Source organism: Agelaius tricolor, unplaced genomic scaffold (assembly GCF_023055355.1).
Source record: "Agelaius tricolor isolate 1412-34295 unplaced genomic scaffold, bAgeTri1.0.p SCAF_1, whole genome shotgun sequence".
NCBI lineage: Eukaryota > Metazoa > Chordata > Aves > Passeriformes > Icteridae > Agelaius > Agelaius tricolor.
This window is the reverse complement of record NW_027269261.1, coordinates 56,740,351-56,867,466: the sequence shown is the minus strand read 5'-3', so window position 1 is coordinate 56,867,466 and position 127,116 is coordinate 56,740,351. Positions and strand designations below refer to the sequence as shown.

Genomic DNA, 127,116 nt, shown 5'->3' with positions numbered 1-127,116 from the left:
TGTTTAGTGGCTGCAGTGGTTAAAATACTTGTTTGGTGTCATTCCACCTGAACAGGCAGTGTCCTGAGCCTGCACTCTCCACCTGTGGTTACACTGACTTTCTACAGCCTCTCTCTTCCTTCAGCAGCCCTTTTCCAACCCCATTCTGGTGGGAGGTTACCACTCTGTTTCTCTCCCAACCCTAACCCTCATCCTTGTCCTGGTTCTGGCTAGGACAGAGTTAATTGCCTGCCTAGCAGCTGGTGCAGCGCCATGTGTTGCACTCAGTGTGAGAATAATGTTGATAACGCAGGGGTGACGAAGTTGCTGCCGAGTAGTGCTTGCCCCAAGTCAAGGACATCCCAGCTCCCCTCGCTCTGCAGTGAGGAGGAGCACGAGGAGCTGAGGGGGAGCACGGCCAGGACAGGAACTGCCTGAGAGTCCTGGGGTGGTGGCCCTCTTGACAGGCCCAGCATGGCTGCTGCAGAGCGACTTTGCCACCACAGTCCCTGTCAGAGGCAGTGCCATTCCTGGACCCTAACCATAGCTTCTGCAGGTGCCTGAATTCCCTGGGATCTCCTTTGGGTTCCTGAGAGCTGGAGCAACTCATCCGTGAAATCTTAACACATTTCCCACTGCAGGATGGTACCAAGAAATGAATGCGTCTTCTTGGTCCCATTAGACACTGAAAAAGCATTTTGCCACCCAGCTGGTAGGTTTCAAACACAGATTGAGGAACTGCCCTTGTCTGTAGCACTTTGCAAGCTGGCCCTTCTGCAAAACCTCCTGTTTCACTTCAGGCAGAGCAGTTCAGCTGTGTCCAGGAGACCTCTGGAAGCCTGGAGTGTCACTGCTTTGGAAACCCTGGTTGTGCTCAGTGGCAGAGACATCAGTGCTAAGTGCCACTGTCATTGGATCTCTATTTCCCAGCTCTCAGAGCCATGTTTAATCACATTCCTTGACAGCAATAGGAACTAGATGTGCTCATTTCCTCATGTGAGAGTCACCACGGAGGTGTGGCTCTGCAAGGGAGTACCGCTACTGGCAGCTGCATGACAGAGCAAATAAATCCTCTTGGCAGCAGCAGCTGCACTTTTTTCTTCTCACCATGCAAAACCTCAGCTCCTGTAAGCACTCTGAGGGAGCCCACCAGCATGGCCAGATGCAGAGTAAACCATCAGCTCACGCTCCCTTGCAGTAGTATCAGAAGCAGGGAGATGTTTTCTTTGGCATTGCAACACTAGATGACTTTCTCATGGGTCTACCATTGACACAGAAATTGATTACTTTTAATTTCTGTAGGTCAACTTCTTTTTAGAAGCACAAAACATCTCCTTTAGGAGAAAGAGGAGCTATCTATGGTGGGGGGAAGGGTGGAAAAAGCATTAATACAGCCATCATTTCCAAATTCCTAATATGCTCTTTTAAGACACAAACGCAAATCCCAAGCTAAGAGATTTCTGACTCTTGAGCTAACGAGAACTGAAGGAAGTGCTCCCATTCCCTGGGACAAGTGTACCACTCTTCTTAGAGGAAATAGTTAATATAATGTAAAAAATCCCAAAGCAAAACAAAAAGCCCAAACCCCACCCCAAAACAGGAAAGGTGGTGTCTTTACAGGCATGATCACAGTTTCACAGCTTAGGTGGCTGCTTCCTGAATAACTGCTCAGCCCTTTCAGACTCTCCCCATTTAGTTTGAGCTGCTGTTTCACCATGTTGGCTTTCCACTCTATGTGGCACAGCTCTGCACACAGATGAAAGCTGATCCATATTTCAGCTGATTCCTTCTGCTGATTTTTGCTTTTGCTTCACTTGCAGCAGATAAACTCAGAAAAAACTGGTGATATTGTGGCCCTTTGCTCTGAGACATTTCCTATATGACAGGAGAGTGATGCACAGCAACACTTACATCCTTCAAGTCATGCATGTAGTAGGGTTTTTAAAAAATTAATATCATACTACAGTTTTATTGAAAAGGGTGTGAAAATTTTGAACATTAATAAACTCAGCGAACAAGGATGAAGTTTCTACAAATCAGGACTTGTTCTGGGTCCCCATTCTGTTATCAGTATTGCAAAGGTGCCTCAAAATGAGATTAAAAAAATTTAATTTGGCGTAAGAATGCAATTATATCGAAGAAAAATATTATTGTTATTATTATTATTATTATTATTATTATTATTATTATTATTATTGAACAATTATTACTCCATATTCTGTCTATATGTCTGTCTGTGTGCCAGCAGCGGAGCGGCGCTGGTTTGGTGATGGGACATCCCTTCCTTTCCTCAGCAGCTGCCAATCACATGCTTTGAGAGACTATTTCACTTCCCATCCTTCGAGCACTACTGTTGGGGTGGAAGGATCTGACCTTCCACATTTTCTAGACTTTACCCTTTTATAGGACACTCAGGAAAGGCCTGCTCCTGCTGGGTTGGGACCTTCATGCTGGCAGAGGCCAACAGAGAGGCTGTGGCCAGTGTCCATATTCAGGGCTGCCCTAAAGCCTGAATAAATTGCTTTTGTAAATTGTGTTAACTTTTGTTAATTGTGTTAACTTTTCATTATCTAGAGCTGTGCTTGCAGCAGAGTTGCAGATCGCTGCTGTATTTGGTGCCAGACTGGCTCAAGTCAGGAGACAAGAGGGCAGCAGGAGAGAAGGGGCCCGGATGCACAGCAGCTCTGGCTTGGCTCCTGCTCGGTGCTCCCCCATCTACAGCCCCTGACGAGGCCCAGCCCTGCTGGCAGAAGTGCCTGTGGCTGCAGGAACAGTGGCACAAGTGACTGCTTGGCAGGTCTGATGAGCCTGGAAGTCTTTGGAGTGAGCTGCAACAAGCCACAGGAAAGGTACAGACCGGGCTTTGAAGCTGGGAATACAGGAATACACCAGCTTACCCCAAAATACACCAGCTTTGGCAGCAGATCCAGCAGAAGCCAGGCTGCTGAGGCTCTCCTGCTTCCCGGGGTGATGGAGGGGACACCCGCAGCGTGAGGCAAAGGAAGGATGAGCACCCTGACCCTCACCCTGGCAACTCTATGGCTCATAAGCATGTGCTTCAGTCAGTTCCTAAGTTAATGGATGTGTGAATTGTTGAAGCAACACAATGAAAGATCAGACTAATTTCTCAAAAGTGGATTGAAGCCTGGTTTGACTTTTACCTAATAAGCTCATGAAATAAATCTTGATTGACAGAGTACATTGCTCTGTGAATTTGAGAGACCCAAATAAACAATGGCAATATATGAAATAATTCACTGCTGAAACTGGAATTGCACAATATGGTAGTAACAAAATAGAAAGTGCTTTAACCATATGGTTGAGAGATTAAGGATAGAAGGAGACAATGGATTGATCAGGAAGCTCCCTTACAAAGTGTATGAGCTGCTTCAAAATGAGTCCTGACACAGTGAGCAGATTGAATACAGGCTGTGGATCTGTGCTGAGGCATGGTGGAGTGGTGGGTGCCTCCTCCACACTGCACAGAGCAGTACAGTAAGTGAACATTTGTGTTAACTTTCATTTTGTGGCTCTGCTTCTCTCTTCCCTGAGCAGATTTCCTAAGGTTTCAGGAAGGCTTCAGCTTTGGCCAAGGCAATAGGCATGGGCTGAATATGAGGAAGTCCTGCTGGCAGCTCCTTTGGCACTGAAACACTGGCACTCATTCCTCAAGGAATGACAACAGTCACTGACAGCTGCTCCAAGGCCATGCTGAGCTCTTGCATCTTGGCACACATGATCTGTTCAAAAGCATGGATGCACCAACATCACAGCACCAGGGCTGTACTGCACAGGAAATGTGTTATGTGGTTTTGGCCAAATTCCATCTAAATAGGTCCTTCTTAATGGCAGACTTGAGAGGAGCCCATATTTAAGGACAGTGAATTCCTCTTATTTCTAGAGATGATCACAGATAATTTGGCAAATGCCCATTAATGGTGTTGCAAAAGATTTCTTGCTTCTCTATTTTGTTCTACTTTTGGTATGAGTGGGATTTCATTATCCAGTGGGAATGGGCATTTTTACAAATAAAAACAAGTGAAAAAAACAAGAGCTGTAGAAGTGGAAACATTCTGTCTCAGAGTAACAGCTGGACTACCTGAACAGCCAGCCTCCATCACCACTGGTAGTCTGTCACCTAGATTTCATTAACCAAAGTATGCTGCTATAATTAACAGTGTAACATTTACAGTGTTGAAGTAGGAATCTAATTGGTTTTAATTTTTTTTTTTTAAGTAACCAGATTACTCCTAATCATTCATAACTATGAAGTATCTTAAAACACTTGTTGACGTTTGGGAAGCAATAAAGAGGAGAATCAATGACAGAACTCCAAAATTAACTTCCCTTATATGTGTTTACTTTTCAAGATTAAAAGGTGTGGAAATACAATCAAGGACAATTTCTTGAATTTGGTCAAGAATGAATCTGATTGATCTTTAAGTGTTTGGTACAAGAATATCTAAAGAATTGTATTACTCTCCAAAAAGGCAAAATATCCAATCAAGGTAATCCTCCAGTTAAGCAGATTGGGAAAAAATCATTGAGACTGTGATGCCAGCAGGTACCAGGTACCATAGCACCTGCTTGAGTCTAACCAGGTCTCCTTTAAAAAAAGATGCAAAAGATGTTGCAATGCCAAAGAAATTATTTAAAGTAAACAGAATGAAATAGGTTTCTTTTTTTTTTCCTCTTGCAACTGACAAGTTTTTGTGACTGAGGCTGTTATTTTATGGGATTTGGAGCTGAAGAGCCAGCCAGATTTTTTAAACATCAAGACAGCAACTGTAGGCTCTGCAGTGCAAACAGGAGCAATTTTAAGTATCTAATGTTTGTAACACAAGTGTCTTCTGATAAATTCTCCCTCTGCTGAAGCAGAATGATCATCAGACCAGTGATGGAGAAGATACTTGATGGAAAAATATTGACTGCAATGGACTGCAAACTTCACTTTCAGAAGTGATAATCCTCTGTTGGAGCAGAGAGATTTGTAGGTGTTTGGTACTTTTGAAGTCAAGGCAGAGATGCCAAGTGACATGCCTAGGAAATTACCTATGAAGATACTCCTCTGGAAAAACATGGAGCTGAAGTTCCAGCCCACGGCCTTGAATGATGGCAGATTTTCACCAACTTCTCAGCAGTTCTTGCTAAGGTGTCTGCTTTTATTTGGTAGAAAATTCACAACTTCAGCAGGTGAGCAGACTGAATGAACAATGAGCAACTCAGTCACAAATCTCCAAGTCAAACTGAAAATTAGACCCCAGAGTTATCTCTAACTGTAATAATAATTCAGAGGGTTTAGAAAAAGAAGCTTGAGCAAAACTGCATTTGTGCTGCAATTTCCCAAATTCTTGTGCAGCTGTTAACCAGAATTATACTGTTTCTAATATGTTGTAAAGGAACAAAACTGCTCAAGAAGTTGAAAGGCAATGACTTAAATATCCCAATGGAGCATCAGACAATAAAAGGGTATTTAAAAGAAACCATTATCATAGCTCAACACATATTAAAACAGTCTCTTTATTGTGGCTTTTTTTTTCTCTTTACCTGACAGTGTTATTTCATAAGAATAAATATTAACAGGTGAAAGTATCTCTGCTGAGCCTGCAATTTCACATTCCTTGTAGCAACAGGACCATCATAACCAACTCCTTCCATGGCTGCTTGTTTCCCTGCCCCACCCTGCTCACTCTTGCTGGGCAGCACACCAGCCTGGAAGGCCACTCTGCCCTCCAGAGGAGCTACCTGCCTCAGTGGGAGTCACCACTTCCAATCTTCTACATCCCAGATGTTGCCAGCAGCAACGCTGGCTTCAGTAAGGCTCTTCCCAGCTCATCTCTGTCTCTGCACAATCTGTGAGTTGTTCAAAACCTTTTGCAGAGCTAAAATAAGGAACAGGTTTGACAGAAAAATAGCTTCTTTTAAGACTGGTTGTTTTTTGCTTGAGTCCATTCAACATGTGACCTAGAAAATATCATGATGTCCAAACAGTGGAGAAGGAGAAGTGAGAGCAGGAATAATGTCTCACAATAAATGCTGTGGCCACGTGCACCCTTACACAACCAGCCATCTGGGGAGCTGAGCTGAACTGCTGTACTTTGCCCCACAGCAGAACTGGAGCACTGGATTAAAAAAAAAAAATAAAATAAAAGCATCTAAGCAGTAACTAACAGCTGACGTGGTAGCACCTTTAGCAGCTTCAGTCATTTTGGAAATGAACTTGTGACTATCCCCTAAACCACAGATACCTCAAAAGTGACGTTACCCTGAACTAGGAAAGGTTTATTCTTTTGTTTTTCTATTCTCAGAGCATTTTGGACTAAGAAAGATGAAATAAAACCCACATTTAAGGAAATTACACTGGTAGATGAAGATCCTAAAGTTTTAAAATGGGCAGCACTAAAATAATTCTCTAAGATGTTATTTTTTTTTACCTCAAAAGACTTCTATACTTTGAAGTCAATTGATTTTAAACCTATTACTCTAATAAAAGAGAGATAATAAAATCAATAGCACTTACAATAAACTTTACAATAATGGTCACATTATAATAAGCTGGGAAAAAATCTAGTATGTAGAGACCTTTTGTGCTAAATCCACCTCGAGTTTTAGTAAGCTCATTGTTCACCTGTGTGATGGAGGTTTTAGTCTGATAAACAGAATACACTGCTTGGCTTTTAAACTGATTCAGCAAGAGCTCATCCAGGAAGACCAAACACCAACAACCTTTCACCTTCAACTCAATAAATCATATCCCATTTAATTCAGTTTTTATTCAATGAAATGATGTATAAAAACTTACAAATCTGAGAACTTAACTATACACAAAAAGATGATATTCAGTTTAAACGTATACACAGAGAAGAGCTGTGGTTTGTGACTTGCCCTCTCCCACCCCTCCCCCCAAACACACACTGTCTCCATTTATGATGGGGCACTTTTTCTGTCCACTTAGACCTTCTGTTGGCCCAGTAATTGCTCAGTGGGCTTCACTGCTGCTGTCAGTTTAGGTTTTTAGGCTACCAGCAAAAAATCTGGGCATCTATATAAAATAATAAAAATCAACAACTTGATTTTTAACACAAAGATGCAGTACTACCATCAGCAGTAACTAAAACTACAGAATTCACCCTTTCAAGTTTTTGCAGGCTTTGTCTTGGCTTTCAAAATAACAGGACTCTCATAGAGCAGAATTTCCCAGCCAGCACTACAGATTCATTTTAAAACAACCATGATCACCTGTTGCTATAACACCGCTTTTCCTTCCTCTTAACTCATGCCATTAGACCAAATGAAATCATGGACATTCCTTGCCTGAGTAAGGGAATAAAGCTTTTTCTCTCTCCTTTCATGCAGAATGACTCAAAGCTCTGTATAGCTAACAACACATGTGCTGCACTAATGATGGTGCAGAGCTCACCAGTATGCCACTTCTCTAGTTTCCTTGGTAGCTTGGGTGACAACACTTACCTACTGGCTTCAACAGGTCAATAAAAATGCACACAGCTCAGGACATTTCAAATTTGGCTAAAAGCAACCTGTGCAATGACTAGCTTTGTCAAACAACTAAAAGACATTCCAGGCTGAATCTGAGAGCAGACGGCCAGTTACTTAAAAAGGATGTGTGCATTTATTTACCTGTACCAAATATACACACAGACACTTTATATATATATAAATCTTTATACATATACAGTATTTATATATATATATATATAAAGATTGCCATCACATTACTATTACAGCTACTTAAGTCAGAATTTGACTAAGTAACGACTTGGCTTGACTCTGAAACAGATACCCAAAGGCATACTTGAAGGAAAACATATGGCTAAAAGAAAACCAACACCCTCAGCTCTTTTTAACTCAATGAACAGAGATTCCTGCATTCTTTGAGGAAAAGTTCTGAGAGCTTAGGTTATAACCTTAATCAACTTGCATGCGGACTTGTAAAGAGCACGGTGTTTAATCTGCCAGATCTCAAAATGCCTTCTACCAGGGAAACTAAAATACATATATCCTTTGCTTACCAAACTGATACTCTGTTTCTCATTACACTCATCATTGTATCTAAATACACTTTTAAGCAATCTAAATTTTGTTTAAAATCTATTAAATTTGGAATAACTAATACTATCAACATAGTTAGCTGGATTGTTTTTCCACATGTTCCTTTGTATTAAAATCAATTTTGTTGTGGTTTGATGCAAGAGCTTTTTGTTTGTTTTGGTGGGAGAGGCAAAGTCCAATTTCCTTAATGTGCCAGTACAGTTCTGGTTGCTGAAGACAAAGGGTGGGAAGGAGGTTGCTGGAAAAGATGGTAGGGGTAAGTGAGGTAAGAGGTAGGGGGAGGAAAAAATTGATTTAATAAAAAATGAGTAAAGAAACTTTAAAAAATTGATATAGGTTTCACATTCAGTCTAACAATACTGCTTCCTGCTCCTTTTTGATGGAGGCTAACACTGCGTTATCAGTCTCTGTGGCTTCTGTGTCCCCACCACCTAACAGAATGGAGCGATCTTCTTCTAGCGTAAAGACAGAGTTTTGATTTTGGCACGAATGTTTGACTACTTCATTGGGAGTTGAAAAAGTTTTGTCACACAAGTTACATTTGTAGGGCTTGTTGGTCTGTACTAGCATGTTGTCCATTTGACTGCCTTCCTCAAAAGTACAGAGCTCCAGAGTCTGTTTATCCACCATCGTGTATGTGTCCATGCTCTGGTTTAGGCACACGTGTCTGGCAGCCTGGTTAGCCCTACAAAAGCTTTTGTCACAAGTGCTGCACTTGAAGGGCTTGCCCGTGTGTATGTACATGTGCTCCCTCCAGTGGCTTTTTTGAATAAATTTGCGACCACAGATGGAACATTCATATTTCCGTCTCTTTACCTCCCTCTCTTGATCTGCCTGCTCCAGGTTGTCGATATCTGCGATATCGGAGGGGGGAGGCGTCTCTGACTGCTGCTGCCCGTCAATTATTGGGGAGTCTGAGATCTGCTGCAGCTCGCTGTCACTAATCATCCCCGCTTCAGGCACTTCCATGGCATCTTTATCAGCTGTGTTGTTACAGAGAGACAAAGAAATATTACTTTCTCCCTGCTGGCTAGATGTGAAGGGAACTCCTGTGTGGATCTGCAGGTGCTCCCGCAAGCTGCTGCGCAGGTTGAACCGGCGACCGCAGAGGTGACAGGCATAGTATTTTGGGAAGCTTCCATTCCTTTTCATAATGCTTGGCTTGACATGTGCTATTGTGAGAGAGGCAGGCTGTTCATCTGAAGAAGATGCTTCCATATTGGCCTCCTCTCCCGAAGGTGAATTATTACCAGCAGCAGATACCAATTCCGGAGAGAGAGAAGATGGCAATGGGTCAGAAGCAGACATATTTGTCCGGGTCACTTGTGGCAGATTTGCACCCAACTGCGAGAGCTGTGAGCCGTCAGAAGCCTGCTCTTGGCTCATTCGGGACGTCTGAGGCCGTGGTTCTCGCCCAAGTTTGTCAGTCGCTGATGTAACCTTAGTGGGATGCCTTATCTGGTGATCTGCAATCTGAATGCCATATAATGAAGATGCTAATGGAAAGACTTGATCCGGGTGAGAAAAAGTTCCCTGACTTGCAAGGCTGGCCTCTTGAATTAGTGGATATGCATGCAGAAACTTTATTCCCTGTTCTAGTCGAACTGGGTCAATGAGTTGTGGTGCCATCTTCCCAGTGTACATCAAATGCAAGAGATAACTGAAGATATCTGGCTGTATGTCGGTCGCTTTCAAACGGACACATTCACTGAAAGGTGAAACAAAATTATAAATAAGACATAAGGAAAAGATTTTTTCCCAGTTCTAGGTTATTCAAGCCTTGATAAAAATAGGAGGTTTCTACTTAAATTCAAAAGACAGAATCTGCAATAAATATTAAGGGAAATGCTTTACTGTGAAAGAGCTAATCTTAGGAGCTACTTGAAAGATTACTTCTTTCCTCAGTGAAGTAACTGGCTTGAAAGAAAAGCTGTCCCATTGTGACCTATACCATTTTAAATTGCTGTTATGTTGTAAATGTGTTGTCACATATTAATATATTTTGTAAACTGCGAAGACATTTTCCCTCTTTTGTTGGCTGGATTCAAACACATCTGTAGCTAAATTACAACCTGCTAGCACGGGACTCTAAATTCACAGTCCAATAAACTTTTCTCAGTATTTAGTCCTGAAAACACCTAATTCATCTGGCACTTGCCTGCTGGGATTCTATGTCCTACTAGGGTTTACAGCTACAGTTCTGCAAATGTGAGGTATTGCTTTGTCCCAAGTGCATTATGATCCAGCAACCATGCAGTACAGAATGCGAATTCACCCAGGGATCTCATGCAACAGGTGTAACCCCTGGAATCCTGGTTTCTTACACAGCAGAACAGCAGATTCTTTCCTTGAATATGGAGGGAAAAACAGCAGCACCAGTGGACTGCCTGATCAGCCTAGCAGTCCCTTGATTAGAGCACTCAAAGGGAGATGCTTTGGCTATGATCCCCTCTTCAGCCCAAGAGGACTGAAACCAACATCACCCTCCAGCTCAGAGAGTGCCCTATGCATCAACCTTTACGATGCTCTGGACTGAGACAGCTACCACTGCTCTAGCTGAGGCTGTATCTCTGTGCAAGAAGTAAGGCAAGGTTCACAGAAGAAGAAAGGAAATAGGGAACATCTTTGTGAGATCAGTTAGTTAACAGGAGAGGAACTGGCATTCTAATTATTTTTCATAAGTATTTGTAGCTCCTCTATTAAAAACAAACATAAATAAACCACAGAAATTCAGAAATGGACATGATTACGTGCTGTGGTCTGAATGCTCTAACTACAGTAGGCTACCAAGCTGAGGAGGGAATTACAGCCAATTCTTCTGTTTCTTGAGGTGCACCCTTCTTGAGCTCTCTCTGTGACCGCTTCTGAATTCAGATATGTGACTCAAAAGTAAACTTGCAATGCTGTCTTTCAAAGATGACTGTGTGCTCTTGAGGGTGCACCAAGGCTGATAACATCTGCCTGCAGTCCTGTTTCAGAAGTACAAATGCACTTCTCTCCTAGCAGTTCACTTCTGGCTAAGAACTCTTAGCCAAGGAGTTAAGTTTGAATCACTTTAACTTTTTGAGTTAAAGTATTTTGGAAAAAGACCAAAAAATCTTTAAAGTGGTCTCACACTCTTGTGATCTTTTCAATCATCTCCTCAATGTAAGCCTGTGGTACAGAAATAATTAAAAAAAAAAAAACTGAAAGAAAGGTACCACAAACCCCCTTATTTTCCACCATTACATAGTATTCTATTATTTAATTGACAATAAACTGCAAAGAAATGAAACACATTACCTCTTTTCTAAGTTTATTTCTCAAAATCTCCTAGCAAGTACTTATTGGATTGTATGTAACATTGCACAAATGTCAAGAGCAGTGTCAAGACAGAGTAGAGGACAGTGAGTGGGGGAAGGAAAGTGCAGGAGAGAAGACAGGATTCTTGAAGTATTCAATAGTAGAAATTCAATTTTCTGCGCTTTTTTAAGGATAAAGAACTTGTGCTAAATTATAAAATTAGTGTTAATGAATCATAGTTCAACTTTAATATGTTTGAAAGTGAGGTTCTAGTTTGCAGTTACGACTGTTTGCAGTTAAGACGCTCTTTATGTCATAACAAGAAGCAAAAAGAACATTTTGTTGCTAGACTCCCTTAGGTTAGTTAACTGAACAACATTTAAATGGTGAACCTTTTTAGAGTTACCTGGTTTGATGAACAAACAACATCTTGAAGTAGTTGGAGAAAGAAGCGAGGACAGATTTGTGTGCCTTGAAGTAGACATCCCCAATGGCAACTGTGCAGTCACACAGGAAACCGAACTCTCTCTGAGCATTTAGCTGCTGCAGCAGAATAAGTCCATGGTTGGCCAAATCCATTTTTTTACACTCTGAAAAGCAAATGACTTGCATGTAAAACTTTACAGTAGATGCACAGATGCAACAGTAGCTGTGTCATAACAGATATTTTCTCCAATATCCAGATGTCATACTTTAGTAACACATCTTAATCCTAAGTTACTGTATAAAAGATACCTTACACATAGGCAAGGATTTCTCTTTCATGATGGGAAATGTGATTCACAAAGGTGTGAGTGATCTGCCAAGGCTTAAAGAGCAAAGGAGAACCAGGACCAAAGTGTTCTGGAAAGGCAGGGTGAGGGTACTTGGATATAGAAATATAAATAGCTAAGAAAGAGTAAGATATATTAACAAGTAGTAAAAACACCTATACAGAGTAGGAAAAAGGAAGTGTTTTGGTTGCCACTTGTCTGCTCAAATAGGAAAACTGATTTTCCTTTCTGATGTCAGTCAACTCACCCACACAAGTGGGAGTGACACAACCCAATAAAAGACAAGTTAGATACTTTTAACCTGGAATTTCAGTGTCTCTGTGTACCTTTTACCTAAAAGTTATGAGTCCATCCAGCTGAATCCAAGCCCAGCATTAAATAACTGAACATTTGTTATGGTTATGCCCTCTCCTGGGAAATACCAGATACATACCTGAATTTTCCCAGGCTCAAACAGTGAATTCATTCTAGGTATTGGCAAGCCCTCTGGACTATCAATACAGGAGGGGTCAACCTTTTCACCTAATAACTATTGATCTATTTATTGAGACCAGCCACAACAGCATTTTTAAAAAGTCTTCATGCCTGCCTAGAAAATCAAGAAACTCAAAGGGTGGGAGGTGCAGTTCTGTCCATGGCTGGCCACTGGCCACACACCAGGTAGGATAACCATGGGTGCAATGTGGCACTGACCCAAGCCCCCCTAGGCCAGGGCTTCCACTGCCCCTCGCTCTCCTGGGCACCTCCTGGTACCAGATGCTGGAGGCTGCCCACAAAGAACTACCTAAGAGCTTTATCTTTTTCTCAAGGATTCAAGGGCAGTCTTGGAAGCAAAAATTGGTAACTTTGGGGGGAAAAAATAGACAGGAAAACACATCAGGACAGTTACCCATGGTTGGATGGATGGATGAATGTGGGGCTGTTAAGATCAGCAAGTGGAAACAAACTTAATCAAAGCAAATAGAACTTTGGGCAAAAGTGAGAGTATGAAGCAATGTAAATCTGTACATAAACAGCAAGAAAAGCCAACATCTGTATAAAACAGCAAGAAAAGCCAACAAAATTCCTGGCCATGTAATGCCCAGAACAGAAAGAGAAGGTGAAACTAGAAGTGGATCAAAAAAATTATAAAAAGTCTTTGGTGTTTTCCCCTCTAAACTGAATAGCAAGTTATCAGAATTTAAGTCAGGTTTAAGCAGCTAGTTTCTTTTATACAGTGAGAGCATGGCTTTTTGGGAAAGAGAACAGAAATGTATTTCACATACGCCAGTATGTTTAGTCACTGGAGAAGCAAGTATTTCTGCTTGCCAGACAGGGAAGAACTCCCTCGTATTTAAAGGAATAACCAGGCTGACCAAATTCATTCCCTTGCATTCACATGAGATCAGAACTCATTGGAGACACGGGTGTAAAGACAAAGAAAGAAATACAGTGTAAGATACAGCTGATTATTTTCTTACAGTTAATAAGAGAAAAAGAAGTTAGGTTTCAGCTCTCTTTAGGTACATATTCTCCTCCCTCAATGAATGTTTGGATAACTAAGTTTGTAGATACAATATGCTAAGATTCTCTCTCTCTCCACAAGAGGGAATACTTGCTGTCAGCAGGAACAAAAGTCATGTTTGGTGTTATTTAATCCTGCAAGATGCCCAATGTGGGTGATGTTACAGAAAACACACTGGTTTGGTTTTTTTTAACCTTTAATTTTGATTATTAATGTGTTCTACATTTTTAAAAATCAGTCTGGTTTGCGCTTGGAGAACAAAACTTGCCAAGCAGAGCAAACCACCGATGTGAAGGCACTCAGAGCCAGACAAGCATTCTTTCTAGTTATTACCGTCCTAAGTGTGTTTAGTTTGGAGCTTCACTCTTACCCCGAACAGCAAGCCCTTCCTTAAAGACCTGAGTTGAACTTTTAAAAAAATGATACACGAGCACAACATTGTGTTTTGCATGTATCTGTATGATATCTAAGCGCTCTAGCTAAAAGCACTGCAGTAATTACACTCTAAGGAAATGACAGGGCAGATGAAAAGAGCGAGGAAAAGCACTTTGCACATTACAGGCATGTGTGTGCTCAGGAATTTTACCCTTAGCTAAATGAAGCGGTGATTAACATTGGCAAGGCCGTATTTCAGTTCTGACCGATTCAACAAGTGTGTGAAACACTTCTTGTGCCCTAAGACCCGTGGGGACAGTGCCTCCCTGGCCGGCCCCGCTCTGCCTGTGCAAGTTACCGGATCCGTTCGGCGATGCCGGAGCCGCCACGCGGGGCCGAGCCCGTTCGGGCCGGGCGCTCGCTCGGGAGGCCCCGCCGGGACACGGGGGCGGCACCAGCCCAGGATAACACCGGGGCTGCGCCAGTACCGCACCGAGGGACTGGGCCGGGCACGGGCAGCCAGCCGGGCTGCCAGGGAGCAGCTCTGGCACGGCGCTTCCCGCTCTGCCCTCGCACCCCGGGCAGCGAACCTGGACAGCAACGAGCCCGCGGCGCTGCTCCCGCTCCGACGGCAGAGGGCACCGGCGCGGCCCCGGCCGCTCACGGAAGCGCCGCACCTCCCGCAGCGGCAGCAGGCGCCCGCTCGGCCTTCGCCCTCAGCCCGGGCGGCGGGCGGAGAGCCGGGATGGGCCTTCCGCGCCTCCCTGCCCCCCCCCCGCCCCGTGCCGGGGCGCTCCCGCCTTGTCCGAGCCGGGGGCGTGTCCGGCCGCGCGCCCGCTCCATGCCCGGAGCACGCTCGGCCCCAGTGCGGGAGCGGACGGCGCGCTCCCATTGGTCGCCGGGGCGGAAGGCCGGGCGGCCGCGCGCCGCTCTCACTGGCTGCTCCCCGCCCCTCCCTCCTCCAGCTGGCCCCGCCCACCCCCCCGCGCACGCCACGCGCGCACGGACGGGACCGAGACGGCGCGCGAGACGCAGCGCGAGCGGAGCCGCCAGGGCGCGCGAGACGGGAAGAGCCGCCGCCGCCGCCGCCGCCAGGGCCGGCCCATCCCAACCCGCCGGGGGGGGGCGGGGGACAGGCGGGGCCGCCCCGCCCCGCGCGCGCCGGATCCCGCTGCTGCTGCTGCTGCTGCTGCCGCCGCCACCGCCGCCGCCGGAGGGGGCGGGAGGGAGGCAGCGCGGGCCTCAACCGGCCGAGCCGAGCCCCGCGCCGGGCGGCACCGGCCCCCCCGGCCTCCTCCCTCTCTTCCTCTCTCTCCGCGACCCACCCACTCCCCTCCGGCTCGGCTCGGCCCTACCCTCGGTGCGCACCCATCCCCCCCACCCCATACCGTGTCCCGGATGGAGCCGCCTGGCCCGGCCCGGTCCGGCCCGGTCCGGCGGGGATTCACCGGGCAGTTCCACCTCCCGCCCCGCAAGCCCCTCGGCCCGCTCGGACCCGGCGGGACCCGGCGGGGCCCGGGGAGCCCCTCACACACAATGCGGAGGTAGGGCCGAGCAGGCCCCGCCGCGCCCCCGCCGGCGCCGCCTCAGCCCGGGCCGCGGCCGGCGCGACGGGGCCGGGCGCACGTGCGGGCGGCGGGGCCGGGCTGCCCCGCGGGGCGGGCGCGGCGCGGCCGGTGCTCGCTCACCTGGGGGGCGTGGGGGCCGCCGGGTGGCGCCGCGCGGGGGCCGCCGCCGTCTCCGCGCCCGGCAGCAGCAACAACGGAGTCAGCGCGGCGGCGGCGGCGGCGGCTTTTCCTGTCCGGTTACGTTCGGGTCACATGACCGGGAGCGGAGCACAGAGGCTGCGGCGAGGAGCCCCCGCCGTGGGGGAGGGGAGGCGGCGAGCGCTGTAGCGGCAGCGGGAGACACCCAGCCCCCGCCCCTCCCTCTGCGCCCGCCCCACCGCCGGCACCGGGAACGGGAGCGGCCCTCCCGCCTTCCGGGCACCCCCGGGGCAGAGCCGCTGCTCCCGTCCTAGCGAGGCGCGCTGCCCCTTTAAAACTCCCGGGCGGCGGAGGCCGGTGTAGCCCCCCTGCACCCCCTCCGCCTCCAGCGCTGCGGGATAACGGGGATCGTGGCGGCGTGCGGGGATGGGATGGGATGGGATGGGGCGGTGCGGTGCTGTGCTGTGCTGTACTGTACTGTGCTGTGCTGTGCTGTGCCGCGCCCGCCGCCGCCTTCCCGGCGCCCGACCGGCCTCGCCGTGGCGGCAGAGGCTGCTCGGTGCCGCCGCCGGGGGGCCCCGAGCGGCTCCGGCCGGGCGGTGCTTGGTGGCGGGTGTGGGACGGAGGGATGGATGCCGGCAGGGAGGAGTGACGGGCGCAGGTGCGTCCCGGCGCTTCCCGCGGAGTCGCCGGGGCTGTGGGAGACGGGGACGGCCGGCAGCGGCGGGACGCGGTGTCCCGGGCCTATCGGGCACGAACTCTGAGAGCCGGTGCCCTCCTCCGCGTCACCCTGGCTGCTGTCCAGGTGTCATTTATAGCAAGTCTCGCTCCGGTGCGTCGGGAAGGGGCGGCGTGGGACCGGTCTCTGTGAAACTGCCCTGGGCACGCCGTGGCTTAGCTGTCAGATGGGAGGTTGCAAGTTCCGTTGTCAAAAAGAGTGATTGAGAGTACGAACGTGGAAAGGTTGGGTCTGCTGGCGGTCTGTTCAGCTGGACGCAGGTTTTTTGAAGCAGGTATTCTTAACTTGCCTTTTTAAGGGATGATATAGCTGCCGTATGTAAAAATCACATCTGCAGCTTCCCACAGTGGCAGATCTGGTTGTGGTGGAGTGCAGAGGGACGGTAGCTGTAGCAAGGCCTCATTTTACCCAAATCCAAGGCATGCTGTAGAATAATACATGAATGCTTATAAAACTGCATAAAGAAATACACCAGCAGGCGTACCTGGAAAAAAATTGTCAGTCTTGCAAAAGTTACTAAGTCACAGCTGTTAGTATGGACCAGGGATGCCGTCTTCTACAAGAGGCTGGGAGGCCCTTGGATGTGATTTCTCCGGGCAGGGAATCAGTCCAGGGACAGCCTGGATACATCTGCTAAGCAGAGCAGTGGCATGGACAGAACCATTTTCAGAGAAACTTTGTCTTTGTTGTTCAGTACCTTGTGGGAAGATGTTTGGCCAGCAATAGGTAAAAGGGGTTCCTTTGCACCTCGTGCCCTGGAGCCCTGCTCCTGCTGTCCTCCAGTGTGCTTTTCGTTGTTCATGGGGAACAGCATACGCTGCAATGCCAACTGTCTGTAGTAGGTCCAGATGATTATTACCTTTTTCAGGGTACTTATTTAAGCCAGCATTTAGGGGCCTAGCTGTGCCTGGGATGTTGTTTCTGTGGAAATTAAATAAGATATACTATGGAAAAAAAGGCCCAAACTTTGAACTTTGCATCTTGACAGCAGGTGTGCTGATGGGGGGGAGGACTCTTGTATCTTGTCTGGTTTGTATATCCACAGATGATTGCAGCCATCCCAGACTGTTGTAACTTCTATGGGATCTAAATTGATAAAGGACTAGACCAGTTTTATGTGAGTCCATCTGACTAAGCCATCTCTCACTGAAATTAATGGATGTCTTGATAGGCACATCTTGAGTCTTTGCATCAAATAGCTCATGAATATTAATTTATTTACCCAGCTTAAACTGCATTTGAAAAGTGCAGGTTTTTAAGACTAGCAAAGTCTTAAAAAAGCCCAACAAACCAACCCCAAAACCCAACAACTTTTAATTTTAATGGAGCTGAAACTGCTGCTGCTCCAGTACTTAGAATAAGCATCTGAACAGAACCTAATCTTTAAGACCCATCTCAAATAGCAGAGATCTTAAAAACATGTCCATTGTAGTTCAGCACAACTCTCTGAGTTCTGCTATGTGAGCATGTGTCAGAAAGTTTATAGAGTGTATTTAACCAGTCTACTTGGCAATTTTTTCCCCTGAATGGTTTCCCTTGCAGTTCAGTTTTGCAAGCTAAATACAAAGTAAAGAGAGTAGATGGGCATTTGAATTCAAGTCACTTAGTGGTTTGATGATCTGTCTCATTCTCCTAGAAGCTATTGAAAAAGTGATATAATTTTTAATATAACTGAGTGAGCTACTTAGGAAAACCAGTGTGTTTCTGGCAGATATCTGGCAGGCTTTTTGGCCTCTTTTTCTCTTTTATGCTGCACTTGCTTACTTGTGTGTTGGCATTTGTGTGGGATTCTCCTCTGTGCTGTCTCTGAAACTGGAGAAAAATTAACTTAGCTATGGTTTATTTGTATTATTAACAGCTCATAATTCAGCTGTAAATCACCTTTATTTGGACTGAAATACTTGAATCCAGCAATAATGCAATTTCTAAGCCTGTTGGATTCAAGGCCTGTTGGAATCTATAGAAAGATGGCTGTGTTGAGTGTAATGTTGCCAAACTTCAGACCCTCAGTACTGACTGTCACCTGGGACGTGTCACCTGTGTCGCAAGGAGTGATAAGCATTCACCTGATGAATTTGGGACACTTAACTTATCATGTGAATCTAAAATAGTACTCTATCTCTTCTTCAGATTTTTGGGTTTGTCTTAGGTTACAATCCATGCACCTGATATTCTAATAAAAATGTATCCAGGTCTCATTAAGTGGCATTACTTGCTTTTAGTTTTATGTGCTGAGTTTCCTCCTGAGTTTCTAGAGGTGTACTCGATTAGGATTTCTTTCCCACTTTTATGACTTTTTGAAAGGACTGTTCAGAATGTTTGAGATAGTGCTACACACATCTGAGCACATTCTTAGTTAGGTGTGATGCTGTTGATGACAGGATCAGTCCCTAGGTTTTGGGTTTTACTTCAGTCTGCACGTACTTGGATTAGAGGCAGCATTTTGTCTGATAAGATCATATTTTACATTGTAAATGAGCATGCTGTTGATGATATAAGTGTTAATAGGATGACGGAAGTGTCTGCTAATCTGAGTAAAGTCACTTGAGCAGTGGGAGGAACTTGATCCAGTCTCAAGTCCTGCAAGTGTGTCTTCTTGGATGAGTTCAGTTGAAATCTGGAGTGGAATACCAGATTTTTTTGTTGCTATAGTCAAAACCTCATCAGCTCCAGTGATGTTAATTAGGCTCAAAGTGCTAAGATTTTTTGTGAGTTTTCAAATTTCTCAGCATTTCTGAAAAATAACAGAGCAGAGTCAGTGTTCTGAAGAGCTCTTTGCTCACTGCTCCCTGCAGCACTGCTGACACACTCCCAGAGGAGTAGAAGCCGCAGGGATCTGGGAGTTGCATGTCCTAGGCAATGCGTGGGAATTGTTCCCTGAAGGTGTGGGACCCTATTTCACATGGGTACAACTGTAGTAAACCAAGAGTTTATGTCAATGCTGCAAATCTGTTTTATTAGCACAGCTGCCATTTCTAACACTTCTGCTTTGGATTTATGCTGGTGAGAAGGCTTGGTGGCAAGTGTGACAGCTGCAATAGCTTCTTCCTAGAACATTGTACCTCTGAGAGTCTCCAGTCTTTTCATCCAGGACTCTGTCCTTCCCCTGTTAGAATTGTGCACATAGTTTGTCCAAGTCTCACCTATCTTTTGGACACCATTGTAGGACTGTTAAAGTGATCCCTGGGAAAACTGATGTACAGGCCCAGCAGCAGTAGTGGAATGGCTCTGCTTTTTTTGCCTTGGCTTCTGTACTCTTCCTTGCCTTGCTGTTGAGATACATTTCTAATAGGTGAGTGGTCATCCCCAAGGAAATCTGAGCTTTCACATTTTTGTTGCCAGTAGGTTTGGTGGTCTGACAGGTGAAGGAGATCCACGGTGTGGGAGCCACCTTTTGTGTAGGCTGTATGAGGTGAAAAGATGAAGAAATGGATCTTTGTTGTTCTGTAGGCTAAGATGGTTTTCTGGTATTGGGATATTAGGAATTGTTTCTACACCTAATGTGAGTAGCTGCAATTTAGACCAGGGTAAATAATTATAACCATCCTTTTGTCAGTACAATATATGTCATTTAAGGAAATAGTTTAACTGTGTGTATAGTTTTTCTTGTTAAGAGACTCCTTTCTGTCAGAAATTTTTAGTAACCCAACTAACACAGTTCTTGCAGTGCAGATTAGCCATCTATTTCTGCCTTTGGCTTAGTCTGAAATGAGCCTTTTACATGGGCCCTGCCCACTTTTAACAGGTAAAATCAAACATAACCATGTCCTCTTGGCTGGAGCAACATTTTTAGTGGAGCTTGCCTATAAAGTTACAGCAATATATGTACTTGCATATGTTTTCCTTAGGAAAAAAAGATTCAAAGTGCAGTGGTTTCCAAGTGCATTTTTAATGCCCATGCAGGTGAGGTGTTCCAGAGGAAGCAGCTCTCAATGACAGAGCTCCAGGGAGGTGTGTGTATGCATCCAGCAAGCAGAGCTGATGTGAACAGCACAGCAGAGAGCAGAGATTGACTCTGTAACCATGAGTGCTGTCACCCCAGAAAAACAGGTCTGGAATTGAGTCATAGCTCTCAGCATTCCTTGCTGTTTTACAAATAGCTACTCTTGTGACAACTTCCCAGCAGATGTGCCAAAGAAAATCATGTGTAAGTTATCCTTTACCTTATGTGACAGAAAAAGCACAGATAGAAGCAGTTTGCACAGTTGGGATCCTTACAAAGAATGGCCTAACAAGGCTCCATATGAACAGATTTTTACTGTTCAGTCTTAATTTTTTTAAAAAGGTTAAAATTTCAGAGTCCTAGGTATTTTAGGATTCCTCTCTGGTTTTCCTTGCATATTCTGTATTTATTGCTATTGCATCTTTTTTTTTCCCCTCAAGTGACCCTTATTAGTTATAGAGTAGACCCATTTTGATGGAGATTCAAACTGTGCAAACTGTAGTGATGATGGTTGTTTTCAATTACACCAGGAGAGCATGGAGTGGGTGAGGCAGGCAAAAATGGGTGTGTTCTCACAAATAAGGCAGTTTTGTGTTGCTTCTGGAGCTTGAGTCTCATCCTGCCTGTGCCATAAAACTTCCCCCTGGTCAGGCCATGTGTACATGTGCTCAGGCTCCCCAGGGGATCTCTGGCTTGAAGCAGAAGCAGGGAGTGTAGGCAGGGAGAGTTTCCCACGTGTTGTGTGGTCGCAGAGGGCTCTACTCCCTGGTATACCGTGCAGTGAAAGCTCAAGTTACATTCTTGGTGAATTCAATTCCCAGCTTGGTTCTCTATGTGTAATATAGCAAGAGGATTCTCTATAAGAGTTAGCTGCTAATACAAAAGCCCCTCATGCTTGGATGCAGCTGCCTGTGCGTACCCCACGAAAAAACAGATACAAACTTTTAAAGGTCTGTTCAGGTTTAACTGAAGCTTTTGCATTTTTTTTTAAAACTGTGACTAGCCACTCAATGGAGTAAGCAGGGTTGAGGGCTTGGCAAGAAGCACAGTATGACTTTATGCCTGTGATTTTATGTGCCAAGATAAACTGATTTACAGTTTCAAAAGTAACTGCGCTTCTTTTGTTTTGAGTTGTTGGTAATTCTTACTGTCCTGAGACAATACTTCAGATAATCAAGCCTAGACACTTTATGCTGTTAAAGAGCATTCAGGAGTTCTCCAATGACTTTGTGAAAACCACTTTTACTGATGCAGTTGGTCTGCATATTTACATTTTAGCAATTTAGTTGAAACACTGAAACATTAAATGTGAGATGAATGGGAAGTAATGTCCTTGAGTGTAAGTATTACCTTAAAGCCGGGGAGGGAGAAGCCTGAAAAATATTTGCTGGAAAAATTAGAATTAAAATGTAACCTAATTCTCTGTTATTAAAATTAAGTGGTGCTTGCTAAATTTTCCTGCTGCATTAAAGATGTAATGTTCTGTTTCTCAACAACACTGTAAGTCAGGCTACGGATGCAGAGCAGTTCCACAGTGACAAGTATTTGTCACCCTGCTGTTCTGACCAATTCACTTCCCTGAGCAGGGCCTGACTGTTCAGAGAAGAGGAACTTGAGGTATTCCAAGACCTCCAGTTACAATCTGTTCTGATTCCAGTGGAAAAACCCTCCACTTAAGAGCAGTGGCTGGTTCTTCAGAGGCACCCATGGCATTGTATTGTAATTTATGGGAAAAGGATGGGTTTGTAGTCAGATGTTTTTGCTAGCTGTGCCTGACTTTATTTTTATCTCCATTATGTCTATTTGATGAATTCAACAGGAGTCCAGTATTGCACTCAGAAATAATTCTCTCAGGTGAACAGAGAACAGTAAGCTACTGCAACTGTAGTTGCATTTTTAGCCAGAATTTAGTCATCATGGCTTGTTAATGATGCTCCAGGAACTTTTAACAGAATCTTTAGGTTCTGTTCCTTATTCAATACACTGGACTAAAGTGAATTTGAAACAGGTGATAAAACAGCAGTTGTGTACCAGTTTCTGAAAATACATTTAGAAAAAGAAGTTGCTTGGAAAAAAATTCCGTTCATCCTCTCAAGTAGCACTCTGTGGATTAGGAACAGATTAAAAATAAAAATGAAGAAACTTTTACCTTAAAGGATAATTAAGACATTTCGCCCTATGCTAACTCACTCCTTGCAACTTACATTGATGAAAATCAGATAGCATGATAAGGTGGACAGAGAAATATTGTGAATCTTCCTTTAGTTTACCATTTTGCTACAGGTCCTTGTGACTTCTAGGATCAACTGATTCCCCTTCTATATAAATACTAAATGTAAAAAAAGAATGAAAATAGTACTACCTCTCAATAAATGTATTCCCATTCAAGTATACAAACACCACTTTCTGATGGGATGGAACATAACATTAAATATATCTGCCACATATATTAAAATCATGCCAGAACAAGTGGTAATGCCATCTCCAAGCTTGGGACAGTGTTGCAGCTCTCCAAGAGTGAGCTGGTAAACATGGGAGAAAACATCTTATCAGAAATACACAAAGTAGCCATTTATTCAGCATCATTTTAACTGTTAAGGGGGAAAGCTGTAGAGTCTTTCTCCAAATACAGTCAGCACACATGAGATTCATCCATAGGTTAAGCCCTCTCTACCATTATTAGTACAGTGGCTGGGAATAATGTTCACAGACTGATTTTGAATTTTTTTCTTAATTTTAGCAGAAGATTTAGAGATTTATCAGGAGACAAAACTTCATTATTCTCCAGAAGCATCTGATCGGAATTTTCCAAGTCTTGTCTTTTCTATTGTTTTGTCTGTTTTCTTCTTCCTGAGTTTGTTCTGTCATCAGAAAACTACCCTTGCAAGTTCAAACAGAACCTGTGGAACAGCAAACACATTGGTGTGAATTTTTATTTTAAAACCTTTAAACCACTTTACAGTATAAATCAGATAATCTGAAAAGTAACTGTAGCTGCAATTTGAAAGTTGCAAAGAACAAATACTAATCCCTGTGTACATCACATTAATACAGTAATCTAATTTCTCAAAGTATGAAGTATAGAAATTGCACTTGTTATTATGTCCTTAATAGTGAAAAAAGCCCCACCAACCTCTATGGTGATCAGTATTACTATCATCCACTCAAGGCGCAGTGCGTGCTTTTCATTCAGGTGATTTCGCATTAGGTCTGTCAACTCCATGCAGTGCTGGAGCTTTTCATTCATTACCTGCAAGCAATTACAAACATCACAAATCTGGACTCCAGAAATAGAATCAGATCACTAAATAGGGAAACATACTCCACAGAACTAGAAAGGGTTAACACCTCTGCAAAATAGAATAGAAAATTAATAGAACAGAAAATTCTGTAAGACAACATGCACAACCAAGAGAAGCTTCAGTATAAATGAACCTGTTATTTCAATGGGTTCCCCAAAAGAATACAAATTTAGATATGCATCTACAGGTATTGAAGTGTTTCTGGGTGATACCTACTCATGAAAACAGTCATAAGCAAAAGAAGATACAGCTTTCTGGAATGCCTAAAAACTGATTATTTATGATTGCTGTACCACCAGGAGAGGTAGTTTTCATGCTTCTTATTCTGGTTCAGCAGTAAACATTATGTCACCCTTCAAGAACCAACGTGAACGATCATGTCAGTAAGAAGAATCTACTTCTCAGTTCTTCTATTTAAAGCTTAATTTAGTGGCTCAGGAAATAATTCATTTATGTGAGGCAGGTTAACCCAAACCAGGTAACGGTGCGAGTGGGCTAATAATACCTGGAAAAGGGGAGAGTATATAATACCTTATTTATTCACTTTCTGCAAAAAAAGCACATTTACAGAGCAATCTGTGACTCTGCTGAGCCAAAGACAACTGATCTGAGCATGGAAGATTCAGACAACAATAAAACACTCACCTTAACTCTGCGATTAATGTTGAGAAATTGGCAAGTCTTGTCATAAAGCTCTTCCAGTTTTTCTCTATCCCAGTAGAAGTCTGGTGTTATTAGCAGGTCTGAGCTCAGATTTATACGGTGTCTAAAAAGAATGGGCACTACTGTAGTTCAGGCTTCCTCTTGGTGAATATAGGAGCAAATATTTACATGCAGTTAAATGAAGTAAGAAATTTTTCCTGTAATTCTACATACACTATGAAAAGAATCTCCTTTCATAGTAAAAATACAATTGGAGTGATTACTTCAAATTGGTCACATCTCCTGAAACTTTTCTGCAAATACTCTACTGTGGAACTCTTTTGAACATTAATGACTTTTTCCTTATGCCATCATTGCCTCCTCAACCTGTGACCTTCCTTAATTTTCGATACCTGTAGAGAGGTCCCTGACTATGCTGGTGGCTCACTGAAGCAACAATACAGAACTCGTAAACGTGATGGTGCTGCATGCTGGATATGTGTGTGCAGCACACCCCTCAGAATCAGGCAATGGTCTAAGCATCCTAAAGGCTGAAAGCTAAAATCTCCTGCCTTCAACATATTGCTAACAAACCTTTGGATACCTGGAATGTCATTGTTAATTACTGATCAGTCCTTCAGGTACCCCAGCGTTTGAAAGAGGAATTTTTTTTAAATTTTACCTTGGAGATTTTGGTGAGATTTTTTCCTTTTTTATTTTATTTTTTGAGTGTGTAATGGACTGTATTGTCAAAGGCCAAATTTCACTTGAGGGAGGAAAAAACATTAAATACAATGACTTAGCAGTAGTGGTTTCTGAGTAAGTCAAAGGAAGAACAGAACTCAAAAGATATTTACCAACTCTAGGCTGTAGTTAACAGTTCTACACTTACCCACCTTTCAGATTATCTACTGTAATTACTAGTTTAAACACGTGTTGCTGGACTCAGGAAAGGAAAAGGGTGTGGCATTTGGTCATTTATGATATACTGCCTACTTAATGCCTGCAGTTGAAATGCCAGTGTGAGTGGTGAACCAGTGGGTCCCCTTACTAATGTAAATAGCACACAGACTCCAGTCAAAATAAGGAATTCTCCCACCGTGTCTCACCCTGCTCTACTTAGAGTGTATTATACTGCACAATGTAACTTTTACATTCTGTGTAATACAATGTCTTGGTTGTAACCAAAGAATTTACCTTAGTGCAAAGAGTTCTCCAATCTTCTGCATCACATCTGCATGGGAGAGTTTTACCTTCCTTCGTGACTTTAGAATCTGAAAAGTAGGAAGTTCTTCACTGCTTGATCAAGTAACATGTACTAGTAGTTAAGAAGTCCACAGTTTTACAGCCTGAAGTATCTTAGAATGCATACTGTACTTACTAACAGTTTTGTTTGCTTAGTGCCTTGCTTCTCTAGCTTTCTAAGAATATCACCGTGCAACTGGTTAATCCAGGCTTCTCAATAAATCACTGAGTACGTCACCAGTAGCTACAGAAATACTGGGGCATTTTCTGTAAGTGATTTCCTGAACAAGAGATGATTTGTTGCCACTCCTTAGCCTTTTGATAGACTTTCTCCTTATAACAATCAATGTATTACCATTTATTTCCTTCATATAAAAACAATAAACCAAACATTTTCTCTTTTGAACCCTACAATTCTCAATTTTATATACAACTTTATATGAGCTTTGTACTGTAATTACATCTCATGAAAAACTTAAGTAATTTGCTCAAACTCTTCATTATGTTCAAGTCAAAGCACATTATTTTCAGCCCAAGTTAGCACACTCTGTGTTTGGCCAGGTTTTTAAATGCTGCTTTTCCTGTTACACATACATTTCACCTGTAGCAAGTGACAGTGGCACAACATAGGAAACATTTTTACAATGCAGAACCACACTCCCAGCCCTTTAAAGGCTGATGATTTCTTGTCCGACCACTTTGCAGGTGTTCTGAGCTTCTCTACACTGATGGATTTATGATCAAATGTGTTCAACATTCAATTGCTTTTTCCCTATCCTCAGCTACATATGGACTGATTTTTTACAAAACACAGGAAAAAAGGAGGGGAACAAGACCTCACCTCAGGAATTGACTGGATAGATTCCACAAAGTTATCCAGTAATGATTCCCAAATAGCTAGCTTCACTGCAACACAGAGACAACAAAGCAGAAGACTGTGAGAAGTACATATGCTTTCAAGTAATTCTAACTTTACATCTGCCAACAGGCTGCTTCAGGACATGTCGATGCTTACAGACAGTATTTGCAAGTTACAGTTTGTACCATACAATCACTGCTCGTGTACCAGTGGGCAGATCTGGGGTGGGCACTCACACAGAACTAGCTTCACCACGAGTGCAGCTTTCTTCTCCAAGTGATCAGTTCAGATCCTGGAGAGTTTCTGCTTCAGCTCACAAGTTGTGTGTCCAAGTGCTCTACTGGATGTGTGAGCCCTCTGCAAATTACATTCCAAGGAGGCCAGAGATAATGAGCTATGCTGGCGTCAGGCTGACTTGATGTGGCACCTCAAGAGCCTCCACGGCATTTCTAGTGTCCTGCACAGCTCTCGTTCTCCATTTGTGCAGTATTGATGCACTGTGCTCCAACCAGAGTTAGCTTGTATGGACACACCACCTGTTCCTGTTGAAGCTCAATCCAAACTTGAGCAATCTCCCACTTTGTTTTTTAGGTGAGTGTACTATTACTGAAGATACTAACTTCTGTTCTATGGAAGCTTGAGTTCAGCACTGGCATTGGCAACACAAATTCTGCTATGCCTCAGCTTGAACCTAGTAAAATGTTTCTGCAAGATGATAATATAACTTGGGCCTTGTTCTTTAGTCCACAGATTCCCAGACAAGCAAGAAGTAGCAACAGATCAAAACTTAAACCCCATTCAATCTGAAAAAATTAATCAGGGAAGATTTAATTGTCAAAATGAACTCTTCTGTGGTAGTAATCAATAGTATCATCTGGTTAGGACACTGCCAGTAAACCCAACGCTGAGCATTTTGCACACTCATCTTTTGAATACAAAGGCCTAATCCAAGTCACTGACTTAAATTACTTCAGATTTAGCCCCTGAAAAAAACAACAGCCAGTAAGCATTTCATCTGTCACCTGTTATTTGACAGAGGCTGGTTTCTGCCATTCATAAATTTGACTAGGGACTATACTGCATCCTTTATTTTTACTGAACATTATCTCCTGGGAATAAATCCCTTGCTCCCTTTTAGGAAGCACTACTCTTCCATACAGTGCCTTTATGAATAAGAAAACTATAGAGAACAATATGCCTTTTTCTCAACAGCTCTTCCTTCAACAGTCAAGAATCATTTACTTACACTGCACTCCTTGATGAAATGGTGTAGCACTTCAAAAATGTGCATTCTGTTTCTCTCCTGTGTAAAGGTGCACTTCCCCAAAATACTACTGGAATCCTGGAATTTACCCTAAAGGCAGTAGAAGTAGACAGACCAGACTTCCCTTACAAGGCCTTTTTGAGGACAGCCTTACTGCTGCTGGTTCCTAACTCCCACTCCCTCCATCATTCAAGGTCTGAAGCAGTAGACAGGTGTTATTTGCTCAAGCAGCAGGATGACTGGTGAACCTGACTTCTTCACAGTGCCTCGCACTGTCTGCCACCATGGCTAATAAGCCTGCAAAACATAGACTCTGGTCCACATATGTGTTACTGATACACCTCCCCAGCTGGGAATAGCTGCCCTGTCTTTAGCTGGCGTCTAGCTTTTTCTGTCAGAGGAAATGATGTCAGTATGAATAACTCAAGATTACTGAGAGGTTTCTAATACTGAACTCTACACTCATTGTTATCCTAGGATAGTTCTCAAAGGTGGGGAACAGGATGCCCAGCAGAATGTGTATCTTTTGCAAAGCATGTTTGTTAATGTGCTTTGTTCAGCTTTAAAAAGGTTTCCATTCAATAAAGCAATTCCAATTTACAGAAAACATGGTAAAAGCATTGAAAACAAATCCTCTCAATTTAAAGCACAATCACTCTTTACAAAGTTTGTCTAAACCAGATACCAACTTTTTTCCAGCCTGTCACTGTACAAGTACCACTTATAATGACATTTCACAAAATCTGTAGCATAGACTACATAGTACGAACAATATTAACTTACCAGAAAGACAAAGAGCATTTGAAAAGGCAAATTTCTGCAGAACAACTTCATCACTATCCAGCTCAGAATTTAACAATATTTGTCCTTTATGGAGCTTTGACTGACCTCTGTTAAGACAAGATTGAAGCATCTTCATTGATCGAGCCACCAGCATAGGAACATTTAAAGAATAATCAACAGTGCAAGAAAGGCTGGTAGTTTATTTAGATAAAGCATGCCATGTCTGTATGGTATCATCCCCATGCTTGCATTTTACTCATGTTCAACCTGACAATATTCACAACAAATCACTGAAAATTAGTTCCTCTGTCTAAGACAAATATGGCCAAATTTTCTAGGTGTAAATGCAAGTGCAGCAAACTGTGATGGTAACTGTAGCATTGCTGCATACACACAGATTATTCAGAGTAAGCAGGATGCTGGCCTCCCTCCTGCTCTTTAGCTCCTCTGTTATCTTTCTGTTTTCATTTACCACTGTCACTCTTACCAATCTTACTCCCTCCCCACTATGATGTTGCTTTCCCTAAAACATCTATTGCATAGGGGGCAAGGAGCAACGAAAAGGGGACAAAAGACTTGTTCAATTTTTCGTGTCAATCTCACTATGAAACACGCAGAAGCGAAATGGAGCATGTCAAGAATCGCAAATTACACTAAATAGTACATGCAGTTTTCAAATGGTCAGGAACAACCAAACAGCTGTCTCCTTATCAAGTTACTTTAAATAAGCTGAGCATCATTCATTCAGTTCCTATTCCTATTAAAAGTGCCCTGTCTAGGGGTTGCTTTTGGGTGCTGTTGGAAAATTACAGGTAATATATATAATCATTTTCAGTGTGAAATATTTCTGTAGAGATAATTTTCTTTCTATGATGAGAAAACATTATTTAACAAGGAAAGATAACTTGCCAGGTTTATCATTACATAATAATCAAGCTGTAACTTTCCTACTAAATGAAGTATATGCAGAAATTACATCTTCGTATACAAATCTCAAGGACAAGGTGAAAGCTTATAGAAAGCATCCTCTTTAAAATCAAACTTGTCTCAATAATGCTTATAAGTTTTTTTGCTGTGACATACATAGTTTCTGTTTGAGATTGCTGAAGAGTTGTGTGGGCAGGGAGCTTCTTATTTACAAGATCTATCATATAAGCAAATCACAAAGGCCACTACTTGCAAGTTTACCAAGACAGAAACATTTATCCACTCAGATTTATACGTTTTTTCTTTATTTTACTCATTTGGAAAAAAAGTAAGGACAAGTATATTTTTACTAGCTGAATTACTTTTGCTTGAAATTGGTTTAGGTGTCTGTTAGCTTTTATATACAGACCACCTGAAGATACTTACTCTCCTATTCTATAGTTCAGCTCTTCATTCTCCCAATGGACCAGTGCAACTTCGTATGGCTGAATTTCATGCTGCTCTAGCACTCGCATGATATTCTTCATCTAAGAAGGAGACAATTGCAGCAATAGTTACCATGCAGCAAATTATCACTCTGCAAAGAACTTGCACAGGGCAGGCTGATGAATGCAACCTTCATGCTGAAATTATTTACCTAACAATGAAGAGGTGTGCTAAATAATGAAGTTATTATTAACATAGTTTACATCTGAAACTAGTTGTGGTTTGAGAAGAATTTGTAGCTATAAACAACTGCAAGGAATCTGGGAAAACTGAAATGTCATTTTATATGTGCACACATGGAACAGGGTAAGGATTAACCACGGCAGCAGTAAGGGCAACATGGATATATTCGGTAACAATGAGTTGTACTAGATTTTGGCAGATGTCCGAGTGTGGGAATGAATCTTTAGGAGAAGTACATTAGGTGGATGTTTCTGATAAAATTACTAGTTTGCTGCTAAATCAGTAGTCTTGTTTCAGCTACCAGAGGTCAGTTGTATTACAGAAACCCTTTACCACTACAAAAATCTGGAAAAATTGTTTCAGCTGCCACGTTCATCCCTGTAAGTGGTTAAATGAGCAATTTTACTTGCAGAAGCAATCTCGCTGCTCCTTTATTCTCCAGCAGACTAAAACCTGATGCAGGAAGAAAGAGTCCTTTCCTCTCACAAAACTTTCTCCTCTTGACATCTGACTTAGGATCTCTCATCCTTGTTCCTTTCTATATGCTACAAGGCTCCCCTCAAAAAAATCATCTGGAATTAGAACAAATTCTGAACTAAAAAAAGCACTCACCTATGAGTTTTTAAAAGGCATTTAGCTACACAACAGCCAATAAAAAACCAAAGCACAAAACCACAAAACACTTTTGATGCCTAAATTCTTTAGAGTTCAATCTTCTACTAAGTCATACTTAAAAGCACTCTCCTTTTAAAATAAAAGCTCATAGTTCATCTTTTAGCACAAAACTGTACCCTATAAATTTTTCATAAAGCATATTTTCCAGGTTAAGTACTCTAAAAAAATCTGTTGGATCACCTGCAAGAGGGATTTTCTTTGCACTGCTAGCTTTCTTCATTGCTTTCAAGAACTTTGGTGATACTATCTATGTAACACAGTAACATTTTTCACTGAAAAAAACCCCTCAACTGTACAGCTGAAACAGCTCCTTTCATAATCCTGAATTCAATATTGGCATGACTAAGACTTACCATACAATTCAAGTCTTGTGATAAAAAAGGGTATGAGAGCATAGGAAGCATCTGCTCTGAGGCCAGTCACCTCAGCAAAACAGCAGTGTCCAGGGACAGTTCAGCAGTGCAAACCTCACACTGCTTCTAGGCCCAGCCTAATTTTATAGAAGGGACTAGCTGTGACACACTAAAATTAATTAGAAGAGATGTTCTGGAGTCACTAGCTGCAAACTCTTGCTATTATGGGCACTTGCGTCACACAGTTTCCTTTTAAAAAAACCTCAGAGCTGGTTTTTCTTTTTGCCCTTGCTATTTTGGTAAGGAAGCTGCTGTGCAACCTTCCTACTCAGGTATTTAAAATTGCTCTTTTGTTTTAAGTTTCTTTTTGTGATCAGTCTGTATTTGTTACTTCTTCTGGTAAATGTCTGTTAATTTAATTTTTTTTTTCTCCTACTAGTAATTTTGGGGTACTTTTGTCCATTTGCAGTGACACTCTACATTCTGTTTTACTGAATTACTTTCAGTTTCTGTTCTACAGACCAGTTTGAGATTTTTCTCCTTTCATTTCAGTTCATTAAAGCATGTCCATAAAAACACTTCCTATATTTGAGCAAGTTGTTTGGCAGTTAAAGCTTTGACTATGATTTCAATAAACAGAAAGAGGCATTTTCCTCCTCTTTTACAAATAAAGCTAGAAAGGGACCAATTACTGATACTAGTATTGACCAGGAAGACATGGTATCAAATTTTCAAAGGTATTTAAGCTTGTACAACAAAAGGAGAGTTTTCAGAGTACTCTGGTGGGCTAAGGTGTTCATCTCAAAGATTATCAGGAGTTAAAGCAGCTGGTCTTCAGTAATATTTGTGAATCAGTAGTGTAGTTACAGCCATAGCATCCAAACAGGCAAGGGAGAACTGGTATCTTTTTTAGGACACCTGATACACTGACACCCCCCAAAACAGACAGGAAATCGGGAACATTTCAGCTCTGAAACAGAAGAATCCAGAAATTGTTCACATCTGGAAACAACTGCTCTGTGTTTTCATTTACCCCAATGAAAAATCCTCCTGTGAACTTCAATGCATCTCAGTATCATCTATTTAACACACCATTTAATTTCACATAGTCTGTCTACAGATAAGGTCAATACTTTTGTATCTAGAATCCAGCTTAACCACAGTAATAAAAATACATTTAAAACATTAAATAACTATAAATGTATTCATTAGAATAGATATGCTTCTGGCATACCCTTCTAGGTCAGCAAAGATCACCAAAATATAATATGTCAGCAACATATTTAATAATTATACCAATCAATAAAAAACTTCCTTCAGGAAAATTGCTGGCTGGTAAAAACACAGAACAGTATTAATGAGTTGCTTATAATTCTTTTTTCTGTTACATTAGTGCTTTTTAAATAATCATTCACAGGTAGATTTTTCTGATCTACTTTTTCAGGATGTAGACCTGCAAGAATATTCTTTTTGTCAGTCTCACTAAATTAAGGTTTCAGATTTTTGTCTTAAGTAGATGAATTTCAAAGGTGATGTATCAGCAGCCCACACACTTGAGGGCAGCAGCAGGGAAGAACCTGCACTCATTGGAGAAGAATCAATCAGCTTTTTTCCTTCACAGAAAGATCAATCTCCCAAACAAACCTCTAGCATGCTGAGCTTTGTGAGACTGACAAAACACCTGCTTATGCAGTTTTAACCAAGTTTCACTTTACTTACACTTTTCTCTTCCACATTCCAAAATACAACAGCCCCTTCCCTGTGAATTCAAGGAAAAACTGAGTGTAATCATACTGTTTTAAATGTATTTTAATGGAATACTCAAATCGTACAGTGGCAAATTTTGTCATTGTGAATCAAGAAACTTAAAACTATCTTCAGAGAAATTACATACTAGTTGCTTTTTAACCAGACTTCAATGAAAAATCATGAGAAGGTGTTTTTCAATCATTTAAATAATTCTGATTTTTTTTTTAATCATTCTGACTGGACAGTTATTCCTTGAGTTTCATGAGGTAATATGATGCAAGATCTAGCAAGCTGCACTGCTTCCTTCACACCATTATGATTAATGACATAATATTTTGAGCATGATTTATTGCTTACCTGAAGAAAAAAATCATGCCGGGATCATCTTCTTTTGCAGATTTCTCAGTACTGACCACCAAAACATTTGCAGCATCTGGTTTGAAATAAGTGAAAAAAATAGAGTATTTAGTCAAACTTCTAAACATGGCAGCTGATAGCTGTAATTCAACAGTTGCATACTAACACATCAGCCAGTTACACATTTTATTTTTCTGATAGAAATGCTTGTCAGGGACCAACTACAATATCAAACTACACTGCATCTCTGAACTGGAGAACACATTCTAGATCGACTGGGCCTCAGCTGGGAACCTCACCAGATCTTCAGCTAATGAAAGACAGTAGTCTTGAAGAACAAAAGACTTAGGAGAAAACTGATGCAGACATTGTAAATAACCAGGAACAGAACACAGAAATGGACATACAATGCGAGAGAACTGTGGAAGTTTTGCACAGTTGCAGAGAAATTACCAGTCAAATCTGCTTGCCTGGAAGCTCTTCATTTCTATACACTAAAGGATTAATCTGCATTCAAATTGTGCTGACTTTGCTTTGCCAGTCAGAAACTTGAAAGAGTACCCCCAAGACAGGAGAGCCTACACCTGCATTTCCCTGCACATCAGAAGTGTGCTTTTGAAATAAATCTTCCACCCACTCTCCCTTACCACACTTCTGATGTGCACTGCACAACAGTACATAAAATGTGAGGGCTTTTGCATTAAATCAAAATGAAAGAGAAGATAAAAAAAATGCTGCTGTGGTACTCCAACCACTAAATTGGGCATTTGTTACAAGTATTAGACCAGAGCTAGTCCAAGTAGAATATCTCCAAACTTAAAAAATGTGGTTGCTGGGTTCTCAAAACAGGGGTTTGATTCTTCTTCTACAAATCTTCTCCACTGTGCCACTCACTAATACAGATGGAGTTTTGTAAGTCCTGATGTGGTTTCAAACCAGCATGACTTGTTTTGTTGCAGCACTAGTGGAAGCTAGTGGAAGCTAGACCAGGAAAGTCCCCTACTTCTATTTAAAGTGAGACTTCACAAAGATTTTGCAGGGCCTAACAGCTAAGCCTTAAAAATTTAAATGCCTTTTCAGGAAAATCACAAGTCAAGTGATGTAGTATCAAAAGTTGTTACTTCTGCTTGTGTACAAATTCTACCTTTACTGCTCAGGCCATAGAGGGCAGGTAGACTGAGGCAGCAGAGAGACATGACCAAGTACCAGATACATTTTGCTAATATCTGAACTGGGACCCCACGGTTGGTCTGAATGAGCCCTTAAAGACTTTTCTTCCACTTGCTAGTCCAGTTCAGAAACACATAATTGGACAAATAACTAGAGGGATTTTAGGTGTGAAGTTTGAGTTCATCATGGAAGTAACATTTGTCTACATCTTCTCATTTGCCTTTTCAAATACCAGCCATATCTTTATTTATCCACTCCAGCCGAAACACACACAATTGAAGAGAATTTGGTCTACTTTATGTGGAGGTGCAGGATCTGCCTCTAAAATGTTTTTAAAGAGGTCAAAACCAAGAATAATGCTTTGGAAAAACACTGCAAAGCAACAAATTCACACCATAACTGCTGTTTTAGATTTCTATGTGGAAATATTTTTAAAAATTATTCTCCTAAATTCAGTGTTTGGCTTGGTAACCAACCACTGCTACATGTACATGCCAACCATCACAACACTTCAGATCTGCTGGCACAAGCCAATATCCTTTCATCATTACATCCTCCAAACCTTTGATAAACAGTACTCATGAGTCAAAAACACCATGAAGAAATAAAAGGAATTGGCAAAACTGACACTCCCAGGGTAAAATAATGTCAACAGTAACATTTAATTCACAGTCATGCTGGGGGTTGTACAAAGTTTCTATCCCAAAGCTGTGAAACCAGGGTTAGTTTCAATACAAAGAAACTACAAAGAAACATGAAGTCTATATTCTAGTGGATATTGTCTTTCATGTTCATCTTTCTGAACAAGACAGTCATTAGTAAGTCTTGTGCTTGAAAGAAACCCACTGGAGTATCACTGCACTTAGATTATTATTTGACAGGCAGACAGGCTCCTGATAACCCCTACTGAAATGCCCATGAACTGCCAGTGCTTCTCCTAGCTTCATATAATCTGTTCTTTCAAAGGAAGAAGAAAAGGTATTCTACTACTGACATATGAAAATCACAGCTGTTCCAGGGCATAAAGTTCCTTAAGCTATAATAAGATCAATTTGTTTTTCTTTTGTAGTATACTGCAGCTATTTCCAAGCCATACTTTCCCAAGTCTGCAGAGATATTTCATATAGAAACCAGAATCAATTATTTTGCTGAAGCCTAAGTTTAGCATTCAACAATTGCTAGGATATACTTGGCCCAATAAAGAAGTATCAACAGCAATTCTCTTTACTAGAACTAAACACTTATGTGTGCATCTTTTTCATTTCACTTAGTCAGCAAGATTCTCTCTTGCAAGCCTTCCTTTCCAACTCTGATTTACATTAATAGAAATCTAGGTACAGAAAGGAGATGCAACACTTCAAACTACAGCTGATGTCTGTCAAAACAATTCTGTAGTTTGCACTACCTCACTACTGAAGGATTAATTAAAATAAAACATTCAAAAACTAACACTCAGTAAATTCCTGTAGAAATTCTCTGTATCAGTCAATTTCCAAAGTTATTTCTCATGCATGCATGTAATTTTTCTATACTTCTAATGAAATTGTAATGTTGGGAAAAATTATCAGAGGGTAAGAGCAAGAGCTACTCACACTGCTGTTCTGAAAGGTTTTGTTGTGGGGACTTTTAGGTAAACAGAATCTTAAAGCAAAGCAATAATTTTACAGGCAGTATGATATATTCTCGGATATTATCAGAATAAGAATATATAAAGTTACAAAAATTATATCCCTCACCCATATTTTATTTCCCCAGATATAACATTGCATTTAATATGTTTCAAAAATCTACCTCTAGGCAAACTTGTTATTTCAACATATCCATGTGAAGTCAGGTCATGACACAGATTACCAAGATGATATTCATCTGCTGTTGCAAAGGCTGTGCACTGCATCAGATTCTGTGCCAAAGGAACAGAGATTTGAGTTAGGGCAATGCAGAAGCAAGATGGTAATAAGACAACTGTTTCCTTCGACTTTATTAAGAGAGTGACAATTTTCATTTATGCATTGTTCTGTGGTATCATTGCCATGATTTCTACCTGGTATACATATACTAACAAAGAGTACTTGCTCGTTAACTGGGAAAGCAAATCACACACTGAGAACAAGTCAGGTGGCATGAGTGAAGTCACAACAAAATCTCTATGACAGAGCCTCAAAGACGACTCTTCTTCCCTGAAAGCCAATCAAATACTTGAACAGTAGAGCTGCACTTGCTGCTGCTCTCCCATCCCGCAGGTTATGACACACTTGGCTGATCACTGAAACCAGAGGCAGGACACCCCTGATAAGAGTTAAAATACCGTGTTTTAAAGATAAATGGAGTTTGACTACCCCAGTGTGTTTATCAAGCAGAAGCTCGAAACACAAGCATTGTGTTCTGCCATGCACCAAGCTACTGCCCAGGCTGAGCCACTGCAGCACAGAAAGTCCGAAGTCACCGACCTTCCGGGCCAGCTGCAGGTGCTGCACAGCTCCAGCCTCCCTCCCCGACCTGAGCTGCATCCTGCACTAACAGCAGTGGAGCAGTACACATGGCCAGCATGCCCCAATATCCCACAATCTAAACAACTAAAATGTCCTATTCAAAGAAGTAAATGGAAAAATGATGCTGACTTGCAAGGAGATGTGAGATTTTCGTGATTAATCAAACAAGTCACAATACACTGATTTGCAAATTCTACTACTTATCTGAAGTGTATTTCTTTGTTCTGATACCATGTATGACCTACAAAATTGTTTTTCAGTACAATGTAGTGGAAAACATCCAGAAAGCAATGTCTCACTGTGGATCAGTCACTTCCCAGCTTTTTGTAACTAATACAAATGGAGATGTAACTAACAACAAATGAACAAAAGAACTGTGTTCATCTGCAGGCATTTAGGTCCACAATACACTTGAATGTAAAATACAAGTTACATTCTTGCAGCACTCATACACAGTCAGATAGCAAGGCTTCAAGACGGGCTCTGCTCCCTGCGGGGGGCCTGTCAGCAATCATTAGAATCACCACCTCACATTTGAACTTTTCTTTTTTAATGTCAACATTCTACCATCACAGCCAAAGCTTTGCTTACACATCATCTTAATTCAGCAACCACTAGCAGAAAATAAGCTTCCAAAGTAATTATAATATTCAGAGAGCAATTTTGTAGGCATATTCCCATAACCGTGCTAGAAGGTTGAACTAACAGTGGAACAGAACTCTGCTTTCAGTTCCCTCAAAGTATCGTTTCATTATCATAATTTCAACTGTATAAATCCATTCTCAATCACTAAATCACCAGTGCCAATTATACATCTGAATCTGAAGATTCTTCCAAAAAGCTCCTGTTACGATAAGTACGCATGCTCTGCCATGAAACTCTTCTGTCAAGAGTTAAGGGAGCAAATTCTCATCTTGTAGTTAGTATACAATCTGAAAACCTCTATCCTGCTCTGTTTTGCACAGTGTATTACTTGGGCTATTCTCCATTTCAAGGCACTACAGGATTGACTTTCTGTCTTACAGCTGCAATTTTAGTTTCAATAGCTACATTTCTCATTTAGTTACAACCAGAGGTTTTCCATTTAGCTACATGCCTGAAAAAGCATTTTGGATATGAACTACTTTCAGGTTTGGGGATTTTTTTTTTACCACGTACTGTTTCACTTACATATTTACAAAAATCTTGTTTGATAGAGAACATTTGGCTTAGGCATAATTTGTGATTAAGACACCTATAATATGTGTCCATGGGTGCTGGTGGAGACACAGACAAAAAATCTACTCTAATCAGTGACTCAGTTAATCCTAAAATAGAGGTGTTAACTGGCTGATCAACCTTAATGCCATGTTTTCTGCTACACCACTTTCACCTGCAAACTTCAAAAACCCCAGAATATAGCACCTGTACAGGTGCTAGAAAGGAACTTGAGCTACTCACCCCCTTCTCCTTTCTGCCTATGGCATTATTGAGATTTTATTCAGAACAGCACACAGCATGGCTGCTCCTAAGGACAGCTAAGTACCTTGACAACTTATTTTCTGTATCATCCTGCCCCCAACAACTGTACAGGCTCATGGAATCATAACTCCCCTTAGTCCATCTCTTCCAATTTTAGCATACAAAAAATTTTAAGAAAGAAAACCTGTAGGATGAACTTTAGTCCTCGTATCACCACAGGAATCAATCTTTATCTGAAGTGTAGTAAATACTGTGTCTATGCCTGAATTTCAAACTATTTCTATGCTAGATGGCTGTAGCATTAAGAGTTAGCTCAGAGGCTTTTCCTGCCATCAGATCATACCAGGTTATCCAAGTAGTGGTACCACTAACTCATGGACTGACTACTACTTAACTGCTTCCAAGGAAATCCTCTATCTATCCTGAAAAACTGGCTGTACAACGATTTACCACTGCTGGTGCCCTGCACTCTGCCCGTAAAAACACATGAAGACCACTGCTGGAGAGGATGGGAAGGACCTCGCTCACCAAGCGCTCTGCAAAAGAAAGGTGTCAGCTGTCAGGCCCTCCCAGAGGGAAAACACCACAGATCCTCAGGGCTCTCACACTGAGAACCTCAGGAATGGGCCTGCAAATGCCGTCTCCAGAGGCAGGAAAAGATGGGAAGGAGATGTCCCTAAGGCAATGGCCTTGGTGCTAGGCCCTGCTACACTAGAGGTAATTTCTGGCCCAGCATTTTGCCATGCAAAAGCCTCCTCAGGAAGTATATTATTATTTCAGGGCATCAGATGGTATTTTCTCCATTTCTTCACAACAGAAAAAATTTAAAATAGCACTGTATGTTACTTGCACATATATATGAAAATGTCAAACAAAGAAACTGTTTGCATTCTATGCTGTCATTTAAAAGCCTCAAAAATGTTGTCACTTCACCCAAAACCAAGGAGAATCAAACTCTGAATGTAATGTTATACCATGACTAAAAAGCTGGAAGCATTACATAGTGTTCCAGGACTAATATTTTTCACTTTCCTCTTCCAAAGCAACATGAAAATATTAGTGGGAACTAAATTGTTTATAACTATCTCTTTATGTTACACTATGGCATGCGCCTGCTTATCACACAAAATACTCATCATTAGCTTAGATATGAGAAGGCAAGCACTAAAATTTTTCTCTGTTCACATTCAGTAGATCATGTAACAGGTATACTTTGCAACGTGGAAACTATTTCTAAAGACACAGTCCTTGTTTTAGTCTCACCTATCGTACTATTTTATTAACAATACCCTGAAAGTCAGTTGTTTTAGCCTGACGAGAACAGTAACACATCTGACACCAGGATTCACCATGGGAATCCTATATTCAAGTGTACCTAAGGCCTGGCTTGGCTAAGAACTATCTTGAGGAGATCTGGCTGCAAATACGCACTGTTCTTCCTCACTGTACCTCACAGTATCTAAAACAGTGTGTTGCTGCATTTCCTCTGTAGACATCAGAGTCTGATAATCAAGGTGCTATTTCTACACATGGAATGATCTTTCTCAGGTAACACAGGCTACACTTGCACATTCACTACCCGTCTGAAACTTAATCTGAATATAAGCTTTATACTATTGACTTTCACTTTTATTTCTGAGTGAAACCTTAAAACTGGGTAGATCTGGATAAACAAAGAGATGTAGAGAAAGCTAAATTATTCTGACAGCTAGACTTTGTTTTGCAATAGAAAATGTCATTTGAAAGCACTGGTCAAAACTATTTTTAATGCACTTCACCTTTCCACTTTATAGTAACCACTCATCTTTCCTACACTTTTGTTAACACATTGCAAGTAAACTTCCATTTTACCTTCAAAATACCAAACATGCCAATTTCTATCAAGCTTGCTTCTATTTACAAAGCTCCAACACTAGTGTAAATAATGAAGTCTTTCTCACCAAATAATTATGTTGATTTCATTAAAATGTTCATCTAAACCCAAATCTGAATGGAAATTAAACTGATGCACCCCCCTTAATGTCACACAGACTGTAAATGATATACTTCACCTCCATGTCTGAGAGAGGCAGGTTCGCTCTGGATGGCTGCTTGGTCCTCGGTGCCTTTGGTGGCCTCTTAACTGGCTGGTTATTGGCTTTGGGGACAGTTTTACCAGCTGATACAACTGCATAAAATCTTGATGACGTGTTCCTAAGCTTTTTGATCCACTCTGTATTGAGCCTGTAGTTTTCCATCACTGTCACCCCCAAACGTCTCCAAGATGAGAAAAAACCCTCCCCGCTCTGATAATAAACATTTCTTTCCAAAGTGGACAGAAATCCTTGGAGAAAATGCTGATTCCTGACTTGCACACATTGACTTGTCAACCAAGGGAACGCAGGTTTCAGTGCATACAAATCCCAAGACTTTGCTGTTCTGTGAGCTGCTCTTTCAACTTCATTATCCAGCTTTAATAGTAGACATCCAGTTTTGTTAAAGCTTTGGCACTGGCATATTGTTGTTAAAGAGTGGAAAGATCTCATCTGAAGGTGCAGAAGTTTCAGTCTCATTTCTTCCCTCTGAACGGTATTTAAAACAAACAAAATAATCCGTCAACATTGCAGAAAGAAATAATATTATTTCCCTCTTATCTAAAAGGTGGTCCATACCACTCTTGCATGTGTTAGAACTCCTCAGCAAACGACATTGGTGGGAATAAAAAGATGTTTTTGATCCTATGGAACCACTCTAAGATCAAAGCACATCTGTGTGCTTGCAACAAGTGGTGAAAAAATATAACTGGCTGCTGTATCAATATGCAAGAGGGCATCTTTTCCTTTGGCTGCTCATTTGGTGCAGCAGTCTGCACTTTCAGTAACTCCACTGCTTGTGAGCAAGCACGCACGTTAAAGAGAACAGCAGACGCTGTGAATCACTGTGATACATAATAAAAGCAACAATTAGATTACTACGTGGTTGTACGGGAATGTCACCTGCAGAACACACACACTGCTCAGCCCCAGCTCCAGCTGCTGTGCCATGAACAGCCGAGCACAGATCCAGCCCCAGCCATCTGTCCTGACCACAGGACAGAGAATGGAGCCGACTCACAGCCTTGCTGCTGCCAGTACATCCTGGTGCTACAGGGACCACCAGGCCTGCCGGCAGAGCCACCCGGCAGCCTGAAACACAACAGTGTCCTTATGCCGGCAGCTCAGACTAAGAGCAACCCTTCTATATTTGCACTACATTGTGTGAGCTAATAAAATAAAAATATTCACAGACTCAATACTGCAGTGGACATGTTTCATTTGCTGGAAAAGCTCAGTGACCTACCCTAGTTCCTACCCTCATCTGGCTTTCTTAAGAACATTTCCCTTACAACACAAAATCCATCCTCAGCAAGTTATTAACAAAAAGTCCTCAAACTGCCTAGTTCAAAAACCTGCCCATTTTAGAATACTTTTCAAAAACTGAAGGAGGATCTTTAATACTAAAAACACATTTAACATAATAGTTCAAATAAACATTTTATTTAAAGAGCAAATCATAGTGTGTGCTGTGGAACAAGCCCTCCATCCTGACAAGGATACCCTGACGAACTGATATTGGGCTTAACTTTGTATCTTTACATGCTCTTCACTTGTACGTTCTTGCCCAATTTAGAAGCCTGTTATTGGAATACTTACTGGGATAAAATATTATTTTAATCTTGGTCTGTATTTAAAAAGCAATGCTGTCCAGGACAAGGCATATTTACCTTTTTAAAGGCCTGATACCTCCTGGATAAAAAAAGAGCTGAAACTCAGCAACTGCAACCCAGGTGGTGGAGAGCTGGTGCAAGGGGTAAAGTCTCCAGTAGTGTGTGGTAAGTGGCAGAAAGAGATTCAAAATGGTTTTGTTGCCGTTCCTAGCCAACAAAACCTCATCCTGGATCAGTAATGCCAGGAATGATTTTTCAACTGTACAGGCTTACAGTGAGTTGCAAGCAAAGAGAGATCATATAGACCGAATTCCATCGAGGGGCCTGAGCGCCAGACCTGCGGCACCAGAGGTGCCAAGCCAGGAGGAGCGGAACGCAGCAATCCAAGAAGAAAGCGGGACGAAGGGCGACCACAACAGGGCAGGAGGCGCCACCTCCGAGCAGCAGGCACGGAACTGGGATTTATTTTCCAACGTCTCTTCAGCACACAGCACACTTTAGCCACGCCCGCTCTCTCCCCGGCCGGGAGGCCCGGCTTGCTGCGGCACAGCCACCGACATATACGGGCAGGGCGGGCCCGCTCCGCCGGCGGGCTGACCGGACCGGACCGGTACAGACCGGCCCGCGAGCTCCGCCCGGCCCACGCAGTCCGGATGCCTCCAGACTGCCCCCGGGGCCCGCCAGCCCCGGATGCCGGGGACACTCCGCCCCTTCCCTGCCGTCCTTGGCTCCAAGGCAAACAGCGCCCGCACCGCCCCTGCGGCAAGCGCGGGGGAAGGGAGGCAGCGGCGCCAGGGCTCCGCTCCTATTGGCTGTGTGCCGGGGGGGCGGGCACAGCGGGCAGCAAGCCGACCAATCGGAAGGCGAGGCCGCCCATCCCGCGCGGTCCCAGCAAGGCCGCCGGGGCCGCCCCCGCCCCGCGCGACTCACGGGCGCCCCTGGCGGGCGCGGGAGGGAGCGCCGCCAGTGCACGGGGGGCCGGGCCCCCCCCACCCCCGGCCCGCGGCCTCCACCGCTGCTGCGTCACCCCCGAGCGGCGACACCTAAACACGGGGGGTGGCGGGGCGGCCGCCCGGCGGGCGCCCCGCTCCGGCCGCCACAGCGGCATCCTGGGGTGGGGGGAGGCACGGGGCTGGGAATCGCCCCTCACATCCACGGACGGGGCTCGCGCTCGCCCCGAAACTGCGTCCTCCTCCCGAGGAAAGGAGCGGGGCCCTCCCAGCCGCGGCAGGACCGACCGGAGGTGGCGGGGAGGGCGGGCGAGGCCGTCTCGGCTCGCCCACACCCCTCCCGCGGGCGCTGCGGCAGGCCCCGCGGCCCCGGGATTGTCCCAGGAGGGGCTGTGCCCCGCTCCCCTGCCGCAGTGCGGGCTGCGCCGCAGCTCCGGCCGGCGCGCGGGGCCGCCAAGGGCACCCGCTGCGCCGCCGGCCCGGCCCGGCCCCCCTTCCCCTCCCTTCCCCCGCCCCGCGCGCGCGCCCGCCGCCGCCGCCGCGGCGGGAGGGGCGAGGCGGTTCCCGCCGCCGCCGCGCGCCAGCACTGACCTGGGGGAGGGGGCGCGCCGCTCTCCGCCGCGCGAGCCGCGGCCCCGCCCACCGCCCGCCGGGCCCCGCCAGGGCGCGCGGGCCGACACGCCCCGCCCGTCCGTCGCCGCGCGGCGGGGCGCGGCCCGCGCGCCAATAACGTCCGGCTGCCGCTCGGGGCCGCTTCCGGGAGGGGGCGGGGGCAGGGCGGTGCGCCGGCTGGAGGGGGGGCGGAGCAAGATGGCGGCGGTACCGGCGCTCCCGGTGTCCCTGTCGGGCAGGTTTAAGGGGTCCGTCATGGCCTGGCGCGCTCGTCACCGGCAGCAAGGCGGGCGGCAGGAGGGAGCTGAGGGGCCGTCCGGCTCCCCGCTGCCGGGGAGCGGAGGTTTTCGGGCGCCGGGTGGGGCCGGGGGGCGGCTCTTGGCTCGGGGAGGCGGGCGGAGACAGCAGCGCCGGCGGTGGCGGGGCCTGTAGGCGGCGCTGTGGGCGCGGAGCTGCCGCTGCCGTCGTAGTCACCGGTCCGGCCCGGCCGTGAGGGGGGGGTCGGCGGCGGTGCCGGGCTCCCTCCCGCTCGGCTCCGCGGCTCCAACCCGGCGCATAGAAATGTCACAGAAAAAATCGTCCTCCGGGCCGGCGTGCGCTCTCTGTGCCGCTGGCCGCGTTCTGCTTGTTGTCCTCGTACATAAAGAGCGTTTGGAGAAGATGTAAATCAAGTATATAATGGAGACAGCGTTTCTTGTTGATGAGATACGTGATAAAATTCGAGCAGCTATCTGTGCTTTTAGTTTTACATTTCCCAGGTTTTGCATCTGGGTATCTTAGCAGTAGAGGTCGCGTTTTAGCCTAGGATTAAGTGCAATTTTTCGCTGTTATGTCAGGGCCAGTCATATAGCTTTTTCTTCCTTGAAAAGGCTGCTCTTTATAATCTTCTGCAAAAGTAGGCACAAGAACCTGACCAGTTTGAAATATTTTTCGTTTTAGTTTTGGTTTTGGTTTTTTTTGGTTTTTTTTTTTTTTTTTTGCTGTCCACTGCTTTAAGGGCACATCAAGTGACTTTTAATGCAAAATGTTGTGTTATAACCCCAGCTGGCAGCAAAGCACCACATAGCTCAGCGGGGTGGGGAGAAGTGAATGAGAAGGGTAAAAATGAGGAAACTTGGGCATTGAGAGCAGTTTAATAATTGAAATGAGAATAAATCATAATGAAAAGAGCAAAGATGAATAGAACCCGAGAAAACCAAGTAAGGCAAATGAAAGCAATTGCTCACCATGAACTTACTGATGCCTAGGCAGTGGCTCCCTGGCCAACTTTTTCTTCAGGTTTCCACCACTGAGCATGACACCATATGGTCTGGAATAGCCTCTGGGTCAGTTAGGGTCAGCTGTCCTGGCTGTGTCCCCTCCCAACACCCTGTGCACCCTCAGCCTCCTTGCTGGTGGGGTGGGGTGAGGCAGAAAAGGCCTTGGCTCTGTGCAAACCCTACTCAGCAATAAGGAAAACATCCCTGTGTTGTTAGCACTGTCTCCAGCACAAATCTAAAACACAACCCCCATACCAGCTACTGTGAAGAAAATTAACTCTACCCCAGTCCAAATTAGTACGAAGAGCTTGCATTTGTTTTTAAAAATTGAAGCAATTTCATCCTTTGCTGCAATAATAAAATACTGATCCTCTCTTTTTTAGATCCTTTGCATATTTTACGATTAAAGACAGACTTCCCCAGATCCTCACAAAAGTTATTGATACTTTGCATCGACATAAAAATGAATTTTTTGAAGAACATGGTGAGGTAAGAGTAAGGTCCCTATTGCCGTGATGTTTATTCCCCTCTAGCCCTTGAAACCTTTACTCTGCCTTGTTTTTACTGGTGAGGCTTGTTTGTCTCAATCTTTTTGTCTGATTTTAAAAAAAATAATTTCTTTCTAGTAGCTATTTTTTATTAGTTCTGTAACACACCTTTCTGTCTAACCTTTTGCTTCTGATCTGTCACTTATGCAACTGCATCACTTACTTGGGTTTTTGTGTTGATGCAGTGTGTGATAGACAGTAACACCTTCTGAACATGACTGTGTTTCAACACTCTCTTCACCTCTAATTAGCAAAAAGTCCAATCTGAAAAGAAGTTCCATATGGAATTCATTTTAGGATCTTGGATCTGAAATGAGCTTTATGCACCAAAATATATTTCGTTGAATCAAGCTGTGATTTGTCAGGGACTCTCATATGGCAATTAAAACTTTGCACATTCCATGAACAGTTGATCTGTGTCTTTTACAGGAATAAAGGTACAGAATAGGAACTTTTGTTCTCCACTTTTTCAGAAGGGTGTTGAAGCAGAGAAGAGAGCTATATCTTTCCTCTCCAAACTGCGGAATGAGCTGCAAACAGACAAGCCAGTGACCCCTTTGGAAGATGAGTTGCCCGATGCTGTGCTGTGGAACCAATACCTGGACTACCAAAGAAATTTACCAAATGGAAATGGAGAACCAAGTTGGTTTCAGTCCCCTTGGCTGTACGTAGAGTGTTACATGTATAGAAGAATTCATGCAGCATTAGCACAGAAGTAAGTATTTACTGGCTTGGTATATTACTTCACAAAACATTGCTCTTTCCCATTTTTATTTTGGGAAAAAGACAGCTGAGGAGTAAGATAAAGGAAGATCTTAAGCTTTTGCCATACCGCCTTTTCCCCAGCTTACACATCAGATTTAAAATTAATACCTTTACTTATTATATTTAGCAGAATTTGAACCTTGCTTGATGCTTCAGTTTTGGTAGTTGGTCTACATGAAAACTCTTGAGCTTGACTGTACAGTTTGATTTTGCAGACTAATGTAAATTGAGATATGAAAACCATGTAGCATTTCTACATGGTTTGTTGGTCTAGAATTTTCTCTTCAGCATTAAACACAGAATATGAGAGCCACAAATCTGTTGGGTATTCTAACTTGTGTTGCTGCTTGCAATCTGAAGTTACCATTTGAGAATTGTTTATTATAGCAGTAGACCCATCTTAAGCAGCCCCTGTTGTTCATTCTACACCAGCTTCTTAGTTACAGCAGTGCTTGCAGCCCATGTGTTGCATCGAACTTTGGGAGCTGATACTGGTTAAAAATAACTGGGCAGGAAAAACTTGTCGTGCTGGTACCATGGAGATGTGCCAGTACAACGTCATGGGGTAGGAATGAACAGTTTAAGATCCCATTGCTGCCAAAAAAATTCGAAAGCTCCCTGAGTACCGGATTTACCCTTAGTGTTGTGGAGATGCAAACACAATAATGGGACTCAGTTTCCACTAGTATGTTGTGTAATCTGAACTCTTGAACCAAGAGCTTCAAATATGAGGCTGATCCGCTGAATTGCACTTAAAAAGCTGAGCAGACACTTTTCATTTTTAACTTTTAACTTTCTTGATCTCCATTGTTTAGTTGCTCTTAAGCATATGCTTGGATGGAAGTTCAGTCATTTGTTGAAAGGTCATATTGCAAATACATCTCATAATAGGTTGGCCTATAATTTTTATATATTACAACATTGTCATTTGTCATGGTAATTTTCCAGAATCCCAGTAAAGACTTTCATAGGAATAACTTCCTAACTGGATGAGAATTTGGTATGGGAAGTACACTCCAGCACACAGTAACACATTTAAAATCAGGCCAGCTTTTCTTGACTTTAGCTCACTTCTATGTTACAGTTTTAAATCTCTTGTCTGAAGATTGGAGTTCAAAATGCTCACTGTCTGTGCAGTCCCCAGAGTATTTGTGATTGAATACTTGTTCACTTTCAGAATATATTGCTATATAAAGATGCCTTGCATAGCGTCTGTTTTACCAAAATGCAATATTAGGCTGTTACGGAGATATGTGAAAATCCAGTATGACAAATTAGAAGTGGAAAATCTAATTAAGGCCTGTAGTACAGTCTAAAGAGGCTGACCTTTGAGCTTCCTTTGCATGTGCTGTAATGAAGAATGTGGGAAGTATGTCAACATATTTGTTCTTCTCTTTTTAGCCCACCTATTGACAACTTTGACGTATTTAAGGAAGGAAAGGCTCAAAATTTCTTTGAATCCCAAGAAGCTATTATTGCCTTATGCACTTACTTTCAGGAACTTCTTAAGAACATCAAGGATCTAGATGAAAAGCAACTTCAGGAGGAACTTTTTAAGCTATTGCAGGTAAACTGATAGTGCTTACCACAAGAATTGAAAATATCTCTCCTATGACACAAACAAGAATTTGAGGTTATAAAGAATTTGAACTTCATATGAGAATTAAAATATAGATCTTTTGTTTGTAAAAATGTGATGAAGTCCTGATAGCCCTACTTTTACTACTATTATACCCTACTACTATTGCTGCTATTCTGAAAATATTTATATTTTGGGTACTTGTGTTAAATTCAATGCTTTTTAATTCACTGCTGGTCTTCATTGTGTATATGAAAACCCAGCAATTCTTCCTTCAAAACCAGTATCTCTTAAACATTTTAAGTCAAATTCCAGATGACCTTTTTGATATTTACCTATTATTTCTTAAAACAGTTAATTTTAGTTGTCAATTTAAATGTTTTTTGACTTCTTTGGAGGAAAAATTAGAAGTCAGTCTGGGTCAGAAGTCGTTTAAAAGCTTTTTTACAGCATTATTCTTGGAATACAGTGCCTTTGGGTAGAAACCCTAAAGTATGGTAGGATTACATATAAGTCCAGTAGCTGGCAACAGTGTACTCCAAGTATTTGATGAATCTTCACAAAGGGCCCATTAATGAGTGCTTAAAATACATATATCTAAAATAATTATTTGGCTGCATGCAATAAAAAATAAATCTGCTTTTTTTTATTCCTTTTCCTGTGTTACCGCTGATATTTTTTGGAATTGCAGTATGGAGAATATTTCTGTTTTGAGCTTTGTGATCAATGTGTTTATGTTGATCTAAATCTTCCATCTTTGTCACTTTTGATGCTTGTATAAATACAGACCTTTGTTTGGTTTCTTCCACAAAATCTTGTCTATGTTGAGATACCTGTACAAGAAGTTGAGTTTTATTAAAGCTTGGAAGAATATTTGGAGTTAGAGCCTTTATTACCTAAAACAAAAACAAGGAAACAAAATCTTTAGTGTATGTGAAGTTGAGAATGTAACTACAGTGAGACTTAGTAATTTTTTCTTTTTCTTATTTTTCTTTTTCCTTCTAGGTGTCATTGTGGGGCAATAAGTGTGACCTTTCTTTTTCAGCTGGTGAAGACAGCTCTCAGAAATCTAGTCCTTTGCAATCCCTGGAAAACATGGTACCTTACATCTTAGTGAATGATATGGAAAAAGTTTGGTCACTACTTGTAAATGCCAAAAAAAATAGAACAGAAAGAAGTAATGTTAGACTTGACATAATCCTGGATAATGCTGGATTTGAACTTGTAAGTGATCTTGTGTTGGCTGATTTCTTGTTGTCGTCAAAGCTAGCTGATGAAGTCTATTTTCATGGAAAAAGTATTCCATGGTATGTATCAGATACCACAAAACATGATTTTAACTGGACTATTAAACAACTGGGGTCAGCTAATCATATGTGGATGTCTAGATGTGGGGTAAACTGGGAGGGCAATTTGAAAAAGGGAGTTTGGGTTTTCTGTGACCACATGTTTTGGACTTTACCACATGATTTTTCCAATATGAGTGAAGTTGCTCCTGACTTGTATGCTGAGCTACAGAAGTCAAACTTGCTTCTCTTCAAAGGTGATCTAAACTATAGAAAATTGACAGGAGATAGAAAATGGGAATACAGTGTCCCGTTTCATCAAGCCTTGAATAAGTTTCATCCTGCGCCTCTCTGTAGTTTGAGAACATTGAAATGTGACACTCAGGTTGGCCTGAAACCTGGACAAGGTGAGCAAATTCAGGCTTCTGAACCTGAGTGGATGGTAAGTGGAAAATATGGGGTAATTCAGTTTGATGCTGGTCTCTAGTTAAATGATTTGTAATATTCTGAAAGAGACATTAAGTCCGACTTCAACTGTTTTCTCTGTTCCATGCTTTGCTTCGGTAAAGATTCTCTTTTGTTTGCACTTTTTCATCCCAAGTGATTTGTTGGTTTTGTCCTGTGGAAGACTTTAATGTTGTGCAAATATTTACAAACGGTCTTTGTATACATAATTCAATCTGCATTTCAATACAGAAATTTTGTTTTCCTATTGTCCAAAGTTAGCAGATCTTTAAGATGAATGTTTAGTTGTCCATAATATTTTTTCTTCATCAGTGAGTATGAGTTTAATGAGTGAAAGCTTTACAAGTAAAAAATTTGCTTCAGAAACAATTTCCCCAGTGCCACTTTAGCATGAATTTACTTATTTTGGAATAATTTGTGCTCCATGTAATTTCATGCATTGCATGAAAGCTAGAATTTTAGAGAATTCAGAAGTTAATTACAGACAGATTCTTTTGATGTTTTGAGGATAGTTTGCATTACATTAAGGAATAAGTTACTGGGTAGCAGCTTGTAAACATTCATGTAGAATTGAAAATTTAATTTCAATCTTAAAGCACAAGTGAATGTTGCTAGCCAGTTTGCCTGTGGGAGAGTTGTCCCATCTGGTAGGAAGAGTAGTGGGAGAAAGGACAATCTCATTTTAAGAATATTGAAGATACTGTTTATTTACAAAGCTCTACCAAAAAGAAAGCACAGAGAAAAGCCTCTCCAAACAAAAAAATAATAATGAAACCCAAGCAGTTGCATTAACTGGACTTTAGATTTAATGCAGACTTGATCTGCAGGTGGCCTGTCAGCAGTGTATGTATGAGGTTCAAGCCCTGCTGCTTCCTTCTGTTGTGGTAATTCTCTTAGTTTTCCAAATGTATTTGTTTGGGGGTTTTTGTTTGGCTGGTTGTTTTTTAAGAAGGATGCCTTAATTTTTAGGGAGGATACACAACCCCATTTGCACTGAGGAGTACAGGGTAGAGAAGCATATGCCATACAGGTTCCTGTTAACTGGAGTTGTTAGGTGCTCATTTCTACTCTTCTACTCTGGTCTCAAAAGCTGCTGCTTGTTATGTTCATAGAACAAAGATCTGTACAGTGGATAAATATGTTGCAAATGCTGATGACTTTGATCATTTGTGTTTATTTTCTTCCTAAATATGAAAGAGTATTTTAAGGTTCCAAGGTCAAGTATTCAAAAACAAAGATGCAAGGAATTTCATGAGGCAGTTGTAGGGAGGGTTATAATTTTGAGGCCTGGGTTTACTGCTCTTATCTCCTTTGTGTCTTTGACTTAGTACTCCTACAGTACTCCTCCAGGGTGAATTAATCCTCATCCTTAGGCACCTGATTGAACTGCAGAAATGAAAAATCTAGTCAAGAAGGCTGAAGGTCAGACTGCTGAAGGTTTCTGACTGGAGAGAGGTCAACAGCACTCCAGCTTTAGTGCTTTGATCAAATATGTAAACGACAGGATGAGTCTGTGCACTGGAGCCTCAGTGTCTCATCTTTGAAAATGCTGTTAGCTTGTTTGAAATGCATTTTGAAGCAACAACTTTGGGTCAAGAACAGAGAGATGGAAGTTGTGGAATATGTGGAATGAGAACATCATACCTTGCTCAGAGAGCAACTGGGGACGGAATATGCTTTGCCTGTGGTCAGATTGTTTGTAAAGTGCTGACTTAATTTGCTGGAGAGGTGTAAGGGAATATAATGAACAAGAAGAGAAAAAAGTCACTGTTGAGGCCACCCTTGACAAATAGATTTGCCTCTTACACAATCCTTACGCATGCTGAGAAACTTGATTTAGTTTTTTACTGGTTGTTACTGTGTCCCTGTGCCCAGGTTGCTTTCATGCTGTTACTTCTGGGAACTCACAATGCAGATTGGGGTAAATTAATAATATGAATTAATAACAAATACAGTCCTACAAAATCCAAAATCAATTAGGAGATGCAGTCGTGTTTGCTCAGTATTACCGAGTCATGAAAATTACTACAAGACATGTAATTCCTAGCTTAGCATATGAAAGCTAATGTATGACATGATGTCATACTGAAAAAAAATCTCTCTATTCTCCTGTTGATTAAAAGTGCACTTTACATCTTTTGCCCCTCTCAAAGAGAAGTTTATGTGGTAATACAGTGTGACTATGTGGCTGTGCAAGGAATGTACAGCCATAACTTCCAAATGCTTGACTTCTATAGCTGTAATTGCAAAGTGCTATCTCTAGGCAGAACTAAATATGCAGCATACTTTTATGTTTGTTGGTTAGCTATATTTTTGTAAAAGTTTGATTGATTGTATGAAAAAAAGAAAAAATAACATCAGTATTGCTGAAATGCAGCGTTACAGTCTCCCATGACACAACAAAGTGTAGAAGACATATTCCAGTGAGGCACAGTGCTTTTCTGATGGGTTTGCCACAGTTTACTTAAAAATAGGAAACTCTTTTGTAGTTATTCAGTGTTAATTACCTTTTGTAATACAGCTTCATGAAATGCCAACGTGAACCTATTGGATTTAGGTGGAATTTAAAAACATAACCTGAAGCATGTGTTAGAAAACTAGCATGTGCTGTAATATAACTTTTTTTTTTACTTGAAAGTTCCTTCTATACATCTGTGTTACAACTGATTGCCCAAAATGCTTCTACAGCATAACTCAGGAGCTACTGATTTGTACATTCAAATTTTTGAGATTTTCATTTCATATGCCATTTGAATATTTATGGCAAAAGCCAAAGGCATTTTCAGTAATTCTGAGGACCACAACAAAAAAATGTTTTTTACTTTTTATTTTTGTCTTTTAACTTTTGAGCAACTGTATTTGTAAGTCAGTTTTTGATGATGACTTTCATTGTTGAGGAAATAGGAGGAAGATAATGCCACAGGCACAGTGAAAAGCAGTACACACATCTGTCTGAATACTTGGTAAGTTATCCTGTAAGACATCTACAATAATTTCTTATGTATATAAGGTTTCTTAAAATAAATTGCTTGATGTGGAAAATAAGTTGATTGTATGAGTAGAAGACTGTAAGAATATTGAAATAAATTATATAATTTTGTGCAAGTCAGACATTGTTATACTATTTCAGTGGCTGGGGAAACCAATTTAAAGTAATTCAGGTCTTAGTTCCTGAATTTTTTTCTTAGGAAATGGATCTTATGCATAAACCTCTAAAGTGTATTTATTCAATGAGGTTTTGAAAGATACAGATGCAAGAGATAGGTATCATAAAACATACTTCTTTAACAAGACAGGACAATAATAAGGAATTTTCTAATTTTTATGCTACTTGTACTCCTGTTAAAATTTCAAAACCTTAAAAATGATTGCGTATCTCTTCAATGTATCTGGTACTTACTTACTAAGGTTGGTGCAGCAAATGATGTCATTTCCAAAGTCACTTCTAGAACTGATAGATGCTTCATGTATTCCAGTAAAAATGGAAATATTTTGGTGTTACTCGTACTGTAACTAAAATATTTCCAAAACACTTTGGTTTACACACTTTGTTGATGTCCCATAAACCCTAACTGTTGTTGTTGAAACAGTTTCTTTAAAGTTGTGTTATTTGCATTCATGGTTACAGCTTGTTCTATGTGAACATTTATCTCCTGTGCTGTCAAACAGCATAGGAAAAAAGTTTACTCTGTTGCATGAAAATTACTCTATGAAATGGTTTTAATCTAAAAAGAAACCCTTAATTGTGTCTAAAATAAAAATTCCAAAATGGAATCTTGTACAGAACTATTGGTTTTTTTTCACTAAAGTTTGTTTGCTTACCAGCTTTCTGTTTACCCAAAATTACAGAACAAAAGCTTATAATTATTTTTATTTAAAGCAAAATGTAAGTTGAAATTCACCTAACACTTATCTAAGGATTTTAAAATAAAACTGAGAATGTGCTGGTTAAAGTGGTCCTTTTCTTTCTTTTTCATGTGCTAGTGGCAGAACACATGTGAGGGAAAACATCCTATAACATGGACTGTTTATGTTTTCTTGTTTGCTTCTGTTTTGGTTTTTTTTTTTCCTAAAAAAGGTTTTGAAAACTTCTGTACATTTCTATTCTTGCTGATATACTTCTGTTTCTAACAGCCTGAAAATAAAAAGTCCGTTTACATGTGTTTTTACTTGAATTATGAGTTAGTTTATGGATTAATCCACATTCTGCCTCAGCTTTGCAGTTGTGAATTCTTCAGACATGTTGTGAGAAGGATTTTTATTTACAGTGCTTTTGTGAGGTTTAGCTCATCTGACCTTGTTTTCAGTGTGAAAGAAATATAAAATGTCCTCTTACGATAACTTAGAGTGAATAAACATATTCAGTACTTGTGTGCTGCTTCTGTTGTATCACTTTTCAGTAGAGTGACATCATAATAATCTTTCAAACTCCCTGTGAAGAAAAATTTTCATCCTTGTAGAAGTTTATTTTTCCTGGGATTCTGCTTACTTCTTCCAAGTCTAATGAAGTAACAGATTAAAAGCTGAGGTAAGATACATCAAGATATGGGCTTTTTAATTTGCTTTCTTAATGTTAACTAATTGATTGATTGGTCTCACACTACCATGGTAAGGCTGATGCCTTCCAAGTGACTCTTATGAAGGGACTGATTGATGATGCATTTCATGCAGTTGCATTCGGAATAGGTTTCATCTCTTATCTCCCACTTCCCAAAAAAATATCATTAATTGTCATAGGTGAGGAAGTGTGCTGAGTTCTGGTCCTAGATGATTTATATACACATATAATTGTTAATTTTAGTCTAGGACCTATGTAAAAGGCAGAACCATTCAGGAAAAAGGGTTTGGGTCCAGGAGCGCTCCCTCAAGGAACACTCAAGGTGTGTGTGCCCCTGGGCTAAGGTTAGGGAATTAGGAGACAGGTAAATTCCTCCAGACCGAGAAGGGCCTACAACTTGCAGTGAAGAGCCATTTTTCCATGGTTGGTTGTAGTCTTGTTTTCAGGTAATCCTGAGTTAGAGCTACACTTGAGTGCTTTTGTCATGTATTGGATATGCAACTTTGACTTGCCTCCATGATGTTAGATTGGGCCTTGGAAGTTTTGCTGCTGCTTTGCTGGATTGTGATGGAAGCATTAGCAGGAACTACCTTGCTTGGGGCAAATCAGGGAGTTTTCATACATATGTGGAAACCTAAGATCCACATACAGTGGATTTGCAAAGTAGCTGCATGGGTTGAGTTCAGACTTTTCAAGGACTCTGTGTCTGGTTTAAGTTCCTCAAACTGAAAACAACCTAATACATCAGCACCAGCAGCTTTCCCTTACACAGATTCCCACTTCTTTCCCAAGCCTTAGTTCCCCCATATGTGCATTGCACTTTCAAAACTCCCTTTGTCCAGGGGGGAAGTCCAGGGTTGTAAAACCAGGTTATTTCCTTCAGAAGATTGTGGATCCGAGGGACATCATCATGTGACTTTTGGTTTTGAAATTATTTTTACACATCCATTCTCATATAGACACAGAATATCAGCTGGTACATTTTTTAATGTACTGGATGCTGGAATTAGGGTTTCATAACACCCATCAATTTTTGCATCTTTTCTCAACACTGAGCATTTTCATGGAAGGGAAAGTTCGTAGTAATTTTAAAATTATTTTTTCTTTCAAAAATTGGTGTAGCTTTATTAGGTCCTTACATTCAGGAGATTTGTTCAGAAAGGCTGAGAACATCCTTTCCATGTATTTTATGAAACACAACATGAAGAATTTGATTAATGAAAATGACTCCTTGAAATTATTTAGAAGTAAAAATCCCAAATTAACCCTTCCCAAATTATTTCCTGTCCCTGTTAAGGAAAAAGAAACATGAAATTCTTTTGAGAACTCAACTTTTAAATCCTAGCAAACAAGGGTAAAGCATTTTAAAGTGTGAGCATTTTGTAATAAGGTATTTTTTCCTCAGTCAAATGGCTTGAAGAGTGGGTGTTGCACCTGCTCTTTTTCAGTGTTACATGATGTTTTTACTTCATCCTTTTTTTTGTCTCTTTTCTTGTTACTCTTGTTCATCAGAATAAAGTGTGTTCTTTAAAGGGCAAATAACTTCAGAGATGTGTGGTACAGAGCTGTATAAGCACTCCCTCCCCATCACCAAGGGTGTAGAAGCAGCTAAAGTGTAACTCCCGAACCAGCTGTGGCACTGCAGGACTAGAGATGGGGAAGTGTGCTTGAGCACACGCTCAGGAGAGTTCGGACAAAGTTTCACAAGCATTTACTCCTGCATCTGCACGCCACTCCAGTAGTAGGACAGATTAGGCTGTAGTCGAATGCTGGACAAATCCAAGGTGATATTTTTGTTTAAATTTGCAGTGGATAGTAAAACGTGCCAGAATTTCCTCTGGGTGTACGTAAGACTGCCCAGTACAAATCTAACCCATCAAAAATAATAGATTGGGATTGCAGAATGAGGTTACCCTGAAGCAGCATGATCCACACTGGCAAAACCCCCCCTCTGCTTGGGGGTTTCTGTGTCCTCGGCAGCAGCAGTGAAATGGTAGCAGGCACACAGGGACAAGGACAGGAAAAATTAGTACTATCCCTAGTTTCTTTATTTTCTTCTCTGGAAAACACGATTAGGTCAGCATTCCTGAAAAAAGGTAAAGTACTTTTTGACTTTTGAGTACAGAAATGGTGCACAATGGCACTGTCCCCAGAGGCTGATTGAAGCTCACAGGGTCTTCAGAGAAAATGACGTGCAGCTCCCATGCACCCAGAGGTCTAACTTTCTTCTACTGCAACCTTCAGTTCCTCTCTTCCCATTTTTATCCACTTTGTTTGGATGAAAGGTGAGAAGGAAGAGGAGGAGGTGCTCTTTCAGCTGGAGGCAGTTCAGCAGCCGTCAAGGAAGGCTGCTTTTGCGGGGGTGCTGCCTTGGCCGGTTCTGGGGGGAGAAGGAAACCCTGGCTGGGTAAAGGTGCCATCTGCTCTGCTCGCCTCTTCTGACTTTTTATTTTTGAGAGAAAACGTGAGCAAATATTCTCAGCTAAATGTTTATTTGAAGTGAAAACAAACAAACAAACAAAAACAACAAACCCCGGCGTTTCTGTGAGCTTCCCCTTGTGAAGACTGCTCATTTTCAGCCACCGAGCCCTGTTCCTCTTTCCCTAAGCAGGGCCGCCCTCGGTCCTTCCCCCGGGCCGCGTTGCCAGGGGCGCGGCTGTGGCCGGGAGCGGCTCCGGGCCTGGCGGGGGCAGCGGCGCGGCGGAACCGCGGTAACCGGGGACGGGGCGAGGCAGAAAGGGCCGAGAGGGTTGTTGGTCTAAATAGGGCTTGGGGTTGTTTTGGCAGTTCCTCTATTAGGGAATAAAGCCCCCATTTTGGAAATGTGACCCCCTTCCTACCCCCCTTTTTGTCGGTGTTGCTGTAGAGGCTGACACGGGCTGGCTGTAACCACCCTTTGCAAGTCATCTTTGCAACATTCAATTTAATCTCGCCTTTAGACACCATCGCCCCGAAACCCCTTCCCCCACCCCCCCAAAAAAAAACCCCAAACAAACAAACCAAACCCCAAAACAAACAAAAAGCCCCAGCCCCAAAGCAGAGCTCCTGCAGGTGCAGAGCTGTACCCGGTGGTCCGTGCTGGTGCGATGGAAGCCCCATGAACTCCAGCTGATCATTATAGCTTATCTTTGCAGGTTCAAGGCCAGAAAGATTTTTCTTACTAAGTGCTGCAGAAGGGAGTAGCTTTCACAGAGCAGGAATTTATAGTTATCTTAAGAATTTCTTCTTTGCATTTCTTCCTCCTTTGAAAGGGGTTTGCTGGCTTTGATGTGAATTTAAGGGAGACACTAGAGTATATTGCTTGGAGGGATCAAACCCTTGTACTAAAGATATAATAGGAACCTTGTAACAGTTTTGTGTTCCAAAGGATAAACAATTTATTTGTGTGAGCAGTTCATTTAGTTGAACATCAATTTTGTAATGAAGCTGTATTGTTCTGAGACAAAAAAATACAGAATTTTGGTAGTTTGTGGTGGCAAAACCAACCGCCATTATATTAAATACAACTGTTATGGCTCAATTACAAACTTTTTGCTAGCACTGCTTAGCAACAGAGTTGACAGTAACCTGCTCCACATTTTAACCAACCAGAAGTCAAATAGTTTGTGTGTTGATTTTGGGACTCAAAAACACGCTAGAAATTCCATGTTTATAAAATGTAAGCTACAACTGCTAAATCAAGCTACAGCACTAATCAGTTTTTAGTTGTGCATATGCCAATATACTTAAGTATTTCTAAAATATTTTCATTTTGTTGACTGCAGTATAGTAGGCGTTATAGGAAAATTACAGCTGTTGGCAGTGCATGATGGTCTGTTTTTTAAATCTACCATTTAAGTAGTTCTGTTACAGAAGTTATTTAACTCTATTTAGCATTGATAAAGTAAAAACAGTAGAACAATTTGTTTGCACAAATCCCTGTATAAGCACTTAATCTTGTCTTAGCAATTACCTTTTTTATTGTTTAGGGAATAAACACAGCAGCTCCTTGTTAATCATTTTGGAAAAGCTGTGAGAGAAAGTGTCAGGGGAGTTCCAAATTCCTTAATTTGTCCATACAGACAAAGGATGAAGTCAACCAGAAAGCATGTTAAGTAATGTTTATAGTAGGTGATGTATCTCTCTAATTGCCTTCAGATGATTGTTGTCTTTCATCACATTAAATACATTTATTATATTTAGATGCAAAGTCACCTCATTCTAAGAGAAAAACACAAGATGGAAATGCTTTAACTGCTTCTTGTAGTAGTAGCAGCAGGTAAGACTAAAATTTTGCTTGTAATGGAGCTCTCATTTGGGCCCATTAATCAAGCTCGAAATTGGCCTCTTTGAGGCCAATGAACAGCAGGAGTGATTTTTATCTTTTCAGTAATACCTTTCAATGATTACTGCAAGGGGAGGAGGGTAGAGCTGAGCAGTACCCTTCTGAAAGGAATTTAGAAAATCTCTTTGGTAATTTATTTGAGCTGCTGAAAACACTTAAGTTAGTTTTACATGTTTCTGGAAGATTACATTAACACTAATGCAGAAAAACTCCATTGGTATATAACAATAAGAAAAAAATGCTGCAGACAGTGAGTTGGCCTAGTTACAAGAAGGAATCAACAAGAGGAAATAGGACTTTACTGAGTGGGTAGTAATCAAAAGTGTTTGGGTGTTTCTCGCGTTTTATAATGTTCAAGCAAGACAGATCTGAAATAGTTATGAAATATTACTTGCAAATTTTGATTTCTATTAATATATAATTTTGAGATCCCTGATAGGCAAATTGGGCAAAGTATTATCTATAAAGAAGCCCCAGAATATACATACAAGACAGTTAACTTGTGAACCCATTTTTTCCCACCCCCTTAAAGTCACTCCAGTCAGGGAGTTGGCCTATTCCAGCTAACCAGTGACAGGACAAGAGGACACAGTCTTTAGCTGTGCCAGGGGAGATTTTAGGTTGGGCATTGAAAGGAATTCCTTTACAGAAAGGATGGTTAGACATTGGAATGGACTGCCCAGGGAGGCGGTGGAGTCACCATCCCTGGACATGTTTAAGGAAAGACTGGACATGACACCCAGTGCCGTGATCTGTTTGACATGGCGGTGTTTGGTCACAGGTCGGGCTTGATGTTCTCAAAAGTCCTTTCCAGCCTCATCAGTTATGTGTGATTCATTTTAGTCTGTTTTTATAGATGTAAGCAATATCTGAGTCACTGTGGAATAGTGTCTGAACCTTCTCATTCTCATTGCTGTTTGTAGCTTTGTGCTTTTCTGAGATGATGTGCATGCTGGTTGGCTGATACCAAGAAAAATCTGCAGCAGCCAAGTGTGAAAATTTTTCAACTACCCATTCTTTCAGGTATTTCATGCTGGATGTCATCTTTCTGGTTGCAACAAATAATAATAATAATCTGCTGCTACATTTTATTTTCAGAAGTTAGAACAATTTTATGCACGTATACACTCATGAATATTCATTGTCTTGAGAAAAAACATTGCAAATTTGGGATATCTCATTTTGTTTGATTTCAGAATATGAAAAGTTATGACACTGGGATTTATAAAAATCATTGAATAGCTCACTGAGTCCAACCACTGTACCAATTCCTATACAAATATGTAGGTAAAAAGGGCCCACTGATTACCTTAACATCTGAGGGGGAAAAAAGATGTATTTCAGTTAAGATAGATCCTGTGTTATCACTCAGATCCTTTTAAAATGTATCAGTATAGAAGAGGTGCAGGACAAAAGCAGAGGTGATACAAAAACTTGGAGCACCTGGAAAGCAGTGGCAAAGGAAGCAATCACTGCATGAAGGCTGCCTGTGTAGCTGAACTGGTGAATGTACCCTGGACAAACCAACATGAAGGTGCCTCTTTTGGTTAGATGTGTGTTTGAATACTGTGGAGACAATCAGAGCTCATAGGCTACTAGAGAAACTTTCCCAAGGTGTTCTGCTTTCATGCCCAATTTTGCTGATGGTAACCTATGATACAGTTTAGTAAAGCATATCAGTGAAAAAAGAATGTCATATGCCATTGTATTACAATCATTATTTTTCAACCTTTTTTCCCTCCTCCCCATATTTGTTCTGTAGAAACAAAGGAAGAATGAAGTCAACAAAGGTTCATGAGTCATCATTTTTGGTATGTCAACCCTTATGTGTTTTGGTGCTTTGGGAATGGGAAGAAGAAATCCCTGCCCTGAGCACAGTCTATGACAGGGCATTGACAATTCACTCAGGGTGGTGATGGGTGTTTAAATGCCTACTGGGGGCTTTCAGTTTCAAAAAAGGTTTTTAAAAATTATATGTTTTGGGAGAGGGCTCTGGGCTGTGTGCAGGCAATGGCAGTGGTGGTGGCGTTTGGCAGCATTGAAATGGGAAATACAACAGGAAATAAAGGAGAAGCTGCCAAAAGCAGAATGGGAGTGAGTGACTTTAACAGTTGGCTGATTTCAAAGTACATGGATAAGTATAAAACTACTGAACAGTGCTGTAGTTTTGTTGTTTCTGAATCAAATGAAGTTTTCCAACTAAAGGCTGGGAGATAAAGGCAGTTATTTGGTAAAAAATGTCAAAACAAAAATGGTCAACAATAATAAAAATCACCATATATTGTTGATCTTCTAAAGAACACCTATTACTAATAAATCTGAAGGTCTGAGACATATTGCTCTTAAGTATTGTAAATATGGGCTTAGCTTTTGTTTAGCATATGAAGTTAGATGAAAGCTTCATTTTCTTGCAGATAAGTGGAAAGAGATCAAAAAAATTAATGTGAGTGGGGGAAACAGCCAAAACCTAGGTTATTTAGAGCTGATTAAGTGTTAATATATTAAGACTCCTTTTGTCTACTCTCTCTAATTCTTTTAACACTTCATTAATTCTATTTTCCAAAAATCAGTATAGATTACATAATACTCATGAAACATTAAAAATCTGATTTTTTCTCCGCAGATAGAAAAGTGCCACATCTGCATTACAAATTCTACCCCTATAGTAAAGTCATGCCAATTTAACTGAGTTCTTTGATAGGTCTGATTAAAGATCAGATTTGTGATTGGCTGATGGCAACCCACAGAAACATAGAAAACTATTAATTTTAGAGCATGAATGTTTCCTGCTAAAAGTATGATGATAATACCAACTTTCCTAGGGTGGTGCTACCATGATTAGTTTTACATTTACCAAGGCACTGGAGGATGCAGAGATCTGCCTGTGCAAATCTCGCTAAAACTATAGATGAGGCAAACAGTAATCCTGTTGACCTTGGCACCTGGCTTCTTTTAAACTTCTTTTAAATCCTTCTGGATGTGTAGCTGCATCTTTAAAGTGTTCATAATTTAAAAATCTAATTAGTATGAAATGCATAGATTTTGGAAGTTTCAGCTCTAAAACTGTTACGTTGATTATTGCTGCTGAACCAGGGCTTCTCTTCTTCAGCTATGCTCTGAAATGTATTTATTTCACCACTTTTGAGATGTACGCCTTCTTTCTGTAAAGTCGTAAGTTGTGTTTCTTTTGGGAAGAAAAGGAAAAAGCAACATTCCTGCAGTACTATAAATGTAATAACATACATAACCATCATACCCAGTGTTACTGTTTGCAATCTCCATCCATGTTTTTGCAGCCCTGGTGTATTACAGAACAAGAAAAATGCCCTCTACATTAAAGAATTTTATGTGGTCGTACATGTGAAATAAGCAGAGTGAAACAAAAGTAAGACAGGAGCAGCAAGGAGATGGCACATGGTTTCCCTCACTCCCTCAGAACCATGATAAAGTGTTGAGAAAATTAGCAGCCCCTTTATCTCCAAGATAATGTGCTGTGTTCTATGTGGCCGTGAGTTTTCTGCGTGTGTCAGTCTGGCTTGATGAGAGTGGCAGCACCTTTGTGGAAGAGCACAGCTCAGTGTCTTTGAAGGAGATGAATGCAATTAAACTTGATGGGTCTAATCTAATGTCAACTAACACAGGGAGGAAAGATTAAAGAATAGAGCTGGTGATATTATAGCAACTAATCCAAGGTGATTTATCTTCTGCTGCGGTCTAAGCTAGTAGTTTTTCCTTATTCCTCAGGGATTTCTCCATGTCTTGCATGGTAATTACTTTACTAGATGTTCGCATATTTGGAAAGTTCTTCAGGGTGTTTTTTTCCTAGTTGGAATGGGTAGGGGCTGAACTTGTAATTTATCTCACCTTTAAAATTGATGCTGATGTATTAAAACATGAAGAGAAGATGTCTTTGTCTCCATTGCAATACCTTTTTCCAAAAGCAGTCATTATCTGGGGGTGTTTTGCATTTTGTAATTAATACTCAAATGTATCAGGATTGCAGTCTTGGTTTAGTCCTGTGTGAAAGCTGATGGAGAACAAATCTCATGTTCAGTTCTCTGCCATGTGTGCTTCCAGCATAGCCTAAACTTAGTTCTGTTCTGAAGAGGTTACATTTCATCGGTTTTAGTTATTATTGATTGAAAAAAGAAAAAAAGTTCTGTCTAATGAAACTCTACCAAGACTTCAGGTCTGAATTTTCATCTTGAAAGACTTAAGTAACAAAGGCCAAGACATCCAGCACATTCCTTCTCTACTGCAGAAGAGCAGAACATCACAAAAAGGAGAAAGCCTACTATAAAATCTAAAGGGTACAGCTAAAGGGTTGTACAAGTGGTGTGAAGGAGACTGTACTAGAAAGACAGAGGCAGTGCTTGCCATGGAATCAGGACTTGAAAAAGAATGAAAGGTAGTCATTATGGTGGTGGCTGGGGATGAGAAAGCATCAGTCAGGAAGCTGAAGTTGTGTCCAAGTGATGGAGTTCAAAAGGATCTCTAACCTTGAAGGATTAGAAGTGAGAAAGCAAATGGCAAGCCAAAAAGTGACTTGTAGGAGCAGATACAAGTGTCTGAGTAGGCATGGGCTCTTCAGCGTGGTAGGGAGACTGTGGATGGGAGATATGATAGAAATCTGAAAAATCATGAGTGCCGTGGAGAAGATGGATAGCAATTGCTTTTTTTCAACATTTCTTCTGAAAGAAAAATGAGGGGATGTGTGGTGTAACTGAAGTCTAAAAGCCAAAGTGATTCTTTGCGTAAGAGACCCCTGAGGACTCCCTTTGGATTAAAGTTTATACAGATTGAAAGAGTAACTGCATAATTTTGTAGAAAAGGGACCTTTTGAATGTTACTAAATATACAGAAACTGCTGGAAATAGCCAGAGCTGCAAGCAGTAGGAGGTCATGGGAGTGTTGAGGGGGACCATCTTACTTTAGCACTGGTGCTGGTGGCTGAACTTGGAGATGAAGGTGGAGACTCATAGAAAAGCAAGTCTTTAACCTATTTTTCAGTAAGTGTGTGTTACTCTGGGAATAATCCTCGGCAACATTTGGAGTAATGCCCTGGAGCAGCTTAATCAAATTAAAAAGCACTGAAGGAGAAATGTTCCAAAAATGTGATGTCTAAAGGTTTTGTATTCATTCTGTCTTCACAGGAATCTCATGATCACGTTCTTTTGGATATTCCTGTCACTAGAGAGCAGATGAATCATTATCGAGCTGCAGCTGAAACTGCTCAAAGTGAACTTGCAGCACTTTCAGTGAAGTATGACTGTGCCCAGTCAGAGGTACAGCTAAAAATAATTTCAAATCCTTCTCCAAACCTGAGGATATTTTGCAGTTTCCTTATGTGGAGAATAGAAAGCTTGCAGAAGGTCCAAAACTTGTTTTTCCTACAGAACTTTTGGATTTTTGTTTTTAGAATGTCTGTGTGAGTTTTACTTTGTTTCCTTCTGTGATCGAGAACTGATTACAAGTTTGTATTCGGAAGACTTGAAGCAGTGTAGCTTTTTATCATCATGTAAATGCAATTTGTTTATATTAAAGCTGAAAATTAATTAAATTGTGGTTGTATAAACATTCAGATAGATATCCTCCTCTTCCTGCTGGTGAGTTAAGATCTAGCTGCTCATCTTTACTCATGTCTCCCTTTTATTCAAGTTATAGCTCTCCAAATGTGCTCTGCTTTTGTGACCAGTGAAATTGTGTTTGTACTAATGAGGTTGATTGTAGCTAGAGAGGCTGAAGAACACATACACATAATTTTTTATTCTTCCTGCTCTGTAGATGGTGTTTCTAATGAGAGGATTTATTACAGGGTAATTTTTAGAGCTGCCTTATTTCCACAAGTGATTTTTTTTAAACATATAACTGGTTAAAATTGATTTGATTGGAGTCAGCAATGTGGGCAGTGGTCAGTTTTAAAGTGGGGTAAAATGTGCCTTTAGAAGGCACGAAGTGCTTACATTAATTCACATACAGAACTACAGGCATAAGTGGCTGTTGGCTAAGGTTTAATTTGATCAGTTGATCCTGCAGTCACTGCAGGGTTCCCCTACATTTAACATTTATCCAGAACTGGTGCCTTAAATTTAAATTTTAAGAAGCCATACAGAATCTAATGTTCTCATATGAAGAATTTATTACTGGAAATGCTGAATGGCTTTATTGCCAGAACATCTGACTGATTTATAGATTTTTCAAGACAGTGCTTGCAAAAGCATAGTCAAAAAAGCAGCTGTTCATGCTCTTGTTAATAAAGACCTTCATGACCCAGCTGAGGTCAGAGCCTTGTTCTGCTGAGTGCTCTGTAAAACTCATGATATGGGATTATTCTTGCTTTTTCTGCTATTGGAACTGACCACAAAGACAATGGACAGATGAAAAAATATCACATGGGGAGTTGAACCACAGAGAAATTTTAAGGTTATGAACACTCTAAGATACCATAGCTTGGTCCAGCTGCCAAGCAAAGCAGTGCTATTGTTCCTTCAGCTGCTCATTTCCTTCCCCACACTGCCCCACCCCTTGTCCCAGCACAGATGTGTGTTTAGTTTTTACAGTGCACTGCTGTGTCCATGCAATTGAGAAATAATTCCTTTCCTTCTGAGTTGCTTTTTAGCCAGATCAGTTTGCCAATCTTATTTCACCTTGTAGCCATATAAGTGCTTCTTCTAGCACTAAGAGGAGGGTGGAGTATGGAAATGAAGCCCACGAACCCGGGAAAAAGCCAAGCTGCTTTTCTTGAACTCAGTGCTGCTCCAGAGTGTCTGATAGAGCTTTGCTTGCACGTGAAGCATAAGCTTATTGAAGGCTGTGCTGCTGCTGCTGCAAGGCTGATCCTCCTCCCTGATTTCTCAGTGTTAGCCTTTGCTCTGTGATTCTCCTTCTCCTCTGCAAGAGAAGAAGTGAACTATTTTCTATCGTTGTTATTGAAGTTGTTTGTAGGGGAGTCAGACAAACACAGAGCTGGTGCGAGGGAGACGAGGACAGCGTGCGTGGCTGGAAAGAGGGGAAGCAGGACCTCCCTTTTCCAAGGCATTTGCTGTTCTGCTGGCTCACCTGGCTCTCAAATTTCTCTGAGTATCTTGGGTCATGCTGAAAGACTCCCAACAGAGAAGTGAATTTCCCCTTGTTCTGGATTGCAGTTCAATATCTTAAATATTTTTTCCTCTTAAAATGTTTGCCACAGTTTAGAAGTTCGGTCATTCACCATAAAGAACAGTTAACTTGGATAAACTATTTACCTGTTAATTTTATATGATAGGACAGAAGTTCTTCAGATTGCATCTTGCTGCTTTTAATTGGAATTGTCAGGAAAGCTGAAACATGCCTTAACACTTCTTGTGACAAAAAAGTCCACTTTAAATTACTTATTCCTAATAACAAAAAATCATATGGAAATTTTGTTTGTCTGGTGAGTCTCCCTCAAGTGCAGTCTCCTAGAGAAGCTTCTAATAGAAATAGTTCAATGGAAAACGGTATTTCTAACAAAGAGAGAGAGAAAAATCTACTGAACTCCATGGGCTCTTGGAAAGCTCTAACGTCATCCCTGTAAGAGGTCTCTAACATTTAGGGTGATTTTTCTCCTCCTACCCTTCCTTAAAAGACTCTGTTGCTGTTTCTGTGTAAATACAGCTATGGATTATCATACCCAAAAATAACTATTTGCATAAGATGGGAAGGGGGTGCCTACCATACAATGCTCCAAAAATTTAGTTGCCTCTGAATATGCCTCAAGCCATCAAAAGGCCCCACACTCATACAGGAGCATACTTTGCTGTTACAACTCCCTGCAGCTCTAGATTATCTGTGGAATTGAGCACCAGATTTGGAAGCATGCAGGCGGCAGGCAAAAAAGAGGGAATAGTGTTGTTAATAACTTTGCTGTAATGCAGATACATAGGAGACATGAGTTAAGTTGTGCAGCAGAACTTAAGTTAGACTTTTCCTAAATTCTGAATTAGTAAATAAACTTATTTTCCTGTAAGATGTTGTCTTGAAAAGTTGTATTGTGTTACCCAACAGTAGCTTTTGTTTTTGCAAACCTCTTCCATTGCTTTTTCCTAGTTATGTGAAAGTAAAGTTGTGTCCCTCTATTCAGTCTTGTAGTGATGGAAATGTGTTTCTTGTCACATTACTAAGCTTATAATACAGTCATGTTATTTCAGGCTGGGAAAACTATTCTTTATTAATTTTCTCCTTTTCTATCTATAGCTGCTTAAACTCAGGTCGAGCATGATCTCTAAAGAAGCTTCTTTCCAAGAGCTGAAGGCTGAAGCTGAAAGCCATAAGGAAAACAATGCTAGACTGATGTCTCGCCTCCTTTCTTTGCAAACACGAATCCAGGAGATGGAAGAAGAGCTGTGCGTGCTTGCTGCTTCTAAAAACCAGGCTGAGCTGGCAGCTCAGGTGGCATGTAAGGAAAACTTGGAGCTGAAGGAGGAGCTCCATGAGAAAAGTGCAGAACTAAAGTAAGAGTCACGTGAGATAAGAAACAACTTTTTTTTGGGTAGGATGATGGAATGGTACAGTTGTCGATATAGAAAAAGAATTTGTCGATATAGAAAAAGTTCTGAATTCTGTTACAGTGCCTGTGTGTGTGGAAGGTGCTGAAATTTGAATTTTGTTTTGAGCTGGTAGTCAATACCTAGAATGTTTTGTACTTTGAAGGTGAAATGCACTGAACTTATAAAACATAGTATCCTTTAAGTGTACTGTTCTTAGCATAGTGTATCAGAGCACTGATATGTCAGTCCTGCATAATTGCTCATGTTTCGTGTCTGTAGGATGGAGACTCGTAGCAAAATTGATTGATATGAAAATATTCTAAGCTCTTAAATTCCAAAATCAGTGTTAGTCCTATTAATAGTCACCTGGACTCTTTTAATGGATTTTTTTGCCCATTATCAGACTAATATTTGTGACTCCATCAATACTGTCTAGAGCAAGGAGTGAGTGTTTACCAGAGCAAGGTGAGTGTTTACCAGACACCTGTCTTTCCCAAATCAGTGTTTGGCACAGCTCTGCCAAGTTTTATGCATTAAAAGTGAATAATTAAGTCATTTTAAAACTTAGAGAAAACCATTACAGTGCACTTGTTTATTATCAGCTGATTTGCCAAAAGCCCTGCTTGGAGAGTGCAGTTTTACATAATGGCTGTTAAGATTCTTTAAAATGCTATTTCAGGGAAAAAAAAAAAAAAAGAAGAAGAAGAAAAGGGAAGAAAAACCTCCTGTCCTGTTTGCTTGCCTAACTCACTGGGAGAAAACTTCTGGAATACTGTGTTTCATACTTGCCTGCAATTAAAGTGATACAATCAATTTTATGGGCATAAATCTCTGCTGTCACTCCCAGAGCAGTCCTGACTGCTCTCTTTGGCATACAATACTTGTGTAATCAGTTCTGTTTGTGCTGATGCGTGGTGATCAAGGGACTGCTCGAAGAGAGAAGTGAGCAAAAAAAAAAAAAAAAAGCTTGATTTCCACCTCTACCAATCCCAGCTCTGGTTCACTGTGCACCTGGAGTGTGCCACTGGACTTCTGGCAAAGGGGAAGAGATACAGGGATAGTGACTCTGCTCATTTGGAAGGAACAAACATGCTGGATTGATCATGAATATGCAGTGTTTGCTTCCAAAGCTTTTGTTGTCCTCAGCTGATGGTTACATGTGTCACTTCACACTAACCAATGTGTTGACTCAGTGAACTTCAGTCCCTTATTCTGGCCACCCTGGTAGTGCCTGGCACATGACTAGTCCTAATTAGGTGTTCAAAAAAGATTTTCACTGAAAACCACTAATGAGAGGGAAGAGCAAGCCAACACACATTAAGTGCATATTTACATTCTATACCTTGGGGATACAGTAAGAAATGTTTGGTGAATTCTCTGATTGGCTTCCAGGATGTGCACCTCTGCTATTGAAAATGGTGCTTTTCTGCTCGACATGTCTATTGCCATGGTATTTTTAGAGTGTGAACTGTCAAAAGCTTTTTTCTTCTTCTTTTTTCTTCCCTTCTCTTTGCTCATTAGTTCTGAAGAGCTAGCAAAACTGTGAAAAAGCTGTGTTCTACTTTTTTGTACCTGATTGCCTATTTTCTAGGGGCTCACACCTCTGTGGCCCTACTGCAGGTAATTAGATTATTCGTAAAGTTATCAAATGAGTGCTTTGTACTTCAGATTTTTTATTTTTAGCAGCAGGCATGGTTTTGTTAGTGGATACCTCCATTTTTTAGAGCCACGGAACAGTTGTGGGTGGTCAGTCTTACATAATATTCTGACATATAGGCATGCATATATGGCACGTCTGAGCCTAATACCTTTTCACTTCTGATATATCCCTCCTCACAACAACAGTTCAGCAATCATCTCATGGTTTAGTTTTGTTGGGGCTACAGAGGAAAGGAAGGTGCCCAGAGGTGAGGAAGCTGTGAGGGTGCTTGTGTTCTGGGTGACAGTGTCTGCTGCAGAAGGCAGAGCTCTTTTGGCTCACGGTGTGTGCTGTGCAGCACTATGTGGAACTGCCCTCACAGTGCCCAGAGCAGTAATGAATGTTTTCCATTCCCCTCTTTATTCTGCCCCTGTCTTTCACTTTGCAGCAGGTTTCAGCAGCTGTGCTGATCCCCCTCCTAAGGTTATGTGTTAAATCTTTTCATGGACTGTCTGTTTTGCTTACTGATTTATAAGCATTCAATGTACTGTGTTTGCACTCACTGCATCTCCTGTTGGAGTCTCGTGGGCTCCTGTTAAATGCCAGCTGAGAGAGTAAGAAATCAGACATGGAAAAGAATGAGTCCAGCAATGACTACTGGACCCACCTTAAAAACTGACAATAGTGCTACACTCTGATAAGCAAATGAGTTTCAATAAAATATTTTTTGCTCTAGGCATGCATTTGGTTACATCTCAGGTCTTGATTTATTCTAGAGTGAAGAACTTGCTTTAGAAAGAGCCTTATTTTTCAAATGGAAGCTTGTCTTCAAATTTACCACTACCAATCTACCATGTCTTGCACTCTTCCACTAAGTACCTGACTCGTGGGTGTTAGTGAGAGGTACTGGAGTTGACATTTGGATTACACTAGTGGTTGTTTTGAGCTCTGTTTGGTTGGCTGGTTTTGCTATCCTGTTTGTTTGTAGTTTTTCATAAGTGATGTGTGTTTCAGCAGCATGAGCAAGATTTCCTCCATTTCCTACCGAATCAGACTGTGGTGGTTCTTGTTTGCTGGACCCATTGTTGTCCCTGGCAAGGGAAGGGATGTAACCACATTTATATTAAATGCACTGTTAATTTATTTGTTGTTGTTCTCGTAGAGTATTTACAAACTGACACCTGCTCTTAAGGCTGAGAACGCATTTCATGTGGGATATGCATCCACGTGATAGGCTCCTGTTGAGTGAAATTGATGGCAAAATTGTGATGAAATTGCTGGCAAAAAGTTCCCTTTTCTTAATATCTTTGTGGTAGTCAAAAGATGCTGTCTTTTTGAATACATCCCTTTCATGAGTAGTGCTTCAGAGTACTGCACAGCAAAGTAGTGTCTCCCATCTCTGCTTCTACTGGTAAACTTCCCTTCACAGGTACTCTGGATGTCTTACACTTCCATTGGTCCAGAAAGGCTTCTCTTTACTTGAACTTTGGTAATCATCTCTGTCAGCTTCTTTAGAGAGAGGGGATGTGCTTTTTGCATATTTTTGCTATGAGTTGATCACTCTCTCCCCCCACTTACTTTTTCTAAGGTTTTACTTGCAATTTCTGCTTGTAGTGTCTTGAGGGCACTATTTATTCATGTCACTTAGTTCTTGTGTTTTATTCAAATATGCTGAGAATGAGATTGGGATCATAGAAGATTTTTTTAAGTGTTCATCAAAAGCAATGATGAAGAGATGTTTACACATAAGGCAACTGCAAAAGTTATATGTATTACATAACAGATATAGAGAATTAAATGTAACTTTTAAAATTCATTTGGTGGTATGCAGAAGCTAGCAATAGTCTTGGGACAATGTATTTTGCCTAGAATTCTTTTTCAGGGAACATTCATCCTGACGTGTATATTTTCTCTGTCTGGTTAGTAAATATTGGAATGAGTGTGAAGAAAACATGACTCAAGCTTCTAAAATCAGTAAAAACTATGAAGAGCTCCTTACACATCTTTCTGGATTCTTGGACGTAGACATCAGAGAAAAAGAGAAACCACAAGAAGATTTAACATCAAAGGTGATTGTGTAGGCAAATGTTTCTCTACAGTGATTTAACAGAAAAATATTTAGTTGTCACAGAAGTAAAGCAAATAATAAAGATCTTGGTATTTAATTATGGTTTGCAGACAGTGCTATCATTTAAAGATGATTTTTTTTTTTTCCTACTGGGCTAATTTTCAAAGGTGCTGAAGACTAATAGGCCTCAGTGAACTCAGTCTCCCTTATCTGCATAAATAATTTATGAGCCTGTAGTTCCCACATACAGCCCTGCTTAGATACTTGGTTAAAAGCTTTCCTTAAAACATTAATGTGGGGGTCAACAGGTGATGTGTAAACTGTAGTGCTAGATCTTATCTCTTATCTTGAGCTGACATGCCATTAAATACAAACATCTGAAATGGCATGCCCTAAAACAACCTTTTCTGTGTTCTGTAATAAAATGCTGTAAATAACTTTGTGGTGCTTCTGAGACTTAATAATAAAAATTTATAATTTCTCTTCAGAATACTTCTGAAGTTCCAAAACTAAGCTTCCATTTAGGAAAAGAAAGTTGCTTGTATCTTCTTTTAACATCTGTCAGTGCTGCTGAAAGTAATTTTATTCTAATTTTATGCATTTGACTCATCTTCTGTCCACTCTTTGATCTCGATTTTTCTTTACTTTGGAGCACAATAGATATTTGGAGAAATTCTATTTCATAATGTTCATGTCATTGTGAGATTACAGTCTTAATAAATCAAGATTATCTAGGTATGTATCCCAGTGAGTGTACGCCCTCATAATATTACAAGCACATTGAAATTTTAATAGATGCTGTAAAAACATTGCCACGCAAGATGCACTCTTGCATGCTTTACTAATTAATAACTTAATCATTAGAGCTTTAAAAAACATATTTTCATGTCTTTTAACAAAGTAGTAATAAATCTAGTTGGGAAATCTAATTTGTGCTGAAAGCTGTGCCTTAGGAAACCTTAGCAACTAGTTTTCCTGGGGTCTTGGCACATCTATTTAGCTTCTTTTCCACATTATGGTTTTATTTAAGACAGAATTGATCTGTTTTAGTCTTAACAAATGTCTTGCCAGCAGGAATCAGGGTACATTTTTTGCTCGCTCTTTGAAGTGCCCACATTTGTCTATTCCACTGATTGGAAATAGCACAGTGTACCAAAACAGCCCTGGAATCCTCCTGGAAAGGACTCCTTTTTCCAAGGTGTTGGCTGCTCATAATGTCAGCACACCAGGTATTTGGCCCTGTCCTTGAATGTGCTCATGAAATATCTGTTACTAACTCCAACCTCTGGTGCTTAAAAAGTTTTGAGCATGAATTGCAGCTTTCTTGTTTCAAATGAAAGGCACACATCTTAGAAAGCCAGGCTGGAATGGTTTGCTTTTCCCATGAAGGAGCTGCAAGGTCTGTTTTCTGACCTGCCTTGTGTCAAGCATGGACATGCAGCAGCAGTAGCTCTCCACCTGTTTAATACATCATAAAGTCTGTGTGGGAGCAAATCTGAATCACATTTAGCTAAGGTGGGCGTTTATAGTGGGAATATAATTCTATTATTTTAACTGTCTTTCTACTCTTTTTCTAAAGGGGCAGTCGAGTGCAGTTATAAGTCCGACCTAGGGGTCACCAGAAACATTGAGTCTTTATTGGCATGATTAGGAGCAGGTATAACTGGGATGAATATTTTTAATTTTTAAGAGCTTTTAAGAAGCTACTAATATTTGATTTATTTCTCAAGGTCTCTGAAATATGTAAAGAAAATGTGACACTAAAACACCAGGTTGCTGCTCTTCAAGAAGCTGTGAATGTCCATGAGATGGAGTCTAAAGCTAACAGAGAAACTATCATGAGACTGGTTTCAGAAGTGGCCAAGGAGCAGAAAAAGGCAGCAGGACACTACCAAGACATGGAAAAACTCAGTAAGGTACATAATTGCATGGCATGTATGCTTGTCTGATTTTCAAATGTTTTCAAATTAATTTTCAATAGAAATTGCATGAGAAAAAATTACGTTGATTAGGGTCTTTCCTAAAAAGGACATTTTTCTAAGGTTATTTTCAACTTTTTGAAAGTGAGATACGAAGATTAAACAATAACAATTTGTAAAATAGATCTGAGGTAGATTTGATGGCTTTCAATGCTGTTTGCAAATTTCTGTTTTTGCTGTCTTAGTGTTGTGCTTGCACACACATGTAAATAAATTAATGTGTATATTGTTTATATCTCAGGCACAAGTATGAAGTGGTGAAAAATGCTTTTTAAAATAATATTTATTTGATACTGCAAGTCTTCTGAGAATTTTTCGACTCAGTTTTACAAAAATTGTAATGAGAAATTAAAAGGAATTGATTGGACACTATTCTTTCTCTTAAAGCACTGGCAGGTTAAGTGTTTTGGCTTCCATACACCCTAGATTATCTTTTCACTGCATTATAAATTTGTATTTCATAACCATAGTCCAAAAGTTGTAGCAATAGAATGGCTTTCGCAGGAGAGCAAGAAGTTTCACTGTTGGGAAGCCTTAGAGGAAATCTGTGCAGCAGGAAGGATGGTCAGATGAGAAATGTAAGTTAAGTTGTAGGTCAGGTATTCCAAATTCACCTAGCTATGATTTGTGAAGGATGTGATTTAAGGATTGAATTGCTCCAGGAGCACTCCCCATTAAGAGTTCGTATATTTCAAAGGATGGATGAACAAAGTGCATTTCTGTAGAAATTTTCCTTATTGCTCTGCACTTTGGATGATGTCTGTGGAAAGGAAGCAGTTTAGTGAAGCCAGAATGAAGATTTCCTGCAGATGAAATAGAGCAGTTAAAGCTGATGGCCAGAACGTGAGAGAATAAGAAAGTCAGACTGCCAAATGCATAGCTGAGTTGTGTGTGATTGAGTTTGTAGGAATTTTTAACATAAAGACAACTTTGTGCAAGTGAGTTTTCCAAAGTAGTACAGCATTTTCCCCACCCCTGGCATTCCTCTTTTCCTGAAGAAGAGACACCCACCATCCACTTTGAAGGATCTAGTGTTCTGATCTGGTTGTAAGCAAAATACTTAGGAGATGAGAAATAGCTGGCAGCCTGCTCTGGAAAAGAAAGAATTTGTGCGTAAGATAAATGTAAGTACCGCAAGGGTAATAAATTTTTATTACTGCTGAAAATAGTTCTTACCAAGCTGTGTGCAATTTTCTAAGACTCAATGGAACAGAGAGAGAGCCTGCACCGAAAACTTATATGGGTCCTTTTTGTGAACATTTTGTTTTCATGCTTCACTTCAAACACAGGTGTGTGAGGAAGAACAGAGTGTAGTTTTCTCAGTAAACCAGAATCAGGAGATGTTTTAAATCAAGATCAGGACTCCATTTGTGGCTTGTTTTTCAAGTTTACTCTGACTCTGAAAACATTTACCAAGTTGAGCTGTTTTCTGAAAAATATTTTCCTATCGTTATTTTGCATGTGCCAAATACATAATTTATTTAACCAATTTTACAGAAATATCTTTCTAAATTATTAGCATTGCCTTTCAAAAGCATTGCCTTTGAAAAGCCCCATCTGCATAGAGGCTGCAGATTCCTCCAGTGCAATTTCAGTTTAGCAACTCAGATTTGCAGACACTGAGTAAATCTATTGAGGAGGTTTTGCGTTCACAAAATCATATGAAGAAGTTCAGTATTGAAAAAGAAAGCAAAAGACAAAAAATGCTTTGTGTCCTCACATGTGAAGTGTGGGATCCTCTGTTCCCTTGATGGGTGTGTGGCTTGGTTACAGGAGGGGCACCAGTGGCATAAGCCAGTCTGACTTCACCAAGTACCTCATGCAGCACAATTTAAGCACATGAAAGGAGCTGCATGTGCTGTGACATGTTCCCCTGTCAAGGTGAGAAGCAGAAATCCATCCTGCTCCTGTGCCAGAAGACTCATACTTGGCTGAGTGTTTCTGGGCTGGTTTTGGACTTAATTAATGGAATTGCCTGTAGCTGAATTTACCCAGCAAAGGCTGAGTACAAGTGACTCTTGCTTGTGTGTACCAGCAGCTCTCAGGGTCAAACATTTTGGCCATCTTCACTATTTCCCCCAATTTTCTCTTAAAATTCTTCCTGAGTGTATAGGGAGCATCACACTGTTCTGTCTGTCATCTCCACCAAGATTTGGCCATCACACTGTTCCCTGCCACCCCTCTGAATAATTGCCTGTTTTAATTGCCAGGTAGTTCTCCACTCCCATTCCTTAGGAATTCTATGAATTCCTTCTCTTGATCAGGTGCTTTTTTTTTTTTTTTAAATGTCCCAAGAGGAAGTAGCTGCCTCTATGCAAAAATTCTTACTGAATAAAATGAAAGCCAGTTAATTCCATTTTAAGGCTAATATATTTAAAATATTCTTTAGCATGTTTAATACTTGAGTATTTGTTGCAGTTAGCTGGGCTTCATTTGAGGAACATTAACAAGTGAACAATCATTTTATCTGTTCCCCTCTCAGTCTCCATGCATGACAATATCAAGCAGCAGAGAGTAAAAGCCAATAATTCCTGAAGCTAATAAAAGTAAAAAAACCCAAGCATTCAAGAAGCTGTTTTTTTCTAATCCATTACTTTTATTTATTTCTGGATATATTCTTCTATTTGTTTCTGAATTTCTCATGCTTCTGATAGAATGTTGCAAGATTTTGCTTCTGGAAATCTGTAAATATTGTGCATACCTTTATTATGGCTACATTCAATATCAAATTTGCATTTGATGAAAAACAACTTTTAAATCCTGCCCAGATTTCTAGACTGAGGATAAGAATACCCAAACTTTCTTTCTGTATTTCCAGAGAGTGATTACTGATTATGCTAATAATAATTAGAGAATTATAACATTCATTGAGAGTGTCTGTAGGTCTTCTAAAATGTCTTATTTACTCTAAGCAAGTTTCTTTTTAATATTTAATAAATTCCTCTATGGTATTTACCTAAGATATAGAAGAGGATGCATATATTCTTCCAGATTAATTTAAATACAGCATTGCCACAGATGAACCACAAGAACTAGTAAACCTTCTTGTTCTGTTTCACATTTTTGCTGATGGTTCAACCTGGAAATATTTGTGATTTCCCTCTGAAGTGTTATTTTAAACATTTGTTTTGCAAAGATGTGCACTGTGCAAAACCTTTAAAGAACATACTTGAAATGTATGCAAGCAATTTTAATTAATACAAATGTATCTGCATGTACTACTGATGCAAAATTAACCAAGAAAATACTCTACAGTATTCAATATTGGCTTATATTGTTATGTTAATGAACAAAATAGAGCTAAGTAGTTTCTAATCAATATAAACATATTAAAATAAAATCCATTTTATGAAAAGAGTTAATTAAAATATGAAAACCTTATTTAAGGACTTTGATTGCACTTGAGAAACATGGCTACATTTTGAATATACCAAAATACTTAGATTGTAGGAGAGACAGCCAAATGATTTTAGGTTTTTCTTGTCCCAACAGATAAATACAGGAATGAGTTTCTCAGAACCTGGATTTTTTTTGTTTGTTTGTTTTTGTTTTATAAGATGTCATTAAAAAAATATTAGAGGCAGGTTTCAGCAGGAATCACAGATATTTCCAGACAATAATTTGAGAAGAGAGGAGATAAGAGCAAACTAGCTTGCAATCCTTCTGGTATTAACAGTAGTAACTGGAGGTGCAGCTGGTATAAGAATTGATCTGGAAAATACCTGCATTCTTTTAATACCTTATTATTACTGCTAATGTAATCTGGGCTCTTTTTTGTATATGTATACATAGTTGAATTTAGTCTATTGAGAGCATGCTGCTGATTGGGGTGTCAGTATTAATAGAATCATGGAATTATTTGGGTTGGAAAGGACCTGTAAATTCATGGAGTCCAACTGTTAACCCAGCACTGCCAAACCTGCCACTAAACCATATCCCTAAGTATCCTGTATACAGTATCCTGTATCCTAATATCCTCTATATCCCTAAGTATATCTCCAGGGGTGGTGACTCCACCACTTACTTCCCTGGGCAGCCTGTTCCAGTGCTTCATAGCCCTTTTGATGAAGAATATTTTCCTAATATCCAATCTAAACCTCCCCTGGCCACGATTCAGGGCCATTTCCTATGTTTCTTAACTGGGAGAAGAAATTGACCCCCACCTGGCTCCAGCCTCCTTCCAGGCAGTTGTAGAGAGTGATAAGGTCTCCCTTGAGCCTCCTCCAGTTTAAACACCCCCAGCTCCTCCAGGTCCTCCTCATCAGACTTGTGCTTCAGACCTGTAACCAGCTCCATTGCCCTTCTCTGGACACCAGAGCACCTCAGTGTCCTTCCTGAACTTAGGGGCCCAAAAGAAAACACAGGGCTCAAGGTATGGCCTCACCAGTGCTGAGTGCAGGGGGACAATCCCTGCCCTGCTCCTGCTGGCCACACCATTGCTGATCCAGGCCAGGATGCCGTCGGCCTTCTTGGCCACCTGGCACAGCTGGGTCATGCTCAGCTGCTGCTGACCAGCACCCCCAGGTGCTTTTATGCCAGGCAGTTTCCTAGCCACTGTTTGGTGGCTTGTACTTCTTCATTTTAGACTTTGATCTTTTTAATGAACTATGTTTGTTTTCAGATGTTCACAATTTAACAAGATGGTGATTAGGTAAGCTCCCTCGTACTGGCAAACCATTTTAGCACTGCCTTTCTGAAAGGAAAAATACACACTGCTGAAAACTGTAATTGAAATAAATGACTCTTTATTCTTTGCTGTAATTACCATAATGTAGTTCTGAGCACAGGTGGGAATTTTCTATTAAGAGGACATGTCTAGAATAAAAAAGAGAAATTGGCAAGGAATCAGGCCAACATTTGTTTCTAAAACAATTCTAAAATTACTTCAGAAATGTGAAATAACAAATAATTTCCTAAATGACAGAGGTTGCTTTTATTTATGCTTTTGTATGTTTGCCTTTTCACTGCTATTAAAAATTTTAGTGGTTTTAGTATCGTATTTTTATATTTTATTTACTAAAAGTGCCCTGCAAACTCCTTTTTTTTTGCCATCTTCCCTGCTGATGTACAGAAATGCTCCCAGATTTAACTGCTTGATTGGCAGGTATACCATTAGTACAAATGACATGCTATGCTCTGCAGCAAGCACACACAGACCCTTGAGTAATCACCATATTCATAACTGCTCAGGAACAGTTCTCCAACTCCAGTGTGCACAACCTTAACTCATATCAGTCCACTTACTGAGCCTCTACTTATCACTGAGACCTCCAGGGGAATCCAGTCCCTCTCTGTAAATATTCCATCCTCTGTAGTAATTTTTTTCATGTGTGGAATAATATTCTTTCCCATTTGTTCTTCTCAATCAATAAATGCCCTGAGAAATGAAGACCTAGTCTTTGCTGTACTTTTAGTTGGTCTTGCTGCAAATATTTTTCCTGTATATGTATGTGTAAGCACTCTTAATATTGGTATTGTGGGGAAAGGAGAGACACACAATATTCTTTATGTTTAGATGGTTATTTTTCTTTATTTTTTCTGTCATAATTTGTTTTGGTGTCATGGGTCAGGATGCACAATTCTTTCTGTCTGGTCTGACCTGTTGGTCAATATTTATATACAAATGATATAGATACATATGTACTGGCTATACTTTATTCCTTCCCGACCAAGCCTTGGTTTGTCTGGTCCCTCACTTCTCATTTCTGTGAATAAATAATCTCAGGAATTTCTGTCACATAAACTTTTTGTGAGATAAACTGATCTCAGAGGTCACCTCTTATCACCGTGTTCAGGGATTGTGTCTCTGGTTTTGGTCAGCTCTGAATTGTCAGGCAGTTGGAGTTGATCATCACTGCAGGTCCCTTCCAACTGAAATATTCTGTTCTATCCCATCCTTTCCTCTCTCAGTTTTAGTACTTTGGCTTTATTTGTGATGCATCTTTTTCACTGCTTGTTTTTCAGGCCATATTGTCTGGATGGAAAAGTAAGATTTCAGTAGTTTTACAAAAAAAAATTGGTTTCATTCACCTGAAAATTTTATTTATGTATTCCTTTTTGCAAACGAATATAAGGGGTTAGTCTTTAGTGTGATTACAGCAGACTTAAGGTTTTCATCAATTTCAGTGGCAGTTCCCCTATGAGACCCTTATGTTGAGCAAGTATCAGGAATATGGGTCCTAGTTTCTCTGTCTGCAGTATCTGCTCCTGAGTTAATTTTTAATCAATTAATTCCTTAATTTGTGTGTTGTGGAGAGGGTTTATAACTGATTCTAAAAAAATCTTGTTTAATTTTTCATGCATTTTAGGATCTTGACAGGGCTATAATAAAGAGGCAGAGTTTAGAGATGGAGAACAGAAACCTCCAAGAGAAACTGACTGTTAACCAGAAAGCTTTGGACACCTCAAAGCAGGAGCTGCACAATCTGAAGAAATCTTCCAGCGAGTTGGATGCAAGCTTGAAGAGTAGCAGAGAAGAGGCCAGGACTGCTCAGAGCTCTTTAGAGGCTTTTAAAGAAGAAATTGCTGCCCTGCTCAGCTGTGGGTCTGCAATAGTTAAACCTTCTGAGAAGGCCATTTTGGAGAGGATCCAAGAAATAAATTGCAAAGAGAAGAATAAAGAAATAGTAAGTCAGCAACTACTGCACTTGCCCAATGTGTGTATTTATTCTGTTTGGGTTCTGTTTAATTTTATTCATCTGGTAGAGTGTTGGTTCTTTCTGCTTAGGTTTGGGAATTACAGAAAACTTTAATTTTGCTATTTATTTAAGTTAATAGGGGAAAAGCATCCATGTTTTACTAAACAGGAAGAGTTCAGAAATTAAGGTAATAATAGATTATGTTAAGAAGAAAAGACTTGGAGTGGTCTTTCAGTTGCAACATTGAAATTTGGTTTCTGTGCCAGCAGACATCAAAAGTGGCTATTTGGTTGCTATGATTTAGTAAAACCTGTGAACAAGTATGGATTTGCTTCTACAATGGTGACTTCAAGAACTGACTTCTTTCTCAAAGCAAATATAATTGATGAGTTGCCACAGGCAACTTCTTTCCCTCCAATCCTAAAAACCTGCACCTAAAAATAAAGATTCTTTTTACACTTACATCTAAACATTATTCAGCATCCAAAGAAGGCAAAAGGAAGTCTCTGGCTTGAGGCATTTGGGCTGGTGGTTTGCAAAGGTGTGTTTGAATGTGTAGATAGAGAAGGGACAGCTCAGGAGGAAGGTGAATCAGAATGCCAGGAAAAACCAACTTTAATATTCTTGCTAGATTTTGAAATTCTAACATCTCCTGCTAATGTGAGCAGCAAATGGTTTTGTATTCTGTCCAAGGCTGGAAATAGTTCTTGAAAATATTCTGTGAATTTTGGTGAGGTACTAAAAAAAAACAAACCAAAACAAAAACAACAACAAAAAACACAAAAAACCCCAAAACCAAAAACAAAACAAAAAAAAACCCACAAAAAAACCCCAACAAAAACCCATGCCATTGTCCTTCTTGCCTACCTGAGCACATTGTTGGCTCGGTTTCAGCCAGCTGTTCACCAGCAGCCACACACCCTTTTCCACCATGCAGCTTCCCAGCCACTCTGCCCAGCCTGCAGCAATGTTGTGACCCAAGGGCAGGACCTGGCACTTGGAACTGGCACTTTGCCTTGTTGAACTTCATACATTGGCATCAGCCCATTGATCCACCCTGCACAGATCCCTCTGCAGAGCCCTCCGACCCTCCTGCAGATCCATACTCTGACCCTGCTTTGTGTCACATGTAAAATGGTTGTCGTCTGAAATTATCTAGTAGCCACATTAAAACAAAAAGCAGGAAAGGGGTTTTTATTTTGCAGGTTGACTGATCAAGCTGCATTAGTCCTAGGAATGAGAAGTTGTAGAGGTCAGAACTGCAGGACCAAAAATGCAGCCTTTATAAAATGATGGATTAGGCATGGGTGGGTAACAAGGCTGAAACCTTATTTTAGGAAATACCTACCTTGTGGGTTGTTGTCGGGTTCGGCTGTCTGTCTCTGCCCCGACACGGGTAGGGTGGTTCTTGGGTGGCACGTGTTTCAAAGGACGAGTCTGGACTCTTCAGCTTTTCGGTCTTCAGATTGTTTATTGTTTCTTATCTACAAAATTTTCATTCTGCCCAACAGAGGTCTGATCTGCAAGGCAGCCAAGGGCACTCTGACCACCCACAGGGCGGTCATGTCTTTTTATACTAAAATCTACGTACATAATATTTACCTTTATTTTCCAATACTTTTCACCCATGTTAGCAAGTGCACCTTCACCATGAACCAATCCCCAAGTGCCAACATCACCACAGGAGATGGAAGACAAGAAGAAGAAAGAAGAAGGACGAGACACGCCCTGATCCCTCCATCTTGTCTCCATAACCCCCCTGTACCAAAAACCTTAAAGTTTATATTTCACCCTATGAATGTGTCTCTTTTTACACCTTTCACTCCAAAGTGATTCTCATGTCCTCAAACTGCTGTCACTTCTGTGGATGGATCAAAATCAAGCCACCAAACACTCCTGGCAACATTCCAGGATTTCCGAGCCCCCCAAGGGTTCTCTCGGTAACTCTGCTCATCCGGAGTGATGTGCTGAGTTCCCACAGGTTGTCCCTAAGCCAAGGATGAAAGTTACACCATGATGCCCCAGGATCATAAAATGACAGCTTCTACTCTGCTTCTGTGGTATAGTCCTTCACTTCCTCATGTTTATGGATCTTTGAAGCCTCTAAAACCCCCTCTGTAGCCTGATAAAGGGGCTCTAGGTTCCCTAGCAGTAGTGCATCTGAACAAATTCTTGTTCCTGTTGGCTGATGTGAAATGCAAAACAGCATAAAATATGTTTGTGGGTTCTTGCAGATTTATTATTGTTTAGTGTTGTCTACTGCACAAGCATCAGTAATTTCTCAGTGGTTTTAGGCAAGTTGGGGGCAAACTATTTAATTGCAGTTTGAGTTGGAAACCTTTCAGTGCCATTAAAATGAATGAGAGCTCTGTGTACTTACTGTTAATTTTATTAACAGGAACCAACAAGATGTTTAAAATTAAGAGGCTGCTTGGAGATTAGTGTCTGAACACTGAGTTTCAAATGCACTATATTTAACTATGTAACCAAATAATTATATGACATTAAGAAGAATACAGAGGGAAACAAGCAACTTGGTGTATAGAACTGCCTTTCAGTATTTGGCAGTAGTGTAAACAGATGCTTTAAAGTATTTAATTTATAAATAGTTTACAATTTAATATCCATTGCATTATATGCAGGTGTTGTAAAGTTAATAATGAAGAATTAGAAATTTTTCAAAATTGTTCTAATTGCTTGTTTTGAGATTTTTTCCTTTTATCCTAGGGCTCTGGCTAGATTACAGAAATTATTATTACTAATATTTTTAAAAGCACAATCTTTTGAACACTGCTTAACAGTTACCAGTTGGGAAACACTCCTCCGAGACTTAATTATCCATACCTACATTCTCCCCTACATGCTGCATGTATTTTCTAAATAACTTATATGCTTTTTCTAATCAACTCCTCATTGGAATAGTGATTTCTTTGGCCTATTTCAAGGAATGATAGCTGACTACCAGGTATTGCTGCTGCGCCCACATCTTTGGAAACTTTGTGTCTGAATTACTTTGTATTGATTTTTTAATACAAAGTAATTGTATTTGATTCATCTTATTTATAGTATCTGCTGTTCATTTTTGGGTGTCTCCACTTCTACAATTTTTGCTGGTGGTTACAGATTTTTCTTTTTGACTTTTTAAAGGCATATATTTTAAAGATAGATATTTTGCCCTATTTTTAATAATTTGGTGATTTATCTTTCATATCCTTTTAGCATTTCCCACCTAACCCCATATGCTTTGTTGTTTTGCTTGCTCCCTAGATGGTATCTCAGCTTGAAACACAATTAGCTAAATTGACTAAAGCTTTGGAAAATCAGACCAGATTGTACCATGAAGCCCTGGAGAGGAGCAGGAAAGCTGAAAAATGTTCTGAGAATTTCCACGATCAACTGAAGCACTTGGAAGAGGAATTATTAAATGGAGACCTGATGCAAGATGGTTTGAAGCTTGAGAAACAAAAAGTAGTTGCACACATTATTTACTTTTGAATGGAAGTCACTAAAGGCAGAGGCACAGCTCATTGTATTACTTTGGTCTACTGGAGCAGTGCAAGTAATGTGAAATAGCAAAGTCAGGTGTAGGGAGTAATAATACCTTTTCTTTGACCAACAATTGGAAGATGTAGCTAAGCCTTTGAGTTCATTACTGTGAAACAAAACAAACAAACCCGACTCCCGCCCCCCCAAAAAAAACCTAACAAACCCACCAAGCAAAAAAAACCCCAAAACTAAACTAAACCCCAAAACCAGTTTAAAAGAAGTCCCTGTCAATACCCCATCAGAAGTCCTTCAATTATTCTTTGATCTCAAAATTTCTCTCATCTTTATATCTTTCTCTAAAACATAATATGGTCTGCAATCTCTCAAGATCTTATCTTGTGTCTTTGATTATTTTATATTATTAGGCAATTATGACTATTAGGGTTTTTTGTCTAATTCTATGAATGAACACACTGTTAGCCTATAACTCATTCACATACCAAAGAGTTTGAAAAATGACATAGTACCTGGAAAGCCAAACACTACAGCTATGAAAAGCAAAGTTGCAGCATGTTGCCAGGCCAGGATTAGTGCTTAGAGGAATCAACAGTTTTGTGCTATTTGTTTTGTCTTAGACTATGATAAAATAACTTTTTTGAATGAGGCATCCATCACATTGGGAGAAAACTAGAAAAAGGAGCTGTTCCTTCCACTCTGCTTTGTGAATAACATGTGGCCCTAGATTCTTAAATTATTCTCTACAATTTGCTGCAATGATTTTTTTGCAGTTTTTTTCCTGTCAATGAGTAACTGCAGTGCTTGTCTCTGCTGCTGCTGTTTTTAATTATTTGAATCAGAAATATCATGAAACAAAAAGGTATTCTTGGTAATGAACAAATGGTGAAACTGTTTTGTTGGTATTTTGGTTTTTTTTTCTTTTTATTTATTTTGTTCTGTGCAAAGATAATGGTTTACACCAGAAGTAAGAAGAGACAAAGGAAAACAGTTCTTAGTAAGGAAGGTTTTGGATTTTGCAAGAGAAGCTCATTGAGAGCAAGAGACTAAAGCAATTTTTAAAGGGCAGGATGAAAGAAGGAAAAATTGGATTAAATGCTATTAGATAGCTGTATGTGTTCGCATCAGTAAACCAGATGGAGATGCAATTAAAATAACTTTAAAAGCAATTTGTAAACCAGTAAATTATCTCTTGCTGCTTCAAAGAAGGGCTGAAGGCTGATGCAGGTGTTAACCTGCATCTCCTCAGACTACATCTTACGTCATTCATGGCACCACTGGTTCCAGTTCCCTCTGTTTGGAAGCTGACAGTATGGGGCAATCCCAGCACTTGCAGCATTAGTTAGGACACAGCTGCCCATTCTGACTTCTCCCTGCCCATGCACAGCCATGTAAAACAACAGAGCTCCAGACAGGAACTGGAGTCAGAAGCAGGAACCTGCCTGTTGCTGCAGAGAAGCAAAGCCCAATTTTTCTTGCTAAGAAGATAAATACAGTAGATCTAGGGATTTATGGACAAAGTAAGTGTTGACTAAGAAAAGGACATATGGAGAATTTGCAGTTGTGTCAGGAGTGTGCCCAGTTACACCCTTTCAGTGTATTATTTCTTGTGGTGTACTTGTACATATTGTTGGCTGACACTATAGTGGAGATTGCTTTTAAATTGTACTTCACGACTTTCAATGAAATTTTATTATTCTTCTGCCCACTTTCCCACATCTCAGTATCTGAAATTTCTGGAGCAACTTAATGAGAAGATGAAGCTGGACAGTCTAGCAGCAGAGGTTGGATTTGATATGGCCATGGATGTGATTCTGGCCCGGGTAGAGCAGTTGGTGAAACTGGAAGGGGATGCAGTGGTTGAGAACAAGACTGTGGCATACAGCCTCAGAAGGAAGGTATGCAAAAAGACATACCATTCAAAGATAAACATATGGCTGTGTTTCTGTAGTGGCTTGCTAGAGGCAGCAGACTGCAAGGAATTTCAAAGATATCCATGATGTAAAAAGACAATAGTGAATGTTTGCAAACTGTGCAAAAAGACTGCATATTGAAATAACTAAACCAACCCGTCAGTTGAATGTGGTACTGCTTTTCACAGCTTCTTAGGAAAAAAACAATGAAGGGATGTTTATATCTGTATATTTTACTACTTTTTAGTATGCATTTATAGTTCTGTAAACAACTGCCAGTAATATTTAAATCTAAAGGGATCTGCCAAGGAGGGAGGCACATTACACAAACTTCTCTAGAAACTGGTAGGGTCTTGGTTGTACTTCACCAAGAATTGCAACATTTCCAACAAGAACTGTTCCTTCATGCAGTTGTTCCTACAGGAACAAAGCTGTTCAAATTTGGTCAAACAACCCTCTGTCATCCTGTTATGACATAGGGAAATCTTTTGGGTTCAGGCATGTCAGACTGGTATAGAGCTGTGAATTGGGTCTGTTTGAGGTTTAAAACAATAGAGAAGCACAATGAATTTGTAATACAAGGAGTATCAAGTTAGGGTATATATGTTGATACTTCTTCACAAAGTTTTCAAGAGAGGAAAAGGAGTTCAGGTTATAAATGCAACATGAGGATTAAATTTGCAATTATGTAGTACCACAGTCTCTCACATTTATTTTTTCAAATGCCCTTGTATTTGGGAATCAAGTTGAAGGCTCAGAAAGAAAAGCTTGAAAGCAGAGAGCTGCACATGAACCTTCTGCGGCAGAAAATAACCCAGCTGGAAGAAGAGAAGCAAGTAAGGGCTGCCTTAGCTGTGGAAAGGGATGAGGCCAATCTCGCTGTCAGAAAGTTACATAAGATGATAGAGAGGCTACAGAAGCAGCTTGATCTGGCAAGGGAAACAAATACTGATCTCAAAGCCAAGCTGTCTGAAACCAGTGAACTTAAGGTGAGTTAAAAGATTACATTTGTACTTCCATCCATTTTTCTATTCCATTTGGATACAGCTGGACTTAATTTAAAATAAATGTGTTCATGGAGAACTGTTCAAATCTAGGTGGCAAAAACAAATATAATACTACAATATTTTACAATTTGTCTTGATATGCTAAGTAGCATCTGCAAAGCACAATGTAAATTTTTGGGCTTTTTTTACCAGCAAAACATTTGACAACTCTTTTTAGTACTCTTTCTCCAGGAAAGAGTGTGAACCTTCACTGTGGATTTTCTTTTCTGTCCAGATACCTCTCTTCACAAAACCTGTGGAGAATTAACTGTCTTTGAAGGAAAAATCTTTTTGTTAATTGTGTTGAAATAGGCCTGTCTCCTTAAATAACTTTTCAGTTCACATGTACATGTGATGATTTAATGAAGAACCCAAAAGAAACCACACTAAAGTGCTTATTTGTGATCACTCCTGATATTTTTACTGTTTGCTCAAGTTAGATGAAAAAGTATGACAAATTTAACACTTCCTTATCTTATTGCAGATCAAAACTTTGGAGCAGAACAGAACAATAGAAGAACTCAGTAAGTCTCAAGACAAATTGGAAAGAATGAAAGAAAAAGCTGAGAAACAACTTAGATCTGCCAAATCAGAACTTCTTTTAAAGGACCGTAAAGCTACTGAAGATAAAGAAAAGAACAAAAATATGTTAGAAGCAGTTACCAGTGAGATGAAGGTGCTTAAAACAACCCTTGCAGAACTAGCAAAAAGAGAGAGACAGGTAGGTGTATAGGTATTTGACAAGTGCTAGGTGTTCCTTAGAGGGTAGGAAAATGGTATATCTGGAGCAGCTACCCAGCTGTGCTTTAAATTGTTCCAAACATGATCAAACAAGGAAATTTCAGCTCACACTTGTGAACCACAGTGACGGTTGTGATTGCAAAGCTATTCTGCAAGTTAAGTTTTGCACGAGAATAATAAATACAGGCATCATTTTCTTTGCTCATCACAAAATATTACATCACCTTTTAGAGAAGTATTAAAATGCTGTAAAATCCTAGCATCTCTCTTAAGGTATGTCTTTTTCCAAATATCATAAGTATAAAACTTAGCGACTTCTCATCTGTTTCCTTTTGTTTCTCACACATTTCATCTCTTGCACTTTCTCTTTGCCAGTTGTAAGAGATTCAACCAGATTAAGTGATAGGATGAAAGGAAGCAGCCTCAAGTTGTGCTGGGGGGGGGAGGGAGTTTAGACTGGATATTAGGCAAAATTTGTTCACTGACAGCATAGTCAGGCATCAGAACAAGCTGCCCAGGGGAGTGGTTGAGTCACCAGTCCTAAAGGTATTTAAAAGACACCTAGACATGGTTTAGTGATGGGCTTGGCAATGCAGGTTAGGAGTTGGACTAGAATCTTAAAGGTCCTTTCCAGCCTAACTGATGCAACAAGCCTGTGTTACTGTGTCTAGGCCACAAATTCAAAGAGTGTTGGAAAATACAAGAAACACCCCTCTCTCCCTAGAACTTTATTAGATTTCCCAGCTAAAAATTTTATGGCATATGTTGGCCTTAACAGTGACTCTGGATGAATTTTAAGAATGCTATTTGAGAAAATTAGTCTAGAAAAAAATTTTTATTTTTGTGAAGAGAAGACCAACAACCTGGGAATCTTTTTTCCCCCCTGGAAATCTTTAACACTGTTTTGTTTTATAACAAAGATTAGAAGTTTGAAAGGAAGTTTTAATTTCTTCATACATCTCATGAGGAAACAAAGCATCTGGCATAGAGAAGATATTAATTATATGCAGGAAATTATTCCATGGAGTTATACATTGAGTATTGTGCTAAAAGCACAAATACAAATGTTAACTTTTTACCATCTGAATCCAAGGGGTTTCAAAACACTTGAATATTGTTGGAATATTCTTTGGGCTTTTCTTTTTGGTCTCTTTCTGTTGGAATAAGACCCCTTCTACTTTCTTGTAGTTACAGTGTGAAAATTAAATATAGCATCTACTTTTTACTTCCTCAAACCCCAATATCTTGGGTTAATGCTCCAAGTTGCATTAATTTCCTGTTTTTTACTTCTGCTAATTTTACTCACTGAATGGAAGGTGCAAAGAAAATGTAGCAGGAGTGTTGTTGTCTGCAGCATACCTTTGTGTTTGAGTCTTTAGTGCTGTTTATTTCTCTCCTTCATCTGAAAGCTGGATCTTTGCAGAGAGCTGCCTTGATCTTTCAATGTAAAGTCTGTATGGAAACAAATTCCAGGTTTGCTGCCTCTTTATCCTGTCTGTGATCCAGATGTTTAAAAAAAATCTTTACCTTCTGCTAAATACTACTTGCCTAGCACACTGTGAAACCCCTGCATCAGTGACCTCCTGAACTAGTGTAGAATATAATATAACATAATATAATATAATATAATATAATATAATATAATATAATATAATATAATATACAGGAACTTAGGGGTTTTGGTGTAACGTTGTTCCAACATTTGATCCAAGACATCTCATTGCCTAATACAGATAGTTGGGACTGAATTCTCAAATCACAGAATCATGGAATGGGTTGGATTGGAAGGGACCTTAATGATGATCCACTTCCAACACACCTCCCACAGGAAGGGACACCTCCCACTGGACCAGATTGTTCAAAACCCCATTCAGTCTGACCTTGAACACTTCCAGGGATGGGACACCACAAGTTCCCTGTGCAAACCTGTTCCAGTGTCTCACCACCCTCCCAGTAAAGAACTTCTTCCTAATATCTAATCTAAATCTCTCCTCTTTTAGTTTAAAACCCTTCTCCATTTTTCTCTCCCTGTATATTTGTGTAAAATGTTGCTCTCCCTTTTGTTGGTTTTTTTTTTTGGTTTTTTTTTTGTAAGCCTCCTTGAAGTCCCGGAAGGCTGTTATAAGGTCTCCCTGGAGCCTTCTCTTCTCCAGGCTGAACAACCCCAGCTCTCTCAGCCCTGACTACATAGAAGAAGTTCTTCAGCCCTCTGATCATCTCTGTAGTTCTCCTTGGGAACTGTTCTAAAAGGTCCATGGCTGTCTTGTGCTGAGGACCCCAGACCTCAGCTCTGTTCTGTACTGGTGTGTTTCTGAATCAATGGCAGCTCCTCAGAGTTTGAAACAAACTGCCTTTGGCCAAGTCTTAGAAACGGAGACCTTGTTTTCAGGGAAGCTGCAAACCCTTTTCCTCGCAGAGTTAACTGCTTTAGAATTCTGCGCAGTGTTCTTGGGGTTGGAGACATTTCAGGACTGTCCGTTTTCTCCTTAACCTTAGCCCTTGGCAGGATTGGTGGAGTGAGGATGTTGCCACATCAGAACATGAGTCCAGTTTCTTAATGGTTCTGATGATTTTGTGGCATTTTGAGTCTCTTTCCTGCTTGGGAATGGGGATCTTGGCATTCAAATAGAGAACAAGAAAAGCATATTTCCTAAAATAGTAACATTTTCCTCTTTTATGTGTTGATAAGGAGTATTAAGGCATTTGTCATTTTGCCTGTGTAATTTATTGTCTGTTCAAGAGGCCTTGAAGTTTGATAATGATACATATCGTGAGTTGAGAAGAGTAAATAAGCAGTGATGACAGCCACTTGTGCATGTCTATCCATTTGGAACTGCAAAGAGAAAGCTGGTGTCTTTAATTAATTACTTTACCAAATACTATTCCTATGACATTTTCAGCAGCTATGCACAGAAGAAAAACAAGCATTTTCTTGAGCTGCATCTTGAATTTGGGCTGTATCCTGATTCAAATCAAAGTCAGACTGCAGGATGTGCCAAAAACTTCCACCTTTCTTCTAACCTCCTCCTTTCTTTTTTCTCAAGAAAGTGCAGGGTAGAGGGGAGAGTTGGCAGATGGTGGTCAAGGACAAGCAACTACCTCTGCTCTGGGAAGTGCCCACCAGAGTTTCCAGTTTGCATAGTTTTTGGTCATCTGGGTCAAGTAAAAGTGTGTTTTCCTCAGTTTTTGGAGTTCAGTCAGCAGGGAAGATATGCTTGTGAAAGATACTAAAGAAACACTTGGAAACTGTTTTGTGTTTGAGATACTTGACATCTCATCTGTTTGTGCTTTGTGATTTGATGCATGCCCCAAAGGGCTGTTTCTGCCCTCTTCTGCTCTCTGTATTGAGCAACAGCTGAAATGCCTATATTTAGCACTGATAGCACAAGTGCTTGTGTTTGTCCATATGCCTATATGTCCATGTTTTCCCTGACATCTCCTTTGCTACCCATTTGATTTATTCCTCTCTGTTTGCCCTTGCAGCTGGCAGATTTCCGAGAGGTGGTCTCGCGGATGCTGGGCCTCGACATTGCCAGCCTGGCTCTTCCTGACTATGAAATTATTTCACGCCTTGAAGGGCTGATCCACTCCCATCAGCACCACTTCTTCCCCTGTGTCTGCCTCAGAGATGTGGCAAGGACCCCAGAGGAGCAGCAAAGAAACCTCCAGCTTCTTCACTGAACGAGATGGAACAAAGTAAAATTTTCTGTTTGCTTCCTTACCTGCTGGACCTCCACAGAAAACAGATCCCTATTTCTGTTCCCTACTCTAGAGACACCATCTAGGGCTGATTTTTAGAACTTCAACAGGGAGACTGATTGGAATGGGTAGAGTCAAGCCAACAGCCTGGACATGGCAAACAGAAAATCCCTGGGCAGCTTAATACTTCAGTTATGAAAATGATAGGCAACACATCATCAATGCCCTCAAGTTGCAGTGCAGAGACATTGAAGTCATGGGTCAGCCAAGGTCAGCTCACAGTTTTGAGAAGTTACTGAGAAGTACTGAGAAGTTACTTAAGTGGCATTCCTTGTGTTTTACCTCTAGGTGACAAGGATGAAATCAAGCAGGGGTTGCTCTGCTGCTATTCTTCTTGCCACCTGGGACATCTCTGCATTTTTACACATAAGGGCTTTAGCTTCAAGATAATTGTCTACAAGTTAGATGATTATCTTAATTTTGGAACAATAGATTTTTTTTCTTCTGTTGGTTTCTTTTGTCTGCTTGTATGGCAAAACAAAAAATTTAATTTTTGCGGCAAGGGCTTTGTCACAGGGTCCCATCATGTGCCTCATATAAATATATTTGGTAAAATTGAGTGTTGGCCTTGGTCATGGTGTCTTGAAAAGTTTGCTTCCAGCTGCTGTATTCCTTGGGCAATTAATCCACAGTGGCAATTCTTCTTGGTTAATGAAAAATTATTTTAGAATTCTTGTTCACTACAGAAAATAGCTGAACTACTAAAGTGTTTATTTTCAGAGAAGTGATGATGAGGTGTACAAAACTACCTCTTGGTAGTAAAAACTGCTTTCTGAGTGTTGTTAAACATAATGATTTTAAAAAAATAAATATAGACAATAAATCTGCTTTAATAGTACATTCAAACTTGATTCTGTGATTTTAGTTTTCTCTTCCCATTATATGTTTTGTATGGTTGTGTAGAACAGTAAAGATGACTTAATTATTTTTGTCTTGACCATTTGTGGGCTTTCTACAGTATCTCAGCAAATGACGACCCACTCAGTAAAACCGAACACACTATTTTAAGAAAAATGACACTTTTTCAAGTAAGAGTGGTAATTTTGGTATCTGGCTGGGGACTCAAAACATGTTTTTATTTCATTGGCTTCTGAAGAGTTGTTTCTCATTGACTTGCTGTAAAATAAAGAAATAAACACTCAAGCTTTTGTAAAATCAGTCATTTGAGAAGATAGAAATAAATGTTGCATAAATTCCTATACTCCTGTGGGTAACTGGATCAAAATCAATTTAATTTTTTGTTTTGTAATGTAACATTGCTTTGGGCGGAATGACTTCAACCTGAAAGAGAGCAGGTTTAGATTAAATATTAGAAAAAAATTCTTTTTTGTGTGGGCAGTGATGTAGGGGGATACAATATAAGAAAGTAAAGGTAGTATAGAAAGTAATCTTACCCCATTAAGGAGTTGCAGCTGAGCCAATTATTAGAGATTGGGAACAGGGCTGATGTTAACAGGCCACAGCTGTAGCCAATAATAAGAAGAGTGCTATAAAAGAGTGGATTGGGTGGTTGAGGGGGGAAACTGGAGTTAGTTGGCTGCTGTGAGGACAAGGAAGAGTCAGTGCCTAGAGGAGCTGCCTATGAGAAACATCAAGGAGGTATGAAACTCTAGCAATATGGAACCCTTGCAATGTAATGACAATAGAACTCTTGCAATATGGTAACAACACAGTGAGGCACAGAGAAGTTGTGGATGCTCCATCCCTGGAAGTGTTCAAGGCTGGATAAGATGTAATTTTTAGGCATGATATGTTGACTGTGGATTTGGAGGGTGGAAAAGGATACAATAATTTTCTAATTCTTTGTGAGATAATACAAGTAGTTTCACTTTGTGTTTTGTTGTTTTTATTGGCACTTCTTTTTGATTTGTTACTAAAGAACAAAACCCATTTTGTTCATCCATGTTAATAAATATAATACGAAACATGATTTACCGTATTTTGAAAGTTAAGTAAATTGAATTACAAATTCAGGTCCATGCAGCCTAGATAATACATTTATAACATTAAGAAATAGTCTCTGAGAGTGACAAATATAAAGTAAGGTTGCATTGTAAAATGATTTCCTGATGTCTGCAATGAGACTTGAAGTCTTTTGTCAGGTCCATGAGCCTCATCCCCTGGCACCCAGTGACCAGCCCTGGCACCAGCAGTGGAGCTCTATCCCCACAGAAGCCACCAACATGGGTCTCTAAATTATTTCAAAGGAGGTGGATTTTCACATGAAGTTCACAGCAATGCTTGATCAGTGGTTTGCATGTTAAGCCAGAATAAGTAATAAAGGTTAGAATAAGTAATAAAGGTTTTCTAATGCTTTTTTTTTTTTAACCCAACAGATTTATATTTTCTCAAGTATTAATGCTCATCGTGTTCACAAAGGAATATGATCTATTATCTGACTACTAATATTCCCTGTATTTGCTTTACTTTTGGAAGAGCATGGACATATTTCTCCACTTAGCCAAAGAAAAATAAATAAAATAAATAAATAAGAAGCCATTTGATTTGAACAAAGTTCAGGTGATTTTTGACCTATATAACTTAAGTAAGCCCTGAAAACACAGACTTTCACTTTTTTTCTAAGGCTTGTTCCATACAGCACTGAAGTAAATTTTTCTTTTGGGAGAAAAATAGAAAAATTCCAAGAGGTTTATGAATGTTTTGAACATTTGTTTCAAATGTTTTCTTCTTTTTAAAACAAGATGCATTCATGACAAGACAGGCATAGCAAATGTGTATTAAAGTTATGCCAGCAGACACCCCTCTTCCAATAGGTTATTTTTATTAGGTTTGTCTGTATTAAAAAGGTGTGGAATTAAGAATTTACTCTCTGTTCATAATTACTCTTTTATTGTGGTAAAATATATAAAATTCTTGATTTATCAACAGAATGCATTCTGAAATATAAGTAATATGTTAACTCACAGAAAAGTACAGCTACAGAACTACATTTTTTTTCTCCAAATAACAGCTGAACTAACTCCAATGAAGACAACTTCACTAAGTGTCAAGGCAAAACTCAATAATGTAAAATGTTGCAATTGTAGATGTTAAAGTGAAATTATTTACATGCTATAAATAGAGTAAAAATAAAATCACAAAGCAGATAGAAAAATGAGTGTTTAGTTTCATAAGTGTATTAAAGTACATGGAACTGAATTTTTGCCTATGCATCATATTATTGATAATACACTATTTGCAACACAGCAGAACCATATATCAGGATATTAATATAGTAGAAACATGGTTCCTCAATGAAATTAAGTGCAAAAGTATTCAAGTACTTGCTAAATTAGAATTAAGATGCATCAAGACAGATCATGTTAAATTACTCTGACTTCTGTTGGTCTGTAGTTTATTATTACAGAATAAAGCAGTTTGCTTTCTTTTTCACATTTTCAGTGCATCATGCACAATTTCCTGCAGCTGTTCTGTTACTGCATTATTTTGCCCATTATGATGGTGCAAGAGAAGGGAACTATGAATGACCCAAATCATAATGGATTTTAAGTTTAAAAATAGCAGATGAGGAATCAGGTACATTTTGAGAGAAAAAGTAATGTATTCTACCAAATTTTTCACGTGAAATTGAAGTATTTTGTAAGACTACAGGTTGTGACTTTTTCTTTTGACCATCTAAAATAAAAAGGGTGAAGAATGAAGCAAAATGAAGTGAAATTCTCTAGAAAATTAGAGAAAAGGGATTTCTTGTATCACTGAAGCATACAAAACAAAATTAGTTAACTATGTGGAAAATAAAAAAATGATAGCTTGCCAGAATAGAAACTGGAAAGAATGTTCAAAGATAATCCTTTTCAAATGGAAGATTTCAGATTTTTTTTTTTTTTTGGTCAAAACAAGTAAGAATACTCTATGGAAATACTTTTTTTTTCTTGAAGTCAGATGAATTTATTAGATTGCACTCCTAATTAGTGAGGAATAACTGAGTCAGAAAAAAAATCTATGAAACATAACAATGTGTTTGAACAAAATAGTTTACTTTTCTGTCAGTTTTAAAGTCAGCTAATGAGTCCAGAGACAATGAAAACCACTTATTTTCAGAAGGGAACAAATAAAACAGTTGAGATGTTATTTCATTTTTTCCCCTGTGACTACTTACACTTTGGATAAAACAAAGAAGATTGCGAATGTAAGCCAGTGGACTCCAAATAGGTTCCAGGTAGAGAATCTGAGTATCAGATGGCTTCTGGTAATGCTGGGGATGGGGCTGGATAGGTTTCAGCCCCAGGTTATGTGCACCTTCTATAATTTTTGTTATAATTCAGTGTTTTTGTGAAATTATTTGGGCTTTTTTGTTTTTTAAGGAATGTTAGTACATTGGGTGGGGAGGTTAAGTGCTTGGTTATAAACAAAACATTCAGTTTTCTATTAATACTGTTTTTAAACAGGCCAATGGATGCAATTTAATCTGAAAAAAAAAAATCTTGCCCACAAAACACTGGGAGCTCTGATTACAAAACAAACAAGTGATGGTACCCCTGGAATGCTGGAAGACCTTCCCCGGGGCTGGCAGCAACATGCCAGCAGAGCTGACTCAGCCCTTTCCCCTCCTGGTCATGTTTTTGCACTGTGAGGAAGAGCATGGCCACCACAGCAGCTCTGGGGGCTGTGGCAGGGCACGGAGGGAGCCTTGCAAATGAAAATCTGGGCACACCAAAGAGGCACCTCTGCTCCCAACAGGGACTGCCCTGCAGCCTGAAAACGTGCTTTGATTGATGGCTTGGGCTTAAGCTGGCATGCAGTAAGGAACAGAAAGAGTATTTCTAGCACTAAGACTATTTCACTGAATATCTCAAAGTATTTCTCTGTGTACCCTTCATACTGCAGCAACGATGTAAAAATATGCAGTATGAATTATAAAGTAACTGTATGAATTGATATGGTCAGCCACTCTGGCTGACTTCTTGCCCTTAGAGGAGGTCAGAGACTCATGATTAAACCAACAGGCATCCCAAAGGACTAGCAGAAAAATATGACTGGCAACAACTCTCAGACCTTTATCTGAAGACATTTTTTTTCTTCATCTCTGCATGCTGTATTGGATTTGTTGTCATTCACAGTACCTTTCTCACCTGGATCTTTCCCAGATCACTTGCCTGCAGCAAGTGCTCAGCCCTGTTTTTATCCAGCAAGATTTCACATCTGCACCTTGCAAAGATGGGTCAAGCTGGGTTGTGCAGGTTTGCTGAAGAAATGTGTCCACAGTTTTGCTCTGCTGCCACTTTCCATCCCTTAGACCTGGCAGCCTCCTCCTGCACGTCGTCTCTAGCCAGGGTGTGATCTCTGCACACTGTGTGGCACTCGGCAGACGCCAAGACACGGCTGAATCTCTTGTATAAGACTGCAGTGCCTTTTAGATGCTTCCTATCCCTTTTAAGTATTTTTCTGGAGCTGCCAGGGCAGGGATAGTGAGTCCATGTTTGTGTGGGTGGGAGAAAGAGCTGAAAGGTTTTGGTCAGCTTAGAGGATCCTATGAAATAACAGGGCTGTGTCAGGCATACGGCCACAAGGGGACAGATGTGTACTGCGGGATCTGCAGGGGAGCTGGAGCTGCGAGAAGGAGAAATAACACGAGGGTGAAATGATGGCAGCAGACAAGCCAGGACAGGTGCAGATTCTTGTGAAGCAGACTGCAATGATTTTTATAGCAGAAGTACTGCAGCCCTCAATGTAGATGGATGGAATCCTGAAGATTATAGAGTACAAGTCCCTAAGAGCTTTCCTTAGAGATCAGTCCAAGCAAGGTTGTGCAGAAAAGTGCTAGGCTCATACTGACATTATCATAGTAATATCGATGCTTACTATTTTTGATATTGTTTGGTATTAGAGATATTTAGAATTATACTTTCATGGTATTAGCTCCAGCATATGACACCACTATGTAGTCCTGCCTGCCTTTGAAAACATGGACTGGGAACAGTGGAACAGAGGACAGACAACAGAACTGGGGTGTGTCCAGCAGGAGTGGAGAAGCAGCGTGACTCACATAGGACACAGGGATCTGGATCTCAGCATGTATTGATGACAGTTAGCTGCCTGAGGGGTTGTGGAAGGAGCTGGGAACACAGAGTGTCTGAGATGTACCTCACAAAGTCATGGAGCTAAAATGTATTGATTGATCCAAGTGGATAAAAATATGCCTGAAGACATTTTTCTGTATTTACAATTAGGAACTATTCATTTCAACAGCTCGAGACAGGAGGCTGTGGAGAGTGTAGGAATCGAAAAGAATAAATATTTGAAAAAGCAACCAGTAAACAGACAGGGATTTAGACTAATGACCTAAACAGAAAATAATGTCATGGGTTCAGAACTGCACAGACTAATCCTCTGGTGATAAATCTTAACTGCTAGGCTTTATAAACTTCTCCTGACTTGTGGGTGAACTTCAGGATAGAAACAAGAGGAGCTAGTTGCCCTTGGAAATCTGCTGGTGATGTAGAGGAAAAAAAGGAAGCTGGAACGGGAGGAAAGACTGGCTAAGTGCCTGAAGACTGCTGCCCAGCTGGTTTTCGAATCAAGACAGGTAAGCTTCCTTTCACAGTCTCCCGAAGCTCTACAAATGGCAATGTCTGCACCAGCAAGTGATAGAGATCCAAAATCCCCCCAGCTAGGATAACAGTCTTTCACAACAGCTCTTTTATTCTTAAGTGGTGAGTGTTCAAATACTTTGTAGCTCTTTATAGTGACTTCCTGGCCTAGTCAAAGAAGAGGCTGTATTTCTCAAAAAATGTTCTCTCTGTGGTTTTCCTAAGAAATTGTTGACTGAGCTGGTTTGGAAGTTCAGTTTTCACATGTATCTGTAGAAGTAGTATCATTGCCTGTAATGCAATCTGATGCTTTGCTTTTATTTACAGGAGGATGGAAGTCTTCCTTGCCACATGGCAGAATTTATTTATTTCAAAATTCAAGCCAAAATGATTCAGCCCTTCCTAAGAACAAGACTAAGGGAAAACCTATAATTTCCCTATATCTGTAAATGTGGCAATTTGGAGCAATTCAGGCCAGAGTCAAAACTAAGTTTCTTTGTAGCAAGTGTTCCTGGCTTACTTTGGGGCAGAGCAAAGGTTGACACACTTTACTTCTCCCAGTGCTTTTTTCATTAAAAATAAACAGGAGTGGAAGGAGGGGACTGTCTCCAAGCCAGAAGGAAAATGAACCGACTCAGGAAGTTATGGCAGGTTTCACAGGGAAGGGAGGAGAAGAGGGAGGGAAGTTCAATGGGAAAGACACAGTAAAGGTATGCTGTAGGATAAAAAAAATTAAAAATAAAAGCAGAGAGAATGAGTAGCTGAGTAGGGATTTGGGAACAAGTGTTTGGGAGAGCTGATGATTGGCAAGCAAGCAGCAGGCAATGGTGAGGATGGGAGCACTTCAGAACTTCCTGGTCGTAGACCAGGATGAAAGACAGAGGAGAAGCCAAGGGCAAGAGGCTGAGGTTGAGTCTGTTGGGTACAGTAACAGGAAACCCAGGAGCAGTAGGAGAAATCAGCATTCTCATCTCCAAATAAAGTAGGAAGAATGGAAGGAAGCAAGGTAACGTAGAATGGAATCAACTGTACAAAATGTTCCCAGCATTTCATGCCAGCGGAAGATGGGACATCTCAGCAGTCCCAATATGAAGTAACTTGTTGAAAAATGCAATAAAGTGCAAGGCAGAAGGATTGCTGTATCGTCTCATTCTGTCCTTGTGCCAAGCTGCACATCTGTGTTGCAGCTGGACCTGATACGTCCCTGCTTTTCCTGGGCTCATTTCTCAGCTGCATTTCCGGACAAAGTATGGATCTTCCTGCAGTACACTAATCCCTCCAATTTAACAGTTGCTAAAGGAAAAAGCATTTCAGTTCAGTTGCAGCTTGAATGCCATCACTTAAACTCCAGGCTGTTTGATGGACCATATAGAAAGTGGGTTGGAATCATGCAGGAATTACGTTTGGTGGTTTTAAGATTGATTTCACACTCCCTTGTAAAATATCTGAATATCATTGCCACAAATAGTTCTAAATGATCATAAATATAGGGTGCTTTTTGGCATTAGTAGGTTAAGAGAAATTAGAAATAAAACCAGGAAGTGACAGCAAAGAGAAAACACCCCTGTGTGGGATTTTTCTGGAGCAACCTGTTTTAATTTACACCAGGGGACTTTGAAATTATACTTAAGAGTAGTCAAAATACAAGAATCCTAGATCTTCTAATTCCCACAGAATATATTTGGGTTTGCCTCTCCTGGAAGCTTACCGTAATTTTCCAGATGGGCATGTTGGTTTTAGTTCCACATGATAAACAACAGGAGATGTAAAAAACATTTGCAAAACTTTCAGCCTCAATTTAAAGAAAAGGATACCTCTTTCACACCAAAATATGTCTATAAAAAAAGGGAAGAGTTGCAAAAGCCCCAAAGTATCAGCCAGCAGGAGCCAAGTGCTGTGAGGGAGTGGGAATGATTGGTCTGAGGGATCAGCATGCTGGTTGGCACAGAGGTGTGCAATAAGGGAATGGGACCAAATTGCAAACTGGTGTAGAAGAATTACCCAAATTACTGAAGTCTCCATGTAGTTATGATGTATGTTCCTTATACACATCCAGACACACGATAGTCTTTGTTTTCTAGTATGTAACAACTCCCAGTCCTGAGCCTGTGGTGTGCATTCATCAAGTAAGATAAAGTGATGAATGCCATATTGATATTTGCCATTGCCTCAGTTATAGGCAGTTCACATGTAAGGTCAATTACATGGTGTTTGATTACTCTTGAAATCCAGCTGAAATGCCTGCTTGAAACAAATGATATTTTTTTTCTGGGTATTGTGGTGCCTTCTAGTGCTTCATCCTCCCACTGGAGGCAATTCATTTACTAAGTGTCAATTCCTGTTTCTCTTGTAGTAGAGCAATGGCAACAGCTCGCAAAAAAAGAGCACATGGGTAGGTCAGCAACACACAGGCAGAAAAGGAGGGGCTTATTTGCTGAAATAAGGTAAATAAGGTTGGGAAGATCTGACAAACTCATGGGAGTACCTGCGATCAAGGTTTGACAGGACTATCAGTGGGACAATCATATGTGCACAAGTCTGGAGAGAATCTGATCGCTCCTGTTACAAGAAAGGACTGGAACCGATGGATTTCAGGGGGATTTTTGTCCATCCAGAAGTACATAGTTATGTATCAGAGATCTGTCCAAGGCTGGTAATATTTTCAACAACATAAATGGCTATAGCACTCTTCTGGCATCCTGTTTATATCCTCAGCTTTGCAGTTAGAAGCTATAGTTAAGTATTTATTTATATTGTTTTTAAAGCTGTATCCATAACAGCGTAACACTGTAGCTTTTAAAAGAGCAACAAAAAAGGCTGACAATTTAAAATTTAAGGAAATTATATTTTATGAAAAAGTTAAATACTTTGGCTACTGTGGAATTGCTTATTTAACTGCTTCTAAGCGTCCTTTGCTCTTCTCAGAAACCTAGGTAGTCCAAATTAGGTGGTATAAAAAAGCCTGAAGTTTTCAAGAGCAGTTTTTTAACAAATTACATTATATGTGTACTTGTATGTTTTAGTCTGTTACTAAATACTAGCAGGAAACTGAAATGGGTACTTACTGCAGATGTTGTATTTTACTGGCTAGGCTAGTGTGAAGCAGGGAAACATATTACGAAGGTAAGAAATAATAAAGAAAGGTGAATGCCAGTGCATAATATAATTTAGGAGTTGCCTTTGTAGGAAAAAGCCTGAGAACTCTTATCTGATTTGTTTTCAGAGATGTGATGCACACATTTCCAGCAATTTGCAACTAAAACGCTGCAGCTGACAGGTAAAAGTTAGCATAGTGCTTAGTGCTTTTTTTTTTTGTGAAGCAGGCAGAAATTGTCAGTGACAGAATGCAAATTCAGAAGCAGTGATGGGAAAATATTGACTGTGTAAACATGGAATGGCCAAAAGAATTGGGAGGCAAAATGCCACCAGTGCTGTTGCTGTCACGCAGTGGGATGTGCAGCCTGCTGCTGAACAGTCTTGTGTCAGTACCTGTGAAGATGCTCTGTCAGGGCTTCAAAAGGTTGACAAACTAATTCAATCAGTTGGTCACTATCACAGAGCTAAAGAATCAACCTATTTCACATGACAGATCAAGTGGCTGCCTTTTCCAATGGGATTTGGTTTAGGTCAGCTGTCAGATGCAAAGAAGTGAGTCCAGCATTGTTACCCAGCAGTTGCTGCCTGCTCAGTGCAAAAGCCTCTGGAAAGCAACATCCTGAAGAGCTGAACACATCCAATCCCAAGAGGATCAGAATTTGCCCCATTAAGGCCAGGTGAGTTTGACCTGTAAAGAACATTATACTGTGTTCGGTATCAATGTAGGCATCAAAAAGAGTCCTGTTGTGGAATCTTCTTCCTTATGCTAAGAAAATGTGGCTGTTTACAAGAACAGCTGAGTTATTAATGGAGTAGAAATTTTCTTTGAGTACTCTGCAAGCTTTAGTCCCTGTTGGAAGCAACTCGTTCTATTTATAGCTTTAGTACAAATTTTCTGAACACAGTTATTGATTCAAATTTTCTTTCATTTTATTGCTAGTGATTTAGCTGAATAGCAAGATAAAGGTACTTGAGCCAAACAACAACCCAATAACAGAAGAGTACAGAACTGAAATAGGGCTTGATATTCTACTGACCAATTAACATTTTTATTCTGGGGCAAAGAAGTACACATTTGCCTTTAACAGAATGACCGACCAAATTGCTGTCAGTCTGCCAATCTGATAAAGGTCAACTACTGAAAACCCAGTCTGTCAGTACACAAACTAAGTGACCTAGGCAGTCAGAAGTTCATTTGTTGTTTTGAAAGAAAAGTACACTTTTTTCATAGATGCATCTGTTCTGCATCAACTACAAAACCTTTAATGAAATTTTATGGTGGAAATAATACTATCAACTTTCTTAATTATACTCCTTGCTAATTGGGGTTTCTTTGGATATCTTGACAACACAAACTTAGTTTAAATAAAATGATATATTTGAAGTCCTTCAAAATGTTTTTTACTTTAAATTTTAGTCAAACAACTCTTCCCAAGACTGAAACTGGCTGAATGAAACTGTCAGGGGTGGAAAAGAGGAATATGGCCACTATTCCTAAGATAGACAATTATTTTGTGTAGAGATTCACATTTTAGATTGTAGAATGAAACTTTAACTGTTGCTTACCTATTTTCAAATTACCTAAGAATGAAAATATTTTAAGCAGGTTTTACTCTCTGTAGAGTGCTGGCCGAGCAAACCTGGCTGTGGGACCTGGCAGTGGAGCCAGGTCTCCTGGACTGGTGCACTCGCATGGCTAATGCTCACCAAAGGAAAGGGCCAGGACTGGGCACCACAGAAACTTGTAGAGTAACTTTCCTATGCAAAGAAGTTTGCACAGGAAAAGTTTATCAGTTACTACAAAGAAATTCCCTTATTTTCTTGGTTAGGAGTTGATTTATTTATTGCAGTCTTGTTTATATCCCTCCTAAGAAAATAATTAAAAAAGATGTCATCCTCTAAATGTGGCTGCCTGCACAGCCATCGGCTGGACACATGTTTAATTTTGGAGTCAGCCTGAATAGTTGCATCACCACACTGATCTAAATCTCTCCCTGCCATGTCTGCCCAGAGGGAGCATTTTGAGTGTTGCAGCATTCCTCATGCCAGGGAACAAATAGCATTGCAATGTGTAGGTACCTTTTGGTTTTGTAGAAATTTCAGGAACTCACATCTGCCAGTAAAACTATCATGCAAATTAGATGTTCTCTCTTAATACGTAAATGATGTACTTAGTATTTTAACATCCCTTTTTCTTTTCAAAAGTACCACACATGTACATTTTTTATTTGAAAGAGGGAAGCTGCTCCCCCTGCTAAGCTGCAGGTGTCTTAGCCACTTATCTCTTTTGTCCTCTCACTTGCCTCAGTTCTGGTGTCTGTTATCTGCAGTAACTTCTTTCATAAGGGTGATGGTTTTTTACATCCGTGTTCTACCTTTCAAAAAAAAGAAAGCTTAAAGGAATTAAGATTTAATCTGACTTGTATGTAGGATATAATAATTTCCTTATAGAGATGGGAGAGCTTGTTACAGAATAAATTACATAAATACTAAGTGAAAGCACTGCACAGAAATCCTCAATCATAATGCTGAATGTATCTGCTTACATGATTCCAGTAAATAAGCGATTACCGAAAATGGCTGCTAATTCTTCTGTTGCTCAGATGCTGCCAGTTTTAGAAGCTAGAAAATACAAATTTATTGTTGTTTGTTCAATCCCTGTGTTATTGTGTACTTCTGTTCCCTTATTAAGCTGGAGATAAGCAGAACTATTTCTGGTTTATGTGCTTGTTTGAGCAGAATCATCACTAGTTCAGCATTACTGTAGAGAAGAAATTGATACCCACAGGATGTCATATAAGCAAGAGGGCATTTCCCCCCAGTTTATGCAGTGCCTCTGTGCTGTGAGTGCACAGAGGAGCATGTAAGCACATATTAGCAGTATTTGTGGACATTTGTGGGGCTGACACACACACTGAGACGTGTGTGTGAAGCAACAGGTTTACTAAGGAGATGCTGACTTCTCTAAAGTGGTTTGAAATGAATCAAGGTGGCAGTATTTGGGAGCCTGATGCCTCGAGTTTTAGCTATCACATCAACCTCTTTCTTCCAATGTGCCTAGAGCATGCTTGTCTGGCAGCTTGCTCTCCCCCAGCTTTCCACTGTCTGACAGACCTCTGGGGGTTTGTGTGATCTTTCTTTCTTTCCTATCGTTCTCCTTAGTGTCACCAGAGGGATGTGGGTAGAGAAGTTGAATGTTGGCACCCTGTTTTCTGTCCTACGAGGACAAGTGGCACTGAAGGAAGGGCTTGTTCATCATGATCCCTCTAGAAGTTGCTCCCTCTGACTAACACATCTTTCCAATTGCAAGTGTATTTCCCTCACCAATCCCAGAGGTTCAGGAACACACAGCCTCTCCTAAAAAATCCTAAAGTGAGAAAGGAAAACCAGCAACAGCACAGAAGCTCCTAATGATGTGATTTTTTAGCCTGATTTCTGATTTCCTCCTGAGCAAGAATGCTTAAGAGTGATGATGGTTGATGCACTAAACTATAGATTTTCGATCATAAACTTGGAGTGGTGAGCCTAGCCTAAATAGTTTTCAAGAAAGAGTTAAAAAAAGAGGAAGGTACACTTCAGCTTTTCTTCCTCACCGCCTTCTGAACTTACCTTGCATTGAGCAGATATCAGACACCATCCTGAGGAGATGGAATAGCTATTTCTTTCTCTTTGTTTTTCACAGAACTAAAACAATTTTTTTTTATTTTTCAAAAAGGAGGAACAGACCAAAGTAAGGAATTAAACATATCACTCTAAGAACTTCGTAAAAGGGGCACACATTAGGTCATTTGGCCCAACAGTAATGTCTTGATAACACAAAAGTTTATCAACATTTAAATGCAATAGAAATGTTTCTATTAAATCTATAAAAAATAGTAATTGTAGAGCCTATTTTTGTTGCACTTTAAGGAATTTCTCCTCCACAGCAGTTTTTCCTTGAAATTGTGGAAAGTGTAATACATCAATTTTTATTAATTGATTTGATTGTTGACGTTTATATCATCTACATCAAGAGAAGCAAAATTAAGCTAGCAGACAGCAGAGAAGCCAGAAGAAAATTAGATTTTAAAAGTCTATCTGAATCTCATTTACACTTTGCAATGCAGGTGTTGCAGTCTATTTCTTAACCAGTACATTTTAAAATCAAACTGTACTCCTTTAAATTGCTTAAATAAGATTTCTGCTCCTTTCTGCTTCATAGGCCTCCTCTTTCTTTGAAGCAAACTGAAATTCCTTCAGGAAACAGGAGGCTTCAGAAATGGAAACACCATGTGACAGTGGGGAAGGGCCATGCTGGCTGAGGAGAGCTCTTCCTTTCCAGGGTCACTTTGCAGAAACCCCATATTTCTTAGTGATGGGATGAAAAGGAGCAACAATAAAATATATGTTTTCAAGGGGGAAAGAAATTGTGCTAAACCGTCTCAGTCCACCTCTGCCAGCCACTTTATGTTCCCTTTCAATGTATGGGTAGCTCCCAATTATATCTTTGTTTAACTCAAATTGCAAAAATAACCCCTTGTTTGAAACTGTTTCTACATATAAAGATTTATAGTGCTGGGAATAAAAATCGTCATCTGGATTTCATTAAGATTTTCCTGGCAAGTAATTAATGCTGAAAGCATGTTTTGATCAAGCATCTCCACTAGCAGCAATGGTAAGTGACTTAAAAGCAGCTAGCATTATAGAAATAGGTCTACTTGGGCTCTGAAAGTTTTTGCTAGTTTTCCCAGCCCTCAGCAAATGGTGGTGCTAGTACCTTATTTTTCATTCCCTGTGTTTCCTCATTTCATGGTCATATCAGCCTCTTGGTGACTGCCAATGAGCGGATCTCATCATAGCTGAAAATTCAGGAACATGTGCAAAGAAGCCACCCAAATGGACAAGAAATTTGAATATTCTCTCTCCTGGCTCTTTCCTTTAGAATGAGAAGACTGCAGGTATGAATCTGTCAAAGTAGGTAATTAATTTTTTTTGTTGTTTCTGTTTTGATTTATATCTGTTGTGACTTAATTGCATGTCTCTACTTACATGTACAGTAAGTCAATGTAGATTTTTATGTGTTATACCTGTTGTGCATTTTTGTGTTCTAGACTATGAGAGCAGCACTCTGTCTCAGCCTGCTTTTGGGAGAATTGGCTTTTGGAGCAATAATCAGTAAGATGTGGGATGCCCTTTTCCCAAAGCAGAAATGACAGCTTATCTACTGTACTCCAAGTAAAATACATAGTATACAGCTCCCTGTGAAGTTCCACGTTGCAGAAATACCCACTGGCACCAAAGCAGTGTTTTACACTGTGCACCAGGCTGGGAAGGTACCTGTGAGATAACCTTACCCTTGGTAATGCTTAATAACTTTTTGTCTGTATTCAGTGGGGTTATTGATTATATGGGAAACTATCAGCTACAGGTGTACCTTTGGAGAAATTTCCAGAAAGTACTGATAACTTGGAACATACAGTGTAGCAGCAAGTGTACAACTCCTGTTCATTTCACCCATGGAAAATGACAAGCTGGAAAAGCCGTTATGAGTTGTTTTGAGAGGTCCGTGTTTTATCATCAGCTTGAAATTGTGCTTCTGGCTGTTAGTCACTGGGCTGCCAAAATTCAAGTGGCTTGAAGTGTGAGAGCTACTGGACCTGCAGGGCAATAACGGGAAGGAGGTTATTTTATGGCTGATCTCCCTGCCTGTGTTGTGTGCTTCCCTCTGATAAGGTGGCTGTATCAGCCCCACCTATTAAAGTTGTCTGACACTTCCCATTACAGACTTTGTTTTCAAAGTAGCCAAACTATAACTGTCTGAGTTGAAATCTGACTTTTTGTACTGGTGTGCTGAAGTGCTTAATGTGAAGATTAATCAAAAAAAGTTCCCCTGGTTTGGGGTTTTTAAAAATAAGAATAGAGAAATTGTTTTGCACAGTGAAGATAATCCCCTCTTCGTGGAACTCTAAATGTAGTTGTGTGATCTTCGATCTGCAGGTCATGATTTCATGATCTCATTAGTCTGAGGAGAGTCAGTGTAGGCTTTGTATTAATGTAGAAAATGTGGACCCTAATGGATTTTTTTCACGTATACTGTGTGGGCTGTCAAAGGTATTTTAAAAGTTTGAGCCTATTTGGCTCTCATTCCTTGCCTGAGTGCATCTGTGTTTTCTGAGTGGAGACTTGACACTTGGAAGAGAAGTGGCTATTGGCTAAAGGACAGCTTTTATCTCCATGAAATCAGACCAAATCTGGCAAAGCTGTAAGCTGCTTAAAGAACACGTAATTCCAATATGCTTGTGCTTGCTGGATGTTTCCAGCCTTATTCCCTATAGTTTATCTCTGTGTGCCCAGGCTGGGACAGTTCAGGCTGAGCAGATGTCTCCTGTAACTGAAGTTCTCAAACTGTTGCTGGCTATGCTGGCCCTGGACATCATCACAAAGATCAGGGGCTCTTTCTCTTCATTGCCAATGCTTTATGAAATTATAATATAAAATTATAATATTTAAAAGAATAACAAAGGAGACCTTGGTCCAGAGACCAAGCAAGAGACTAGGACAAGGGATCTGGCTGTAGAAGACCACAGAACACAGGGACTGGGGGCCTATGGAACAGTGAAAACACTGTTTGGGTTACTCTGCTGAGTAAAACCAACCAGGATTTAGTGGTTTGGTTCAACTGGACAAAGATTAGGGCAAAAAATGAGGAAGGGAGTTGAGGCATAGCCAGAGGTTATTTTACCAGCCTTGAACAGAAGAAATGGGGCTGCTGGGCCATATAGCCAAAGAAGGTGTTTCCTGCAGGGGGAAACTGCAGGAGGGACTGGAATAGTGAAAAAAAGTTCCACTGTAATGCCTATGAAAAGATGAACTTCAATCAGAAGGCTAAGCAGTAAACACTAAAATCAGCTCTGAAAGACAGAATGGGAAGACTTAGGTGTGAGAAGGCACCAGTCTAAGAAAGGAAAAAATAAGAGAAGGGACAGAAGATGGTTTTGTGGTTCCAGTCATTCACATGAATCGATGGATCACAACGACGTCCATAACTGAAAGAATGCTACTTTGTTTTTCAGACCAAAACAACTGTACACAACACCTATTCTAAGTGGTTTTGCAATTCTGCAGTGCCAAAACCTCAGAATGAGTGGATTCCAGAGATAAAATATCCCATCCCATGCAACCTTAATTTTGTCCTTGCTTATTTACATCCAGAAAATGCTTCCCTTTGCCTAACACATGCACAAAATAGGGGGATGGAATAGTCTATGAAAGTTCATGTCACAGTTATTTTAGTAGCAAAGGATTTTGATAAATATATTATACTAGCTGGCACAAGGTCCCCCTGAGCTAAACAGTACGTGATATTTTAGAACAGATTATGAAATAAATAATTTTTAAATCTGAGCTATTCTGTTGGAACCAAGAGGAAAATGAAACCTATGTTAAAGTGTATGCAGCAAAGTAGCAATAGAAATCTACAAATAGAAGCAATAACAACAACTAGGCTAAGATTTGATGTTCCTTTCCTTTGAATGCCCAAGTTTACACCTCTGTTCTTCTAACGTTCTTCTAATTCTTGGAGAAATTACTTGTTTTTCTCCACAAGACAGTCCAAAAATATTATAATATTTCATGCAGAGTGGATGATACTGGATCAGGACCCAGGAATGAATACAGGAGTCACTAAACTGCCCCTCTAGGCATGACCTGAAGGTGTTTAAAGGCTCTGTATAGCTTCCACGTGAATTTGAATTACTGCCATGAACTCTGATGGGTATGTTTTCACCCAAAGATCAGTATTTAATTAAAATTATGTGCATTAAAATATGGTGCTTTTTCTCCCCATCACAATATTGCCATAGTGCTATATGCACTATATTGTGCATATAGCTTTATTTTACTTTTGAATCTGCTTGGAAGAACTAAGTGTTTTGTGTACCTAACCTTTTGCAAGTTTGTTTCTGTTTGAAGATTTTGCCAGCTTAATAAGCAGTAAATGAGCTCCCTGACAGAACAAACCCCTCATGTATTCCAATATTCTTTACCAGATGCTGTCAGCTTGTGCCCAGAGAAGGTGAGCACCTAAATTAGGCGCCTCTTAGGAATGGTCTCTGGTTGTCTGCTCAATGGAAAGGATTTAATTTGCTGTTTAGGACCCACCTCTTTTCCCTAGTTAGTTGTGGCACTAAAATGAGATGTGCACAGTGTGATGTCTTTTGGTTGTCTTCTGTTACTGCTTGGAGTCAGTCTTGTTCACTCTCACCAGGGCAGAGCTGCCATGAGAAGCCTTTAATGATGAGCCTTCCTTTTATCAGATGCAACAGAGGGCCCACATGCTTCACCTCCCAAAATCAGAGCAAATTCAGCCACAGGCAGGTGGATGGTGTGTGATTTTGTAATTTACAAGGTGAATGGTTGTATTTTTGGCGACTAAACTCAAGCTTGAATTCCCATTAGGTCATGGCGATTGTAATGGTAAGAAGGGAGAGACAACAATGGAAAAATATATTTTAATTGGAACAAAGTTGTGATTATGCATGTTCCCAAGAACAAATTCTGTTTGCTCTGTGCCAATAGCCCCTAGCTGCACTTAGCAATTTGGAAATTTTGAATTCCAAATAAGAGCTTTGATTCTGTTATTTTCCCACTTTACATGCCTTAAACAGACAGAACCAGCAAGATGTGAATAGGCAAGATTTAACTTTTCCAACCAAGTAACACACAAATGAAACCATATGACTACAAACAATAGCTCTTGTGTCCTATTCCTGTTATTTGTAGGTCCATATATTGTTCCTTTGGCTAGCTACCAGAACTCATAAAATGCTTTTAGGCAGCTGTGTCCCATTAAAGCCACATGTTACATCACATCAATAAGGAACCATAGAAGTGCAGAGCTGACAGGGATTTTAGAAGACTGCTTTTTTATCTTCATAGACTGGGAAAGGATCGAGCATGCCACCCTAGAAGATACTAAAAGCCCTCAGAGGAGCAGATTCCAGAACTCTTTAGACTATTTTGGTATTTCTTTTCTCTGTTAGATAACTCTTTGTAATATCCAGCCTTAGTATTTTTGCATTTTTTTTTCTCATGGTGGACACTGCAAGCTGTTGATTAGCATCTTTTTATAGAGCTCTATTACTTATTGTAAGATCACTGTCATATCTGGTCCCAGCCTTCACTTCAGAGAAAAGAAACCCAATTAGCACGGTCTTTTTTTATCTTTTCATCACCCCTTCTGTTTAAATACTCTAATACTGTTACAGTTCTCTGGATTCTGATTTGTTTAATTTTTTTCTTGGGAATGGATAAAATTAATTCTTCATCTGAGGACCCATCAGTGACAATATAGCAATCAATAGCTTTTGCTGCCTAGTTCAAAAATTCTTTCTCTTGTGTTTGTGCATTTGATTATATTCTATAATCTTTCTATAATGTAAAATTAATATAAAACATAGAAATTAATATCTGCCCCAAATAGAAGAACACATGGGTCTGAGTATTAAAAGAATAATCTTTTTTTTAAACAGTATTTTTGTTAACAAAAAATTATGCAATTGCAAGGAGGACTTTTGTTAGCAGTGTCTCTTAAGTCACAGATTTCTGAGTTTTGTTCATACACTGAGATTAAATAGGGAACAGTTTAAAAGCTTAAGACTCATCGCACTAAAAAGAGATGAATTAGGGGGTGTTTGATAGAAATCTTCAAAGTTATGCATGATGTTAACAGTTTATAATTTCTTTCAGTACATGAAAGATAACAGAAGCCAGCTTCAAAACAAGAAGAAGATGGGTTTGTTTTTAATGCAACAGTCATGCAGCAAGTAAATGTTAAAGTGTGTTAAGGCTAATTTATATGTGTGGTAGTTTACATATGTTCAAGGACTTGTGAATAAGTTTGCCAAAAATATTATGTACATGGTTAGTAAATGGATAAATCAGGGTCAGTAAATGGACAAACCAGATCCATTCCACAAAATACTCTGAGAGTGAAATAGCTGGAGCACAATAAGTACTCAGAAATACCATGGGTACTTGTTCCCTGAGCATCTGCTTCTGTTCAGCTCTGAAGATGTGACACTAGAATTGCCTTGTCTGTGCACCTGTCTGCACCAATGGACCAGTTCCAGTGCTGTCATGCTACCAGGAGCCGAGGCAGTTTCCCAAGAGTGTTGCCTTTTCACCAGAGTTTGAAACTCACTTTTTTCCCCCTGAGAGGAGAAATACTATCTCCCTACCTCTGAACATGTTTTCTTTAAGGAGATATTCATAGGGGAATCTGTTTGAGCAATTTATGAGTGGCACAGAATGAAATCAAATATATGAAATACGATTATGATTTAGCAGAACAGGAAAGAAAATGGGCTCTCCTTCATTAATTGTGATTTAAGAAGTTACAGAAAGCATATACTAAAAATCAGAGAAACTGAAGAGGAAAAAACCTAACCATTCTATTCTGTGCAAGCTTTATTCAAACAAAGGACAGCATTTCAGAATTAGGTGTAGCTGTGATATACATATCATACAGGTAAGTTCTAATCTGTTCTTTCAAATTTTCTTTGCAAAGTATGGATACAATAACAAAGGAAGGGAAGAAGGGCAGTAAAATGAAAGATGCTAATTGAGTAAAAAAATTTTGAAAGACTGAAAACTGAAAAGATATAACTTTAATATTTCCTTCTTTGCTAGTTAAGGTCCTTTATAATCTGACAAGTGTCTGTACCTTTGTGTATAAATTACTTGTTGAAAAGTAAGACAACATTAGGATAAACTTTAAATGAAGGCTGGAAGTTGAAACAAGCTTCTAAAAAAAGCCCTCACAAAATCCAACCCCCTTACCTAACAAATCATGTCTGTCTGGTGCACCAGTGGAAGACATCAAATCTGCAGTAAGGTCAATGGCACGCAGCATTACCAAAAAGAGACATCTGTGTTTCAGACCTTGGAAAACAGATAGCACTTTAAAGCATTTGTCTGCACTTCTTAAGCTCATTCATGGGCATGGAGGAGTTGCACACAAACATTCTTTGAAAAAATACAAAGTAATTTTTGTATCAGTGAAAAACTCAGAGAGGGCAGTAAATCATTCAGAGGATCAGCCTTCTTTTCTGTCTAGCATAAAGGACTAAGAGATTGGGTTTGCCATACAGCACAAGGTAGAATGTTTGGACAGAATTTGTGGAAAATAGTTTATTTTTAAATTCAGGACAAAAGGCAGAGCTCAGGATGGCTATTCTTCGGCAATCAGATAAGAGGAAGATTGATCTTCATTACATGGAGGTTGTGGAAGCTTTCTAATTTAGAACTCAAGGTACAAGAAATAGCAAAGTTGTTCTTCAGACTTCAGTGCAAATTGTGTTTTAATCCTCCCTGTTTTTTAATCCTCCTAGAATTTTTTGGTTAAGGAGTAATGTGGTACTTTACAAAAAGTACTAAACAAAAAGTAAACAGATGAAAAGCTACTTCAGATGGCATATTTTCCATAAGTATGATTGTTTTAAAGTTTTTTTCTTTTTTTTTTTTTTTTGGTCTTCCAATGGGAAATTTTCTTTGTCAATATCTTTATGACAAAAATAGTTCCCCCAAATTCATATAATGCCTCCATGTCCCAAAGCCTTTAAGAGAATATTGCCCCATTGTAGAAGTCCACGCAGCATTTTTTTAGTTTGTTGCTACACATTTCAAAAGATCAAATCATTCCCCTCCAAACCTCACAGCTCATCAGCAGAGCAGTGCTGGAGCTGTAGATAGAGAAGCCAGCTCAGACCACGCAGTGAAAGCACCTCTTTAGTGTCCACCTCTTGATTTAGCAATCCTTGGGCTAGCTAATTCCTGAAAGAGGTCACAGTAGCATGGATTTTCAGCTGGCCCAAAAGATATACTCTCCACAAGGTATTCCCCTTATACCTCAGTGGCTGGCCCCTCCTCTTCCCACCCCTCCACGTGCCAGGGCACCCTATGCAGTGTGCAGCCAGCGCTGACAGCGCGCACTGTCCTCTCTAGACGTAGTATGGGATCCTGTCCTGGTTTTGGCTTCTTCTCCTTTTTTTCTTTTCCTCCCCTATTGTTTACTACTGGGAGCATTGTCAGAGTTCATGGTGAGTCAGTGGTAACCATGGACAAGCTGGCCTGAATTATCTATCAACTAAAGAGGAATGGAAGGTGACTGGAGAATTAAACAGAGTTTTATCCGCAAGAGGTTAGTATGTCAAGAGGTTAGTGCACAGCTCATGGGGTCCGAGGAGGAACATCATCATGCAGTGCTTGATTTACTTATGTCCATTGACACAGGGCTCAAAGACTTTTTTTTTTTTTAATAGAGTTGGAGGGCATTAATGCAATAAGTAAACAAGCATGCTGTCTCTTCTGTCTTGTGAATAAGTAAGACATGCCTTATAACTTACCTTATTATATTATTATCGAATTCTCTGCTCTTTGCAAATGTTAAATGGTCATAGCAATGTAACTATAGATAACTTCACTGAATTTGGCAACATTGCTATCCAGACCAGCTGGAATTAATTTTTAAGATATGATTTTATATGAAATCTAGTGCTCTTCTTACTGTCACATGGTAATTCACTTCTTTCACTAATTTGATAATTGGTTTTTTGGAAAGGGACATGGATTTCTGGCAAGCTTTTCTATAATTTAATACTCTTTGATTCACATAAACCTATTGCTAGCCAGTAAATAATTTTTTAGCATTTGTTCCATTTATTGTTTAACAATGAAGATAAATTTACAGGAAGATTACCAGAAGTACCCTCTTGCATTTTTTCTTTTCTCTTTTTTTTTTTTTTAATGTCATTTCCTTATTTTTCTCCTTTCTTCCAGTATCTCCCTAAATACTAATACATTTTTTAGGAGATTGGCAGATCTCCTCTACAAGATAATGCTCAGAATTTGCTATGGGATTAACTGTCTGCACTTATGTACAGATGCACAATTCCACTTACCTCCTGCTCTCCTGCAGGCTTTTCCTTCTAATTGCAGAGCCAGGGAATGAAAGCATCTAGTGTTGTGGGAAAAAACGTGGTCCTGTGCTCTCGGGGAAGCTGAGATCCAGTGTGAGCTTTAGGATGGATGGATGCGCCCGGTTTCTGCAGCTTTAGCTGCCGTGCTGGTAGGGGTCATTATCCCAGGGATAATGTAGCAGAAAGGCCAGAAGCACACGTAGGGAATCCGCGCTGTTCAGATGGGTGAGCTGAAGAACAAGCTTGCCCAGGATACTGGACTCTTTAAAAGCAGGTGCTCAAGTAGGGCTGGTGACAGAAATCATGCAGGGTCACTCGAACATTTTCACACGATTTGATGGGACAAAGCCGTGTCTTCAACCACAGTTGACCTGCATGCCTAGATACTTTGCACCGGCCTTCGGTAATAACATCTGAAAAGTGATCCAAATCTGTTTGATGACCAACCTTTAAATCCTCTGCAAATGTTGTACTCCGAGATTTTTACTTCCCCACCTCTGATTAATTGGTGTGATCAGATCATTGCAAAGTGCCTGGATCACTGTGGAAATTTAATGTGAAGTGCCAAGGAGTGCCAAGTGTCTTTTGCAACTGCTCTGCTGCCAGATTAACAAGACAAAGATTGCTTTGGCTGCCTCAAATAGTGCCCTAGGGTATAATCTATCAAGTCTTTATCTCTAAGAGGTGTTGTTTCGGGTTATCCTCAATGAATAATGAATTTGGAAATTCTTTGTCATTATCAGTTATGCAAGAACTGCACTCTGCTTTTTCTCTAGGTTGTTCTTTTCTTCCTAATTATCAATTTTATCATCTGCGATTACACCTGGAAAGCAAGCAAAAGTAAACGTTCTTAAATCTGACAATAATCCACAAGCTTTCCCCTGAGATCTTAACTTTTTTTGCACTTCTTTGCACTTCCCTCTTCATGCAATTAATTCTTTCCTCTTTGTTACTATTTTCTAGTGCTCCTGGGAAGAGTGGAAGGAAAGGGAGGAGTGCAGAACAAGCACCAGTTTTTTTCTATTTCAGATCATTCCCCTTTCCAGCTTAGTCTAAAATCCTGTTGCATTTCTCACAGATGTTTACCCATTAGCTTAAAGTAAACAGAATTCCTTTCATCGATTTCATTCCTCTTCCTTTTCCTCTTCCTTGTTCCTGTGTCACCCTTGCTATTTTTTTTTTGGCACAGGGGAGGAAGCTAATCCTTCCTATTGCTTGTGCCTGGTTTTCAGCTTTGCTTGGGACATCTTCGCTGCATGCAGTTCAAAGCTGAATCACTAATTAAAATTAAGCTCTTGAAGTAAATTTGAAATTACTTTAAAAAAAAAGTAAATTTTACTTAATCTCCAAGTTCATTCAGACTCTTTTATTGGATGGTACTGCACACATAGTAAATTTTCAAGCAGCTCATATTTTGTGTTTTCTCCCCACTGAGGGCTTCACACCTATGCAGGAGTAAGTCCTTGTTCCCAATTAAATCCAGAAAAGCTCTCTACTATGGTGCTTTGTGATCTGTCTTGAAATGTCCAGCCTCCGGGACGTTAGCCCAAATGTGACAGCAAGCAAGTGCAGAGTCACTGTCTGCACAGTCCAGGAATTAGAAGACAAAACTTCTGGGTTTGGGCATCAAAGTTTCAAGAGGTCTGGACTATCTTCCTTGACATGAGGACAGGATCATAAAATCATTTAAGTAGGAAAAGACCTTTGAGTCCAATCATTAACCCAGCACTCTCTAATCCACCACTAAACCACATCCCTAAGGGCCAGATCTATGTATTTTTAAAGTATCTCCAGGGATAGTGACTCACCACTTCCCTGGGCAGCCTGTTCCAATGCTTCTTTAATGAAGAAATTTTTCCTAATATCCAATTTAAACCTCCCCTGATGCAACTTGAGGCCATTTCCTCTTGTCCTGTCACTTGGGAGAACAGACTGACCATGCACCTGGCCACAATCTCCTTTCAGGCAGTTGTAGGGACCTCACCTGAGGCTCCTTTTCTCCAGGTTAAATAACCCCAGTTCTCACAGCTGCTTCTCATTAGACTTGTGTTCCACACCTTTCACCAGCTCCAGTGCCCTTCTCAGGACTTGCTCCAGCACCTCAATGTCTTTCTAGAGGTGAGTGGCTTAGAACTGGACATGAACTTGAGGTGTGGCTGTGGAGAACAGATGTGGAGGAACTGGAAGGAAGATAGGACTTCTGGCAAGTGTCAGACTTGGAGAGTATGCCTTGTAGCCAGCTACCTCAGGCTTTTATTGTGATTTTCACAATACAGGAACTTTGTTAATTAGAAAAAGGACAAAGTCATATGATTGCATTATGTTCCCCTTCTCTTAAAGGTGAGCATCTATTCTTCACAAATGCACTGATCAGTTATAAAATTTTGCCCAAAAGGTAAAAATAAAATCCCCCAAACCAAACCCACCAGAAACCCTAGTGCATAACTTTCCTGAAACAAGAGAGGACTTTTGGATATATAGGATTAGCAGTCATGTGGAATGACAATTTTGGGAGACAAACAACCAAAGATTGGAAACATGGAAGACTGAGGATTTTGTTTTAAAGCAAGATATTCTTGAAGGAGATGAAAACAGGAGGGCATAAGGACAGAATTACATCACCTAACAGTGCTTGCTGAGGTGCACACATCTTGGTTTTCTTTGACCCCTCTGACATAGAAATATGGCAGTATTGGAGAAAGAACCTATTACTACTGCACTAATTAAGATTGCAAAGACAGTATTTCTGAATTCTGTGTGAGTTAGATCATAAGACTAGAAACCTTACTCATATGTGAAGTAATAATTTGTCCAGATAAAGAAGCCAGAACCTCTGAGATTATGTCCAAGTAGCTGCAGTCTGCCTGAACTCTAACAGGTAAGGTCACACAAGGCAGCCAGGGAGCAGCAAGGCTGGCTAGTTAGGGCTCTACATCAGCCGGGCTTCTTGCTTTATCCTTTATTTTCCTCTCTCTTTCTCTCACTGAACTTCTGGCTGCACTCTTAGCCCTCTTGCAGAGCTCACTTGCCCATGTTTCTGAGAAGCCTTCAGGCAATTTTGTGCAGGGTTAGTGGTGAAAAACAGGTAACTGAATCTCGGGAAGATTTATGTGAAAGGGAAGCTTTATGGTTTAAGTGAAGTGCCATTAAAGGATTCACTCTCTCTGACAGAGTCCTGTGAAAGTAAGTTTGTCAGTGGTGCTGTTGATTGAGTAAGTTTGCCTGAGTTGGACTTCCTTGGATCAGTTTATCCCTCAGCAGCCTGGTGGGATGGCTGCATGGATAGAAATGCATAACAAACTCTGAGCAAGGTGGCTATTATGTTCATGCAGTGTGAATTAACTTATTAGTATTTAATAAGCTTAATGCATTGTTTTTCCCCCTCCAATTCACCTTTATTTCAGAGAACTCCAAATAAAGAACAAAGATTTTTTCATTTTCCATCAGCAGTGACCTCTTAGGGTACAAGATTCAAGGAATGTTCTTGGCTTCTGTGTTAAAGAAGCATTCATTTCTTCATGCCAGTTAAAGAATACCAGTCCCACAAATTTAGAAATCAGTTTGGAGGTCCTTGTAAATTTGTCAGTATGTTCCTTTTTATTTGTTTGAAGTCTCAAAATAATTGTTCTTTGATATTTTTAGGGAATCTGAAAACAAGAAGGTGGTAATATTTTTTGCCCTTTTTATTTATTTTTTTAAAAGTTATGTTAAAAACTAAAAGCACTAATTTTCTTATATCCTGTTTTCTAAACAGAAGTGTGCCAGATTTTTTTCCTTCATTTTTAATTAAAAAAGTTTTAAATATGTATTTAAATATAGAGTGCTTTTAAGGGTGAATTTACTGATAGTTTCTGCCAAAGTGTTCTGCAAAAGAGGATTTAGAACAGGACAGAAGATCCTTGTTTTAGTAATCTTTCTGGTTTCTCTGTTCAGTTTAGGCTTTTTGTAGATTTTTCTCAAGAGTGTTTACTGAAAATACAGCATCTTAAGCCAGAGCTAAGAGAGGAGTACTTGGGTTCCTGTGACTTGAATAACCTTTCCCAGAATCATACATGTATTCTGGTTTTTGGAAGCTGCATCTGGCTCAGGAAGCCACCTCCACAGATGGAAATAGCTGGAGATGGCTAAGTGTGGGGGGAATTGCCATGGAAGCTTACCTGCTCCTCCAAGCCACCTGCTTATAGCTGTGTTGGAAACTTGCTACTGGGCTGTTGTCTGACCCAGCATGGCCTGCCCTATCTACTGCCTGATGGCCTGGATTTCCCTGAATGTGGAGCACAGGGTTTGCTCTCCAGCACTGTTTCCACAGGGACTCATGGGTGAGGGCTGCTGCAATGGCACGTCCCTGGCATCCAGCTGGAAATCTGCTTTCTTGAGAGCCATCCGCTAAGGTGTGGATGTGTAAGGCTCAGTTGCTGGTAATTAATTTTGCCCAGTCTTCAAAGGGGAAAATGATTGAATTACTTTGGTAGCTTCAGTCTATCAAGAGAAAAGATGTGACAGAAGCATCTCATGGCACATTCCACTGCCAATGTACCCTCCAAATCTAATCATTACAAATAGGGTTTGACTCAAGCACCAAGAGAATACTTTTACGAGCTTGGTCTGCAACCTTGAAATGTCAACAGAGAAACTTGAACTCTTGTGCTTAGTTTTTCTCACCTGTGTCCTGAAGGTTTCAGATACTATTTCATACTTAAGGCATAGAGTGCTTGGCCTGTGGAAGATGCAGGCCAAGACTGAGAGGTCTTTTTGGTTGCCTAACTGGGAATCAGATATGGTGCATATTAAACTAGCAGCACTGTGCTGTCTGAACATTCACAAATGTGAATGTTTGCTGGTTTCTGGCTATCTATGTGCATTGGTTTCCTCAACCTACTTAGGACCAGCCACAGCTGGGTTTCTGAGTGATAGAATGTATTTCCTATTTTTCCTTACAGAAGTCACAGGAGTCTCTGTGTTCAGGAGTAGGGTGGCGGCTGTTTTGCTTGGCAAATCACAGATTAACCTGTGTACTGCACTCATGGATGCAAGTGTGTGTCACAGCTCATCCCTTCCTTTTGAACAGGACATAAGCAAGCAGTGAGAGGCAGCAGAAATTTCTCAGCTGGTAAAATTCCGATTTAGTGAATATGAATCAAAGTTTTGGAAGCAGAACAGCGAGCTTTCCTTTTTCAGAGTTTTCTCTGTTCCTCTGTTGAAAACTCAGGCACAACATCTTTTTTCCATTAATCCTTTTACTGTTCCCTGTCTACAGACCCTCTCTTCTCCTTTAACACCTGACTTCTGGCACATAAAAGTAATAGGTCTGGAAAAGGATGTGGATCTGAAGTGGAAGAGGCAGTACATGCCTCATGCCAATGGAAGGAGGCACAGGTTGCTATGGAGCTCAGCCTCCCCAGGAAGAGGGAAAGTGCCCGGGCTGGTGAGGTGTCCATCCTGCTGGTTTCCCTGGCTGCTGCACCCATCCTGCCCTGGGTCTAAGGCCAGAAGAGCTGGCAGCACTTCCCATTAATGCTGGGAAAGAAGTAAGAGTTTGGGAGCTCCTGTACAACCCATAAACAGGTAAATCAATGTTTAAAAGTGCTTATAGTTCCATGACAATCAAAATATTTAGATCCAATGTTTTTTCTGCTAGGTGCTGGTGATTATGCTATGTGCTTGAAGTTGTGCCGTTTGTTGTTGTATTTATCTTCATCATATTATTTTGGAACCTCAAGCTATTTTTCATTTTAAACAGATTGTGCCCTCTAAATATTGATCCTGTTGAGGCTAAGTTAAATAATGACAACAGTATTAAAAATTCCTTTTGACCTAACTGTTGACATTAATAGCTAGTGACAGTTTCCTTTTCCTATATAGACAATGTGAGTCAAATGAGCTTTCCTATTAATGTGCTGTTGCTTTTCTGGTGTAATTTGAGTTTACTTTCTAAATCTGCAACATGGGCAGCTTCTGCAAGGATCATCTTGCTGCACATTGTTCCAGGTTAACATTGTTCTTGGAATAGTGTGCATGCAGTATTAAATGCTTTAATTCTGTGCCTGATTTACATTCACATTGTCCCTAGAGTTAGCTGGGCTGGTTAGTACATTTAAAGAGGGATGAAATTCATGTCAAAAAAGCCCAATGTCGACCTGAAAATGTATTTATAAAATTCATTCTTGTCCCATCAATTTTTTTCCAGTTAAAACTTTATCATGAAAAAAGCATTATGAAACATCATTAACTTTCTGGATTTTTATATTAATGATTAAAAAGGTTTATATTTTGTTAGAAAATAAGCTTTTGTTTTGAAATTTCTTTAATGATATTTGATAGTTTTTCCTTTTCAAATATTTTTGTAGCCACTTCCTTTCTGTGAAATAAAATATTTTGATTATCTATTGATAGCCGCTCTTGTACTTTAACATTTCAGCATTTCCATGTGGTGCTCATATTTAAGTGAAAAGTTGGAAGAGTGAGGGCAGAAGAGAGAAGAGATGATACTTTTCACTAAATTCCTCCAACTAAATGTGTAGTCCATACCTTTTGCATTTTCTTGATCTTTCCTCTTTCTTTGTTCTACTCCATCCCACACTGAATCATAAAAAGAAATAATTGTACAGGTCTGTTTTCCCTTGACTTTACTAAGCCTTTTTTTTAAGAATTAGCTACAAAATTAGAACAAATCTGTGATTAAAATATGCTACTAGTGTTAAAGGACAGGTAATGAATTGTGATCGTTGAGTTTCAGCTGAAAAATACTTGTGTTTTTGTTTTCCCTTAACCAATTGGTGGCTTGTGTTGGTTACTATTCCTGTAGTTTAACTGTGAATTCCAATGCCTACTGTAGTTGAAATTTTTTAAATTTTATCTTTTATAACCTCTTTTTATAATTTTCTTATCTCTTTACAAATATTACATCCTTTAGGCTGTAATTTCCTCTATTTGATTGTTAGGAACAGATGGCTTTTTTTTCTTTTTTCTCCTTTCTTGTTCAAAAATTAGAGGAAAAACATAGTTGTTCACAATATTTTGTTATAATAACAAAAAAACTTCTATGTACTTTAGTCATAATAAATAGTCCCATATTAACCTGGAGGTATTGAGTAAGCTGAGACCTCAATATATTGCTAGTCTGTCACTCATAATGACAACATCTGTTTTTGGCAGGAGTTCAACAATGCAGATTTGAGTTGCATGACTTCAGACAGTTCCTAATATTAGAAAGACAGACACACACAAAGATAGTAGAGAAGTCAATGAAGGTGGATCATTATCTACAATTTTAAACTGGTCTCTTTTCCTGCAATGGTATGCAGGTTTTTAATCAACACATTCTCTATTTTCTTTTTTTATGCTTTTTAGAAATGGAGGAATTCCCTGTTAAATCATATATTCTGTAAATATTAATGAAACCCTAATTTTGTTCTGTAATACTTATTTCCAGAGTAAGATTTGGCTTGCTCAGCTTTACAGACTTTCTTTCCTGTGTCTTGTCCATGGATTGTATGTTTATAACTGTATGAAAATGAGACCTATTTAATCTGTGCCTGAATGTGTACTCAGATTCTGAACTACTGAAAAAATCACTAAGTGCCTAGTGGCTAATTGGGTAAGCCTTGGGGATTTGTCCATTAGTGGTAAGGTGATTTCTAGATTTGATAAGGCAAATAGGCCTTTCTTTCCTGAAACATCAGCTTAGTGTTAGGGAAAGTTTTGAACTAAAACTGGTTTGAATTAAAGTTTTGGCACTTAAAGGAAAAAGGAATACTCTCTCACTGGACACTTCAGAAGTGAAACCCAGGCAGTGTAAATCATGCAGATTCACCTTCTTTGGTACCTCTGCTCAAACCAATACAAATTTCTGATTTTCTACTAGGCCCTAAGGATCTTGGGGTTGGGCAAAAGAAATGTGCATAGAGATCTTCTGGGTACTCTTGAGGCTGCTGCAGAGTATTGTGAGGAAAAGGAATCTCCTTACTGGCTTGAATGTACTTTGTCTCTCTTAATGCTCAACAGTCATAGCAAGAAAATTAATTTGTTTAACCTTTTGAAACTAATTTATTTAAAACCATTTCTAATATTATGTTTCTAAGACTTAATATGTTCATATAAATCCTGAACTTTCTTGAACAGATGGTGGTAATGATGGCAATGAGGATGCTTTTGAATGGCATGTGGGAAATATGAGGCCTAAGTAATATATTTGATTGCTGACGATCAAGCAAGAACCTAAGTTTATCACAAGGATATCTGTTTTGAATAAATCTGTGCCAAATTTTCTGTAAAAGTTGTGATGTTATTGACCCTGACCAGGTGCTTAAACATGTACTTGTTTGGTGCGTACACTTCTGACAATATTTTTCTGAAATTACATTTTTAGTCCTGCATTAAAGCCTCAATTCTAATTGTATATACTCTAAATTAACTACTAATGTTAAGTGACTGAAATAAAGGTCCTTTTCTATTAAATAGATTGAATTTATATAAGTTACTATAGCAAAATATTTGGTCAAATTGCATTGCATCAAGATAACCCACAGTTAATTACATTTCAAACATTGCATACGATACGCATATTTTTACTTTGTTTAAACTGAAAAAGAGCCTGGTAGCATTATTAAAAAAAAGGTCAAAAATAAATGTATATCTCTAGTCTTTAACAATTTGGTAGAATAGTTGTAGAATAGTAGTTGTGACATACTGATGGCTGACACACCATGCAGTGGATAATGCTGTGTAACCTGACATTTCTCCCTTTTTCTTTTTTTTTTTAATTTCCCTTAGGAGAAATAGGGACTGCATAAAACTGGCTACTGTCTTCTATATGTGAAGTCTCATCATGTATGTAAACAGTTTAAGAAACATCTCTTATTTTCATTCTCCCATTAAAGCACAAAATTAGTCTTTCAGTGTCTGTATTTCTATTAGGGAAATAGAAATGTTGTATCTGCTAGGGAGAAAAAAGTCTTCAGCAGAAGCAATAATCACTGAGGTAGGAGGGTTATGTTTTATTATTACATCAGAACATGCTGGAAACTATTTTTTCCTGGTTGTTGGGAATATGATCTTTTTAAATCACACTTGGAATCTTCAATCATAGAAGGTCACTAAAGGAGTTGAAATATCTTGCCAGAGGATGACGTTTGCCAGGAGAATGGTTTGTGAGCAAGGTATGTATGTGAGTGTTGAGATCAGGTGTGTTACCACACACTTGTAAATTTGCAAAGATGCGTGTGGTGAATTGGGGTGACTGTCTGTTACAAAGGATTTTCTTTAGGCTCTTAAATCCCAGTGCAATTGTAGCACTGGGATTACTACACTTTGTTCAAGTGCCTGTGAATTAGTTATACACAAGAGGAATTAAAGAAGTTAAAGGAATTAAAGTAATTATTCCTGTTTGCAGGAATAATTAAGACTAAAACATAAATTTTTGCTCTAAACTGAAGGCATAAGGAAGAATAAAAATATTATTAGTCTATTTCTGTTTATTTATACTAAAAATTCCCACGAACTTTATGGCAAACTGTCCCTTTAGAACATATGGAAACTTGGTGATAGCAGTCCAAATTAAATTTTTGGGGGGTGGCGAAGAAAACTATTTTGAGGATGTATTAGTATTGTGAATAAAAAAGGGTCCAAATACTGAGTTTATCCATGGATGTGGAATAATTTGCTGGCCCTGCTACTTCTCTTATTAAGTATTCTATTAATATACAGAGACAATCTCAGAAAATTGGTTTAATGTAGTCCTACTCTGACATGTAAGTGAGCTCACAGCTTGAAAATATTGACTTGGTTTCTCCTGGCTCAAGAATTAAGCTACCTGCCAAGAAGGTAAAATAGAGATACATGTTTCTAGCAATTTAAATTGATAAAACTGTTCTGCACACTGCTTTAAATAGTGTTCTTTAACTATCGATGAATTGACTTTTTTAGGAAATCAAAATGTACTACCAGGGCAGATCAACATATTAGTGGTTGTCCCAAATATACTTTCAGCAGAAACTTTATAAACTGAGAGATATATACTAGACTGTATTTTAAAAAATAAGTGGAGTATTGAAATGCAATATTTGTCAAATGGCTCATTCAATGCATGTCTATTTAAGCAGTTCACTACCAAGTGCCACCCCCTGCAGTGCTACAGCCTGGGTGCAGAGTGGAAACTGCCAGGCAGAAAAGGACCAGGAGTGCTGGTCAACAGCAGCTGAACATGAGCCAGCTGTGCCCAGGTGTCAGAAAGGCCAATGGCATCCTGGCCAGCAGGACCAGGACAATGATTGTCCCCCTGTACGTGGCACTGGTGTGGTTGCTGGGCCCCTCAGTACAAGGAAGATACTGAAGTGCTGGAGAGAGTCCAGAGAAGGACAACGGAGCTGGTGAAGGGTCTGGAGCACGTGTCTGGTGCCTGAGAGAGTTGGGGTTGTTTCATCTGGAGAAAGAGACATTGAAGGGGGACCTCCTACAATTGCCTGAAAGGAGGTTGTAGCCAGGTGGCAGTGAGTCTGCTCTCCCATGTTACAAACAACAGGATGAGAGGAAACGGCCTCCACTTGTACCAGGAGATGTTCAGGTTGAATATTAGGATCAATTTCTTTACCAAAAGAGTTGTCAAGTATTGGGACAGGCTGCCCAGGGAAGTGGTTGAGTCACCATTCCGGGGGCACTTAAAAACATGCAGATGTAGCACTTAGGGACTTGGTTTAGTGGTGAACTTGGCAGTGCACAGTTAATAGTTGGACTTGATGATTGTGAAGATATTTTCCAATGTAAATGATTTTATGATTCTATATATCAGTGTTAAGAAAACTGGAGGAAGGAACTGTGTGGAATAACACTGATGCCAGCTGTGTAAAGAGACATTCTACTCTGTCTCAAGTCTCCCTCGCTCTGCATTAAGCTCCAGGATACATTGACATTCTTTCTGTTTTTATCCAAGGCTTTATACTCTGTCTTTTACATGGTGTACATCCTCCTCACTGTGCTTTTATCCCACATGGGTGCATTTCTTTCCCTAAATTGGCATTCCTCTAGCCATTTATTTCACTGTCTTTGCCTTTAGTTTTTTTCCCCATATGATTTCATTTCAGCCCACTGACTTACCTGTGATGGAATACTGTAGCATAGCCCCCGCTACGCAGTGTGTTTTGCAGGTTTCATAGGTCTCAATTGATAAATGAAACAGAGGAGAGTATAAAACACAGCAAATGAAATCAATTATGTGTTTGAGCATAGAGGGGTTCCTGACATGATTTGCACTATGCTTGGGATGTACGGTGAAAATACCCTGAGAAAAATATTGCCACTTAGATAGGCGTTGTCTGAAACATGGTAAAGCAGGCCACTGTTACATTTAAAATTGATCCAAGGGATGATTTTTCATGCAGGTTTCTGAAAGCAATAAACGAGAGGTATCTGAAGCCAATTTTCTGTAGTAATTTTAAGAGCTATGACAAAATCTATTGTTCTGTCTATTTTGTGTACTTATATCACTGCCCTGGTTTGTCTCTCACCATGGTCAACGGCAAGCTTCCATCCACTTCAGTTCTGCCACATCACCTGCAAAAGGGCACAATTTCAGTAATGCAAAACTTCTCCTAAAACCACAGTGACAGAAGTCATGTACCTGGTAGAGTAATTGGAAGCATGTACACAGTAATATGCTTTTCAAAATGCTTTTTTTCTTTTTACTTTCCCAAAAAACCCCCACCAAGTAGTTTAGAATTTGTAGTTTTAGGAAGGTTTTCTTTATATTTAAATAACCAATGGCAACAGCTCTGGTGTCTACTTCTATACTACTACTTCTTCAAGTTAATGCTCAAATTTCCTTTCACACTTGTTAACAAGAAAAGGGAAGATACGAGGAGCCTTTTTATGCTACCATGTTTATGTGGATTTGTACTTCACTTTGTGAAAAATTGTGCTGGGGTATCCTCCAGAATAAAGCAGATCTTGGTTTTTTTAATACCAAATTATCTTCTTGATTGAAGATATTATCTGATATTGTATATCTTTTGATACATGTGTACACTTCTTCTGGGAAATTTAAACTGAGATTTTCTTAAGAACTTTTGTGTGTTTGTGGGGGGGGTTTCCTTTCATTTATTTATATTTACTGTTTTTTCTTAATGAAAGGGGAACAGTTTGGTTTCTTAACTCATGTTCATATTATTTTTTTCTTGCGGAGTTGGGAGTCTTCTATGTAGGATTTTGAATTATATTGTCTATCCTTTGTTTATCCAGAAGGTCTTGTGAGCCAGTTGCATTGAAAGGGTGGGATTTGCAATATTTTTATCTTATGACTGCAAGGTGAGAGTGATTGCACCTAAGGGTTAGAACATGAAGTTGTTTCCTGTCCTTGTCCTTTTAAGATATGCAGCATATTTCCCTTTCCTTGATCACAGATTCTCTACTGCTGTTTGCATTTTTCAGTAAAGCCTTTTTCTACAATGACTGTCCTGGAAACAAGGAAACCTGGACAATATACAGAATGAAAAATTGTAACAATCTAATTTCGAATGACTAGGAAATGATGAAAAAGTTAGTTGTTACAGAAGGTAACTTGTGTTTCCTGTAATCCCAAGAATAATATTTTGCTGGAATTTATTTTTTACAAGATTTACAAAACTGAAAGAGTTAATCTTCTAACAGGGATAACTAAACAGCAGCCTTAATATAGTTAGAGGATATTTTATTGTTGGATGGAACTTGCATTTTGTCACTAACTCATCTGTTCAGCTTTTGACTCAAATTCTTTGCATTTTTGTTTATATCTTCATGGTTAAATTATTAGATTTATAGATTTACAGTGACATTTTACAAACCTATAGGTCTGCAACCGTATTTTTCACTTGTGAAAGAATTGAAAGCGATCTTTGAGATGTGTTTACAGCTTGCCCAATTATCTTAAGAGCATATCCTTTTAAAAAAATTGCTTCCTCTCTACAAACAACTGGAAACCTAAGCCTTAAGAAGAAAATGGTTCTGATGATGGGAGGCTATTTTAAAACTTCAGTAGATTAATTTTAAAATTTGATCTTATTTTCTTTTAAAGCCTGGTGATTTACTACAGCACTTAGCAGGTTTAGTTAGGTACAGACACAGGCTGTGATTTATGAATCTTTCCCATGTATTGTAAGGGTAGCTGATGCCGGATTGCCGAGTTCAAGGCATTACGCATTTTTCAGCAGAGCCTAGGTTCCCATCTAAATTTACCACCTCCTGCTCCTAAGGGCGTGTAATCATGCACACGATAGGTCTTTCCTTGAAAATGTGTTTCTGGTTCAGCTTCCTTGCTCCCGAGACTTTTCTATTTTGGTTCCCAGTGTCATGTGATCCCCCTGGCCAGTGAGAGCCCCGCAGAGGGAATGGCAACAGCCTGCTGGGAGCAATGTAAGTCAGAAAAAACTCTTGGTTTTTGCAGTTTCTGTCCCTCACAGTCAACTTTAAATGCTGCTTTTACCCTGAACCTTTGCTGGGCACACCCAGTCATACCTATGGAAATGCTTAGAAGTTGGGTGTTCTGGTTTGGATTTAGTTTTTACTCTTTCAGACGTTATTTTCTTAATATGTCCCTTTTTTTCCTGTGTCCTGCAGTGTCTCTGAGAAGCCTAAAAAAGCAACAGAAAGCAAGCCACAGGCATTGCAAAAGTTGCCTAAAGTGTGTTTTAAGGTGAATATTTCAGGTGTAGTAGTACTCTGTTTAATGTGTGCTATAGACAGTGCCATAAATCCTGTGCTGCCGTTGCGAAAGAACAACGTGACCCCCCTGTCCCGTCCTCCAGCCCCTCAGTCAAAATCCTTCATGGAGGTAGAAAGACAATAGTAGATAAAATTATCTGAAATCACATGTTAGTGCCTTTACCAATTGGCTGAGACATAATGGGGAAGGACTTACTTGAATTAGAGGGCAGTCACACCCAAGGCAGTGTATTGTTTTTCTGGTATGAATGAAGTGAAATACTGTATTTCGATCTCAGCTGATGCTGAGCAATACTTATACTCATAAGTGATATTGAAACCATGTATTTAGTGAGATTTATCATAAGGGTGCTTCCTGGTACAAAGTAAGAGTCTGATCCTTCTATTTCTCAGCAGAGGTTCTGAACTCAGTTGGTAGAATTTACTTGGTAATTACTGAGTAATGGTTTTCTGTAACTGCATTTTTTTTTTCTTGGATAAATATGATTTTCCAAAAATCATTCTCCCCCATGGCTGGATATATATGTTTTACTTATTTTCTGGTTTTGGGGTTTTGGCTTTTGTTTTGATTTAATTTGGTTTTTCTTTCATTTTTCTTTCTTCCAAATTGCACATGCTCTCTTTGGAGTTTACTTTTAAGTTTTGGAGATAGTGTTTAAGTATTGCTAAGCCTATTTTAAACTTGG

General features: G+C 40.1%; 4 protein-coding genes across 12 annotated transcripts in view; 2 read left to right on the top strand and 2 right to left on the bottom strand.

Moving 5' to 3' along the window:
* Nucleotides 1–5,483: 5,483 nt before the first annotated feature.
* ZBTB2 (zinc finger and BTB domain containing 2) lies at nt 5,484–15,867 on the bottom strand. 3 transcript variants are annotated; one of them, XM_071435569.1, is made up of 3 exons: nt 15,672–15,867; nt 11,738–11,921; nt 5,484–9,757 (listed from the first exon to the last, which is right to left on the bottom strand). In XM_071435569.1, the coding sequence occupies exons 2-3, from the start codon at nt 11,908–11,910 to the stop codon at nt 8,395–8,397; spliced, it is 1,536 nt and encodes a 511-aa protein (XP_071291670.1). In that variant the 5' UTR covers nt 11,911–11,921; nt 15,672–15,867; the 3' UTR covers nt 5,484–8,394. The 3 variants fall into 3 exon arrangements, with proteins under 3 accessions (XP_071291670.1, XP_071291680.1, XP_071291659.1); XM_071435579.1 differs by lacking the exon at nt 15,672–15,867 and adding an exon at nt 14,574–14,904; XM_071435558.1 differs by lacking the exon at nt 15,672–15,867 and having other exon boundaries at nt 11,738–11,932.
* A 5,726-nt stretch (nt 15,868–21,593) lies between these two features.
* Nucleotides 21,594–43,660, bottom strand: RMND1 (required for meiotic nuclear division 1 homolog). 4 transcript variants are annotated; one of them, XM_071435591.1, is made up of 12 exons: nt 43,543–43,660; nt 40,368–40,877; nt 36,158–36,266; nt 33,197–33,272; nt 32,810–32,849; nt 29,820–29,920; nt 28,467–28,573; nt 26,402–26,466; nt 25,513–25,589; nt 24,319–24,439; nt 23,505–23,621; nt 21,594–23,271 (listed from the first exon to the last, which is right to left on the bottom strand). In XM_071435591.1, the coding sequence occupies exons 2-12, from the start codon at nt 40,866–40,868 to the stop codon at nt 23,239–23,241; spliced, it is 1,347 nt and encodes a 448-aa protein (XP_071291692.1). In that variant the 5' UTR covers nt 40,869–40,877; nt 43,543–43,660; the 3' UTR covers nt 21,594–23,238. The 4 variants fall into 4 exon arrangements, with proteins under 4 accessions (XP_071291692.1, XP_071291694.1, XP_071291703.1 ...); XM_071435593.1 differs by lacking the exon at nt 43,543–43,660 and adding an exon at nt 42,059–42,271; XM_071435602.1 differs by lacking the exon at nt 40,368–40,877 and having other exon boundaries at nt 22,918–23,271; nt 43,543–43,657.
* On the top strand, nt 43,633–91,339 carry ARMT1 (acidic residue methyltransferase 1). Of its 4 annotated transcripts, XM_071435536.1 has the most exons (15): nt 43,633–43,811; nt 45,206–45,311; nt 45,844–46,085; nt 47,537–47,702; nt 48,720–49,442; nt 63,501–63,632; nt 66,562–66,818; nt 70,418–70,562; nt 72,292–72,477; nt 78,849–79,166; nt 82,446–82,646; nt 84,404–84,577; nt 85,339–85,581; nt 86,123–86,359; nt 89,863–91,339. In XM_071435536.1, the coding sequence occupies exons 1-15, from the start codon at nt 43,762–43,764 to the stop codon at nt 90,058–90,060; spliced, it is 3,378 nt and encodes a 1,125-aa protein (XP_071291637.1). In that variant the 5' UTR covers nt 43,633–43,761; the 3' UTR covers nt 90,061–91,339. The 4 variants fall into 4 exon arrangements, with proteins under 4 accessions (XP_071291637.1, XP_071291645.1, XP_071291631.1 ...); XM_071435522.1 differs by lacking the exons at nt 43,633–43,811; nt 45,206–45,311; nt 45,844–46,085; nt 47,537–47,702; nt 48,720–49,442 and adding exons at nt 56,669–56,734; nt 60,110–60,158; XM_071435544.1 differs by lacking the exons at nt 43,633–43,811; nt 63,501–63,632; nt 66,562–66,818; ... (6 more) ...; nt 86,123–86,359; nt 89,863–91,339 and adding an exon at nt 43,957–44,888 and having other exon boundaries at nt 48,720–53,836.
* A 13,262-nt stretch (nt 91,340–104,601) lies between these two features.
* Nucleotides 104,602–127,116, top strand: part of ESR1 (estrogen receptor 1) — a 180,218-nt gene continuing 157,703 nt past the window's right edge. Inside the window, 1 exon segment of the mRNA XM_071435510.1 lies at nt 104,602–104,722. The gene's annotated coding sequence lies outside the window, so the exon portion shown is untranslated.

Bases quoted from the DNA above. Each gene is read 5' to 3' on its own strand.
- ZBTB2 (XM_071435569.1), bottom strand. From the start codon at position 11,910: ATGGATTTGGCCAACCATGGACTTATTCTGCTGCAGCAGCTAAATGCT. The intron at 9,758-11,737 runs GTAACTCTAAAA...TTCACCTTTCAG, and splicing joins TTGTTTGTTCATCAAACCAG to TGAATGTGTCCGTTTGAAAG.
- RMND1 (XM_071435591.1), bottom strand. From the start codon at position 40,868: ATGAGACTGAAACTTCTGCACCTTCAGATGAGATCTTTCCACTCTTTA. The intron at 33,273-36,157 runs GTAGATTTTTGA...ATTTCAAACCAG, and splicing joins AATAACAAGTTTGCCTAGAG to ATGCTGCAAATGTTTTGGTG. The intron at 23,272-23,504 runs GTTGGTGGGGCT...GCTGTTCCACAG, and splicing joins TAATACTGATCACCATAGAG to GTTCTGTTTGAACTTGCAAG.
- ARMT1 (XM_071435536.1), top strand. From the start codon at position 43,762: ATGGCGGCGGTACCGGCGCTCCCGGTGTCCCTGTCGGGCAGGTTTAAG. The intron at 66,819-70,417 runs GTAAGAGTCACG...CTGTCTGGTTAG, and splicing joins GAGAAAAGTGCAGAACTAAA to TAAATATTGGAATGAGTGTG. The intron at 82,647-84,403 runs GTAGTTGCACAC...CCCACATCTCAG, and splicing joins TGAAGCTTGAGAAACAAAAA to TATCTGAAATTTCTGGAGCA.